The sequence below is a fragment of the Nothobranchius furzeri genome, chromosome 14 (genome assembly GCF_043380555.1).
Source record: "Nothobranchius furzeri strain GRZ-AD chromosome 14, NfurGRZ-RIMD1, whole genome shotgun sequence".
Classification (NCBI taxonomy): domain Eukaryota; kingdom Metazoa; phylum Chordata; class Actinopteri; order Cyprinodontiformes; family Nothobranchiidae; genus Nothobranchius; species Nothobranchius furzeri.
The window spans coordinates 61,317,726-61,427,725 of NC_091754.1; the positions used below are offsets into that span (position 1 = coordinate 61,317,726).

Sequence of the window (110,000 nt, forward strand, 5' to 3'; positions counted from 1 at the left end):
ATACCTGCTGACTAAACCCAGCTGGGACGGTGCAGATCAATGCTGTTGATGCCTGAAAAGAGCAAAGATCCGTTTATACAACGCATCTAATCAGCTCACCTTGTGTTAGCGATCAATGATTCCTGTGAGACCCGACTGTTCCAGCGGGGATTTGGGGTTTTCCAGCCGAGCTGGGGAGGTGCTACGGCTACAGGTGGTTTTACGCCAGAGCTCCTGGTGAATAATGCTGCATTAACGAGTTCAGAGCTAGCATAAGAGCTACGTTAGCTCATCAGTCTTATCTCTGCAAAAGGAGGTCACTCAGGACAATCTGCAGCGGGCGAGATAGTATTTATTTATAGCTTTCATACAGAAACACACGTCTACATGGCTCTGGAGTCAGAAACCTGGAATAATCCTCACAGGTGTGTCTGGGAGAAGCCCTCCAACTCCTCAGTAAAAGCAGTATTCTGCTCACGATCGTTTGTTTTGAGGTTTTATAATAAAATCAACTCAAAAATACCAAATCAACATGCTTGGTGGTGTAAGTGGTCTCTGAGCCCAGTAGTAATGACACCCCCCCCAGGAGGAGCCAGAGGGAAAGGGGTACAACCAGCTAACGGCTCTGCAGCAGATTCACGCCCCAACTACCAGAGTCCTGACTCGGTCCCAGCCTCGCTTCTCCGTTCTCGCCGACAGACGTGTGCCAGCCGAGTCTGACCTGAGGCAGGCTGACGACAATAAGAGCAAACACGTGTGATCTAACCGGGTTAGAGGACTGACGCCGGCCCGTGTGACTGGCTAACGGGTCAGGAGAAAGTGGATCCCGAACACACCCAGCATGAGAAACGGCGTATTTAGATTTTACACAACAGACTGCAGGCTCACGACGCGGAGCAGAGCCGACATCCAATCAGGAAGAAGGGGCAACATCCGGTAAAAGCAACCGCTAACTGGAACAAACTAGTCTGTGAGAAGTTAGTGGTCACTTTATAAAGTCAGAGCAAGGCAGCTGCCCAACTGTGTGTGTGTGTGTGTGTGTGTGTGTGTGTGTGTGTGTGTGTGTGTTAGGGATGCAACGATACCACTTTTTTTTTTCAAACCGATACGATACCGATACTTGGATGTGAGTACTCGCCGATACCGATTACCAATACCGATACTTCTACCACACACAAAAAAGCAGTGACTTGGAATACTGATTTTATTTTCTTCTCCATTTTCAACAGGAAAAGACTGTGAGGTAGATAAAAAGTAAAATATATGAATGGAAATCATCACTAAACTAAAATATCAGGTGAACAGAAATGACAAGTCACAGTGAAGCCATTTTCAAGCAACTGCATTGGTATCGGTTCCTGGCATTGGTTAACTTTTGCCGATACCGATACTGGTATGGGTATCGGTGCCGATACCAGTATCGTATCGGTGCATCCCTAGTGTGTGTGTGTGTGTGTGTGTGTTAAACAGAGCACGTGATGGTGCAGATGTTGGCCGACTGCAGTGGTTCCAACAGAAGCTGCAGGAACATCGGCCTCTATGATGTCACGTGGGACCACTGGCGTTACTTTTGCGACCGTTCAGGTCAAAAAGGTCACGACCCCGACCGGATTCGAGTCGTTTAGGCTTTGCAGACCCATCTTCATCATTACTGGTGCTTTCTGCGGGCGCCGGACAGGAAATGTCCGGGCAAAGACGGGACGACTGGAAAAATGCAAAGTGAGCAGAGCGGCACACGCTGAACGGAGAACAGGTGGGTGTGTGCTAACAGATCACCACCTCGACCACAGGATTAGAGATTTTGATGGTGAAAGATAAACTGGTCAGGTTCACCAACACGCTGGAGTTGATGGCAACTGAATAACCGGCTCTTTTCACTCATGGTTTACGGTTGCGGCTGAAATGAGAAAAGCCGTTAGTGATGCGTGTCAAAGCTAACCTCGAGTTTCCTGTGAAAACTGAAATGACTCAAAACTTCTGATTTATGATTAGGGTTGTCACGGTGTGAAAGTGTAACCTCACGGTTATTGTGACCAAAATTACCACGGTTTTCGGTATTATTGCAGTATTTTTTTAAACGTGTTACATTTTCAGACAACTACATAAACCCTGTATATCAGGAAATATTGTCCTCAGTTTGTGTCTAAATTTAGCCTAAAATGTGTTATTTTGTAATTATGTTTTTTATTTGTTTACATTTTTTCCTTTAGTCTTTAAAATGCCAATATTTGCCCATAACTTCTTATTTTTTGTCTGTTTGATGTCATCATTTAAAAATATTAGACCAGATGATACTCAGTACTCAAGTAGCCTTCTAATCAGATACTTTTTTTACCCTTACTTGAGTAATAAACCCTATATCAGGAAAATATTGTCCTCGGTTTGTGTCCTTCCAGTGAGCTTTGCAGATGTGGGAAAATGTCATCAGGCAGTAATCGTTGTTAAATTCATAATTATTCTCGGAGAGAGACCAACTTTTATCTGCCCCTGGGAGCCCCGTAATGCATAGCGTCATTTCAACATGGGGGTGTCCGCGACACGGTTTATATGCAGGTAGCGGCGCTGCGGCTGCTTTATATAGCAACTCGTTGCGTTCTCCCTCAACCCAAATCCTCGGATCACGCATTTTAGCTAAAACGCTAACGTTAGCTTGCCTTGCGTTGACTGTAGAGTTGTGGGTGATGGTCACGCAGATGTGTCATGAGATTTGAAGCGTTGCTGCCTTTCACAGACACTTTTTCTGCACGTGCTGCAAACAGGATAGCCGTCTTCTATCAGCTGTCCCTCGGCATTCTTCAAATATCCAAAACATGCCCGTACTTCCCACTTTGTCCTGTTTGAGGGATAACAAATGTCCTGAGCGCTGCCGTCTCCTCCTTTGACCATTATTTCAGCTTTAGCTTCAAGAAAGTTTTGGTTGTAAACAACTAAGTGCGCATGTGCCGCCGGCAACTTCAGCAGATGATACGGTGGCTGGTAAGGGTCACCGTGCCTACAGCACAGCCACGGTAACCCACCGAGATAATAAGACGGTTTTTATTTTTGTCAACTTTTTTACCGGGGTTTACCGCTACACCGGTTACCGTGACAACCCTATTTATGATCCAGTTTACAAAATAAAAATCTTCAAAATAATCTTGCTAAAATCAGTGACGACCCGATACAACTTTCTCACGTCCCATACGATACGATATTGCAGCCTTCAGTATTGACCGATACCAATATCAGTGCGATACGACATCTCCACACGTCATACATACTTTTACCTATTTCGTTGTGTGGAACGTATGAAAGGCCTGACCAAGTGATATTACTCAAAGAACGAGAGCCAATAACAGCAAGTATCAAAAATGACAACTTTTTAACCACTGGTTGCAAAAATATGAACCATAACTGCTTAGATCTGAGACTTTTGATGCTGTCCGATATAATCCGGGTTTTTCGGCCAATATCGAATTACTTCCGATATCGGAACGGGACATCCCTAACAGGAACCCGGTTATTCACGCCACAGCTTTTTTCATTTTACTGCCATATTGTGAATAAATGTCAGCGAAACAATTGAGGTCAAATTTCAAAACCATATTTTAGTGTAAAATATCAATTTTTTGTATTTCATAATAAGAGATCAGAAATGTTTTGGGAACCACACGTAGATGCATTCATGTTCACATCCACACATTTTAGGTCTTTATTGCCACAAAACACAAATTATATTGACCGATCCTAAATGTCAGCTTCACATGTACAGCAACGTCCACCGCGGCGGACATGTGACAATTTTACTACATTTAATAATATCTAATATTAACTGCTCAGCATACAATTGGGGAAGTTGTAAAAATATAAAATAATGTATACTTTGATAAAATTAGCTACTGAGGTAAAATGTGAGAAGGTCTCCATCTGAAAAACAGGAGGAGATAAAGGTAATGTGATGAGAGGAAACAGATCAAACAAGCCTTCTGTAGGCCTTGAAAGTAGCAGTTTCTAGTATTTTAGTACTTTTGTCTAATTCACGTCGTTATTGTTACAGAAAGCTATAAGAACGTTTACACCGGCTAGGCTGTTTGGTTTAGCGAGACCAGCCACTGTCTATATTATCCCAACAGCGTTTATTACATCAAAAATAGAACTTTCTATGAAACCCTTTCACAATAAAAGCCCTGGGCTCTGCAGGAACAATCAAATGTCTAGTAACGTTTGAAGGTCCTTGATGTTTTTACAAGCCGAGACTAAATTGGATGCATTTTGTGTTCTTTCTGCAGACTAATCAGCCCATTATATTAATTAGTTAAACAGCAGAAGCTCAACACCGTATACTTTCTACAGTGTGAGGGATCAGACGTAACAGTAAAACGTGGAATACTATCAACAAAAAACAGATGAGTCAGCTAAACCCCGCTGGCTCTGCCCTCTAAAATATTCAGTATGTAATTGAGGTTTTTAAGTGTGGGTCACTAAAAACATTTTTAGTGATCATTTCTGATAATTCAGTTACTGAGTTTTTCATGCAGACTGAATGTGAAAATAGTCTCCTACACCCATCTCCTGCAGTAGCTTCTGATAGAAAACAGACGCGAGACTCTAGGATTAGAAAATCCTGACGGATCTACATCACCCTGTCACTTAACATTCATGGACTCACGACGGAGAAGGCTGTTGTTGGTTTAGCGTTCAAGAAACTGAACGCCTCAGCTAGCTGAAGCTAACCATTAGCATTAGCAACTCCACTACATAGCAGAACTCCTTCAGTCTTGTGTTATTTGAGAAGAAAAAATATCAGAATTACAAAAAAGCAAACAAAAAAAAATACACGAGTCAGTAGTGGGGTCGTGTTGCTGTTAGCCAATCAGAGGCGAGATGTCCAAATAACAGGAAGTAACTCCAAACCGTACTGTCTGAAGCTACTTTCTCCACCACCTGAATAGGGCTCGGGATCACACGTGGTTATATGTTGCATTCTGGGATGTGCGCTGACACTTTGACGGCCTTACAAGCGTTAACAAACCATGACAACTAGAGCTGAAACAACTAATCGATTTAATCAATTCTAATCGATTATTAAAATAGTGAACAACTTTTTTAGTAATCGATTAGTTGTTTAATAATCATATTTTACCGCATAAAGTCTATTTTTTACCACAATCTGACATCGGTTACAAGCTGTTAAATTTGCCGCCAGTGTGTGGCAGTAATGAGCCACTGATCTACCAGTGGAGCCGTAGAAGAAGAAATGAGCCAATGAGTGCCCTCGGTTTTCATGACGTATCACGTTACTGACGCTCATCTTGCTGTGAGAGATGGCAGAACAAAAAGAAATACGGAAGAAAAATAGAAGCAACAAAACTGAAGAGAAACCCCAGACAAAAACCTCACGAGTATGGGAGCACTTCACTCTAGATGCCTTGAAAAGACGGATGACCTGCAAAATATGCAAAAACCATCTAGCATGGCACGGAAGCACGATGTCCCTAAGTGAACATTTGAAACGAAAACATGTGGGGGCTGATGCAGCAGAGGAAAGTCCGGTGAATCCGGTAAGTAACAGAAAATAAACAAGCTAACGCAGATCAAATTTGGGAGCGGAGTTCGTTATAGTGGATGTTAAACATTTTTTTTTTGCCGCGTCAGTCTACGGTGTTCTACTTCTGATTGACTAGATGCAATCGTGAATCTCCGTGTTGTGAATCATGCGCTTGCCAAATTTAGCACGTCTGTTTATAAGAATGTTCTCGTTAAGAGAAAAACGGCACAAACCCATAACTATGTTCCTCATTCAAAAAAGGACAACTCCGCAGAGAAAAATATACAGACGAGCTGTGTCCAGGTGAATATAACGCGGCATAGTTGTACGCTTTCAAGTTTTAAATGCAGGAGAAATTCAGAAAGTCATTTTTTTACTATTAAAAGGCTGTTTTACTGTCTAACGCTGTAAAACGCCTCACAACACATTTTTGTCAAAATAAATGATCACTGTATATTGTTAATTAATTCAAATAATGTAATATTGATTTAGTGTTGTAGTGTGTGTGCTGCTTTATTTTATATGTGTACTTATTTCAGTCTATTTGTGTTTCTCATGCAGAAAAAAAAACAAGCAACGATGGACAACTACATGGGGAACAAGGCACTCACCCCCCAGCATTGCATACCACTTACAAACTCTATTCTAGATTCTACATTATTTTTTATGGAATTTACCTCTTATATTTTGATGCCAAAAAATTATTCTGGACTGATATTTTGCACTGTTTAGCTCATTTTACACCGCTGACTGTGTTCATGTGCAATAAAATCGATCGCAGTCAACTGCACAATTCTCTTATGTTTTTCTTTTTCATAACTGAAATGTATCCATCACTTGTATAGGTTAAGTAGCTAAACAATAACAAACCGATTAATCGAAAAAAATAATCGACATATTAATCGATTATGAAAATAATCGTTAGTTGCAGCCCTAATGACAACAAACATGATGTCGCACAGAAGAAGCAGATTTGGGATAAAAGAAAGTGTTAACAGGTTAGCGCGATGCAGATGACACAGGGGTATTAAATAGAGAAGCCAGGTACTGGTGTGTGGACCAAATCAGCATTATAAATGGATTGGATCCACATGAAAGACCCAAGACCGGAGCACCGATGTTCCTGGTTACCGCTGCAGCTCTGCATAACGGACATTTTCGGCCATCTTGTTTGTGGTGTGAGTGGATGTAAACCTCCAGATGAGGTAAACGTTTCATTTGGTCCGTTTTTATATTAAAGCAATCAAAAGGACGATCCCATAGAAGAAGTGTAGCAGGAGAAGTTGCATGGTGTGTCAGAGCACCTGCATACCTATCAGTGTGTGTGTGTGTGTGTGTGTGTGTGTGTGTGTGTGTGTGTGTGTGCGCATGCGTGTCATGGTCGAAGGAAATAATAGAGCTCCCGACGTCACGTGACTGTCAAGAGAGTAGACGCCATGTTGGCAGGCAACAAATGTAAGCAAAATGAACGGGATCGGCTTGGACTTTACTCCGGAGTTTACTTCACACTTTAAAACCAAAGAAATCGTTTTATATAGTCAGAAATTAAATAGACTAAACATCTCCGACCCTTACCGTGCCCCTGGGATACTTTTTAAAAACGCCAGAAGCTGTCGGAGCGGACTTCTTACCGGACCTGGCCGGGGAACCCCTTGGGATTCCCCCGGAGGAGCTGGCTCAGGCGGCTGGGGAGAGGGAAGTCTGGGCCTCTCGACGCTACTGCACCCGCAACCCGACTCCGGATAAGCGGATGAAAATGGATGGATGGACAAATAACAGATTTACATGCAAGTAGTTTAAATGATGCAATTTGCTGGGTTCCTTATATAGGAAACATTATTTCTGATTGGCTTAATGAACTGTGAATTGGAATGTTTATTATGTGAAGTGCCTTGAGGCGACTCTTGTCGTGATTTGGCGCTATATAAATAAACTTGAATTGAACTGAAATAGAGTGCTGTGCTGTTTGAATGTATAAACTGAACGCCAAGAGAAAAATCACTAGTCTGATTTTTTTCCGTGACTAAAATAAAAATGTCAGGCAGGAGCGTCTCAGGATCTGTCTGAGATCTGTCTTGGTGAGACAGATAATAGCAATCCAAAGTGCTTTTGATGTGTGATCTGACAATTGATCAACCGTTGCTTAAAAACTAAATACAGCTTAACCGGTTAATTGCTGTGATCATAAAACACGTAAACGGCAGCAAGCAGAACTCACGAGGCAACGTTTTACGTGATGTTTACTTGTTTCTATGAGTAATAAGACAGAAAAAGCCACGCCAAAATAAGTTTAGGAAGCCCACTAAGAATCGTAATAAAAGCATTTTAAATAAATACCATACACAGTTGAGGGAACGTTGGTTTAAGTACCTGATATGAAGCGGTCGCTGCATAAGCGAAAACCTTTACTCTCGGGATCCCACAGCTTCATTTTCGCCCGGTCACTAGCGCGTTTTATTACAATGATCCAACGTTTGCGGCGCTCCGGATCTTGGGGAATCCTGTAGATGGCTCAATCCTTATGTCGTCCGCGTCTGTTCTGCATCCTGGGGCACAACAGGAACCTACCATATTTCCCGTTTGACTGAGTGTTCTGAGTCAGAACACTCAATTACTGCCACACACTGGCGGCAAATTTAACAGATTGTAACCGATGTCAGATTGTGGTAAAAAATAGACTTTATGCGGTAAAATATGATTATTAAACAACTAATCGATGACTAAAAAAGTTGTTAACTATTTTAATAATCGATTATAATCGATTAAATCGATTAGTTGTTTCAGCTCTAGTTCTGACAATAACAAATAGTCCAGATGCGGGCTTCTGCCAGCCAAGATGGCGACGTTTCGATTTGAACTGTTGAATGCCGGGAGAGGTGACGTCAACTCCCGGAGCTCTACTGGAAGACTCTGTAAGGTGATGTTTGGTCGCCCTGAGGACTTTTAGTGACGTCAGTGTTTAGGTTTCTTGCATTGCATCCTGGTAGTGTGTGGCAAGAAACTACGTATTTTGCCTATAATTCGGTTGTTTTGCATGTTTGGAGGAGGACTGAGAGTTCGGCTTGATAAAAAGTTTAGTTGGAATTTTGCCCGTAAACAACGCAAAATACGAGAGAAGACAGGAAGCAACCCGGAGTCTCTAAAGAAAGCCTGGACTCAGGGTCCGAAAATAACACTCGCCAAATGCGAGTAAATTGCTCCATTTGGCGAGTAAATTTTTGAGCTCTACCTGCCACCTGGTGAGTAAATGTTTGCACCAAATTAGTTATGTTTATCAGTCATCTTCCACGGATTTCTGATACTCCTCCTGCCTGCATGCAACGTACACAAACGTACGCGAAACGTGAGCGCCGCATCCAACGTCATTTCCACCTATCCCATTCAATCAGTTTATCAAGTTAGCCGTTAGCTTCGTGTTAAAACTAGCGGTGAAATGTGGCGGTTTTTAACTGGAGTCAGCCAGCCTTCCAAAAGAAAACTCGTCGAACTGGAAGAAAAACCACCAGGACCAGTGGCAACCAGAAGATTTTGTGAAAAGTGGCGAACCGGAGATGGCGGAGTCGTGAGACAGGCTACATTATGATGGCCACGTAGCGTTGCTGCCTTTCACAGACAACTGTCCCTCGGCATTCTTCAAATATCCAAAAAATGTCCGTACTTCCGACTTTGTCTTCTTTGAGGGATAATAAATGTCCCAAGTGCTGCCGTCTCCTCCTTTGGCCATTATTTCAGCTTTAGCTTAAAGAAAGTTTTGGTCGTAAACAACAAAGTGCGCATGTGCCGCCGGCAACTTCCAGATGATACGGTGGCTGGTAAGGGTCACCGCGCCTACACCGCAGCCACGGTAATCCACCGAGATAATATATATATATATTTTTTTTTTTAAACAAGACTGTTATTATTATTGTCAACTTTTTTACCGGGGTTTACCGCTACACCGGTTACCGTGACAACCCTAGCCCTGACACACTTTCAGATATTCTCATGCTGCAGCTGTGTTCTCCAGAGATCAAGGACTATGACCCAAATGAGGCTGTAATGCTTTGGCACAAAGACGGTGTCAGAAGCAGGAGGCCAGACTTCATGGACAGAGAAAACAAGGAGTCAGATTTCAATGAAAGATTTCATAAAAACATCTCTAAAAATAAATAAATAAATAGTAAAAATGACAAAAGAGTTGTTTTTCTTATTAATTGATGTTTTAATTATTGTGTCACTCTGTTTGGAATCAACATAATATAGAATAACATGCTTTAGGTAGATCTAAATCATTTAGGAATTTGGCCGGTAAAAAATATGCTTGGATGGTGAGTAAAAAATTTAATTTCGGACCCTGCCTGGACTCCTGCAGCTTGTTTGGTTCATGCAAGTCCTGACGACATATTTGTTATTTAGAGAAGATGTTTATAAATATTCATCTTGGTATATTTTAAATCCACAGAGTCAAGTTTTCCCGTTCTGAATCAGGTGTCTCAATCCACGATGATGATTATTACTATTATAACAAATAAATAAGGACACTGATGAATGAAGACTGGCCCGGCTTTGCAGTCGCTGTGAGGATTTTTCTGTTTTTGTTAGCCATCACCCTCAGGTGACGTAAACAACGTGGCTCTGCTCATCTGAGCTAACAGCTGCTATTAGCATGACCATGGGTTTCTGTTTTCAGACGAGATCGGCACAGCTTTTCTTAAAACAAAATAATCGTAGGTCTCCAGACATTTGAAAGCCTTTAATTGTTTACGAGTCAAGAGCCCAGGGCTTTGTGTCGAACAGGAATAAATGCCGCCCCAGCAGATTTGTGAGGGGAAAAAAATAATAATAATAAAAATAAAAAACACTGGCAAATGGGAGAAATTATTCCTGTCATCCCCAGAGCTCATACGTGCTTTTTATAACTTTAACCAGTCTTTAGATGGTAAAATGTTTATATCAGTGATTTCGCCCACAAACTCTTAAAAGTTTACGTCGCGTATTGATAGCAGGCCATTTTGTTTGTTTATGTTTTTGCCACCCAGCCACTCGCGCATGCGCACAAAGATGAAAAACGATGTCTAACCCTGACCCCACAGCACAGCAACGATTTACAATAGTTGCGTAGTATAACCATTCATACATTAAATGAAGCTGCAAGTACAAGACTGAGCGTCCTGTTGTTAGTAACAAGCAGGAAGCAAGGAATCATAGGCTGCCAACATGGCGGCCATGTCAGGGATGGTGACACGACCCCAGGCCCTATTCTAGTTCCTGAAACAGGCTCACCAGAAGCTGTGAAATCACAGACTGATGATGACCTGGCTTTGTTGTTACTAGACTTTTCAGTAATAAAAGTATTTTGTCCATCAGCATGGATCTTCTTCCTTAGTGGCTTTATCATCAGTTGGCACAGGTTAGCTTTAGCTTGGTGGTAGCACTAGCCACAGCAGGGTTGTTGACAGGTGCAATTCTGCTTTCAACCAATGGGGCAAACGTAGTGCAGCTTATAACACTAAGATGGTAAATGACCCGCACTTGTATAGCACCGTGTATCATTCACCCATTCACACCCTGGTGGTGCTGAGCTACACTGTAGCTACAGCTGCCCTGGGGTTCACCGATAGAGGCGAGTCTGCCGAGCACAGGCTCCATCCGTCCCTCTGACCACCGACGACACAACAGCATCATTCTCTGTTGGGTGCTGGGATCGAACCTGCAACCTTCCAATCACTGGAAAACCTGTTCTACCTCCTGAGCTACTGCCTCCAATAATAATAATAATAATAATAATAATAATAATAATAATAATAATGACAAACTTGTCCCAACAACCAAAGAAGAGGAACTAAAACATTAGCTGATCAGAATCAGCCGACCTGAAACCTAATCTGACTTTTCGTTACTCTGCGAGGACACCATTACTAAGCCCCAATTATATTTGATCCCAGGATAATTTCCAAGTTAATCAGAAATTTAAAAATGCGTTCTTTAAATAAATCAGAATTGGACAGAAGTAGTCCTGATTTTGGTTACTATTGTTGTCACTGCTATTGTTTTTATGATGTTTTTATTGGTTTGAGGTATTTGCCCTGATTTTACTCATGTTGTACAGCGCTTTGTGATTTATATCTGTGAAAGGCGCTACATCAATAAACTTTACTTACTTACTTACTCGGATCAGCAGTCCAGGAATTGGAAACAAGTAATTTAACAGCTGAAAACTAAAAAGTTCAGCATGTGAGTGGAGTAGAGTGGAGCTCTACCATAATAAGTGGACTCGGCAGCTTGAGAGGCAGGTGTTGTGAATTACCTGGTTGCGAGCCAACAGTTTGAGCTAGGTGTACAGCTACCTGGGGAACATGTGCATGGGTTTAGCCGAGATCATGCTAAGAGGCCAGCGTGTGCGGAGGTAGAGAACAGACGACGTAGCTGTGCTGTCAGTGCGGGGCCTAGAGATGATCCCAGCAACAACAAAGAGTGGAGGGCTAGGTACTTCTCATCTGCTCCTCTAAAAACAACAAAGCACAAAAGCGTCCCCACCGGAAGCAGCACGTCAAATAAAAACGCGCACAATCAGCCACCAAACCAAGTGCCCTCGCATAAAGGACAAACGCAGATCCTAGTTGAATATTTGAGGCCAAACAAAGTGGGCTTCGCTGCGTTAGCAGGCTGCTAAAGCATGGCAGCATCCAGGTCAACAAAACAAGCCTACCCTTCGGTGATTACAACACCTTCACACGGCTCGCCATTTTTGTTCTCTCGAGGTTAAAGTTACCTGGCATAGTCCTGCTGGTGTTCGCCTGAAGTGTTACTCGAAGGTAAAAGTGCTGCGCGTAGAATGCTTCAGATCGCCGTTTCTCACAGCTGCTAAATCCTGTTAGCTTAGCCTCCGCTCCGCGCTAGTTGGAGAGGACGCTCGGTCACGTGGTCTGGAGAGGCGTTCACGGACCTTATAAGCAAAGTGGACGTGTCAAGCTCTTTAAATATAAAAACGTGTTTTTTGTTTATACAAACGTTGTAGTCATTTTTCCTACTTTTGATGTTTAAATAAACAACATCTTACCTCCAACTGCCTGGATTACAATTAAATATTACAATAATTTGCATTCAGCTTCCTTGGGTTGGATTAAAACGGTTGGACATCCGAGAAGCATCATCTAACTCTTAACACCAAACGGTCATTGATAATGTAACTAAGTTTATTCAGATACATCACCCGTTTTGGACGTGCTTTCCAACCACAAGCACAAACCGATGTAGGCCCACAAACACAAAAAGTCTAAACTAAAAGTGGCATCAGACAAAAGCGACGGCAGACTCGGGTTAGAAGCATCTGGTTGCATTCTGAAACAGTTTCCAGCTCTTTCCCCTCAGAGGCAACCAGCCCATAATGACAGGCGATCAGTCAGACACTGAAAAAGATGCAACTCTGATATATTTCAGTAAATTATCAACACTGGCCTCTGTACATTTAAATGGAAAGTGTTTTTATTGTGTAGAAAAAAGTAAACAACAAGCATCCTGACATATAAACACCATACACAATACCCATTATTGTTCTGTATGTTCTAATGAGAAGTTTGTGTATTCATTTACACTGATAGTCTATAATAAAAAAACAACAGATATTTCATTTTGTAACAAACTGACTCCTGGTTAGCTTAAAGTTAAAGTTTTGCATTTTTTGAAAGGCAACATAAAGGAAGACCCTCCCACAGCCTAATTAGATAAACCAGCAACAGGTTGGTCACATGATTGGTCAGAAAAGAGATAATCCCTAAATCATCTGAACTCCTTTCGAAAAAAAAAAAGGCATTTCCAAATAACGATGATCAGTTAATCACCCTTTGCTAACACGATGTTTGACAAATACCCGATGGATCAATAAATGTTCAACTAAACTCTCAAAGAACTCATAAGATGTGTGACTACAGCTGATCGCTGCTGGAGTCCAGTCTAGTCCAAGATGACTGGCATGTCCAGAAAAAACAAGAACAGCTTTAAATTTTTGATCCTGAGCTAAAATCAAACACGTTTGTTAGCTGAATACCTCCTAAACCACAGGATGGAACTTGTTAGCGTATGCCGTTTTAGAGGTTGCAGGTTCATAGCAGTTTCTTCCCAATGACAGTGAACTTAAACACATTAGAAACAAACCAACAGACCACAAGGTTAAAATAAAAACAGACTTTAGATGAATGGAAGTGGTTTTGAGTTATAAAACATTAACCAGTTAAAGAAACAACCCATAAAATGCCTGCGACTATTTACAAAACGCATGTCAAATAACTATTCACATAAATAAAAACAGATGTTGACAGCAGCTAGTGACTGATCAGTCACATACAACCGACTGAAGCTGTAAAGCAGATAAGAGCTGCCACCGAATGTGTTGAGGACTTTACTGAAAGTAGCAGGTGGATTTAATGATGTTTAAAACACCGTCTGTGTGTTTTGCCCTTGTTCTTCCATTTTTACTTGCTCCGGATATTTTGAAACTCCGACAAAAGACCAATGAGAGGTTAGCCTTCAGAATTAGCAGACGTGCTAAAGCCATGACAAAGTGAGGAGCATGCTAACAGAAACACATTTTTACACAGATATTGCCCCTTACACTGACTTTATGATCATTCGGAGCTAAAATTGAGGCGTTCATTTGCTGAAACGCACAGCCCAGTTTTACCGTTCCAATTAAAAAACAGGGTCTGGTGATTGTTATTAAAATTATACTTTAGCAAAGTTAACTCATTCACTGCCATTGGTGACTAAAGTCGTCATATCGGAACGAGCCCCCGCACCGTAAGTACAAACATCCCAGCTTTGAAGCCGATCTTCAACCGCATACGTCACACGTCACATGATCAGGAAGCAGAACATCCATGTGTTAGGAGATCGTTTTGGGCCGCTGCTGTAAAAAAAGTGAGGCGCGAACCGGAAAAGCTTCTGCCGATCACAATTCAACAACGGACTATGAAAGAACGGATAACGCTCGAAACACGCGGATTCTTCCTGATGTAAGAGGCGAGTCTCCGCTTTGTTTTGGTTGTTTTGGCGTCGACATCATCCTAGCGCGCAACATTCTGTGACTCTTAAAAAAACAGTAAAAACAGTGAGAAACACTGGCAGCGAATGAGTTAATTAAAACTGGTGATTGTGTTCCTGATTTTACAAAAAGCTGACCCAACCATGTGTTCTACAGCCCATGGGTGTAATTTTAGGGGGGGGGGGGGGGGCAAAGTCAATTTTTGACCCCTGCACTTTTTACCATCCAAAACCAATATGACGCTATATTAAAACAGACTGGTTGAGCTCTAGGTCCAAGAGTTCAGCTAGAATCTGATGTAAATGAGCTCTATTGATCAGATATGCAGAACTAAGTGTGAAACGGTGACAATGAGTTGGAATGAAAATGACTAAAAAGGTGAAAAAACAAAGTTGAATTGAAAGTATTAGTTTTTAATTTTACTGCCACCTGCGTACTTCATAGTTCTGCATTCCCGACACTGCATAAAAGAGCCTCTAGGCTGTAGTTTTACACATATTTTGTATACTCACTGTAAACCCCCCCGGTCCCCATGCCGGTTGTGACCCCCCCCCCCCCCCCCCCCCCACACACTTCTAAAGTCCAAACTACGTCCATGCTACTGACTCAACACGATCACAGGTGTAACTATTCCAGCAGCAATGAACGTCACTGACACTGTGTTAGAAAATCCGAGCTCCTAAAGTGTCCTTGAAGGCAGCACGTGAACAAACATCCACCACACCGTTTTCGCTCACCAATGCCTGCGTGGCTTCGTGAATAAAAGCATCTCTGCTCGTGGCTTTAGAAAAGTGAACCCTCTCCGTAATGCGTAACGTGAATAAACACGTGATAAACCATCTGTTGTCCGAATCTAAGCGTGTTTTAATCAGATACTGACCTGCTAGTTCAGGACGTTTCTAGTGTACTTGTACTGGTGAAATACTACATTCTACACGTACAAGTACTTTCAGCCAGCTCTTCTCTCTCTGGAACGGACTGAGATCTTTACTGGGAGTTAAAATCCACAGACACGACACGTTTCTTTTGTTGGTGTAAACAAAACAGTTGTTAACAAACAGCACCCCGTACTAGGAGTGATAGTCCGCATTGTTTACATCTAGGCGCCTGTAGTTTTTGCTAGCTTCCTCTTTTTTCTGCACCAATTAACTCACCACTGAACTTCAAGTGCAAACGGGGGCAATCCGAAAAGCAGCTGTCAGGGGGGCAAAAGGCTGTTTACGGGTCCCAGTGTCACAAAAACTAGGATGTGAGGAAAGCAATCCGCTTGTGTTAAAGATGACAGTCATAAATGTGTCCTCAGTCCGTTTACTCGTGTTATTTAGCCGATGAAAGGGATAATTCTTCCGCTTTAATGCCTTAAAGAGAAAACGGCGTCGTGGTCGCGCTTAGCCAGCTGTACTCGTCGCTCATTGGCTTAAAGGGACGTCAGTCAACGTTTTCCAGTTGTGCTATTGGTCCGTATGACCCCGCTGCCCGCCTCACCTTCTCATTCACGTAAGTAAACAAAAAACAAAAAAAATCACCCATTCCTCTAGCTGGGCCTTTCTCTAACCAGTGTGACCAGTTTGTTTTTCATTACGTGGCTGTTTTTACGAGGTTTAACGTTTCTAACAAAAACAAGGCGAGATTATTACCTAAGAAGGGCAAAGAAGAAGATGCGGGAGGCACAATTATTATTTCTGACTCTTCTTTACGCTTCAGAAATTAATTTCTGAAGTCTGAAGTGGCTACAGAGTAGAACGACAACATATATTTTTAATGAGAAATACTTTTTTAAAAATACAGAACTTGTCGACTTTCAGCGTGTGTACTGGCGTTACAGAGCCGTGAAAAATGTTTATTCTCTTGGAGATTTCTTCTGTTTTTGCTTTTTGTGGATATACTTAAATGTTTAAGATCAGCAAAAAAATCTATATCAACCAAAGAAACACCAAGTAAATACAAAATGCAGCGGTGTGGATTCGAGTCATTATTTAAAAGAGTAACTAAACCCCAAAATAGCTTTTTTTGCTTATAAACTGTGTAATTGGGTCTTTACGTATGCAGTCTTTCTGTTTCTGTGCATTTTTTGACATGTTTGTGTAAACTTGATTAATCAATCAATCAATCAATCAATCAATCAATCAAAGCTTTATTTATAAAGCGCCTTCTGCAACCCTGTCAGGAAGCCCAAGGCGCTGAACATGGGTCCAAAAACGTCTTAGTGCTGCCCCCCTGTGGCAGAACAGCAGCTACTGCATTTTAAACTTGTGACTGGCTGGGGCTGGAATAATTTCACCTCATCGGTACAGTCTCCTCCCACTCCCCCTCCCTCCCAGGATGGAAATTCCCCACACTCGGCCATGCCACTCTGTGCCTCCTGGCAGCGCCCACTTTCATAGCATTTTTCAAATCTTGACTAGAGGCGGAGTTACGTTTTCTGATGGTGTGCAGTCTCTCTTTAATAACTTCTGTCTTGACTTGATAAAATCTATAAAGACTTACAACTTGACTCGGACTTGAACACCAATGACTTGCGACTTGAATCGACTTGCATCAGTTGACTTGATGATGGCTTGAGCATATTTGATATTTTAGCACAAAAGTAGCACGACATGGACAAAAATCATAAATCATTCTTGGTTCTGGGTTAGATCTACTGCTGAATGCAGCAGCTCTTTGTTTATCATCAGTTTCAGTTTCTGCTTGTTTGAGCAAATAAATGAAGCTTTAATTCTGGAATTTATTTATTATCATCGTCATTAAAATGACGTTGGACAGATGACTTGAATATGACTTCAAAGTTCAAAGTTAAGGACTTGGACTTGATTTCCACATCATTGACTTTGGACTCGACATGGACTTGGTTGTCTTGGACTTGACTGGAAAGACTTGTGACTTACTTGTGACTTGCGAAGCAGTGACTTGGTCACACTTCTGACAAAATGCAGTTTTTAAATGGTGATGTCATACACTAAGAGGAAGCTGTTCAAACTAACCTGGTTCTTTGTGAAAAATACATTGTTCCTCTCATGAAACCATGAATTAACTGTATCATTTGGAGAGCTGAGCTCACTCAGACTTAATTATACCAGACCTTCAGAACTAAGAAATCACTTGTCTGATGATTTTGAAGATCTCAAAATGCAACATATACATCTAAAGCACCTCAGGTCTCAGCTGGTCAAGGATCAGCAGCCTCACCTCTGTCAGCGTTCTCAAGGGCTGTTGTGGATACAGTATAACTTATCACCACCAGTGTGTGAATGTGTGTGTAAGTGGATGGATTATTGATGTGATGTAAAGCCCCTTGGGGGGTTCTAGAACTCTAGAACGTTCGATATACATTTAGGTTATGTACTATTTTTTTCCATCTTTATCAGAAATGTACATTTATTTGTGTGTGTGACAAAAACCAGAAGTTTTATCAGATACGGTAACGAATTACATTATTTACAGCTGCACCCACTGCAGTTACATCCAGGCTCCAGTAGGGGGAGTCCTTTGGTCGCTCAAGTGAACAGAAACATGTTCATTGGCCCACGCCTCTTCAATATTTCCCTTTTAAAGGTCATTTTTATGTTAAAACTACAAAGAAAACACCTGATATCTTAAGACAACTTACATTTTATGTTTGAATGGCAGACGGAAAAAAATCCATTTTATGAGATATATCATGCTAGCATACACTCACCTAAAGGAGTATTAGGAGCACCTGTTCAACTTCTCCTTAATGCAATTATCTAATCAACCAATCACATGGCGGTTGCTTCAGTGCATTTAGGGGAGTGGTCCTGGTGAATACTATCTCCTGAACTCTTAACTGAAGGTCAGAACGGGAGAGAAAGGTGGTTTAAGCTATTTTGAGCGTGGCATGGTTGTTGGTGCCAGACGGGCCGGTCTGAGTATTTCACAATCTACTCAATTACTGGGATTTTCACCCACAACCATTTCTAGGCTTTACAAAGAATGGTGTGGAAAGGGAAAAACATCCAGTATGCAGCAGTCCTGTGGGCCACAATGCCTTGTTGATGCTAGAGGTCAGAGGTGAACGGGCCGACTGATTCATGCTGATAGAAGACCCTAACCCTCGTTACAACAGAGGAATGCAGCAAAGCGTTTGTGAAGCTAACACGCACAACCTTGAGGCGGATGGGCTACAGCAGCAGAAGACCCCACCGGGTACCACTCATCTCCACTACAAACAGGAACAAGAGGCTACAGCTTGCACCAGCTCACCAAAACAGTTGAAGACTGATGAGTCTTGATTTCTGTTGAGACACTCAAATGGTAGATTCAGATTTGGCGTAAACAGATTGAGAACATGGATCCATCATGCCTTGTGACCACTGTGCAGGCTGGTGGTGGTGGTGTCATGGTGTGGGGGATGCTTTCTTGGCACACTTTAGGCCCCTTAGTTTATTCACTTAGCAGACACATTTATCCAAAGCGACTTACAATTTATAACCTATAGGGCATGTTGTGGGGGAAACCGGAGTACCCGGAGGAAACCCACGCATGCATGGGGAGAACACGCAACTCCACGCAGAAAGGCCGCAGCCGAGTTTCGAACCTGCGACCTTCGTGCTGCGAGACAACAGTGCTAACCACTGCGCCACCATGCAGCCCAATCACATGCTCTTAGTGCCAACTGGGCATGGTTTAAATGCCACGGGCTGCCTGAGCATTGTTTCTGACCGTGCCCATCCCTTCATGACCACCATGTACCCATCCTCTGATGGCTACTTCCAGCAGGATAATGCACCATGTCATAAAGCTCCAATCATTTCAAACTGGTTTCTTGAACATGACGATGAGTTCACCGTACTACAACGTTCCCCACAGTCACCAGATCTCAACCCGATAGAGCATCTTTGGGATGTGGTGGAACGGGAGCTCCGTGTCCTGGATGTGCATCCCACACATCTCCATCAGCTGCAAGATGCTATCCTGTCAATATGGACCAACATTTCCCCGGAGCTAGCTCTGTGGTCACGTGGGTCTGATGCTCATTAATTGTACAGAATTTTAGGCTTTTAATACACTTAAACACAAAAAGGCCAAAAACGTCCTCGCATCCCTCACCACTACCACACCTGCCCCCTCATCCACACCACCACTCTTAACCCCCACACGACGCACTACCTCCGCATAAGACACCTTGTGCTCCTCCTGAAACCTCTCCACCTCCACTGCAGAACTATACGCCACACAACCCCTATGTGGCGTTCACACTTTATAGCGTGATGCCTGCAAATCAGTTATGACCAGTAAGGTGTGATGATGCCATATAAATGTGAAATATCAATCTGATTGATCTGTGAAGTTTAATCAGAAGATTACAGTTACTTTTACTTTCTCAGGGACCATAAACACACTTCGTATTAATTCAGACGGAGTCCGTATTTAGTTAAAAAGGAATTTTATTCTTTTCTAAACTAATGATTATACATGACAAGATATGAATAATGAGATGTGATGGAGTGGATATGCGGTGATGTGATGTGTAGGTGGTGTGATGTAAGCTAGATGTTTATCAGAATCTTTGTATCTGAGAGAAATTGTGAAATCTGGGTGTAAAATAATTTGTTGTCCGCTATAAACTAGAGAGTTGATGATTAATAAAACTGCATCAGACGCAATCCGTTGTGTCTACAAACCCTGGCGGAGACCCCCAGCAGATCCGGACTGTCAGAAGTCGGGTGGACTTCACGGCACCTGGAGCCTGTAGATTAGCTCCGATCCGACCCGTCCAGTCTTGAGATGTCTCCAGGTCATAACAGTAGCTGGAACGCTTATTCGCGTCCAAAGTGGATGTGGCTTCTTACTCCTCCTTGCCACCAGAGCCGTCAGCAGCACGTTACTGCAGCAGCACGTCTTGCTCGCGTAAGCTGCTGCTTGGCCCTTCCCACGAGACGCGAAGCAGCAGGGGAGCAGCTGTCACCGACCGAGCACAAAGTCACACGAGTGACTTCGTCAGTAAACACAACAACAAGCAGGAGAAAACTACAACATGGTTTGTGTTTTATGTTCTGTCCGTTTTATAATCGCCAATACGGACCTGAAAAACAAAGGAGACCGCTAGCTAGGTGATAACTTCTCACGGGGCCGCACAGTTAGTAACCTTTTTTAAAAGTAAAGCAACCAGAAGGCAGTACGTTCTTTATTCTGAAAATCTCTGTAGCGTCTCTCCATTTCCGCGTCCGATTTCCTGTCTTTCCTTCCCCAAAAATGTCGAACTTGACCCGTTTCAGAGGCGTCGCGCGTAGAAAATAGAACCGGCGCGTAAAGGCCGCGACATGCTGCTCCTGAGACGCGGCCGACTCGCGCTGCTGACGGCTCCGGTGGAAAAGGTTCTGTTGACCACAGCGGTTCCTATCAGCAGCTATGACGTGCTGCTGACGGCTCCCGTGGAAAGCCGGGGTTAGGGAGCCGTCTGGCTGTGTCAGCTTGCAGCGTGCAAACAGGTTTTTGACTGTCCGTCAAAAGAGATGTCTCAAGGATGCTTGTCCCGAATTGGCCGGTTTGAGAGTCAGCTAGAAACTGAATTAAGCGGGAAATAATTATTGTTTTATTAAACTACTTTGTTATGATTTCTGGCCAAGTTTGTAAAATATTAATTTGACACGTTTCTGAGTATTTACCAACATCCCTCAGAAAGCCACGCCCTCCTCAGATGCAAAGATGATTCAACACTGAGAATGAGAACGGTCTAAAACACTTAATGTGAGGTGAATCTTAACCTTAATTAGTATCTTATGAAGGTGTGTATGAGTGTAGATGATGATTAACTTGTTAAATCAAACACACACTGATCATAAGATCTGCAATGGATCATTGTAAGAGCAACATTCATTTCAGCCTAATTGATTTAAGCACAGATTATTCAAACATTTCATTCAAACATCTTGTTCATTCAACCATATGATTAATTAACTTATAAGTTGTAAAGCCTTGCAGGATTCGTGTGGATTAACTTTTTTATTCAGAGTGAGTCCAGCAGTCTGACTTTTACACAGAGAGATGAGGGATTTTGCGGGAGACCTTGACAGTTTATTTATGTCTGCGTTGAAGAACAATAAGTGAGCAAAGGGTTGATTTGTGTGTCTGGATCCTCCAGGTGAAACACATCCGACTCAGAAACGTCGTTCAACACACCGTACACCACCTCCTTAACCAAAGCACCAGAACGCGACTCAGAAACGTCGTTCAACACACCGTACACCACCTCCTTAACCAAAGCACCAGAACGCGACTCAGAAACTCTCACCCCCATAAATGTCTCAAGTCTCAGCGCCTTGAGTCGCGGGGCCCTTGTCTGACAAACCACCGTCAACAGTCCATGAAACACAACAGTAGCATCCAGCACATCCCCTATCACCGTGCTCAGCTCCCTGGTCACCGCGTAAAGGTTGGTTTATGCTTGACGCATCCGCGAGGTTCACACGGCTCCGCGCAGCGAAATTGCGTCATTTTAACAACCACGCCCCTCCACCGCGCCTCCGCACGGCCCAAACTTTCCGCACCGCGCACCTAGGAAATTTTCTAACCTCGCGGACGGTCGGATGCGGAAAAACATGGCGGACTGGCAAGAACTAGTATGGCAGAGGTTGGTAAATACAGACATTTGTATGATTCAGCTCTCAGAGATCACCGTGATCAACATGTTGTTAATAATTCTTGGAGAGAAATAGCTCGCACTGTCGGAAAAGACGAGGACGCTGTTAAAAAATGCTGGAATGCCATGTTGTAAACAACAGTAGTTTTTACTTCTACTATGGTGTAGTGTTGGATGCATGCCATAGAGCTCCATGCTGCCCCCTACAGTTTGGGAGAATATTGGCTCACCGCAGAGACAAGCCGCATGAACCATAAACGCTGCAAGTTGTGAAGCGCGTTCCATCCGCGAGCCGCATTAACAAGCGGGAAGTAAATGCGTCAAGCATAAACCAAGCTTAAGGGTTGGAGGTCGCAAAACGCGCACCAGCCACTGCCCTGATGCGGCCCACAAAGCTGCCTTCCACAAGCCTCAGCTGCTTCACCTGCGCATCCCAGTCACCGTCCGAGGCATCACTGCTACCCCACAATCCCTCTCACCAGCCCCCGACCAAGCCGAACAATCGGCCGTACCAGCCTTCCCAGCTCCCTTCTTCCGCATTCACCACCGCAAACGAGGCCGCCAAAGAGCAAAGTTGAGCCGCTGTCTTACCGGGCCCGTGCTGGCCGCCGGCCGACCACTCAAACAACCCCCACAGCCAACCCTGCAGATATCTCACACAGACCAACAAGCTAACTCTGCCCCAGAGTTTCACCTCACACCGACCGCGAGACCCGGCGTGGTGTTGCGTCACACTGCTCCTTACTCCCCCGGGGGGCCTCGATGACGGGATCCGCTGCAGCTGAGTGACTCTCAGACACGCCCACCTGTAAACAAGACTCAGGAAAAGCTCACCACGAACCATGACGATGATACAAAAACAATCAAAGCTTTAAATACTTATTCAATGAAAATCTGCTATAAATACATTTTTAATATAACAAGCATTTTTTAAATTCATGACACAAACATAGGAATGTTTTTCTGTATTTCAGCTTTGAAATAATTAATGACACTTTTGACCTTTTATGACCTTTAAGAAAAAAGGGAATGCGCAAAAAATACATCAGGTTGTTGGCAATTTGTGACTTATATGTCCTCAAAACTTTAACTTTAAAGTTTCATTATCATTCTACTACTTTTCGTTTGTAAGCCATATAATTTAGTAAAGATGGATAAAACATCTGTTTTTACAGCAGCTTTTCTCGGATACATTAAAAATGTAAATTTTTTTGGTCAGAAAGTTGCATAAACTAAGTAGGGGGTACATTTAAAACGTTTTTAAAGTAAAACACTTAAAAAACAAAAAATCTATTCAACTGTAGTTCTAACCTTGTAACAGCAGATGGCGCCAGAGAAACACCAGAGCCTGACGTTGGGACTACCTACATTGTGATAGTTTCTCGGCTCATTTCAGTGAACGTTATACATACTTGGAGACTAATCTGGCTATTGCTGTTTATTATTCTATAAAGTACAGTTTGGTGATAACTTAGTTTCTTGTAAGAAACATAAATAACTGACTGAAGTGAACAGGAGGGCCGTGTCCCGGGTCATTTCACTCATTCTCTCATGTTTGTGTGACTACAGACATTTTAAGTGAAATTTCTAATTTAGAACAACATAGACACGTGACAGCGGTATCTCTAGATGTGAGTTAGAAGTCCTATTTAGAATACACACCATGCCAGCAAACCAGCGTAAAACTGCCGCCATGGTACATATAATGAAAGCGCCATGGCGGCATGGCGTAGCAGGAATTTATTTAAAGGGACTTTACGGAGTTTTGAATTTTTATGCTCGCGATTGTCCCCTTAGGCCAAAAGCGTAACGGCAGCTTCAATAGTAGGCTCGTGCACGAGGCGCGCATGCTGTACGTGCACACTCCTTAACGAAAATAACAGCTGAGACAGTCCCTTGTGTGTGTGTGAGTGTGTGTGTGTGTGTGGCCTGGAGGACAGAGGACAGGAGAACATGCAGCTAATTAATTAAATAATTTGGTTCTGTACCTTTCTCTTCAGCACAGCCGACAAAGGTTTATGATGGGTCAGTCCTCCTGCATGCTCAGATCATTCCCTTCCCTTGCTTGAAAAATTGTTCCAAAATGAAAGTTGAACCCACATCTTTTTTATCTGTGAATTCAATGCCGTTCGGCGAGTCTCGAATAAAGATTTGGGCGTCTTACTGTAAAAAATATACCATTAATGTAAGAAATAAACTCTAAATAAACTATGTTCACACCCAGAATCAAACACGGGTCTTCTGCACGAGAGTCAGACATCTTACTAGGTTAGCTACAGCACTACTGATGTCTTTTGTATCTGTAACATTTATATCCTTGATGACAGCTGAAACAACGTTCACAGAACGGTTCAGAGTGAAAACGGCTATTTTGTTGCTAATTTGCAGGAAATATCTAGAAGAAAGTTCTACAGAAAGTAGCTAAGGGTCCTCAGAAATGTAGCTAGCGTTGTCACTAGGCGTTAGGAACAGCGACAAAGTGGCACTGCCTCTCTCTCTGCTGCTAAAGCTACGGATAGCAAATGCTACGGGCGATGCCTGAGCGTGAACGCGCATGAAGCAGCCTGCTCGACCCGAGCATCTCTCTTTTTCTGTGATTTTACAGAAAAACAGGCAATCACAGTAAAAATGCCAGGGCTCATTCTACAGGACCAGGGCATTGCAGGAGAATGTATGAAGAAGACATTTATTATTTCTATACATGTTTTGGCTGTCAGACTTCCATAATGCACCTTTAAAGAAGAAGAAATAGTTAAATGCAACAAAGGGAAACATCCTTTTATTCAGCCTGTTCATGCGACTTGTATCAACAAATAAGTCTGAACAGTGTTAAAGGTTGTTCATCTAAAAAATAAACCTTGAAGAGTTTGAAGATTTTTTTGTTTTAATAAGTTCATCTTAAAATATTTCTCAAGTAAAATAAAGTTTCCCCTGTGAGGTCAGTTAGGCCCATCTGTGCTGTTTTGAAACAAACAAACAAACAAATGAATCATATTTGTCCACCCAAACATTTAGATAAATATCCCAAAAACAGGAAGGCCAAAAACTCCGTCAAGGTAAAGTAAGACATTTTATTTTTAAATATGCGGCTGTTTGTGATTAATCATGAGTTAACTATGGACATGATTTATATCATTATTAAATAGCCTATGTGGCCTATAGGCTATGTAACTGAGATTTAAAATGAAAAATTAGACAAACCTATTTTCAAATTAGGTATTTGCTCTGTTGTTGATATATATTTCATAAACATTTACGGGCCAAGGGGAACATCAGCTGCTGATGGTATAATTTGAAGAAAAAGTCCGTTATGCTAACCTCCTCCCTTCATATTCAGAATTTTCTAGTTGTGTATAAAATGTGTGTATTGTGCCTCTCTAGTTCTTAATAAAGGTTAAATAGTTTTGAATTTAGTCATGTCACATGCCAATATAAACCTATCAATAATCTATTGCAGTATTTTTTACCATGGTTTAAAACTTTTATCTTATTATAAATGATAAATGACCTGCACTTGTATGGCGCCTCTCAGAGTAAGGACTCCAAAGCGCTTTACACTACAGTGTATCATTTACCCATTCACACACATTCACACACTGATGGTGGTGAGCTACGATGTAGCCACAGCTGCCCTGGGGCGCACTGACAGGGGCGAGGCTGCCGAGCACAGGCACCACCGGTCCCTCCGACCACCATCAGCAGGCAAGGTGGGTTAAGTGTCTTGCCCAAGGACACAACAGCAGAATTCTCTGTCCGGAGCCGGGATCGAACCTGCATCCTTCCGATTACTGGACATCCCACCCAACCTGTTGAGCTACTGCTGCCCCGTTGTCATATTCATTATAGAATGAATATGACAAATTATCTTTTTGTGTCTGAATGCAGGCTCAATGAACAAGTACATGAGTATGTTATATTATGTAAATATCAATCCTACTTTTTGGAAATAATAAGCAGTTTGTGCATACAAGAGAATTAAAGAGAATTTAAAGTGAAGCGCTTGCACGTACTGCGTTAGTGGTTTTTGGGGCGGGGGGGGGTTACCACGAAGCCTTTGTGCTCAGGGCACCAAAATAGCTAGCAACGGCCCTGAAGTCAAGCACAGTTTTTGGAAATTCAATTTGATTCTTATCAAACATGAACGCTATAACAATAAAATTAAAACTCTAATAAAGGAAATTTCAGATTCTAATAAGTTGACTACTGCTGTTAAAAAATGGGAATACATATATAAATTCTATAAAAATTTGTATACACCAAAAATTTCCAGGGACAATTGTGAAACTTTCCTACAGAATATATCCTCACACATTCCGAAAATTAATGACACTTTTAAGAAAAGTTGTGAAAACCAAATTGCTCTGAATGAACTTGATGCTGCGGTCAAGCGCCTGTCTCCAAATAAAGCTCCTGGATCGGATGGTCTCACAGGCGATTTATAAATATTTTCGGGTTGAAATTAAGAATCTATTGCTACAGGTATTCCAAGAAATTTTTGACTCTAGTGTACTTCCACCAACCATGAGACACGGAGTTATAGTGTTAATTCCAAAACCAGGGAAAGACCTTAGACATATTGATAATCGCCGACTCATAACTCTTAGAAATTCTGACTACAAGCTTCTAACTTACATTTTCACGGCTCGGTTGCAGGTAGGAATTTCAGATGTAATATCACAAACTCAGTCTGGCTTCATGAAGGGAAGATTAATTCATAATAATATTAGATTAGTGATGGACATAATTGAATATGGCCACCTGATTCGAGATAATGGGTTTATTCTTTTTCTAGATTTTTACGATTCGGTCGAACACATAGTTTCGTTCTTTCATCACTCCCAACATTTAAATTTTGGGCAACATTTTACAAATGTAATCTCAGGTTTATACAATGATATTAAAAGTTGTGAGATGCTACCCAACGGCTCTACACCCAACTTTGATGTTAAGGTTGGAATCCCTCAACGGTGTCCTATTTCACCCCTACTATTCATTATTGCAACTGAAACGTTAGCCATTTTCTTGAAAAATTGTAATTCCATCAAAAAAACTAAATGTATTTGGAACAGATTTAATTACTAGTCAATTTGCAGATGACACTACTGTTTATTTTAAAGACAAAGATCAAATAGCTATAACAACTGAGGGAGTTGGGAAATTCTCTAATGCATCAGGTCTGAGGTTAAACCTAAACAAGTGCGAGTTGTTCTCGATACCTGAAACCACATTAGTGGAAATTCACAATATCCCTATAAAATCCAAAATTAAGTACTTAGGAATGTATCTCTCTAAAGACTATAACCTAAACCAGCTATTAAACATAGACTCCAAACTTAGATTGAAAATTTAAACTCAACTCCCGGTTACAAAAAGTCAATATTTGGACAAATTTATTTAACCAAAATGGAATGCTTATCTAGATGCTTATATCTCGCTTATTCTACTGCAATCCAAACCAAGTTAATTAAAACAATAAATCAAATGAGTTTTAATTTTATTTGGAGAAATAAACCACATTGAAAAAAGCCTTAATGGTAAAAGCATTGAGGATGGAGGACTAAATGTTAGACTTTAATTGCCTAACTGGGATGATAAAGTTAAAATGGATCAAATCATGGCTTAAAGACATTCACTCCTTCTGGTATTGTGTTCCTCGATACCTGCTTCAAAAAATGGGAGGACTGGAATTCCTCTTGAAAGCAGATTACAATGTTAACAGATTACCAGTAAAGTTATCAAACTTTCATAAAAAAATTCTTATGTACTGGAAAATGATAAACTCACAATTTCTCACCACACTCCATCACCCTATGGAACAACAGATATATTAATCATAGAAATCGATCACTTTTCTTTAATGAATGGCATGAGGAAGGCATTTGGTCTGTTTCATATTTTGGATCACTCTGGCAACTTTCTCAGTTATGAAAATCTTTGCAAAAATATAATTTCAGGGCAAATAAATCTGTTTAAACTTATCCAAGCTATTCCAATAGGTTTAATCAATCTAATAAAAGGGGCTTTACTTTATCAAAACAGTACTCCGTTATTACCATCCTTATCAGTAAAAGACTTTTCAATACTTGATGAAAAATGTAATAACACATTAAGAAAACTCTTAAATGACATGTATACAGAAAAACCCAATAGAAATAACATATTACACAAATTTGATCAAGCTACAGCTGGAAAATTTAGAACCTTTCATTTAAAATTCTGTATCTTTCCGAAGAGTCAAGAAACTCATTTTAAAATTATGAATGATATTTATCCATCGAAATAATTACTCAGATTACTTTTCAAAATTAATAATATTTGTGCCTTCTGTAACAGTGACATTGAAACTACGGAACATCTATTTGTCACATGTCCTCAGGTGTTTTGGGTGGATATAAATAAATGGTTAAAGAAAGCTTTTCCACTGATAGAACCATTTACCATAAACAAAATTATTTTTGGGATATTAATAATAAATTTGATGAAACATGTATTAACACAATTCTTTGTCTTGCCAAATTTAATGTACATAAATGTAAATACTTAAAGGTCCCCCTAAATTCATTATCTTCATTTGTGAATTTAAATTATATCTAGATTCACTAAAATTACTAACAGGAAATAAGTCTACAGCTATATATAATAAACTTGCAGCTCTTCCCCTTACGTTAGAAACGTGATGTATTTTGCTTTATCTCGCTTATTATGCTTCTTTTTTCACTTCTACTTTGTACTTTCTGTTTACTTCCTTTTGTTGTGTTCCGGTTCACTCTCACTGTTAATTTTCAAATATATTACTGATTCTATGTACACCATTTCTTGTAGGGCTGCACAATATATCGTAAATATATCGTTATCGTGATGTCAGCATGCACAATATGCATATCGCAACGAACAGATAAATATTGCAATAAATGGTCAGCTCAGATGTTTGCTAAACATAATGCATTCTGTCAATCAAACGGAAGTATTGTTTTTTTTAACAAATCAAATAGAGCTCTTCATCCATTTGGTCAAATTGGTGGGTTCTCATAGGTTTATTTATTTATTTATTTTTTTAGGGTTCTCATAGGTTAGATGCCTGCCCCCGAGGCGGGTAACACAATTTTGATGGTAAGAAAAAACTTGAGTTAGCTTTGTTCTGCTCTTTTTGCCGATTCTGCTTTTCCCGGGATCCACTGATTACCTCATTTTATTTTTCCCTTTCCTCACATCTTTTGCTTTTATCATTTTTACAATTTTATTTCTTTGTTTTTGATTACTTTTGTTCCTAAGTGTAAGTTTTTATCGCAAGTAATATCGTCATCGCAATATTAATCAGTTATCGCATATCGCAGGTTTTCCTGTTATCGTGCAGCCCTAATTTCTTGTTATGTTTTCTTGAAAATGTTCCAAAAAAAAAAAACTTTTAAACAAACAGTTATTTATTTACATTTATTGCTGCTTCAGCTAAAAGTTTTAGATCATCAACTAATCATCCTAAAATCAACTAATTAATTAGAAAATACATATTTTAAGAAAAGGAGCTTGAGCCTTCTCTCCTGCAGCAATGACTTATGGGTAATTCCCTTGCCCGAGGTCCGCATCGCTGCAGATTTGGGTGAAGTGCAGATTAAAGGTGGTCAATTTCCGCACCTACCATGCACTCGCACTCCTGTCCGAGAAAGCGCAATTGAAGCATGACTACGAACTAGAAATTGGCACATCGCATATGCAACGTTACCACATAATTTCCTCTCACCTAGCGTAGCTGCTACTCACCACATGACCAGATCAATGGTGGTTCTGTCCTCTTGTGGGAAGTTCACTGAACTTACAGCCATTTCCCCTCAGTTTTCTCCGTGTCTGGTTCGATGACGTCACTTTCGTGAAACATTATTTTCCCCATTCGAAAAAAGCGCGTTCTTGGTATGAAAATGAGTCTTTAAAATTCACGGACATCAAATGTGAAATCCACGGCACAAAACAAGCAGAATTAGAAAATAGCGTTTTTAGCCCGTTGACTTGCGCTCATTTTTTCGTTCTTCCGGGGACCCGTGAGGCGGAAGTGACTCATGAACGTCTGCTGTGTATGAGCTTTAAGTTTAATACACAAACGAGGTTTGATTTATTCCAACAGGTGGGAAAACCCAGACATGAAAAGTCAAACACAAAAATCACCAAAACGCGACACCAGAAGAGTTGTTCCTCTTAAGCGTTTATTGATATTTAAGTTTGCTTCTTAAGGATTTTCATTGTTACACAGGGAAATTAGTCACACAAGTAAAACTGAGTTAATTATCTTTACTTCTTTTATTATTTATATTATTCTCCCTTATAATAAGCGTTTATACTAAAAAAGTTACACAGGAACTATCATGTGGCTAACTAACTTGTGAGCACACCGGGACGTTAAACTAACACATCACAGATAAAAAAAAAGAACTTTCATAATGTAGAAGGGCAAAAAGACGACAGACATGATCGAAGTAAAAATTAGGAGACAAACACAAAAATTGGATGAGCATTTACAATCACACAACTCAGCAAAACTCCCAAGAAAACCAAAAGTACGCTCCGCTTCCCTCCCGTTGGGTCTTATTTGGTAGATATTCCCATGTCCGAGTCTTACTTCAGCCCGGGACTAGACGGACGTTTACATTCCTGCAATCTGCCTCCAAAACATCCCAACTCCGCGCCACCATCAGCACACACATCTCAGCCCAGTCTCATCAAATAGGTTCAGGTGAAGACTACACATGCAAGAAACAGGCAGCTAACGGACTCGTGAAATTTATTTATTTTTTTGACATTTTGTTTATTTTAACTAGAAGAAAAAAAGCTCATGCACTCTGATGATATTCAACAGGTTCCTTTAGGAGTAGAGGTGGTGTAAAGGCTAAATGTCGGAGGGCAGTGGAAAGCTGCCATTACAAATGTATTATTATTGTTATTATTGAAGCTAAAAGGCGTAATTTCATTATTTATGGCAGAATTTTGCCCACATTTGTTCTCCAGCCCTGTTTTTTGGCAGTATGACGTCATTAGCTGTAACAGGATGGTGGAAGGCAGTGTAGGGGCTGGCTCATCGTCACTGTCGGGGTTGTTAGTTGGTCTCAAAATAGTTTGTTGTTCATTAGCTTTTAATTCCTGCGTTAGCTGAATTCAAGTGCTCCAATTCACTTCCACTTATTCCTCATACACATTTTATTTTGGAGGTGAGCAGGGCTAAGGAAAAACAAAAATCTCAACCGACGCCGGCTAGCGAGCGACACACGAGCACGGCGTTCCACCGCACACCCGACTCACTCAGAAGGACTGACGACGGGCGTGCAGGTTGCACACAGTCCAGAGGGAGACAAACGAAAGGCTTCCTGCTCGCCGCGTTAAATCCAGCGTACCAACAGAAGAAAGAGGAAAAGGCTCTTTAACGATGAGGGGCAAATGGAAGACCAACAACCTGGCAACATCAAGGAGGAAGTTGTTGCCAGAATGGCTTTTTTAGGCTGTAAGCGCCCGACAGGTGGGCCCGTCGGTCGCTGCAGCCCCGCGTCGAGACGGGGAACAAAGAAAAGCAACAAACGGTAAAAACTAGCTACAAAAGACACTGTTGTAGGTATCTCTGCTAAATGTTGGTTTTATTCTACATCACATTAAAGTCATTATATATCAAAGAGAAACGTGTTACAGGTTATTTTCCTCCTCGTCAGCACCAACTGATCCATATTAGTTATTACTATTGGTTATGGCGACGTGTGCAGCGTCTACAGGCCACACTCTGGGTGGAGGTTAAAGGGCTCTATTGGCTGCTTCCTGCTTCACCTCCTGTGTTTTCTCACTTCTAAAAAACGGCATCATCACAGAACGGCTACTTTGTTTTTCATCTAGGGATTCAAACGGAAGGGCTGGAGTCGTGTGTGCAGCAAAATGTGGAGGACAGCAGTGTTTTCCAGAAACCCCTCCCTCTCTCTGCTCTTACGGGGAATGACGGGAGTCGTGTTGTGACAAATAAGAAACCCATTCGCCTTGTTCCTGCGTCGTCGTCGTGCTTCGCTTTTCCTTTCGCCCACCACTCTCGCACGGTCCGGTTTCTGGTTCTTCAGCAGGACACCTCCATGGTTTGGGAGGGGCTGGGCGGCATTTGGCCGCCCTGCGAGCCCTGGGACAGGGTGCGTGAGCGAGAGCGGGAGCCATCCATGGAGTAGGAGGAGGACAGCGAGGCGGTGCGAGAGCGGGACAGGCGGGTCATGCAGGAGGAGGCCACTGTGGAAACACAAAGACAAGTCATCATCATCAGGGTATCTGCAGGTTTAAAGAAGCCACATTTAAGACTTTTAAGACCTTTTTTAAGACCACTTTGATCAAATTTAAGCTATTTTTTTAAATTTAATTCAAGCTATAATTTGCAGCTATTGCCTGGAACCGGTGCTAACCACGCCGCGATCGTGGGATTAGCCATCCAGTCACCATTAAACTTGCACTTCCCCATGGCGCAAGCTCCCACTAGCTTAACCAGCTAATGTGCTCATCAAAAAATAGCCCCCTTACACAACCAACTGAACGTGTACGGTTCCGCTTACGCCAACATCGTACACAAAAAATGCTGAACGCCAACTAGAAATTCACGAAAATTTTATAGAAATAAAAAAATTATGTTTATTGGGTCTTTGGTAATTTAAGACCTTTGGAAACTGTTTTTAAGGATTATTTGTCATTTTTAAGGATTTTTAAGGCCTTAAATTTGGAAAAGCTAATTTAAGACTTTTTAAGGACCTGCAGATACCCTGAATAGTTTTACAGAAACAACAACAGTTGTTGCATCTCAAACTACTAATGCTTTACAGTACTGAGCAAAAACGTCCTAAATATGTTCAGAGATGCAAATAAGTGTTGTTCTCGTCAACGAAAACGATGACGAGTCGATTTCGTAGGCGCCCCTTTTTCATAACTAAAACTGATGAGCTAAAAATAGCTCTTAGGTGACCAAAACACGACGAGACGAACGGGAGTTTTCGTCAACGAGCCGAGACTGGACGAAGTTCAAAGTACACCTTTCTGCCCGTCTCGCTAAAGTTTAACAGCGCTGCTGCTGTCGGTGTCCTCAGCCCAGCCTCGGCAGCTGAGTGAAGCGGGCTCCCACCCACATCAGAGAGCACTAACCACTATTGCGTGAATTTCTGATGTGGGTTGAAGGTCAACTTGACTCAGCTCGGCTCAGCGCTGCCCTGCCGCGGGAACGCTTAGCGGCTTATCGACACTTCTACGAGCGACGACGTTCTTACTAAAACATATCCGTAATATTAAAGTGTTTCTTATCCGTGTGCTTCCGTCATGTGCCGGGATAATCCTCCCTGGTTCCTGGTTCCTAACAACGGGTCACATTCCTGCTTTTTAACCCAACAGCATCACAATTTAAGCCCGTCTAAACGTTTATGAGCATCTCTGCTGATGCTCAAGAGCAGAACTGGGTTGTTTATATAAATTCTGGTGCAGTCTGGACAAACATTACTGCATTTAAGTAGGTGGACTTTTCCAAGGACACCAAGATGGAGGCGTGATGAATCAAATAATAACTGAAACACACACATTTCTTTATTTCTGTGTAAATATTATGTAGAATACTCTGTATGTAAATCATACATTTCTTCAGTGGAAATTACAGAATGGTGCACAAATCTGCACCCAGACATGTTTTACATTATTATGATTATCAATAAAGTAAATAAGCGATACCAGTCTGGGGATGATAGTTTTATAAAACCTGGGACATCTGAGACTTTCTTCTGCCGGCTCTTTGAGAGTACAGACGCCTTTTTCCTCCTCTCCTCCCTATCTTACCCTCAAGGCTCTTTGTCTGTCTCTGGGTGCACGGCTGCTTCTGCATTTTTTCTGGAAACTGAAATGACTAAAATGGATCTGGTCAGTTGGTCACTTAACGCGATTAACAACATTTTTTTCAATGATGAGAATGGGAGAAGGGGCTCCCGGTTGCCCCTCTGGGACAGATCCAGTTGGACATATCATGGACTCCTGGAAACAGTGGAACCTGATTTGCCTCTCTCAACTGTCTGTAGAGGATTCTGAAGACGTGTGGATATTCGTGGTGTTGGTGTCAGGTTTCCTGTTCTTTGGCCTAGGAGGCTTCCTGGCTTACCGGAAACTTAACAAGCTGTCGAGGAATATTGGCGCTCTCCCAGAGCTCAGGGATGGATTACACCGCGCTGTGAATGCACAGACTCATAATTGTCGAGATGAGTCGTAAGCTTGGAACTTTGAAGGAGATTCATGCCTTGGCACAAAAGATGGATGCCTTCAAGGATAAGAGTGGACGAATCAGCACGGATTGGGATAGATTAATTTACACCATTATTGGGATTTTGAGAGGGTGAGGACCAACGGAACTCTAAGACAGAGAGGGAATTATCTCTGTCTGGCCCCAAAACCATTTCTAATCTGAATCTGGTGCCCTTGAGCCTGTGAGGCTGCAATGAATACTCCCCCCTCAGAAGAAATGTGGAATGCTACCGTCGCCATGGCAACCCTGTCTCCTATCCCAGCCTGGGCGGGACTGTGGACTATGAAGACCGCCAAATCGTTCCAGGAGTCACGGTGCCCTCCAAACCCAAACAACCTCCCTCCCCTGTCCAGACTGAGGTGAAGAGCGCTGCTTATCACGGCTGCATGCACTGACGTGTGGAGAGTCCCAAACCCACCACCCCACCTAGTGGACACTTATGTTATGTAATGTCTGACTCCTGTTGCATTTCTGTCTGAGGTGTTTTTTGCAGAGCAAAGCTGCCCTCCCTGTGGAGGGTAACTCTGAAGTGCCTTTTTTCCTCCATCTGAACCAATCCTCATGTAACCCTCTGATCACTATTAAGGTAGCGCGACTCAGGGTTGAGAATGACCACAGTCACCAGTTCTTGTCATGTGTCTTGCCCACGTATGTCTGATCTCTGAATTGTGTGAACTGAAACTCTAATTTCCCTCTGGGATTAATAAAGTATCTTTGAATTTGAATCTGAATTTTGTCCCATAACTCACTCCAGTGGCTCAGAGTATGTCTGACCTATAAATGCATTTGTTAGACAATAATACTTTGTTTAATGTTTTTGTAAAATTAAAAACAAAAACCTTAGTTGACTAAAACCGGCCAAGACTAAAATGCATTTTCGTCGTGAAGACTACGACTAAAACTAAAATTCCCGCCCAAAACAACACTGCTGCAAATAAAACTTTTCAACCCTCATTTATTCACCATAAACCCTAATTTCGACTTCTCCGCCTGACACCATTATTCGTCGACGCAAGGGCCCTTGACGGGCTTACGGAGGAAGACGGAGACATTTTTGATGAGATTTTACAGAAAACGGACGGCTTGGCATCAAATTTAAAAGTCGTCCCTCGTTAATGAAAAGTCAGGCAGGATGGCTCGCTGGCTGCTTCCTGGCGAGCGACGTGTTGGAGACCCCGATCTAGTCTTGTGCAGTCGTTCCCAACCTGGGGTCTGCGACCCCCCCAAGGTGGCCCTGAAAAAGTTGCAGGGGGGCCCCCACATTAAAGAGAGACTGCACACCATCAGAAAACGTAACTCCGCCCCTTGTCAAGATTAGAAAAATGCTCTGAAAGTGGGCGTTGGCAGGAGGCACAGAGTGGCATGGCCGAGTGTGGGGAATTTCCATCCTGGGAGGGAGGGGGAGTGGGAGGAGACTGTACCGGTGAAATTGTTCCAGCCCCAGCCAATCACAAGTTTAAAATGCAGTAGCTGCTGTTCTGCCACAGGGGGGCAGCACTAAGACGCTTTTCGACCTAGATTCTAGATTTAATCAAGTTTACACAAACATGTCAAAATTGCACAGAAACAGAAAGATTGCATTTGTAAAGACCCAATCATACAGTTAATTAGCAAAAGTAAAGTTATTCTGGGGTTTAGTTACTCTTTAATGTGTGCGCTGAAGTTGTGAGGTTACCAAAATTACATTGATAAACTTGAGATAACACACCCAATAGTACAATCAAAACCCTGTAAGAGGCATTTCTCTGTAGGTCTGTATAAAAAAATCCAACTAATCACTTTTGATGAGTGTATGCGTGAAGGAGTTGGGGGCTCCTGGCTGGTCTTGGACACAGGAAAGGGGATCCTCGTGAAAAAAGGTTGGGAATCTGTACAGAGGTTCCCAACCTTCATTCCCCGAGGACCCCCTCGCCTGCCTCCAAGTCACACAGAGTTAAAACTCACATGGACCCCAGGTTGGGTCCCATTAAAACTACTATTTCTGTGTGTTCAAAGCAAGACTTGGTGCTTTTATTTTGACGAGCCACACCACAGCATTTCCTGTTTGTTTCAGCTGATGAGAAAACGAAACAGTTGTGACTGATCTAAACAACCGACCAGGACAACAAACATTCACCCCGCCACTGGTCAGAGACGTGAACTTACTGTAGCCCATGCCCTGGATGAAATACTTAAACGCCTCCGTGAGTTTGGCGGGCTGCAGCAAAAGACAAAATCACGTACGTAAGCGGTTGTTTTTCACTAAAACTTAAATTTAACTCCATGTTTGCTTCTGTTACCTGAGTCAGCTGGGGGAGGCCGCCGGCGTCGGCCATCTGCGAGCAGACACGAGAAACGTCAGACAGGAAAACACTCGTCGTAAAACCAGGCAGAGCGCGCCTTACCTTCAGGAAGGAGGTGGTGGTCGGGTCCAGCTTGCTGTTGCACTCCACCTGGTGGTCACAGAAAACAACACCACTACCAACCCCCAAACCTGCACACACGCTCAGCGGTTAGGCGAGAATCGAGACTCACAGCAGCTTCCTCATACGGAGCGGAGTCCCCCACCACCAGCATGACGGGACACCTGAGGGTCACAGCAACACGAGCCGTCAGAGGACGCAACACTTCACACATTCATGTCAACAGGGAGGAGAAAGGCTCGTACTTGAAGGTGTTGTTGCGGTCCAGGTTCAAGTCTCTGCGGCTGCTGGGATACAAAGACAGAGTGAGCCGGCTGTGAGGAGGACATTTGTTTATTATCGGAGTGACGTTTACTTGTTGTAGGTCTTCCAGAACAGCTCTATGTTGGCCAGGTTGGGAGCTTTGGAGATGCGCTCTCTGTTACACTGGACCGCTTCTGTGTTTGCGGACAGCTCCTCCTACGGGACGCGTTCAGATGGTGTTAGAAAACGCCACGGTCGTCAACACAACGGCTTCATTAACAACAAAGAGGACTGCTCGCACCTGGCTGAACAGGTGAGACAGGATCTGCTCTGTGAAGGTGGAAGTCACAGAACTCAACTGTAGAGGCGGAGAAGACAGATCAGTCACCTCCAGGTAGGATTTTAAACACGTTCACATCACAAAAAGCAGCACGCATCCGTCTGTTTCACATCAAACACCCAAGCTGCTCCTGTCGGAGCCAATCGGATCACAGATTGGCGTTTCTGTGCAGCAGGACGTCAGGAACCCAGATGATGAGCAGACGTACCTTCTGAGCGGCCCAGTCCATCCATCCTCGTGCGTTAGTGTCGATGTTGATCAGAACCAGACCCTCCACCGAGTCCGGGTTGGCGAGCTGCACAAAGACAGGGAGTTTAAAATGAACACGGACACCAACAATCTGAAGTAGCTCTGATTTAGCCTCATCTTTGTTTTACTTACTAAACCCCACCAGCTAAAACACGGCCGTCCAGTTTTTCTTCCTAGAGGCTCGGATCGTAACACGCGCTGGCCTGTTTCGGGCGTTTCTTTATGCCATCAGACGTCGAGTAAAAACATAATTACTACAACGTCACTCGTTGCAACTGGCTTCCTGAACAGCCTCAGTTTGGAGAAATCCACTTTACACCAGACAAGACTCAAAAACAGATTGTACTTCTTCTTAAAACATCCCCCATCTCCAACATTTCACAGCAGTATGGAGACTTTAGCCGTTACGTTGGTGCTAATCTAACGCTATACGGCTGAAATATTGATGCATGGGATGTGCTACATTTAGCCGTTGTTGGCGATATTTAACGACGACGACCAGCAAGAGGCAGGAGGACCAACAACACCAATTGTGACCAACTATGAACACATGAATCTGGGAACAACGAGCTGCCATCAGTCAGAATCAGAGTCGGACGAGTGTCGGGGTGATCGGTGGAGGAAGTTAAGGACCAACACAGCAAATATTGACTCTGCACCAAATTAATGTAATTCTCAAAGCATTTGACACTTCCCCGTGTAAATACACCAACGACCACAGAGACATCTGCTTAAGAAAGCATGAAGCAGCAGACGGAGAGCCACATTTAGTTCATAACGGACACACAGGAGTAAACTAAAGTACTACCAACGGTTCCTGGCAGGACGAGCTGCCGGTCAGGAGATAAAAGCTCTTTACTGCTGTTCTACAGTAACCCGGAGCCACTCGATTAAAACAGCATCAGATACTGACGGCTACCTTTTTCATTGGGAATACAAAAGACAGGTTAGAAGAGGAAGGAAGCAGCGGCTCACGGTGAACTTGGAGAGGATGTACGCTCCTGCTCCCACGCCCACGCCGATCACGCTCCGGAAGCTGATGGAGAAACACAAGTTAACACAATCAGCAGGGAAACATCCAATCCCCTCACCTGCAAGAACACGCTAATGGTAACAGAATACATGAAGCGATACGCATTTGACTTGTTTATCCAACCAGCATCTTCTCTAACTGATGGTCCCATCGAGTCCTAGCCTGCTGGACGCTTTAACGACTCTCCTCAAGCTTTAACCCAGTTAAACTCTGGTGGCTGAAAAGGCCATCCCAGCATGTTCCAGGGACCATCGTCTTGGTGGAAAAGCCAACAGTCACCAAGGTTTAATTAAATAACAGATGTTATGGGATCCATAATGACAGCTAGCTAGCTCCTGTTATTGATATTCTGCTGGTCCACAGGCCCACTTCAGGTACATCAGTCCATAAAACTGTCTCCCAGAAGTCCCCTAGGCATAAAGCAAGTCAGATGTAGGTGTTGCACGTAGTCTAGGCTGGAGTGTGTCCTAGAGTGCAACCATGAACAGCCTTCATCTGGTCCCCCTCTACGAGTCCCCAGATGTCCCGACTAGATCGCGGCAGCTCCAGAACGTCTACACTTCCCTACAACGCTCGCCATTGTGTGCCAAGTTCTACCAGAGGTGTTTCAGATCCACTTTAGGCCCCCAAAAGAACCAGAGAGCTTTAAAACAGCCTTCCGATAAGGGGTTAAACACCTTCTGTGCTGGTTTTACGCATCACTCAGCTACGAACTCATGCAAAGATCCCGAAAATCCTCACGGGGTCAAAAATACTTCTGGTGCTTCTGCGAAAATCCACTTGAGTTAAATGAAATGTCGTCAACTCACTTGAAAAACTGCAGAACAGCAGGAATCATCTCCGCTATGGTCTCCATGGAGGGATACTGGTAACTATGACGACAAGCACAAATCAAGTCTTTCAATATGAAAACGAGATGAGGAGTAGGTTATTATCTGTGGCCGGGGACGCTTCGGGTCTCCGAGCTCCCTGAACCGTTTAGAACAACTGGATAGCTTTAATAAGCACCGATGGGGAGCCTGGTTTTTAGGTTTGACCCAGTTTAGGGGAGCAGAAGCTCACACTTCACTCACTGGGATTAAAAACAGAAGAGAACGAGTTTCAGTCTGTTGAATAATCAGCAGGGTCAGAGGTCAGAATCCTCCTGAGCCACAAAAACAGTCACACATAAAAAACAGACAACAGAGAAGAGCAGGGAGGGGGAGGAAGAGGAGGATTAAGCTACAACCTCCAACTAGAGAGGCAGGGGGGAGCGTCGGGATTATCACAGAGGATTATGTTTATGGGCTCGACACACGGGAGGCGACGTCGCCTCTCCTCCATTCATTTTCAATGAGACATGCGTGACAAAGCGATAATCGCGGGTCTCCCTCCTACCAAGCGAAACGCGAAAAACGTGCGTGTGAATTTTTGCGGTCGTGCACGTGTCGTGCACAGGCGACCCAGCGACGCGATCCCAGAAAGTTGAAACATTTTCAACTTTTCATCGCCGTCGCTCGGACGAGGACCAATCAACGGAGGTTTCATTCACTGACCAATGAGCGGACAGGATGCTCCGTATGTCTCCGAGCAAACATGGAGGAGAAGTTGATTATTATTATGTTTTATAGTAAAATAAGAAGTGAGATTTCACATAACTCTAGCAGCACCTTGTGAAACATCATATCTACCGCTTTATTAACTCTGAACCGCTTAAATAACCTTAATTCCCTCCAACCTGACACAGCCAAGCAAAACAACAGAAGTTTCGATTTCGCCATGGAACACAGGGTATCTGCATGTTTAAGGGAGCCAAATTTAAGACTTTTTAAGACCTTTTTAAGGCCACTTTGACCAAATTTAAGCAATTAAAAAAAAAAAAATTTCTTTCAAGCTATAATTTCCAGCTATTGCCTGGAACAGGTGCTAACCACGTCGCGAACGTGGGATTAGCCATCCAGTTGCACTTCCCCATGGTGCAAGCTCCCACTAGCTTAACCAGCTAACGTGCTCATCTAAAAATAGCCCCCTTTCACAACCAACTGCATGTGTACGGTTCCGTTTATGCAAATATGATACACATAAAATGCTGAACACTAACTAGGAATTCACGAAGATTTTATAGAAAAAAAATATCTTTATTGGGTCTTTGGTAATTTAAGACCTTTGGAAACTGTATTTAAGGATTATTTGTCATTTTAAAGGATTCTTTAAGGCCTTAAATTTGGAAAAGCTAATTTAAGACTTTTTAAGGACCCGCGGATACCCTGGAACAGAACGCGTAGACGGCTTTGCCGCTGGCCGCTGCCGCGGATCGCCTCCCGTGTGTCAGGTAATAAAAGCGACGGCGACCAATTTCGCTGATCGCGGTCGTTTGTCGCCTCCCGTGTGTCGAGCCCATAAGCCTGGACAGAAGTTTGTCCAGAGAAGTTTAAGAAAAGAGAAGACAGATGAGACACCAGCTGGTCAGAACAACACGCTATCGTACCCCGGGGGATACGTGGCAGCGCCCTCCTCCTGTCCTGGAGCGTCGATGTGAATCAGGGTGAAGTTCTTCACGATCTCCTGCATCTCCTCAAACTTAAAGAGAGGAGAGAAGCAGCTCTTACCTGCCAAACAGGAAGGGAGGGTGAGGGTGGAGGGTAGAGAGAGAAACGCCGAAGGAGTGTGTGCTACGTACTTTCCAGACCCACATCGTGGAAGGTGAGGATGGCGGGCCTGCGGGTGGTCCGTGAGCCGTGCAGGGTCACATGCAGAACGCCATGAGGGGTCTCAACGCTGTGCTCCTGACGTTGACAACAAACGTACGAGTTCATCTAAAACAGTTTACAGTTTCTGCACGTATCAGGAACGATTTAGGGAAGTTGTTGAGAATCTGATGAGTTTAGAGATGCGACGCTCCTCCACCTAGCTCAGTTTATTTATACACAGTAGTCCCTGCTTCACGCGTCTCCACACTGAGCATGCATGTAGTTATAGAAGCGATTCGATCTTAACCCCATTTGAGCCGATATCCCTGTTGTGCGAGAATCTTTGAGGTCGGGATGAGTTTTGCGTCGTGTAATGTACGGGGCGTACGAGAAGCGACGAACACCTCCAACCAGCTTCTGATCAGCAAGCGTGCGGTCACATGAATATTAAACATGTTTGATATTCAGTTCACCCCTCATGAGGGTGTCACACCGTTGATGCGGCGCTGCAACCCAAACGTACCATAACAGCCCCCCAGCGCAGGCGCCAACATGTCTACCCAGCTATTTCCCCGTTCGTACGTCAGGAAAGCGTGTTCTATTCACATCAATTATTAAACATACCCCAAAACACCAGCTTACTTTTATTCGTCTCCCACCACCTTTTAAACATCCGTCAAAGGTGACGGAAACCGCGAGCTTGTGATTGGTCAGGACGCCGCTTCCTGTATACTCGCCACCAGCACCGCTGTAGCTCCGTTAAAAGGTAAACAGATTTAGCGGCAGACCCAGAACAGATTGAAGAACGCGTCGAGGAGAAAGTCTGAAAATAACAACATTTATTCGCCCGTGTGTGAAGGAGGACAAAATACGGAGCAAACGTGGTCGGAAACGACGGAAAATGTGGGTTTAGAGGTGGCGACTGCATGAAGGTGGAGGAGAATGAAGGACAGATTTGGCTCTGAAATCTATAAACACATTAGGGCTGCGACGATAAGTCGACGCTGTCGACAAATATCGACAATAGAAATAGTCAACAATGAATTTCGTTGTCGACGATGTCGCCAGACGTGTTTTTTTCCGACCGAGTGAGGCATCTCACTTCAATACAATCTCTGCCGAGAGCCGCACATGCGCTGTAGCTTCTCTGCTGAGCGCCAGCTAACAGAAATGGCGCCGTTCGACACAGCAGCTACGCGTACCAAAACATCTAAAGTTTGGGAGCATTCTAGCCGGGATTTGGCGAATAAAAAGCAGTCCTTGCGTATCACGGCAGCACCTCGGTGATGCATGGACACTTAACGAGAAAGCACGTCGGACAGTTGAAGGAAACAGTCTGACTCACCTCGGTGAGATTTAAACAACACGAAAGCCGATACGTTTTGTTTTGGATGTACATTTTTTAAAACGGATTTTCGCTTTAAAAAAAAGAGATTTAATGTTGTGCCCGACTGTGTCTGACAAAAGTATTTTAATTATATTTATGCATTCATGTCTATGCTGACTGAGCACTGTGCCTAATTGGTGTTAGACAGGACATTTTATTTACTTTTAGAATGACTCGGCCTATCAGCAGCAAAGTTCAATAAAATATGCATTTTCCACTGAAGTACCCATCTTTCTTGTGTTATTATCATTTTTCACATAATTAAAGCAATCTCATGCTAAATTTAAGAAAAATGTAATAATGATCTGATTAGTCGACTAATCGTTTCAATAGTCGGTGACTAGTCGACTGTTAAAATAGCTGCAGCCCTAAAACACATTAGTAAATACGCTATCGAGGACCGGATACACGAGTGTTATGGTGGCAGGATACCACAGACCAGCGCTACGCCCTCTGTTGTCCTGGCGGGGAATTGCTTTGCAACGCTCCGCTGCCTCAACAGAAGACCGAATGTGAAGACCTTTCCGACATTCTGTGTGCGTCTCTCCGTTGCGGAGCTCAGGGAGAAGTATGAATCAGGGTTAAGAATCGCCAACCTTGTGGAACGTTGTCAAGACCTTATTGAACACGCATCTAACCATCAAACCTTTAAAAACGTTGATGTACCTTCTACCCAGCCTGAAATCCTCTTCATCACCCTTCTGAGAACACGTTGTCAGGTTCTCTCAGGCATTTCTAACCACAGTCACTCATTTGATCAGTTGACCAATAATTAGCCAATAGCAAGCCTTAGTCTCCTCCCCTTCTAGTCGGCTCACGGGTCCCCGGAACAAAAAAAATAAAAAATTCAGTGCAAGTGAACGAAGCTATTAAAGCCGTCTTTGAACCCGCTTTGCCTCACGCCCTGGATCACACGTGTTGTACTTCAGTTTAAATGAAAAGTACCGGTGTGAGTTTCCACCATGTCTGTCACGTACTTTGAGATTTATCAGTTAGTAAAAATTCGTTATTAAAATGACTACAAATCAGGCGTCGCATACACGACATCACCACGGAATCTCCTCCCCAGCGCAGCGTCAAAACGGCGAGACGCATTTGTAGTCCTACACATCTTTACACAAAAAACCCTTAAATAACTCTGCCGCCTATCAACAAGAAGTGCTTTCTTGGCATCAAAGGTTGTCTTTAAAATTTATGGACATCATGTGAAATCCATGGCATGGCAAACGGTATCAGAAAATAACTTTTATTTGCTTCATGGGCTTTTTATCATCGGCAGTTGGGGACTCATGGTTCGGATGTAGACGGGTGTAAACTAGGCTCCCTATTCCAAAAGCGTTTCATTTATCATGCAGCTAAAATCCCTTTTGAGGCCCATTTAAATGTAGCTACACGCAGTCTTACCTGTCCTTGGTCCAGGAGAATCCTAGCAGCTAGTTCAGCAGCATCCTGTCAAAAACACGGGAGTGGTTTCATCAGCAGAGAGGCGGAGTCAACAGCACCATGTCGTCACTTGGTTTTACGAATGAAGCACAGAAATTGGATTACTAGTTTGTAGAAGGAGCTGGGTCTATCCCAGGAACATCCCACTAGGATTTAAAGTACAGAATCAGACTCCCCGAGGTAATAAATCCCAGGCATGGCGAGCTCTTAGATGGGTGGGGAGGGGGCGTGAGAAAAACGGAGGTCAGGTGACGAGGAGCTGAGTGGGTAAATAGGGATGGGGTGATATAAACGCTGTGGATCATGATTATTATACAGTAATGTTTAACAATCATTCAGAAAAAAATAGTGGGTTTTATAATTGGTTACAGTGATCCCTCGTTTATCGCGGTAGATGCGTTCCAGACCTGGCCGCCATAGGTGAAAATCTGCGAAGTAGGGACATCATATTTACAGTACAGTGTCAGAACCCAAGTTCCCAGGCCAGCCTCTTCCAGCTAGCCGGCCTCCACTATGGACCACAACTCCCAGCATGCCCCTCGCGGGGATTCCCTCCACGTCGCACCTACGTCACAAACCGCGGCTATGAACGGAAGTCGCCTTTCCAGCTCACCACTCAGTCATCGTTTCTTCAGATTCATGATCAGAGTTTCCAACCTACCGATCCATCCCACGAACTATCAGCTCATAGTAAGTTATCTTACTTACTTCTGGAAAGCCCGGCATTTCCGTGTCACTTCGTTGACGCTCGAACGCTCGGGGGTTTCCTAGATCAGCCGGCGTTTCACCGACGCTATCACTTCCGCGTCTGTGAAACCACGCTCCCTACAAGCTCAACTCCCGAATCCAGCCGACCAGTCTGACATACAGTACTGTATTGAATTATCGTATGATCACATTCTCTTTTTGTGGGTAAAACTCAAAAAAAAATTTTTTTTTACTTGGTTTTTTATAGTTTTATTACAAAAGTGCATTTTATTATGAAATTGATGAAAAAAAAACATGGAATTTCTCGATATTTCGCATAGAAAAATACCGCAAATCGGCGAATTTCCCTTGAATAAGGCTCCAAAGAAAAAATCTGCAAAGTCGTGAATCCGCGATAAACGAACCGCGAAGTAGCGAGGGATCACTGTAAATGTTTTATTATTTTAATCAGTCTCCTATTTATTCAGTTTAGCTGTCAAATGAATAAATACAAATTAGGATGATTATAGTCTGCAGGATGAAAACACAACGCCGTCGGAATGAAGTTTAGTCTATTTTATGAGTGGAGAGAAGACTGGCTGTTATTTTTATCTACTTCAATGCGCTTGTATGCAGTTCTTATTTTGAAGAGTATTTACTGGAAATTAAAACGTATTTTTCTGTGAGGATAAAAAAAGCTGTCGACTCATTAAATCAGATCGTTTTGGATTATTTTAGCAGTTCTTTCGAGTAAATGTCCTCTTGACCTCCCGCCACAGAAAAGGAACCTAAAATGTAAAATGCAGTAAAAAATACACCTGGTAAAACGGTGTTGGGTGTAACTTAGCAAGCAGAAACAGATGCTGAACAAGGGTTTAGTGGTAAATTTATTTGTAAAAATGTCATCACAGGATAGTTTTATTTTTTAAAGAAACCACATTATCCTTTCTTTTTGCCATCTACTTACGACCGTTGGGGGATCATCTTCGGCGGTTCGGCATGCGTTTTCATCGTCAGATCTACCTCCCCCTTCAGCGGGGGGTCGGTGGGTCAACATCAAAGCTTGTAGATGCCTTAGAGGATGTGCGCTCCTGGACGGCTACAAACTTTTTACATCTGAATGACGCTGAGACTGAAGTAATTGTACTTAGCACTGGTGTGTCTACACGCCCATGCGATGCTGTGAATCTGGGCCCTTTAGCATCCAACATGAAGACCACCATCCGAAATTTGGGAGTGCAACTGGACTCAGCCCTTAAACTCGACGCGCAAATCAACCAGGTTGTGCGATCGTGTTTTTTTTAGCCAGAATGAAGCCCCTGCTGTCCAGAGTACATCTAGAGACTGTCACACACGCTTTTGTTCTTTCAAGGCTCGACTACTGCAATGCACTGTATGCCGGCCTCAGTCAGGGTGCGGTAGCACGCTTGCAGTTAGTACAAAACTCAGCCGCTAGGTTCGTGACGGGCACTAGGCGCAGGGAACATATCACCCCTGTGTTGGCATCCCTTCATTGGCTGCCTGTGCAATCCAGGGCAAAATTCAAGGTCTTGGTGCTGGCATACAAGGCCTTACAAGGAACGGCTCCAGCATATCTTGGCAACCTTTTGCATAGGCATGCCCCCTCGCGGGCCCTTCGCTCAGCCGGCAGGGAGCTGTTGATCGTTCCACGCACTAAGTGCAGGTCCCGGGGGGACCGTGCGTTCTCGGTGTTGGCACCTGCACTGTGGAACCAGTTGCCTTTGGTGGTGCGTCAGTCACCCTCATTGGGGGTTTTTAAGACTCGCCTTAAGACCCTTTTTTTGTCAAGGCATTCCAGGATTAGCAAATTTTACCCGGTTTCGATGCCCTGGCCTCTTAATCTTTTTCAGGAATTTATTTTTTGCTTTTATTCTCCTCTTTTAATTGATTTTATGTTGGTTTTACGATTGTTATATTTTATTATGATGGTTTAATGCTTTTATTGTGTTGTGTTCAGCACCTTGGGCGTCTGCATTGGTCGCAGAAGGGGCTTTATAAATAAAATGAAATGAAAATGAAAATCCCTAATGAAAATATGGAGCTACATCTTTAGTTTATGCTGTTTAAGCCTTTAGTAATTTATTCCTGACATTCACCAATCATGATCCACTTCCACTCGGCTCCCTTTGTTGATTTTGTATCCCGCTATGGTGCCTCGTGTCACTTAGGAACTTTCTCACTAGTGTTTAAAAATGGACTCCACAATTATCGACTTCCGTACTATTGAGGTTCTTTTGAAAATATTTTTTCTAATTTTTATTCACCCTGTGTCTTATTGATTTTTAGCTGTTATTTTTGGGAATTTTGTTGTATTTCCTTTTTGTATTTTATCTGTGTTCGACATGTTTGTATAACGCCGGTTTAATTAACCAACATTTTTAGTGTACAGCGCCTTGTTTGGTTGTAATGCCTTGTGAATGCGCTTTGTAAATAAAATTGGATTGGATTGGATTATAAACACAAGCTGCAGTTCCCGTTGGGCCCACTGGGTGTCAGCAGTGAGACACATGCTGCCCCGCTCTGATGTTACCATGCAGAAGCAGCACAGAGCAGGAGCTGCTCTCACTCCCTAGGGGCCTGAGCCAGCCACACCCCCACACAGGCTCAAACTGACAAGAGTCTTGTCTGCCCAACGCACATGTTAGTGTAGGGTTTGCTCACACTGAAACACACAAACGCACGCACACACACGTTGCAATCGTTCAAGCGAATCTGGGCTCTTTTCCCTATAGTGGGTATGAAATCAGCACACGTGTGTTTCTGCATGCAGCAAGTAGAAAAACAAGCGTGCGTACAGCGATTGTGTACGTGCATCTGTGAGTGTGTTGCAGCATCGCTGACCTTGGTGATATCAGCCTGACCCGTGAGTAAAGGCTTGTCCTCTGTGATGGCAATCTCCTGCATTTCAGATGTCATCGTCTTGCCTCCTGCAGGTAATAAAAAAAACCAACACACACACACCAAGTGATTAAACACTCCATGTTGCCGTTTTCCTCTGGGACTTAAAGTTGGCTGTGGGACATTATGAAAGTTAATTAGTAATTAGTGCAGCAGAGATGAGCAGAAAAGGATTGTGGGACATAAAAAAAAGAGTAAAAGGAACAGTGTGGGAGAAGATGGACCCATCAGCACGGTGAAGCACATCGCAGATGTGTGACACACACTCACACTGGTGTGAGTTCAAATCAGATGAAATATAGCTGCACCTGGGAGGACACGGCTGTGTGAAACAACATCTACCCGAGGGGAGGGCTGCCTGGATCAGACTACCTGGTGAGGGTGGGAAAATAGGACTGTTCACACCTTTAAAACTAAAGTGTGTTAGAGTGAGTCCAGCCTGGAGCAAAACAGTAAAGCCAGGAACATCGCTGAGAGCTTAGATCCTCCACTAGACCTGCTACAGTCTCTGACAAGGTCCGAAGGGGGTTGACAAGCCAAGCGGATGATAAATGAGCAGCGTTTCAGACAGCCGCTCGTGTAGAAGTCACGCTATGAAACCAATATCTGGTTTCTAGGTAAGACCCAGAATTACTTTAAAAATGTGAAAAACACGTTTTAGCAAATGGTAGTTTGTTTATGAGGTGTTTTGTAGTAAACCAAATCAGGAAGACACCAGAAGCTTTGTAGTTTTATCGATGCACAAGAAGGAGCATCTCAGTGCTACGGGACCCAAAAGCCGTGTTTCCATCATGGAGTTGAGGGAAAGGTAACTGGGAGATACAACGGCTCGGTCTTCTCAGCTGTTGTCTTCGTGCAAAATCATCTCTTTCAGGAATTTACGAAGACATCAGCAGATCACCATCATCTGAGCACTGATGCACCAAAAGACGTCCACGGACATTATTAACATTAAGCACGCCGTAGTTCAGGGACCTGGGGGAGTAGCCGTGAGACGTGAATTGTAGTGATTTTACCACGCTCTGTGGGGGACCACAAAGCGTCGTCAGGAAGATTTCCACGACATTTTTCCGGTGCTGTGAGTTTAGTGACTGAAGTTTTAAAGCAGCATCAACTGCTCATTTTCTTTTCCTTTCACTCTGCTTCACCAGCAACTCTTCCAGTTTTACAAACGGTGTTTTATTTTTTTGGACTCATCTGTCAATATAATTTCCTACGGAGTTACAACCAATCAGCAAGAGTTCAGCCACAGGTCCCGCCCAGCGACTCTACCCGGCCATTTCTGAGTACACACACCAGAGCAGGTACTTCCTGAAGCTCCTTTCAGACCGGCCAGGTGAAATGGAGACGTGTGTGTGCTGCAGTTTGCTAAAATTACCTGAAGCCTCGTAGTGGAGACGAGTTTAAAGTTACAGAAACACTTACGCGATAGGTGTGGTGTTTTTAGGAGAGGGGGACTTTATTTATTTGGGTTGAACGGGATGTCCAGTAATCGGAAGGTTGCAGGTTCGATCCCAGCTCCAGACAGAGAATACTGTTGTTGTGTCCTTGGGCAAGACACTTAACCCACCTTGCCTGCTGGTGGTGGTCAGAGAGACCAGTGGCGCCTGTGGTGGGCAGCCTCGCCTTCGTCAGTGTGCCCCAGGGCAGCTGTGGCTACATCGTAGCTCATCCCCATCAGCGTGTGAATGGATGAATGTAGGGTAAAGCACTCGGGGGTCTTCTGACTCTGAAAGGCGCTACACAAGTGTGGGTCATTTGTCATATTCTATAATGTTTATGCAGTTTCAGTGATTTAGTTGAAGCCCACACATTGTTGATGTCGTTAGTGTTGATTTAGTGAAATTTTGTGTACTTCAGCACGTTTGCCTTCGCTTCTGACGACAACACCATTAGAGGACGCAGGTTGTTCTCAAAGTTTAAAGGTATCAACTAACTTAGAATCCAAACAGACATTTGCCGAAGCAAATCAAGCTACGCTCCACAGGAACCTGCGTGTTTTCATCTTCTCCCCAGATTCTTCTACGATGTATGGAAGACTGCCCCGTTGACTGACATCCGTAGCGGTCCAAACACAGCGCTCTATTGCACCATCAGGTGTGTGGGAGGGGCAGCAGTAGCTCAGGAGGTAGAGCGGGTTGCCTCAGGGTCATGGGATCGATTCCAGCTCCCGCCAGGGGTACACCGCTGTTGTGTCCTTGGGCAAGACACTTGACTCAACTTGCCTGTGTTGGTGGTGGTCAGAGGGGCCGACGGCGCCAAATGGCAGCCTCGCCTCTGTCAGACCGCCCCAGGACGGCTGTGGCTTCAAAGTAGCTTACCATCACTAGCAGTGTGTGAATGTGAGGGTGTATGAAAGCGTCTTTGGGTGTCATAAAAAGCGTTATACAAGTTTGATGCATTATTATTATTATTATTATTATGTTAGTGTGACTGAGTGAAACCAAGATGGTAGGGCTGGGGGTAAACGATTATTTTTAAAACGATTATTCTGACGATTATTTTATCGAATAGTCGACTATTCTAATGAGTATTTAGACGATTAATCTAGTGATTATTTTTCTATTGAACAATTAATAAAAACCAGAAAATCTCAAATAAATTCCTAAAAAAAACTGATAAATTATTACTGTAAGAGAATAAACACTACAGGCCTTCCATTTTGTATAACACTGCTTTTATTGGTTATGTTCTGGTGACGTGTAGATCATGCAGGCTGTTGCCTGAGAGGTGGTTGGAGACAGAGTGTCTCCGTGCTGCTTTGTTTTGGTCACTTATGAGCGTGAGGCGAGTGGTGTTACGATCCTTCCTGGGGAGTTTGGCTCGTGTGCAAAAAGGAAGGGACAATAACGGGATTTAGAAGTTAAAATGATGATCAGATTTATTTACAACAACAAACATAAATCTTTCCATCCACAGGTTGGGAATAATAAAACTAATTCTGCCTGTGGGGAATTAAAACAAAAGTACAAATAAGTAGGGATGTCCCACTGGGCAAAGATTACTGGGTTCTGGACCAAAATAAGCATCTCCAAAGGTCCAAACTCTAAACTGGGCGGTTAAACCAAACTCAAGGTGATATTTTACACTAAACCGAAAAACCACAACACTCTAAATGTAATAAAAGGGAGATTTGCACCACAAAAAAGATGAACTCTAAACCAAAACGTAACAGCTTATCCAAACGCAAGAAGCTGTTAGCGAAGATGCTAACAGTAGCTTTACCAGCGTTAAGTTCAAGTTACCAAGTTAAATAAACCAAAAACACCCAGCAGCAAACAGACCAGCACGGAGGAGAGACTGCTACCACCAAAACAGCTCTCCTCATGTCTGAAAGAAGCTCCTTCATGAAGGGAGAAACGCTCCCGGTGGTTTTCTACATCTGCGGTAGAGACGAAGCAGCACATCTGACCCGGAAGTTGTTGTCCGTTGCCGGGAGACGAAGGCGGGCAAAACAGCAAAGGAATCTAGTAGCGGACGGACATTGTTCCGGGTCTTCGGTACTTGGCGGAGATGTTAGTGAAGGCGGAGAAGAGGGCGAACTAGAGGAGAAACATGCAGATTCCTCCTCTGTTTACAAACTCCTGGAGATGCAACAAGTGGGCGTGGTGCGTCGACTACCGGATCCGACGTCAACGAATTTTTAGAATCGAGCCGTTGACGTCATCGAGGCTTCGCTACAGCTCTACAAAATGGCGACTGCTCCATAAAGGTCTAGTCCCAGGACTCTATTGGTTTGGAGCACCCTGTTGGTGCACGGGATGTTACAGAAAAAACAAAGGTGGCGACGGCTTGTTTGAAATGGCTTTCTTAACGACTTTGAACAAGTTCTACTAGAATGTTTCTTTGAGTCAAGAGCAGATAGAGGTACTTTGGTTCTTTATTAGAAAAAAAGATGCATTTGCATCTTCTTCAGCAGAGTGTGGTGGACTGCCTCGTTGACTGACAGTGAGCGGGAAGGACGTCACGTTGTTTGTTATCCAACAGCATGTGGAGACCGTTTCAAATACAATCGTAAAACCTGCCTAAGGCTAAAACGAATCTTTGAATGATTCAAATGGTTTGATAAATTAAATTTCCCGATCCATTTTGTACGGATTTGAAGCCTCGTTAAATGTGCGCACCAGAGTGGGGATCTAGGTGCTGTGGAGGAAAATAGAGAAACCAGCAAAGACACAAACCATTTTAAAAGGTAGAAATGGTCCAAAGTTTGGGATCAAGGGTTAAACTACGGGCAGATTGGGAACTAGACACCAATTTAACACGTTCATTTGATGGTTTTGTCGTTTTCATATTTTTAGCAGCAGACCACAATCTCGTTTCACTTGAAACGCTGTCAAATAGAATATTTGATTGATTGATGGAGAATTTGATGCTAAAATATTTAGTAGCTGCAGCCGTAAACCTGCCCCTACGGGCCGTGCCGAGACTCTACATTCACATATACCGGATGGCTTGCCAGGCTAGGCATCAACATGGTCAGATTTAAATCTAAATCTGATTAATTAGGGGTTCAGAGTTTAATGCTTGAAGTAAATCTTTACAATGATTTATAAAACTGCATCTATGGGAACGCCATTCATCCTTGATGTGACGGTGCACGTTTGCGTACTGCTCTCATAAAACAACAACTGTTTTGACATTAGAGACGAGTTTGGAGTGAGTGTGCACACATCAGAAAAGGAAGTCGCTCCTCGGGGGGTAAACCTCGTGTCTCTGGGTCTCGGACAGAAACGATTACTCACCAAAGGACCACAACCCTTCCATGTAAACACACCATTCATCCCTCCTGCCTCCTCTCTAATTCATGCATGTAATAGTCTGCCTTCATCCGTGTCATTTTATTTTTAACTCCGTCACTTTCACATGAGCCTCTTCTGGCGTTTGTCATCTGTTTTCGTACTGAACGCCATTGCTTCTTCTCTTCCCTGTTGCTGGACTTGAGGTCAGGGCTGAGATGATATAAAACCAACCTAAAACTAAAAGGAATCTGATGGAAACCCTGCATAGAGACCAGCAGATCCATGGAGCTACACAGGGCTGTGAAGAAGTATCTGGCCCTTACAGATTTTGTACTTGCTTCTTTTTTGGTCACTTTTAAACGCCTCAGACTATCGGACCAAAATGACCCGAGTGAATACAAAACGCAGTTTAGTCCCACTCTTTACAGAACGGCTATAATTCAGCCAAACCCTTATACACGACCCACATTCGCATTTGGCTCCATCTCAGTTTGCACAAGCCAAGCTCTGAGCAGCTACATCCCTGCAGGCTTAATAATAATCTAATCTGAGCATTTTAATCTCATAGAATACAAAAAAGGTAACAAAAAATTAAAATGTTTCACACACACACACTTATGTTAGCTGTCCAAATAAACAAATTACTCAATAAACAGATTAATAACATACAAAGACAAGTCTGTCTGCACCTCCACCAGTTATGCAAAGCCTAAATTTAGCGCACCATCTCATGAGAAGGTTGTGGTTTCTAAAGCCAGCAGCAGAGCCAACAAACAGGGTGGGCGATTTATTAAGAACTAATTAAAACATGAATAGATAAAACAATAAAGTCATCAGACCGTGAAAGGGAGCTCAGAATAGTTCAGGTCAGACGTTGTTTTTCTCAACACCACTCGCAGGCTGCACATTGGCTCTGGGACGTTCCTTTTCTGACTCATTACCATAGTTATGTGATGCAACGCCACATTCAAACACATCTCATCACTGTTTTTCAGCTGCTCTGCAGATGCACATGAAGTCACAATTCATGGCCCTCAATCACAAGACCCCCCGTTAGCTGGAATCCCTTCGCTTCTGTAGCAGCAGATACACGTCCCACTGAAATACGGCGATGCGATCAGAATCCTCTTGGACTGGGCCGGTGACGAGGACGTCCACAAAAAGGACAGAAGGCTGCCAGCAAGAATAGCATCCACATAGCCAAGTTCAAACGAGCCAAAAACCTGAAAGCCAACTTTTTATATATAAACAAAATCATTTGTATTTGGCATTCTGGAGTCTGGTGTGCATGGTAAAGCATGTCAGGGTGTTGCTTTAGCATTGTGAGCGGAGAAGGCTCCGATTCCTCTTCCAAACTACAAGTATTCATAAGTTTTATTGAGTCCAGGTTGTCGTAAAATAGATTCGTGTCATCTGTTCTTAATTGACAAAAGGATATTTTTTAAAGGTCGTTTTCTTTCAAAGTCTCGGGCACACAGAGAGCCATTCGAACTTTTGATCTGGTCATGAAAGTTGAAGCATCTCTGGTTCTTGTTCACAGGTGAGGGAAAGGTGGAGCGTGAGATCGATAGGCGGACTGGTGCTGCGTCTGCAGTGATGCGGGCGTTGTACCGGTCTGTCGTGGTGAAGAGAGAGCTGAGTCAGAAGGCGAAGCTCTCGATTTAAATGATGATAAATGACCCGCACTTGTATAGCGCCTCTCAGAGTACGGACTCCAAAGCGTTTTACACTACAGTGTATCATTCATCCATTCACACACTCATTCACACACTGGTGGGGATGAGCTACGATGTAGCCACAGCTGCCCTGGGGCGCACTGACAGAGGTGAGGCTGCCGAGCACAGGCGCCACCGGTCCCCCTCCAACCACCACCAGCAGGCAAGGGGGGTTAAGTGTCTTGCCCAAGGACACAACAGTAGAATTCTCTGTCCAATTTACCGGTCGATCTACGTTCCTACCCTCACCTATGGTCATGTGCTTTGGGTAGTGACCGAAAGAACGAGATCACGGATACAAGCGGCTGAAATGAGTTTCCTCCGAAGAGTGTCTGGGCTCTCCCTTAGAGATAGGGTGAGAAGGCTGGTCAGGGAACGCCCTGGGATTCCCCCAGAGGAGCAGGTCCAAGTGGCTGGGGAGAGGGAAGTCTGGGCCTCTCCGCTTAGGCTGTTGCCCTGGCGACCCGACCCCGGATAAGTGGCTGAAAATGGATGGATGCCTTGATCACTCATGAAATGCACCGTTTGGACAGAGAGACTTGACCTTTTGACTAGGGCTGGGGTAAACGATCATTTTTAAAACGATTATTCTGACGATTATTTTATCGAATAGTCGACTATTCTAATGACTATTTAGAAAATCAATCTAATGATTATTTTTCTATTGCACAGTTAATAAAAACCAAAAAATCTCTAATAAATTCCTCAAAAAAATTGATAAATTGTTACTGTAAGAGAATAAACACTACAGGCCTTCTATTTTGTAAAACACTGCTTTTATTGGTTATGTTCTGGTGACGTGTAGATCATGCAGGCTGCTGCCTGAGAGGTGGTTGGAGACGGAGTGTCTCCGTGCTGCTTGTTTTGGTCACTTATGAGCGTGAGGCGAGTGGTGTTACGACTCTTCCTGGGGAGTTTGGCTCGTGTGCAAAAAGGAAGGGACAATAACGGGATTTAAAAGTTTAAATGATGATCAGATTTATTTACAACTACAAAAAAACATAAATCTTTCCATCCACAGGTTGGGAATAATAAAACTAATTCAGCCTGTGGGGAATTAAAACAAAAGTACAAATAACCTGGGATGTCCCACTGGGCAAATATTACTGGGTTCTGGACCAAAATAAGAATCTCCAAAGGTCCAAACTCTAAACTGGGCGGTTAAACCAAACTCAAGGTGATATTTTACACTAAACCGAAAACCCACAACACTCTAAATGTAATAAAAGGGAGATCTGCACCACAAAAAAGATGAACTCTAAACCAAAACGTAACAGCTTATCCAAACGCAAGAAGCTGTTAGCGAAGATGCTAACAGTATCTTTACCAGCGTTAAGTTCAAGTTACCAAGTTTAAATAAACCAAAAACACCCAGCAGCAAACAGACCAGCATGGAGGAGAGACTGCTACCACCAAAACAGCTCTCCTAATGTCTGAAAGAAGCTCCTTCATGAAGGGAGAAACGCTCCCGGTGATGTTCTACATCTGCGGTAGAGACGAAGCAGCGCATCTGACCCCGGAAGTTGTTGTCCGTTGCCGGGAGACGAAGGCGGGCAAAACAGGAAAGGAATCTCGTAGCGGACGGACGTTTTTCCAGGTCTTCGGTATTTGGCGGAGATGTTAGTGAAGGCGGAGAAGAGGGCGAACTAGAGGAGAAACATGCAGATTCCTCCTCTATTTACAAACTCCTGGGGATGCAACAAGTGGGCGTGGTGCACACACACACACACACACACACACACACACACACACACACACACACACACACACACACACACACACACACACACACACACACACACCAGTTAAACTAATCAGACACATGGAAACATGGACAGATTGTGCTGCTAGAAAAGCAGAGAAGAGCTGCTACAGGAGCCTGGATGTCCAGTCAGTATGTCTGTGAGCAGGAAGTACATTTTTTCAGTAGCTGTGATGATTAAAAAGAGAACGTATGAAAACATGACAACAGCACAGACTTTTATCTGGTGTGATACATAAAGATAATACAGATTCATTATTTATCCAGGAGTATGCCATGGTTGCAATAAAAGTTTGGTTTATTACTTAGTTCATGTGAGAGCCTTTAATTGATTAAATATTAATTTAAGAGAAAAATACCTAAAAGATGATCTATTAGTGGTGGAAGCATGAGAACTACAGTAGGTGAACGTCGAACTGTGATCATCAGATAAAAGCAACTGAAGGACGAGCAGTCACGAGATGCATTAGACATCACCGATGGGAGCTGTCGTATGTACTCAGCTCTTCCACAAACACACTTTCTCGTACAGTGTGCTGGTGTAACATGTAATCGGCCTAACCCCCCCCTCCAGCATCCACCATTCTCCTTCTATGCCGCCGCTCCGAGTCCGAGTGTTGTAGAGCGTGTAATAACTGCTAAACTGCACAGGAGGCACCGTCTGTCACCGCGGACAGAACAGCAGAAAGACGGTGAGCTTTTCATGGAGAGCAGGAGGGGAGAAAGGCTGTGAAACCCTGGAAGAGAACATGTTGCTAGCTGAGAGGAAAAAGGCACGTCTCTGCTCTCATTTTCTCTCCACTTCCAAATTTCAGCTGTCAGACAACAGTTGTTCAGTTCATCTGTTGCAAAAGGCAGGCTCCACGTCTCGGACGCCAGCCTGTGTCCTGTAGCTGCTGTGGCCAGATTCACCCAGACTAATTTACGGGCATTTATAATCCAAAATCCGGAGCGTTTATTTTGTTCCGTCTTGTTAGCAGGCTGCCTCAATCCAACGAGCCACAATCTGTTTGTGTCAATCCTTCCTGTTGGCGCACCCCTCCGACCATCTTTAATTTCTCCTCTGTCATGCCGACTTCATGTCTCCATGTTGTTGTCCTTCACTGCAGCACAATGTCTTCACGCGGTGACAAGCATTTAGGCTGCAAGAGCTCAGGACTGCAAATTAAGTTGTGCATTTTCTGAAATAATTTAGAGGAATTATAGACCAACAAGACTTTAGATCTGATGTCCAGGGTTGTTACATAAATACATATTAAACATCAATTGAAAGCTAGGATATTAACTCATTCACTGCCAATGACGACTAAAGTCGTCATTTGCATTTTTTTACTGTTTGAGCATTGGAATGAGCCCCCGCGCTGAAAGAACAAACATCTCAGCCCTGAAGCCGATCTTCATCCGCATACGTCACAGATCACATGATCAGGAAGCAACACATCCATGTGTTTGGAGATCGTTTTGGGCCGTTCCTGTAAAAAAAAGTGAGGCGCGAACCGGAGAAGCGTCTGCCGATCACAATTCGACAACGGATTATGAAAGAACGGATAACGCTTGAAACACACGGCTTCTTCCTGATGTAAGAGGTGAGTCTCCTCTTTGTTTTGGTTGTTTTGGCATCGACATCATGCTAGCGCGCAACGTTCTGTGACTCTTAAAAAAACAGTAAAAACGGTGAGAAACGCTGGCAGCGAAGGCCGTTAGTGATCAGGAAATGGCTGGCAGTGAATGAGTTAATGATTATATATATATATTTCATTTATTTATTAACTCATTCGCTGCCAGCGTTTCTTGATGTTTTTACAGTTTTTTTAAGAGTCACAGAACGTTGCGCGCTAGGATGATGTCGACGCCAAAACAAAGCAGACTCGCCTCTTACATCAGGAAGAATCAGGCGTTTTGAGCGTTTTCGTTCTTTCATAATCCGTTGTCGAGTTGCGATCGGCAAAAGCTTTTCCGATTCGCGCCTCACTTTTTTTTTTACAGCAGCGGCCCAAAACGATCTCCTAACACATGGATTTTCTGCTTCCTGATCACATGACGTGTGACGTACGCGGATGAATATCGGCTTTAGATCTGAGATGTTTGTTCACACGGTGCGGGGGCTCGTCCGACGCCCACACAGTAAAAAAAAAATGCAAATGAGACATTTCTAGTTGCAATCTAGAAATTAGGGATGGCCCCGTGCAACATTTTTATTTTACTTCCGATACGATACTACCAATATTGCAGCCTCCAGTATCGACCGATATCAATCCGATGCAATATCAGCACAAATCATACATACTTTTACCTATTTTGTAGTGTTGAATGTATGAAAGACTTTATCAAGTGATATTACTCAATCGGAGAACGAGAGCCAATAACGGTAAGTATGAATAAAATGACAATTTCTTTTAACCATTGGTTGCAAAAGTATGAACCCTAACGGACAGCTTATTTTGGCGATTTTTGATGCAGCTGGAAATAATCTGATGCAAAGTTTATGGGCGGATGTCAAATTACTTTCGATATCGGAACGGGACATAATACAGAATTGATTAACTTGGTTATTTTGATAACATAACAGTTTGTTGTACTAACATCACAGTTTGTGGACTGTATCATGAATTAATAAGGCTCCTGGAAACAGATCTACTGAAGTAATTCCTAGAAACGCGTCAGTGTTAATAACAGTGTTTAATATGTTTATACTCCAGTGTTTATCTAGGAAAATCTCCGCATGGCTTTGTGAGGTACCACACTTAGCTCCTGGCATACGTACCAGTCTGAGACAGCTTGCTAAACCAGTTTATTTTGGATGGACTCGGTTGCCTTTAAATGAAGCAATCAGCGCTGATGTTTCCTCCGTAAGTAGTTTGGCTGCAGTAGCTAGGCAGCTCCTGTTGAAATAAAACTACAAGAGAAAGGGAGATAAAAAGGCTTCGGCTGAACCACCTCCTTTCATCAGACACCAGCTGAGCAGACTGTTGTCTACAGAGCTGACAGAGCAAGCTGTGATCACAGGACACATTTCTTTCATTCCATCTCTCCTTCCTCTGTTATTTTGATCACCTTCTCTCACTTACTTCTCACACTTCTGTTCTGAACGCTCTCCATCCATTTTTCATCACGCTGCTGATTCCCATCAGTCCTTTTTACTTGGTTTTCAGTGTGACTACCGGTCTTTGTCTCACTTCTACCATCGCTCAGATTTTCACTGCCCAGAAGCAAGCGAGTAGGAAAAATGCACAAACATTTTGACTCGTCTTTTTTTGAAGTCTCGCCCTGCTGCCACCAGGAGCTTTAGATGCTGCAGACACACAGAAACCTATACGGTTGTCTAAAGGTTGGTTTATGCTTGACACGTCCGCGAGGTCTGAACGGAAAAGTTGCGTCATTTTGCGTCATTTTAACAACCACACCCCTCCACCGCGCCTCCGCACGGCCCAGAATTTCCGCAACGCGCACCTCGGAAAATTTCTAACCACGCGGACGGACGGACGTGGAAAAACATGGCGGACTGGCAAGAACTAGTATGGCAGAGGTTCGTAAATACAGACATTTGTATGATTCAGCTCTCAAAGATCACCGTGATCAACATGTTGTTAATAATTCTTGGAGAGAAATAGCTCGCACTGTCGGAAAAGACGAGGACGCTGTTAAAAATGCTGGAATGCCATGTTGTAAACGGTAATTTCTACTTCTACTATGGTGTAGTGTTGGGTGCATGCCGTAGAGCTCCATGCTGCCCCCTACAGTTTGGGAGAATATTGGCTCACCGCAGAGACGAGCCGCACGAACCATAAACGCTGCAAGTTGTGAAGCACGTTCCATCCGCGAGCCGCATCACTGCGCGGAAAGTGAATGCGTCAAGCATAAACCAAGCTTAACACAGGACTCTGAGCATCAAGGTCACCTATACAGAGTGTAGGCTGAAGGGTGAGAGGTCAACCTGGTGGTGTTTGGCATGTGGAGGCTTCAAGGGCTTTTACTCATTGCAGGGTAATGAGTGCACGAGTATAATGATTCCAGTTTGGCTTTTGACTTTCCCACTTTCCTGGGAACTTGTCTGTGTGTGATATGCTTAGATCAGAGAATAACAGGACTACCGAGGCCCTCTTTAGTGCCATCTTTGCAGACGACTCTACACCGAGTGATGAAATAGTGCTGCTACATTCATGCCAAACAGACATTTCCTTGGTCATTTCTGTGTACCCAGGACCATTTTCTGCACCCTCCGCAGGTTTCCATGACATTTTTACCATGCGTGATTACACCACATTGTGCATGCCATCATGACCCAACTCATGCTCACACTGCACATCTTTACATTCAGCTCTGGTATTTATTTTAATGAGGATTTAAATTTATGACGCCCATCAGACTCCAGTGTGAACCGTTTATGGTCCAGAGGTGACAAGAGATGTGCTTTAGCCTGAGAACGGCTTTAGTCCACGGATCATAGATATGCTGCCATTAGACTGACAACCCACTACAATCTTTGTACAGATGAGTTTCCTCATTAATAATCCCAGCGAGCTCTGCTGGTGCCACAGGGGAACAGCGGCTACAGCAACAGTTCAAACAACCCCTCGTGCCGTTTTGGCAGTAGTCCCATGTGATGTTCATGCCAAACATCAACACCTAGTCACTCGTAAAAGCTGTGTGCACCAGCCTACGAGAGGTCTTCATTATCGGCGGTTCAGTCATGAGCAGTTAGCAGTAATCTACCTTTAATGAAGTCGAGTAATGAGAGATGTTCAACTAATGAAAGTTATTAGATTAGCATATCGACTAGACGAGTATTGCTAAAAGATCATATCAAACTTTAATTTCTACAATAGAATAGAAACTCCCTTTACTGTCCCAGATTGGGAAGGTGGGAATAAAATGAATTATATTATAACACAACTGGAACTCCACAACATCGCTGAAGTGCTCTGTGTAAGATGGGAAGACTTCAACTATCAGGGGAGGACATACTTTAGCTTCTTTTGACAAACGTATACTAAAAAAAGAAAAACATCCCCTTTATTTAGGTTTGTGAATATGTGTAATAAGAGAAGCAGAGCGGAAGGGTGTGAAAAGTAGATCATATGATTCAACAAGCAGCCTGGTGAGGAACTGAACTTCTATTTTCGCTCCATGGGGAGCTGTCCTGTTGGCTCTGTGTGGTTTAGTGAGCAGCGCTTTGCTCGATAATGATAAACGGACAATAAGTACATGTTTACGCAGAAGTTGTCCACTAGATGGGGCTGTCACGTGTACTAGGTTAAGTCACATTGTCATGTGACTGGAGGTGGTACGGCTTCTTAAAGGGACACGACTGTCACCGACACATCTTTTAATTGTTTTATCAAATTTATAGACATGGGAAAAATTATGCCCGTCTGAGGCAGACATTTCCATAATACATTTTCGATTTATCGCTATAGTCAAAAACATTGTCAGAGTTCAACTTTGCAACTTTTGTGAAAATCCTCCAAGTATCGTCTCTACGGAGTCCTCGTGCCTCGTTTATAATTCCTACTTATGCACAGATCTGTGTGCATTTCGTGCGTAGGAAGTCATTTACGGATCGTGTTGTATTCATCGTTTTGTACCTGTGCGTGGAAATGTTTCTAAATACAAGAAAACTTCAGACCACGTGTAGGAACAGCATCACCGAAGGTCTCAGTCATCTTCACATGTTCCTCATCCAGTAATTATTTTACCCACTACATGAATATTCTAGTGTAAAAACAGCCGAGTCACATGACTGGTATCAAAACAGCCGACGGGAATCTGACATTGTGGAATGGTGGTCGTATTTTTTGTAATCAGTTTTTTCCTCTTCCCACTTTTATTATGTTTTAATCATTTTTAATTAATTAATATAATCTTTAATACAATTTTATATTACTTTTTTTCCCTGTGAAACGCCTCGTGATTTAGCCTGAGATGCGTTAGATAAAAGAAAGTTTCTATTAGCGTTGGGTACCGAATTCGGTACTTTTTAAGGTACCGACCGAGCACCGATTCATGTCATTTGAAACGGCGCCTCGTTTCGGTACCCGTCCTTCATAACGAGAACTTGCCTAGACAGCTGCGCATGCACAAGAGCGTTATGTCGTCATTGTAAACAGAGCAGCATGGTAGAAAGAACGCACGCTAAAGCTTGGGTCCACTTCACTAAATGTGATGGGTAACTGGGTGATGATGAAACCAGCGACAACGACCTAAGTGAGACATCCTCATCTTAATCTGCTCCAGTAGGTAAATAAAATGTTTAAGATAACGTTAGCTTGATATGTTAGCTTCCGTTCCGCTAATGGTGCGTTCGCTTTCTCCTCGGAACTCCGAATTTCCGACTAGAAGAACATGAACGCGCTCTAAAGTTTGGCTTCACTTTACTAAATGCGACGGGTGATTGGGTGAAGATGAAACCAGCGACAACGATCTAAGTGTGAGGCATCATCGTTTTAATCTGCTCCAGTAGCTAAATAAACTGTTTAAGATAACGTTAGCTTGATATGTTAGCTTCCATTGCCACCATTGTTATCAGCTAATGGTGCGTTCGCTCTCTCCTTGGAAATTCTAACTTCCCAGTAGGAAAAATCAAATGAAAAAGGACGGCAAAAGGAATGAAGATACACAGTAAATTTAGTTCACAGTAAAGATGTTTGCTTCAGTTTAATTATCAGCTTATAAAACTACAAGGACGATGTTAAAATACAAACAGTTGTATGTTATTTATCGTGATATTTATCAAATATGGTTATATATTGAGAAAATATATATGTAATTATAAAAGAGAATTAAAATATTAAACACTCAAAAGTAGAAGAAGAAAATATCATTTCTATAGCGCCTCTCAAGATAAAAATCACGAGGTGCTTCACAAAAACAAAAAATGTAAAAATATAAAAAATAATTTAGAAAATGTTTAAAAATATATTTAAAATGAGCAAAAAAAGACAATTGTGATAAAAAATGTTAAGAAAGAGAGAGAGTGAACAGGAAAGAGGGAAACCAGTGGATCCTGAGGAAGGTGGAATAGGTGGGGAGAGCAGAATAAAGAGAGAGAGGTGAAGAAGGTCATACAAAAGCCAGCTTGAACAAGTGAGTCTTCAGCTGCTTTTTAAAGGAGACCACTGAGTCCACTGATCTCAGGCTCAGGGGGAGAGAGGTCCAGAGTCTGCGGGCCACAGCAGCAGACGATCTGTCACCTTTGACCTTTAGCCTGGTGCTGCACAACCAGTAGGCTTTGATCACTGGACCTCAGGGACCTGCTGGAGGTGTAGGGACTAAGAAGATGACCAATGTAAGATGGTGCTTGTCCATGTAAGGCCCTATAGACCAGAACCAGGATCTTGAAATGAACCCTGAAGTTGACTGGCAGCCAGTGAAGCTGGAGGAGAAGCGGGGTGATGTGGGTGTGTTTGGAGGACTTGGTCAGAAGCCGAGCACAGGCATTCTGAACCACCTGTAGACGGTTCAGGGAGGTTCTGCTCAGACACGTGAAAAGAGAGTTACAGTAGTCTAAGCGTGAGGAGATGAAGGTGTGGAGAACTGTCTCAAGTTCAGAGCGGGGCAGAATGGGACTCAGCTTAGCAACGTTCCTGAGATGGAAGAAGGAAGAGCCAACAACAGAACTGACATGAGAATCCAGGGTGAGAGCTGGGTCAAAGGTCACGCCAAGATTCCTGACAGAAGGTTTGGTGTGAGAAGCAAGCTGACCAAGAGAGTCTCTGACTTTGGGAACCAGCTTGTCTGGGGCACATATGAGGATCTCAGTCTTATCTTCATTCAGCTGAAGAAAGCTCCCACCATCCAGGTTTTGATAGAGTCTAAGCAGGTGTGTAACAGCTGCAGCTTAGACATCTCATGGGGCTTAAAGGAGATGTAAAGTTGGATGTCATCTGCATAAAGATGGTAGGAGATTCCTTTGAAGGAGCTTAGGATGTGCTGAAGAGGAAGCAGATAGAGGAGGAAGAGCAGAGGCCCCAGCACAGAACCTTGTGGGACACCATGGGTAAGAGAGGTGGTGGAGGACCTAAACTTGGAGACGGCCACAGAAAAGGAGCGCTCAGAGAGATAAGAGGAGAACCACTCCAGAGCAGATCCTGATAGGCCTACCCAGTCTCTCAGCCTCTCCAGTAGCAGGTGATGGTCAACAGTGTCAAAGGCTGCAGTCAGGTCCAGCAGGACCAGAACAGAACAGTCCCCTGCATCACTGTGAGTCAGAAGGTCATTAGAGACCCTAAGAAGAGCTGTTTCTGTAGAATGAGCTCTACGAAAACCTGACTGGAAGCTATCATAGATGTTATGTTCATCAAGAGCAGCTGTGAGTTGTTCAGCCACAAACTTTTCCAAGTATTGAAAATTGGTACCGTTAAGTACCGGTATCGATTCCTAGGTACCGGGAAATAGTACCGAATCGATTCAAATGTCAAAGGTACCCATCCCTAGTTTCTATATTATTATTAAGGATTTGTCAGAGCGTACTTCGAGTAAACGCGTTTCCGTGAGCGCACTGCCAGGAGATCCTTCTAGAGCTATGCTGGTATTTGGGACTCTTTTGTGGATGACAGCTGAGAAGAAGCTGCACTCAGACTTAATAAAACAAACTCCACCCAGAACGACTCCTTAAATGTAAATGACAACTCGTTACTCTACAATTTATCATATTAAAGTTTTTAACCTCTCCTCTGTCCGACCGCATTTATAACCTCTGCAGCTTGTTTGGTTTGTTAGCACCCCGGCAGCCAGCGTCTCAAGCTCGCAAGTTTTCTTTTTTCCTGGGTAGAACACAGGGAATCCCTTCATGTGCCGAGGACGTAGCGTGACCAAATATGGTTAATTGAGGGCGTTTCTGTATGTAAATGACTGAGAACGGACATGTGGACCTGGGTACGCACGGGTGGGATTTATCAGACGGGCACGGAGAAGTGTGCGTACGAGAGGCCACAGCATGTTTCATAAATCAGGATTTTGACCGTTCCTTCTAAATTTTGTTCATAAGAACAAATTTAGGAATATTTCTACACTGTGGGTCTGTTTGCGCTAAGATTTCACAACACTGTAGCGAAACGGGCAGATGAGGTCAGAGTAAGGCTGGACAATGCTTCAATAATAATTTTTATCGATCGCGGTTTAATAGAAAAACAAATTAATCAATAAAAACTTCTATAAACTTCTTTTCTCCATAATTGCCTGTCGAGTAGCTTCATACTAGTCATTACTTACACCCAACCAATCAAAAAGACAGACCCAAGCCCTCCCCTTTCAAACCTAAACCAACAGCACCGCGTCTTAAACAGGACGTTGCAGCGAGGAGAGGTGGAAGACATCGTCCCAAAAAGATCACAGTAGTTCACCGCTGCTGCAATATTTTCATTCTCAGAAATCTGACAAAAAACAAACAATGGTTTGCAACATTTGCAGAGAATTGATAAAAGCGGAGTCTGGTAACGCAACCAACTACCGTAATTTCCGGACTATAGAGCGCACCTCAATATAAGCCGCAACTACTAAGTTCTTAAAAAACGTGGAACTGTACTCGTATAAGCCGCAGCGAGCTAAAAGCCGCAGATATCTACTGAATTGAAAACGTAGTTTAACTGAACGTAACTGAACTGATCAGTTTCAAAGAAAACAGAAAAGTTATTGATTAGTTTATTCATCGTCCTCCTGCGCTCTGAAACCACTGAAGTCATCTTCAGTGTCGGAGTTGAACAGCCTCAGCAGAGCTTCGTCACATACCTTTTCTGTGGCGATGTCAGTGTCATCATCCCGGGGTGAAGCTGGGATAACAAGCAGCGCAGTTTTACTGTGGAAAGAAAAATCCTCCCGGGCGCTTTCCGTAGCGCTCCTTTAACCATTCCTTCATTAGACTTTCTGGTTGACTAAAGCCGCACCTCATTACAAGCCGCACGGTTCAAAGCGTGGAACAAAAGTAGCGGCTTATAGTCCGGAAAATACGGTCATTTTTATCAAAGTAATGACATGAAATAGCCAGGGCTGCACTTAACATGTATTTTCTGCATTTTTCATAGAATTTTCCATAATTATTGACACGATTATTAAGATTTCCTTTTTTAATCGATACGATTTTTTTCTATATCGTCCAGTCCTAGGTTAGAGACATCAGAGATCCATCTGAACTGGGTGAAATGTGACATCAGAGAACAATAAGTCACTTCAGGAACAGTGGTAGGATTTATTTTCTCTCAAGTTGTGCAAAAACAAAAAAAATTGTCTTTGTAGTTTTTGTGCGGTGACTGTTGCCGAGTAAAATATCCAAACGCACCCCTCCACAGGCAGACGCCGGGGCGAAGCCCCAGGTGCTGAAGACAAAACCTTCTCAGGACTGAATGTGCTCGAGGCTAAACTTTGACAGTTTTATCTGACCTGTGTGTGTCTCAGCCTGCTGCTGCGCGTACACACACACATACACACACACACACGGCTGGTAAACTGTGACACAACTAAACAAATATTCATAAAGGATAACAGCAAAGGCCAACAAACACTGATAAAACAGAGACATTCAGTCTGTGAGCTGCTTGTGGATTTCATCACATCTAATCCTTTGGAGGAACGGAGTTTATCAAAAACACCGAGCAGCAGCAGAAAGACGAGCAGCAAATGTCCTGAGAGAAGGGAACTGAGACAGTAGCCACCACTGAGATCCGGAGAGGAGCCAAAACTCAGCTGTTCTCCTAGTGAAGCCAAGATTTCCTCGCTCCGTCTCTCAGCAGACCTCGCTGCTCTCTTGTCTCCTGATATTCTCCGTGGTCCATCAGTCAGCAGCTCAGGTCTTTCGTGACTCCCTCCCTTCACCTCACCTCTGTTCCCGTCTCTCCTCTGGTAATGAATGAAGACTTTGACATTTGTACAACTGGACATAATGATAAGTGTCATCTTCAGAAAAATCCATGTGCACAACGCTGACCATCCGTCTTGTAACGTGGTGAAGGAGCTATTCCTACGAGGTTATTTAACCTCTCTCCACAGACGCCTCTGACACAGTGCTCAAGTGCATGAGACTGCCTCACGGTCGTGCATTTGCTTCTAAAACGGGTTTCTTTCCAGCAAGAGAAGAATGATAAAGGACTTTTTTCTTTTATTAAATCAAAGAACTCTATTTTTAATAAAGCTAATCAATATAACCACTGATATCCAAGGTCATTTATTCATGCTAACTGAATAAAGGTTATAGATTGAAGTCATGAGACATTGGTAATTTCTCACTGTTGGGTATTTTTATAATTGCACCTTTTTGAGGCCTAAAAGATGCCCATTTTGTGTTATTAACATTTCATGAATCTCTGTGTTTGCCAACTGTGGCCGTTCATGAAAGGTTGAGCAGAGAAGCTCGTTTGCAGTCAAGGATGTTGATTCTAACCAAACCTCTGTAACCTGAGAAGGCCCCGCCTTCTCCCCCATCCTTTGCTGAATAAAGCCGGGCGTACACTGTGCGACTTTTTCACTTTTTTGATTCGATTTTCCAGTCGTGCGAGAATCCACGACATCGGGGCGAGTTTTGCGCCGAGCGGTCGTGTAGTGTACAGGGGGTTACGAGAGGCGATTAACACCACGTGACCAGCCGCCGATCAGCAGTCGTGAGGTCGCACGGACTTCTGGTGTGTTTAATATTTCGCTCGTCCCTCGTGAGGGTATCGCACTGTTGAAGCGGCGCTGCGAGCAGCAACGATCCAAAAAGTATCAGAACCGCTCACGGCGCATGCGCAATCCTGCATCAACGCCGCTCGCTCGCTATTTCCCTAACAACACACGTTGTTCGTTTTTGTTTCTACACTTTTTTTTACTCACAAAGATTGTCAAGAAAGCGTGTTTGTCGTGTTCATGTCAAATTAAATTGATCACAAAACACAGATTTACTTTCTTTATTTCCTTTTCCTCATCCAACCCCCATAAATCCCTGTGTGTCCTCCTGCAGCACTCCCGAAGGACAACAGGCAAAACAAGACAAAAAAGTCTGACGTGTTGAGTAAAAACTGATATTTTTAGCACATTTTTAGGGCCGACGTGTTGCTAACAGACGTACAGTGTGAGCAGTCAGGTCGCATGCGAGAACTTGGTCGTACAGTGTGAGCACACGACTCGTGAGATCTGCTCTGCGAGGAAGTCGTACAGTTTGAGCTGAAGCTGAACGCTGCGAGTGAAAAAGCCGCACAGTGTCCGCCTGGCTTAAAGCCCCTGGGAAACTGAGGAGACGGGGGAGTGACGGGGGGAAAAGCCTCGGAGGAGGTTTGTCCCTGCGTTAACTCTCCTTTATTTTGGGGACTCAAGGTAAAATGTCTTCCATGTTGTCAAGAGCGTTTATTTCAGGTTCCAGGGTTATGGAGATTAAATATTACCCAACATCTTGGTGGAGGATGCGGGCATGCAGAGCTGGTGAGCTGAAGGCTTTCCCCAGGAACAGAGGGGGCCTGGTTAGCTCCATGGAGGGGGTTTCTGCGCCCAGCTCTCGCATGACGATTCATGGACATTACGAATAATCTACTCTCTCTTTCTCTGTGTGTCGTCCTTTAAGGTAATATGGGATAAATCTAAAATTACCTATCACTCACCATACCCCATGTGTAAACAGGATTCTACATAAACTACTACGGTACACCAAATATGTGGACCAAATGTAACTTTACACATTTTCCCTGCTAAAAGGAACAGCCTTTAGAGACGAGTTGTAGCACAGGACAAAATTCAATATTTAATCCATCAACGGTTTGTGATTAGATGCAAATCTGACCAAGCCTCGTAGCTTCGTCTAGGTGTTTCAGACTTTAGCAGGCCTGACCCATCAGCTAAGACCCTCGTTTTGACCAATATGTGTGTGCATTTGCTGTTTTTCTGTGCGTGAATAATTCATGCAGAAGTGCAGCTATGCATAACGAGCTACCAGCCCTTTGCATGTGAAGTCACACAGCTCACGGGAGCGCCCGCCCACCATGAAGACAGTTTACAAACATTGAAACTCGTGTGAAGTTAGTCAAAACAAGCCAGTTTGTAGCTTTTTATTGTTTTTATTTAGCTGATTTCACAGTAAAATTGTAAGAGTTTGCTGCACGAACAGACGAGGGTGTAAACTCAACTCGTCCATTTTTGTTTTTATAACTTTGCTGAAGACTGAGGATGGAGATGAACTGCAGTGAACACACTTTACTGGGTAAGATTAACGGTCATATCTTTAATGACTGACTGATGGACCTGAAATGACACTGTGATAATTCTCAACATGGAGGACGTGCGCTGTAATGAAACGCGAGCCAATTATTTACAATTACATTGTTCCAGTGTCCGACTGCGTGTGTTAAAGTTACGTTATTCAGCGTTTCCCCTACATAGGCTCAGGCGTGACGACAGAATGTCAGCCGTGGCACAGCGCCACACCTACGAGATTCAACGATACTCCCACCCCCGCTCTCGGACAACTCACGGCAGCGAAAGTCTTCACGCAATAGGGCTGCACAATATTAGGAAAACCTGCGATATTCGATAACGATGATTAATATTGCGATGACAATATTACTTGCGATAAATAAAAACAACTCAGGAACAAAAATAATCAAAAACAAAGACATTTTAAAAAATGACAAAAAAAATTATTTTAAAAATCGAGAAAAGCAATAGATGTGAGGAAAGGGGGAAAAGAAAATGAACAAGAAAAGGCAATCCAGTAGCCTGGCAAGCCAGACTAAATAAATGTATTATTTAGTCTGGCCACGCTCCATTGACGGCTCTCGGTTGTGGGGCGGGTTCTACCGTTGTCTTTCAAATGATCTCCGCATTCCACTGGACGATGAATGTGACATACTCTTGTTTCACTCTGTTGCATCATCCCACCCACCAGGCATATAGAGTGCCCTGATTGGCCCACAAAGCAGATAAAGCTCTGATTTGTTCACTAAGCAGATAGAGCACTATGATTGGCCCACCATTATGGACCAATCACAGCTCTTTATGTGTTTGAAACCCCTCTAGAGAGCTGTGATTGGCTAGCCAGAGTCCTGGTAGGAGCTGCGGAGGTTCCAGTGGAGCATGCCTAGACCAAACTTTGCAAAGCAAGAATTTGGTCTAGTTCACTAGGCTAGCAATCCAGTGGATCCCGGGAAAAGCAGAATCAGCAGAAAGTACAGAGCAAAGCCAACTCAGGTGTTCACTAACCATCAAAATTAAGTGCCGTCCGTCTAGGGGGCGGGCGTCTAACCTATGAGAACCCACCCAATTGGCCGAATAGGTGAAGAGCTCTATTAGATTAGTTAAAAAAAACATCATGCTTTCGTTTGATTGACAGAATGCATCACGTGTAGCAAACATTTGAGCTGACCATTCACTGCGATACTTACCTGTTCTGTGCGATACGCATATTGCGCATGCTGATATCACGATAACAATATATTTGCGATATATTGTGCAGCCTTATCGTGCAACAACCAGATTTTTTAGATCAGCTCCAGTGTAGAGCGAAACGTTGTTTATAACAAAGTTATAAATCCAACGAGTGAATTCTGGCAAAGTCTGCAACTTGTTTACATTGATGAACAGCAGCAGGGAGAATGTAAGCTAGCGCTCATACGCCAGCTAACACCTAACATTTGTAAATACTGCTCTCCATGAGCCCCACCTTATGAAGAAATTATGATGTAGCTACATCCAGTGAGATACCGGAAGTAGCGCATACCTAGGGCTGGGCGATCTGGCCTAAAATCAATATCATGATATATTGAGGGTTTCGCTTCGAGAACGATAAATGGATGAAAACTACAGGTATGCGCAGAAACAAAAGTTGTCCACTAGATGGGGCTGTCACGTGTATTACATTGACTCACATTTCTACGGGGCTCAAGGTGTTCAAGGGACATGAACGTTGCCAACCTACACACATCTTTTCATTTTATTTATCAAATTTATTGACATGGGGAAAAATGATCTCGATAAGAGTCAAAAATTTCGATAAAGAAAAATTTGTGATTAATTGCCCAGCCCTACGCATACCCTGTTGGTATGAACATTTGAATAGGATTTTAAAAGTCATTTATTATTTACGGTTCGCTCTGCTGCCGTTTGTCGTCCGTGAGGGGGAGTGTGCGCACACAATTTGTTTCGCTGACGTCCATTGACCCAAACAGCAGAGGAGGGGCGCGCATCTCGTTTTGCTACCGTGAGTCGTTCGTGACTGCGGGGGAGGGGGGGTTTATGCTTGGCCTGGCAGCCCACAGGGCTTATAAAGTGCTGGGGAAACCCTGAACAGGTATGATTTCATGAGTACAATTTTCCAAATAGTTATGATGTGATATGTGTTTGGACCGGCAGTAATAACCTAAAAGTGCCATCCTGCAGTTTATATTAAATGGTAAATGGCCTGTATTTGATATAGCGCCTTCTAGAGTCCTGGAACCCCCAAAGGCCCTTTACAACACAATCAGTCATTCACCCATTCACACACTGGTGGGGATGAGCTACATTGTAGCCACAGCTGCCCTGGGGCGCACTGACAGAGGCGAGGCTGCCGAGCACTGGCGCCACCGGTCCCTCCGACCACCACCAGCAGGCAACGTGGGTTAAGTGTCTTGCCCAAGGACACAACGACAGCGACAGACTGAGCGGGGCTCGAACCTGCAACCTTCCGATTGCGAGGCGAGCGCTTAACTCCTGTGCCACCGTCGCCCCAATATTACATTTGTATTACACTCTGCATTTAAGTAAATAGCATTGTGTCCCACCTCTTTCAACAAAACACAACCAACCTTATTACTGTGTAGTTACGGCGAAGCCTCTGAGCTTTTAAGATTGTTTATTTCCTCGGTGTAGTTAAGTTGCTAAAATGCTACTGCATGTTAGCTTTGGCCAGATTTCACAATCAACCCCCGGCTAAGTAGGCAGAAGATATTTAATGGTGTCCCATTTGAACTGTGACAGCTGGTGTTTACAGGTTTTCCGTCTCTGAAAGCTCAGTAGAAGAGAAAGAGATTGCATCGTTAAAGTAAACGTAAGCAAACCGGACGTTTCTTACATATTTCACACAAAGATGCGTACGAATGAGGTGGATAAGCCTCGTTTCTTTCAAACATAACATAGTAAAACATGCTGAAAAGTGGAAATGGATCTCAGACGATGCGTTGGGTCGGTCACCTTTATAAATTGTACTGAACAGGAATGTGCATAAACTGTAGTCAAATAAAAAAATATTGTTCTGGAATACAAAGGAAGTGTATTGATAAGAGCAATTTGAATTAGAATAAATAACTGCATTGAATTCAATCATGGATGGACTGAATAGGAATTTAATTTCATAGGATTGTAGTAAACTAAGGAAGAATGACAAATAGGATTGGACTGTAAACTAAGTTATACAGAGATGGAAGTGAACAACAATTCAGTTTATCCTATTATCTTAGTGTAATGCAGTGAGCAGTAGTATTCATCCTTGGTCCTTGATGGCCCCCGTCCAGCACAAGTGAGAGGTTTCTCTACTGCAACACACCTGATTTTGTCCAGTGGGTGATTAACAGACTTCTACAGAGCTTGATGACCTGTCGAGCAGGTCATTGGGTAATATATTCCTGAAAGGGGGCCATAGAGGTCAAGGACAGGACACAACCAGCTGTGCTAATCAAATTTTGTTCAAATATTAAGAGCACCGTTGAAAGATTTGTTAGAGGGAAGCCTTTGAAAAATCTAATTAAACTAAACAAGCTGTAAAAAGTAGTTTGGAGTAACTTTGCCAGATTAAATAACAGCTTTACATAAACCAAGAGAAGATCTCCACTGAGTCAGAAAAGTTTCTGATTGTGTTTGGCCTCATTTGCTGACTCCATTTAACTTCCACTGCTTATACAATGACTCAATTATCAATAAGCATCGAGACAAAGATCTATCGTCAGCCACTGCCTGGAACAAAAACACCAATTTCCAAGAAGCCCGGTGAACTGAAGAGCAAAACAAACAAAGACAAACGTGTGCTACTTTCTTTCTGCCCCTTTTCTTCTGTTCATGCATGAAATTCAGATTCTCTCTCAACTGACGGCCTCCCCTTGCACCACAATGCAGCTGTGAACATAAATCAAGGCAAAGCACCAACAGAAGAAGCGGGAATGATGAGTGATGTCTGCAACTGTACAAAAGACGACGCTTCATCCTGTTCAGATCGGTGAGCATTTATTCAGCTATCTATAAAGTGAATAAATGAGATTTAGATAGCCGGATTGATTGTCTCAATGTGGGTCATGGGCGCACAGACAAGCACGTGATCACACCGAGTTGTGCAATCAAACACACACCCATGCACTATGTGACCTTCCAGCTAGGGTAAATTGATACGATGAAGCCATTGGCTGCAAGAGGAGATAAACCGCTGGATGGCGGGGCTCTGATTTTAGTGGCTGCAGCAACAAAGGAACACATTCAATACCTAGATACATGGACGTAATTTTCACTTTAGAAGTGGGGGGGACACAGAGTGGGGGGGGGGGGGGGGTGAATCTTTACAGTATGCCCTAGTGGGAAAAAGGCTTCAACACAAACAGTTGTTTTCTGCTTGGTCCTAGAGCTCAACCAGTGTCAATTTAATATAGCGTAATATTGTTTTTGGATGGTAAAAAGTGCAGGGGTCAAACCTTGACTTTGGAAAGGGGGGGGGGGACATGTCCCCCCTGTCCCCCCCCCCCAAAATTACGTCCATGCCTAGATGTAAAATGAAATACGTGTTCTACAAATGTGTTATGTAGTGTGGGCTGTATGATTGTGAGTTTCTTCATTCTGCTCCGTCTCCACTTTCTCAGTGCTTTAGAACAGCGGTCCCCAAACTCAGACCCGGGACCCCATGGGGGTCTCCACAAGACTGCAGGGATTCCCCAAAATGTAGTCTGTGACGAGGTTAGTGAGATATCATTTGGAAAAGTTACATTTATGAAATCCCAATATCACACCGAATGTAGACAGAGCAGAAAATCCAGAGCTTTGCTTTTAGACCAGTTTCATCACCACCACAGACCTGAGCAACAATCTGGCACCAGTGGTCTGACCTTTTGCACCATCTCTTTCTCCATCCAACCATCACTCATAACAGAACACTCAGGACCCTAAACTCCTGACTCAAAACCAAGAGCAAGTATTCCTTTTTACTAGTTGGACAGATAGCTCTCTAGGAAGAAGTCTGGGACATCTATACGCGTGTCTTTATGAATAAGCTGAAACTACATTCATAATATTCCCACTATCTTCTTCATCACTTCAATAAGACAGGAATTGTTCATTCTCAACACCTACTGAAGGGGTTTAAAGGCTCAAACTTTCTATTTCTAGATCTCCATTTTTGCTCTCCTTCACAGCCGTGGAGTTCTCTTTACCAGTACAAATTCACTTGTGCTCTAGAAAACTTGGCCGTTCTCACATAGGACTCTCCCATCGGCTACCATGGTTCTTCACAACCTCAACCCAGTATGTAACTGGCAATAGGGATGCTCCGAACTAACCACACGATTGGAAATCAGGCCTGATTCCGTGATTTTCTGAATCAGGTGGAAAACGATTGGCTAGAACCATATGAAACAACAAGCATGTCTTTTTTAATGATTCTGGGCATTGAGATTTTCAAACGTAATAACGGCTTGGTTTTGATTTTAACAAGTTCCACTTCATCAAAATTCATTGCTTCACAGATGACAACACCACCGTAACTTCACACAGTTTACGCCAGCCAGGAATTTAGACAACATAACATGTAGCTTTTAGCTAGCAGGCTAACACAGAGCTAAGATGTCACCTCAGGAGAGCAAAAACGTCTTCAGTTTAAGCTTAGGCAACACAACGGACACTTGTAATGTGTGCATATCGGCCATTTAGTGTGGTAGAAAAGACAGATGCATTCAGCCCTACTAATCTCATACACCACCGTAAAAATAAACCTGTTAAGTTCACTGCAGCATAGGGATGGGTACCGAATTCAGTACTTTTTAAGGCACCGACCGAATTCCATAGTACCGATTCACGTCATATGAAACATTTTCGGTACCGGTGCTGTGCGCCGATGCAAGAGCGTAATGTCGCCAGTCACTTTGGGCGAGCTATAAACAGAGCAGCATGGCAGAGAGGAAGTGTTCTGAAGTTTGGGTCCACAGTTGGGTGATGATGAAACCAGCAACAACGATCAAAGTGAGGCATTGTCATCTTAATCTGTTCTAGGGCTGCAGCTATCGAATATTTTTGTAATCGAGTACCGTATCGAATATTTTTTTCGATTAATCGAGTACTCTAATAAATTACCCTTTTGTATTTGTAAACCATTATATCAAATAGCATGTTATAATTATGAAAGACCTGTTAAAATGAGCAAGCAATTGCCAGTTACTCTTCAAGTTTTATTCAAAATTAGTTTGCAAAACTTCAGCACTTCAACTTTACTTCACAGCAAACAAATGCCTGTGCAAAAAATAAGTAAACAACCTGAGCCGATTTTCCCCTCGTGCGAGAATCTGCTAGCCTGCAAGCCAGACAAAAACTAGGAGGATAACTGTTGAAGTAGCGCTGCGAGCGGCTGCGGCCCAAACAGAACCAGAACCGCTCACGGTGCATGCGCAAACAGCTCGCCGGCTGTTCCCTATTAACACACGTCCGTTTTAATTTCAACACTTTTTTTCTCACACAATAACAAGGATTGTCGAGAAAGCATGTTTGCCGTGGTTTTGTCAAATTATACTGATCACAAAACATTTATTTACTTTCTTTCGTTTTCCTCTCATAAATACCCGTGTCCTCCTGCAGCAATCCTGAGGGACAACAAATATCAATAACAACACAATAAAAAGTCCGACGTGTTGTGTAAAAACTGCTATTTTTAAGCACATTTTAAGTCCGACGTGTTGCTACCAGACGTACGGTGTGAGCTGAAACTGAGCGCTACAAACGAAAAAGTCGCACAGTGTCCGCAGAATATATAGAAAAACAGGCTAAAAAGCATTATCTTGTAGAGGCTCCGAGTCCGCTTGCAGAAGTGACATTCACAGGTGCTGCAGCAGCACGGAGGATGTGGTGTTGTGGTAGGCTTAATCCATTTTACAGTATTTATACTGGACTACGTTTTCCGCCTAACGACGTGAAAAATGGTCCCACATCTTGAAATTTTCTGTCTTTTTCGCACTCCACCGGGGTCCACGTTGTCCGCCATGGCTTAAGAGAAAGTTAAGTTACATTCGCTACTCTCGTGTGCAGTCCAGTGGGCATGTGCGTCACTTATTTCAGTCCGGGTGAAACATGACCACGGGCGACTGCAAAGCCACAAATTAATTAAATATGAATTAAACGAATCCTCGAGGCAGAGAATTTGACTCGAGGATTTTTTGTACTCGAATTATTCGAGGTACTCGAGGAATCGTTTCAGCCCTAATCTGTTCCGATAAGTAAATAAAATGTCTAAGATAACGTTAGCTTGATATGTTAGCTTCCGTTCAGCTAATGGTGCGTTCACTTTCTCCACAGAACTCCAAAATTCCAGCTAGAAGAAAGTGAACGCGCTCTAAAGTTTGGCTTCACTTCACTAAATGCGAAGGGCTGTTGGGTGATGATGAAACCAGCGACAACAATCTAAGTGTGAGGCATCTTTATCTGCTCCAGCAGCAAAATAAACTGTTTAAGATAGGGCTGGGCGATATGGACCAAAACTTATCTCAATATCTTTTTACTGAATTCCGATATACGATATATATCCCAATATTTTTCCCCCTGTAAAATATTTACAAGTTAACTCACTTCAAGCTGTCTTGAGAAATTATACACATAAATCAGCAGATTAAATGCATAAAAATGTATTGATTGATTGTCTATTCTCTGGTACAGCTGTCTGCTAACACACACACACACACACACACACACACACACACACACACACACACACACACACACACACACACACACACAGTTGAGCGCTAGAGGTGCATCAAATGTCCCACAGGCACTTTTAAATTATATATTTATAATTAATGTAAAATTATTTTTATTTCATCTAGAGGTGGCCCATATTGTACACGTCTTGTCCAGAGAAAAATAATCTATCATGCTAAACTAAATGTATGATGATGTAATTGCATCTACTGAAGATCACATGGGTCATGCACCGTGGGGTTATTAGTTATCAGGGCAAACATGGCTGGAGTATAACAGTGTTGGCTCATATCAGCGATGACACTGTAATGACTCAAGAGTCTCTGGTTGCTCTTTTATGAGTATTATTTTCGGGCTACTGTTGCCGTAACCCACACCTCACAAACTCTTAACTTTATCAACAGAATTGCTCGTAACGTAATTATTATTATTATTATTATTATTATTATTATTATTATTATTATTTACTAGCACAGCTAACCAGAGCAGAAAAAACGGAACCAGAACAACAATTCTCACCCGTTGAGCTCGCCTTCAAAATAAAACGTTGACCCTATAGTTTATTATTCAAACCCTTACAATACGTTTGAGGTAATTTGGCCAATCTGGCTATCCGTAGATGTTTCCCATTACACAGGGTAGGGAGTGGTTTGGCTCGTCTCTCCGCTCAAGCAGGATGGAAAACAGAACTCCGTTGGTGTTGAACGTCCCCAAAAAATTAAAAACCAGGAAATGTAAAGTTAAGAGCAGCACATTTACCCAGAGGCTCTCAGATTGAGCAAACGTGTGAGAATACATGTAATAGCTGCTTGGAGACGGAGCAACATGTCGCTAGCATAGCGGCTAATAATTAGCATAGCAGTTTGACCAGTTATATCGATCTAAAGATATAAAGTCATCTTGTTTAAAAATTGTACCGATATTTTAAAAATATACATCGATATATCGACCAGCCCTAGTTTAAGATAATGTTAGCATGATAGTGTAGTTTTCTGTTTACATAGCTAATGGTGCATTCGCTTTCTCCTCGGAAATTCCATCTTCCGAGTAGGAAAAAGAAACAGTTTGAAAATTAACGACAAAAAGAATGAAGATACACAGTACATTTAGTTCACAGCAAAGAAGTTTGCTTCAGTTTAATTAGCAGTTTATAAAACTACAAGGACCACCATCACACAGTTTGTCCAGAGGGGAGAGGAGAGGAACAGAAGTACATGGAGCTGGGTTTGTTTGTGAAACAGCACAATATTAAAATACAAACTGTTGTATGGTTTTGAAGTTGGCTTTAGTTTAATTGGTAGTTTATAATACATGGTCTCATCAGAGTTATTCCAGAGGGATTAGAAGAGGATTAGGAGTACATGGAGCTGGGTTTGTTTTTGTGTCATTTAGAAACAGTTGTTATTAAAGGTTTTCATAATGAAGAATTTTGTACAACACTACGATGATAAAATACAAAGAGTTGTATGTTATTTATCATGGTATTTATCAAATATGGTTATTTATATCGGGAAAATAATGTATATTTCATTAAAAAATATTTTTAAATTATTAATAACCACTCAAAAGTATCAAAAATTGGTACCATTAAGTACCGGTATCGATTCGTAGGTACCGGGAATTAGTACCGTATTGATTCAAATGTCAAAGGTACCCATCCCTACTGCAGCAACTCAGGAGAAAAAAGTACACGGAGCCAGCAGACGCTGAAAGATGCATTAAAGCAAAAAGAAATTTCCTACAGAGGGCAAAAATGCCAAACTAGCAGTACGTATCCTACTGGATGACGGTCGGTGGTTGCAAACGTAGGGTTTACAGTCTCCTTGAGTTGATGTTGGAGCCAGCACTACAGGTGTTTCATAGAAAAGAGCGAGCCTGCTGCCGGCCGTCATGTGCCATGCCTAGCCTGTCATAGGAACACGCATCACTCAAAACAGCTGCAAACCAAGTAAACCAAGCTACAAGGCTACTTTTACATATGCTCTTAATATTAACATGTTTCTTATCAATGTACGTTCTAAATAAGTGATGCTTACTGGCAGATGGACTAATGAAATGACATGACTACACAATGAAGTGCAACATGTGAACAAATGGAGACACACGTTTGACATTCTGCAACAAAACTTAAGATAATTGGCATGAAATACAGTTTTATGTCACAATCATGCCATTTGCATCACATGACCCAATTAAAATTTAGTTAAAAACATAACTGGCATACATATCAATTCAGTAAAATTCCATTTCCAACATTTGTGTTTGAATACCCCGTCTTTAATCCATCACAGCCCAGTGACACGCTGGCGTGAGTGTCCATGAATACTAAAGCGTCACAATTCCAAAATGACCTTGCGATTCCATGCAGATACTATTCTGCCTTTCTGGTCCAAGACGGCTCAATACCACCAGTTTAGAATGAGAAGTTGCATGAATGTGAATATGAAAACATTCCCTCCAGACTTCATTCATCCGATTCCAAAACCACAAGCATTAATGTGCAGCTCCAACAGTCTCCAATTTGCTTGGAATAACCTCCAAAGGCTTTTGGATTCAAACGTCCAACATCTGCCTCCTTGAAGCCTCCAGAGCATCAAGTCTGGTTGGAGCCGTTACAGACAGAAAAGGGCTCATCCTGCTGCCTCTAGAAGCAACAGGAGCACGAACGAGCGCCCATTTATCATGTTTGACAAAATAAAGGCAGATATTTGTCAAATACTAGCAAGATGAGCGGGAATGCCCACATACTTTTGCCCATACTGCATTGCAGCCTTTGGTCACAAGCCCAGTATGACATTCAGTGTATGTGACAACGTTCACAAACTCGCCAAAGGCTCCTTCCCATCATCCGCCATATAAGTCACATGATGTGCCATAAATGAGTCACACAAACAAGGCGGCCAGTGGCTGCGTCACAGACCGCGTCTGGTCCGTCCCAATATCCATCGTTTACGCTTCCTGTCTCTAGAAAGGCTGACGCTGTCGTGAGTGGAAAACGATGGCCTGCTTCATGAGAACACAACTAGCCCATTACTGCAAACGCTGTGTGGAGCTCAGAAATAATTTCTGTATTGTAGACTCCGATACGACCACCTCATGAGGGGATTTGAGTCTTTGTGGCAGATGAATGAAGTGGATGACCGATTGAACGTCAGTGCTCGGAAGTGAAACTCTCTGAACTTCTCCTTTTCTTTTTTACGGTATCGGCCATTCTCAGATCTCACCGCAGACACAAATGAGGTGAAACGGGGTTAACGAGTTGGAGCCATTATTACAGCAGCAGGCAAATTACACTGATTACAGCTTTCTGTGAAAAGGAACCTGAAGTCAGTGAACGTCTCGTGTCGTTTTAGTTGATAAAATTCCACATTATTGACTCTCTAATCATTTTTCCTTATCGAGGTGACAGCTGGCTCACGGTGATCCAACGCAGGACACGGGAAATGTCATTACTGTGTTCGAGTTAATATTCTGAGCTTCACTCATCCTGATTAGCACTGAAATGTTACCATTGATCTCTGAGATAATCAAATTTACCGATCCGCTCTTTTATTAAAATAATATCAATTATTTTTTTTTACTTAAGTCACCTAATTAACGAAAGAACCATTCAGGAACGGGCGTCTAAAACCAAGAGACAAAGCCATTTTCTGTTGACACACAGCAGAAAACTTAGCACAGAGCTAATTTTAGACGGGATCTTCTGGCACTTTGTTACAACCAGCCTGTCAAAGAAACCATTTGTTCTTGTTTCCTCATCTCACTCTATGAGATAAAGCCGTCTGACACAAAGTCTTATTTCAGCACCAGCAAGGTGCTTCTCGAAGAGCTCTCGAGTAAAACGGACCTGCAGTAGATCGGCTAACTCAAACTTAAATTTTAATAAATAAAAGGGTAAGTAAAGCCCTTTAGTTAAATCTGCTTACAACAAAGATAAAAAAAAGGAAATCTAAAATATTGACCAGCTATATATTGGCAGGAAAGTTTATTGTGCAGTGTAGTTTTACTAGTTTTATCTGTTTTTAATGACTCTCTAAAAATGGCGTGTGCTGAAAGGTTGGGATTCGTACAGATCCATCCGTACAGCAGTCCGCTGTTGAAGGTGAAAATACATCATTTTTCTAAAAACTAGACGGCGGTTCTTTCCTGAAACATCCTCTGCATTACCTTTAAACTTGATTATTTTCTTGCCTTAGAAAGACCACATTAAATAAAATAAGTTAAAAGTGCAACAAGACGCTGTAGCAGAGGCCCGGAGAACACTAACCTGGTGTGGAAAAAGGCCGGGTCTGCCTTCAAGGAGCTGTCTAAAGTCTCGGTATGGATGACGTGGTTGCCAGATAACTGGGATACTGCTGATCAAAAAGCTTTCAGCCCAAGGGTTGTTTCACGTTACCATAACTACTATGGTCTGAGCAAATTTGACACTCGTTCTAGCAGAAAACAACCCTTTTTCCCCCCTAACTTTTAAATCCTGCTTTCTAAATCTGAATGATTTCATTTGTGCATTTAGTAGAGCTGTAGCAAAGGATCGATGACGTTGACGGCACGATTCTAAAAATTTGTCGACGTCAGATCCGGTAGTCGACGCACCACGCCCACTTGTTGCATCCCCAGGAGTTTGTAAATAGAGGAGGAATCTGCATGTTTCTCCTCTAGTTCGCCCTCTTCTCCGCCTTCACTAACATCTCCGCCAAATACCGAAGACCTGGAAAAACGTCCGTCCGCTACGAGATTCCTTTCCTGTCTTGCCCGCCTTCGTCTCCCGGCAACGGACAACAACTTCCGGGGTCAGATGCGCTGCTCCGTCTCTACCGCAGATGTAGAAAATCACCGGGAGCGTTTCTCCCGTCATAAAGGAGCTTCTTTCAGACACGAGGAGAGCTGTTTTGGTGGTAGCAGTCTCTCCTCCATGCTGGTCTGTTTGCTGCTGGGTGTTTTTGGTTTATTTAAACTTGGTAACTTGAACGTAACGTTGGTAAAGCTACTGTTAGCATCTTCGCTAACAGCTTCTTGCATTTGGATAAGCTGTTACATTTTGGTTTAGAGTTCATCTTTTTTGTGGTGCAGATCTCCCTTTTATTACATTTAGAGTGTTGTGGGTTTTCGGTTTAGTGTAAAATATCACCTTGAGTTTGGTTTAACCGCCCAGTTTAGAGTTTGGACCTTTGGAGATCCTTATTTTGGTCCAGAACTCAGTAATCTTTGCCCAGTGGGACATCCCAGGTTATTTGTACTTTTGTTTTAATTCCCCACAGGCAGAATTAGTTTTATTATTCCCAACCTGTGGATGGAAAGATTTATGTTTTTTTGTAGTTGTAAATAAACCTGGTCATCATTTTAACTTTTAAATCCCATTATTGTCCCTTCCTTTTTGCACACGAGCCAAACTCCCCAGGAAGGATCGTAACACCACTCGCCTCACGCTCATAAGTGACCAAAACAAGCAGCACGGAGACACTCCGTCTCCAACCACCTCTCAGGCAGCAGCCTGCATGATCTACACGTCACCAGAACATAACCAATAAAAGCTGTGTTATACAAAATGGAAGGCCTGTATGTTTATTCTCCTACAGTAACAATTTATCAGTTTTTTTGAGGAATTTATTAGAGATTTTTTGGTTTTTATTAATTGTGCAATAGAAAAATAATCATTAGATTCAGGGTTTCCCTTACATAGGCGTAGCTGAAATCCCACCGCCACGCCTACAAAACCCAAGTGGTTTTTTTTTGCGCCGTTTCCCGAAGAAGCAGCGGGAACTACTATGTTGTCGCTTGTTGTGATCACAGCCGGCGGGCAGCAAGGAGGAGCAGGCAGGGCAGGGTGAAGTTACAGCATAAGTTACTGAGTTTAAAATTAGAAAGGTAGCAGTGGATATAATACTTTGTGGTTTACATGTGTCAACAGCATTAAGATAAACGAGTGTTCACGATCTTGACGGGGTTTCCTCCAGTGCTTATTAGGCCAGGTTCTCCTCCCCCCACCAGGCTAAGCATCACTTATTCATGTAAAATTTATTTATTTTTCCATGTCTAACTTTAACCGCATCTAATACTGTATTACGGCGTGAGCGCAACAGCGACAACTTAAGATCGATGCGTGAGCAGCCTGAGAGGTCGGGTGTTTTCATCTGAACCCTTAAAACCTCCAGCAGGCTACGCTGCACTATTGACGTGTTAGCGCGCGGCGCTAACAACTTAGCGACGTGACATGTCTCGGAGAAAGGGTAAAACACGTTGGACGCTTCTTCTGAAGTGGGAAAATAACACTTCTTCTTAAGCAGAGCACGACGTCGCCTCGGCTCGTTCACGGCCGAGCCGGACTGAGCTCGATAACATTGACCCAGCACAGCCACTGGGTCGTTGGAGCTGCCCCGTGACTGCCTGATGGAAAACCAGCGGGCGTCATCAGACTCGTAAAGTTTCTTGTTTTTGCTGGGGACCCCCTGTATTTTACCGCTCCCTCCTGCAGTCTTCCCCTATTAAAATTTAAAATGATTCTGTAAATCTGTGTATCAATAGAAACGATCTCTGCCTCTGCCAGCTGCAGTAAATGTAGTCTCCAAATAATAAAGAGGTGCATTCATCTGCGTATCTCCTTCGATCCGCATTAGTGATATTCTCAGCACTAGAACAGTGAAGCAAAGAAAGATTCCTGAGTTTGTTATAATTGTATTTATTAGGTGCATCTAACCTGTTCTATTTTTCTCTGAAATGAGATCAAATCAGTGCTTCTATGTCTCCAATCTGCTCTGGAAAATTTTACTTTATTTAGAGACGTGTCATAATTTCTCCCCAACTCCTCTGTCCCAGTCTGTCGGAGGAGTTATTGACAAACACTTCTGGTTATGCAACACACGCAGGACGGGTATTGGGGCACGTTAAGGCTGTGGAGTAAGATCTTCTCCACACAGTTCCATTAGAGAAACAAGAAGCTGAGAAACATGAATGGAGTTGTGCTATAATCAGGATGCTGTGAAGGCCTGCCTGGGCTCATGGGAACAGTGGGGGCATTGTGTTGCATGAACTATCTGTATCTGGCTTTAATCCATCAGCCAGAGGACTGATGTGCCCCCCAACACACACACACACACACACGCACGCGCGCACACACACGTCTAAACGCTTCTATGAAGCCTTCTGCAATCACACACACCTACACAGCAATACATCCATACGCTCTGACCCAGATGCTGAGCTCCTCATCCTCACACACGCCTACGCAGGATATAAAAAACTCAGATATGTTCTTACACCAACTCATCCTAGATACTACAGTTGGCCAAGATGATACAGATTCTGATGAGAGGCACACAGAAATGTTACTCACACAAGGCCTGAACGTATTCAGACTAGACTGATCTTAAACACCTCCGCAGCGAGCGGCCTCCATGCCGTCTCCGTCGGCAGCTGATATGCTCTTCTCTGTGCAGGGATCACAAATACTATTGAGCTCATATCCCAGAACCCCGTCTAAATTCACACGGCAAGCAGGAACACGAGGCGGCATATCAGAGTAATTGGCTGTGAGGACATTTGGCTACATCTGCACACTGAAGTACTTTCATGATGTCCTCGTGAGTTTTTAAAGTTCAGCATATTTGGCCAAAAATGGGTTCCAGCAGGGAAAAACAGCATCCGTAGAACAATGGTCTTATTGGTAGTGGCGTTGCAGCTCACGTGCACCATTTTAAATGTTTGATGAACATTGTGAGGCTTACAGGAGTCGTGCTGGCCAGGTTTCTAACTATGCTGAGCTGGGCCTCTACAGTCAACACATTGGTCTGTTCTGGAACCGGCGCCAACAGCCGCGAGTGCAAAACTAAACCGTCTTATTAATAGTAGCTGATCTCAGATGGGCTGTACAGGACACAACTGCTGCATGTAAATATGAGACAAGAAGGGATGTAGACCACATCGGAGTTTAAATGTCTCTTATAGAAGGATGTTATTCTTTAGAGCAACGTTTTATTAGCTGTTGTAATAACCAGCTCAATAACGCCTGTAGCTGAACCGTTGGTGCCGAAACATCAGCTGTTGCAGTCTGTCAAAGCAAGTGAGGAGTTGATTTACTGATCCGTCTATAACGCAGTCCTCTTCTGGGGTCACAAGAGTTGGACTGGAAAAAAAAAAAACGTATTCATGAATAAAGGGAAGCGATTGGACCATTTATCGAGGGGTGGCCAGGCTGTCATTGGGATTTGGTTAGATGTATACACTCACCTAAAGGAGCATTAGGAGCACCTGTTCAACTTCTCCTTAATGCAATTATCTAATCAACCAATCACATGGCAGTTGCTTCAGTGCATTTAGGGGTGTGGTCCTGGTCAAGACCATCTCCTGAACTCTTAACTGAAGGTCAGAACGGGAGAGAAAGGTGGTTTAAGCTGTTGTGAGCGTGGCATGGTTGTTGGTGCCAGACGGGCCGGTCTGAGTATTTAACAATCTGCTCAGTTACTGGGATTTTCACCCACAACCCTTTCTAGGGTTTACAAAGAATGGTGTGAAAAGGGAAAAACATCCAGTATGCAGCAGTCCTGTGGGCCAAAATGCCTTGTTGATGCTAGAGGTCAGAGGTGAATGGGCCGACAGATTCAAGCTGATAGAAGACCCTAACCCTCGTTACAACCGAGGAATGCAGCAAAGCGTTTGTGAAGCTAACACGCACAACCTTGAGGCGGATGGGCTACAGCAGCAGAAGACCCCACCGGGTACCACTCATCTCCACTACAAACAGGAACAAGAGGCTACAGCTTACACCGGCTCACAAACAGTGGAGAGTTGAAGACTGGAAAAATGTTGCCTGGTCTGATGAGTCTGGAGTTCTGTTGAGACGTTCAAATGGTAGGGTTAGGCATAAACAGAATAACATGGATCCATCATGCCTTGTTACCACTGTGCAGGCTGGTGGTGGAGGTGTCATGGTGTGGAGGATGTTTTATTGGTACACTTTAGGCCCCTTAGTGCCAACTGGGCATGGTTTAAATGCCACAGGCTACCTGAGCATTGTTTCTGACCGTGTCCATCCCTTCATGACCACCATGTACCCATCCTCTGATGGCTACTTCCAGCAGGATAATGCACCATGTCATAAAGCTCCAATCATTTCAAACTGGTTTCTTGAACATGACGATGAGTTCACTGTACTACAACGTTCCCCACAGTCACCAGATCTCAACCCGATAGAGCATCTTTGGGATGTGGTGGAACGGGAGCTCCGTGTCCTGGATGTGCATCCCACACATCTCCATCAGCTGCAAGATGCTATCCTGTCAATATGGCCGACATTTATAAAGAATGCTTTCAGCACCTTTTTGAATCAACGCCACGTAGAATTACGGCAGTTCTGAAGGCGAAAGGGGGTTAAACACCATATTAGTGTGGTGTTCCTGATAATCCTCTAGGTGAGTGTACACCAGAAACAGCAGAAGTGGTTCAGGCATGCTGGCCCCAGGTCCTTTCCTTAGGAATTTTCCAGGAAATAGGAAAGCATACCAACGTGGACCCAAAACTTACTAAAGGGATCGTATTTCCTTTCTGGCCTGGGAGCATTAGTTTTGCACAGATTCTATAAAAATCAAACATTTCTAACGGATGCACAGCTACATCGTCTGGTGTCAGGTATATTTTATTTTCCAATTATGCACTTTTCCTCAACTTATACCATCAACAAACGTTTATTTTTAGAGAATAGATTTATGCCAAGCTTTTGTCAAGTTTACTCTGTTCCATGCTTTGTTTGCTGCTGAATAAAGTAATGAAATAGAAACACACCTTTACTTTAATGCAAGGGCCCCGAGAACGAAACCAAACCCGTTTTCTAAACCAAGGTTTCTACTGAACTAAAGTATCTGTAACATCACACCCGACTGGTTTCACCCCCTCATAAAGACTCTTTACTCACTTGCAGAAACTGAAATATTTAAAAGCCAACAGTGTGTTTGTATATTTACCATCTCTGACCTCATTTTCCTGGACCAGATTTCTTGATTAGGGTTTTTCTGTTAATTTGCATGTCAGTGAACATACCACACTACAGACGGGGTAGTCATTTGATTTCAAAGTTAGGTTGCGACACCACCATTTAAAAAGGATGCAGAAGTTCTAATTTAAGAAACCAATATGCCAAACGACTTTCAGAGCCAAGACCTGAGCCTCGGCCAGACAGAAATAATCGGATGTAGAAACCGAAAGCCAAGTGGTTTTCCTTACAGGTGAATGAAGATAATTATGCAGACAGGATCAAGGATCATGTGAAATAAATCACAATTAAAGGATTATCTTTAGGTTGTAATAAACCTACTCTGATCTGGATGTGTCCGGCGACCTAAAGTGTTGCTCTTAGGTTTTCAGAGGAATAAAACTCCTTCATTGTGATTAACAGCAAACATTTTAGATTTGCATTCCTCAATTTGATCAGTTTCTAAATCAAAGCAAGTCAGAACCCAACTGATGGCTTCCTCTGTGAACTGCAGAGTAAACAAAAGACTGAAAAGGCAATTACAACCACATCAGCTCCATGACACTCACTACTGGAACACCATCATACACCACAACAGAGACCCACTACACAGCCGTCCATGTTTAATCAGCGCTGTGCTGAAAAACTACCGACAAGAGCACACAGGCAGCAGCTGGCATGCTGCGCACTCCGATGGTGGTGCTCAGTGTCAACACCTCGACGGGGAGGGGGGGGGGGGGGTAAGACTATTTCTGAGAAGAGAAGACAACAACTTTTACTCTCCAGATATTCTGGGAGCTGAAGCCAATACTGAAGCAACAGGAGTCCATTTATAACTGTTTCCTGACCTCCTTCGTACACCTACCCTTCATCACTGTCGTCTACCACTTCGTAAACACAATTCACCCTCAAAGGTTTCCACTCTTAAGTAGGGTTGTCAAGGTGTGAAAATTTAACCTCACGGTTATTGTGACCAAAATTACCACGGTTTTCGGTATTATCGCGGTATTTTTTTAAACGTGTTAAATTTTCAGACAACTACATAAACCCTGTATATCAGGAAAATTTTGTCCTCAGTTTGTGTCAAAATTTTGCCCAAAATGTGTTATTTTGTAATTATGTTGTTTATTTGTTTACATTTTTCCCCTTTAGTCTTTAAAATACCAATATTTGCCCATAACTTCTTATTTTTTGTCTGTTTGATGTCATCATTTAAAAATATTAGATCAGATGATACTCAGTACTCAAGTAGCCTTCTAATCAGATACTTTTTTTACCCTTACTTGAGTAATAAACCCTATATCAGGAAAATATCGTCCTCAGTTTGTGTCCTTCCAGTGAGCTTTGCAGATGTGGGAAAATGTCATCAGGCAGTAATCGTTGTTAAATTCATAATTATTCTCAGAGAGAGACCAACTCTTATCTGCCCCTGGGAGCCCCGTAATGCATAGCGTCATTTCAACATGGCGGTGTCCGCGACACGGTTTATATGCAGGTAGCGGCGCTGCGGCTGCTTTATATAGCGACTCGTTGCATTCTCCCTCAACCCAAATCCTCGGATCACGCATTTTAGCTAAAACGCTAACGTTAGCTTGCCTTGCGTTGACTGTAGAGTTGTGGGTGATGGTCACGCAGATGTGTCGTGAGATTTGAAGCGTTGCTGCCTTTCACAGACACTTTTTCTGCACGTGCTGCAAACAGGATAGCCGTCTTCTATCAGCTGTCCCTCGGCATTCTTCACATATCCAAAAGATGCCCGTACTTCCCACTTTGTCTTCTTTGAGGGATAATAAATGTCCTGAGAGCTGCCGTCTCCTCCTTTGGCCATTATTTCAGCTTTAGCTTCAAGAAAGTTTTGGTTGTAAACAACAAAGTGCGCATGTGCCGCCGGCAACTTCAGCAGATGATACGGTGGCTGGTAAGGGTCACCGCGCCTACACCGCAGCCACGGTAATCCCACTGAGATAATATATTTAAAAAAAACAAGACGGTTATTATTATTGTCAACTTTTTTACCGGGGTTTACCGCTACACCGGTTACCGTGACAACCCTACTCGTAAGAACAGATCAGTGTGAGACAGGAAATCAAACCCCTGTGCCTTCAACTAATACCAGCTTTCTAAGTGAGAAATAAATCATTGGAACATCAGACGTTTTCTGCTGTCCAACTATCACCACTCCAACAAGTCAAGCATGCTATTCTTCCCCGTTTAACACTGATGGATTAGCAAACTCCGTGGGAGTAAATGTTAACGTCGGTAGAGTCAACAGGGATAGATTTTCCACCATCAGTTCAGGATGAAAACTTGTTCTTTAGCAATTACAACAGAAATACAACACCAATAACGTGTCACATAACTATTATCCTCTGCAGTCGCCATTGTTTTCCTTCAGTTTAATTCATGTAATTATTTTAATACACGAAGCTCATTTTTAGAAGCTTCTGAATGTTCTTATTTGGCTCCTCTTGCAGTGCAAAAAGTCAAATAGTCAGCAACAATCCAAATAAATCCCGACAAAGTTCAATGACAACGTCACTCGTCAATAATGAGGTCAGGTTGGTCAATAGTTAAACTTTTCAGTGGCACAGAAGCAATGGAGCACGGCAACCACACGAGAGGTTTCTGGAACACAGGACCACTTCATAGGCCCAACCAGTTTTCTTGTTGTTTGATTTCACACTGGTCATTCTCAGTTTGTGCTCGAGTAGGCCCTTTTGTAGCTCAATGGGTACTTGAATGATGCGAGAGGTTGTGATTGGTTTATTCAATTGTGTGCATTGATTGGCCACACAAAGTGAACACTCATTTAGCAGCTGGACTAGTACAAGTAAAAGTTACTTAACTGTTTCAATCCCCAGTATCTTTTAATGTGTGCTTAAGTAGACAAATACAGAAAAACAAACTATCGTGATAATTTCGTTTATTTTGGATAGAACCCTACTGAAGGCATATTGCTATTTTTAGCTCTGCGTATTTTACAAATATCATTGAATTTATACAAATATATTTAGATGAGGTTTTAGTTTCAGAAAATAAGAGGGGGAAATGGAATGTGGTGGGGCAACAAGTTCTGCAAAATAAAGAATTCAAAAGGATTTCACAAGTGATATTTTGAAATCATGATAAACACTGGACTCAAAGTTGGGAAACACTATCTAGATTTTATATTTTAAGGACAACAGCAGACGAGTAGTGTAGTTTAGTGATGGTTAAACTAGCCTACATAGCACATTGAATGCCCCCATGTATGAAGTGTGCTATATAAATAAAGCTGGGAGTGTATATTAGAAGACAACTTATCAAGCTAGAATCCATATAGATTAGGGCTGCAGCTATCGAATATTTTTGTAATCGAGTACTCTATCGAATTTTTATCGATTAATCGAGTACTCTAATAAATTATTCTTTTGTGTTTGTAAACCATTTTATCAAATAGTATGTTATAAAATATGAAATACCTCTTAAAATGAGCAAGCAATTGCCAGTTATTCAAGTTTTATTCAAAATTAGTTTTCAAAACTTCAACTTTACTTCACAGTAAACAAATGCGTGCCTAACCCAAACAGCACCAGAACCGCTCACGGTGCATGCGCAAACATGGCGTCCGTTTTAATTTCTACACTTTTTTTTCTCTCACACTAACAAGGATTGTCGAGAAAGCATGTTTGCCGTGGTTATGTCAAAATATACTGATCACAAAGCATTTATTTTCTTTCATTTTCCTCCGCCACTCAAATACCTGTCGTCCTGCAGCGATCCCGAGGGACAACAGACATCAATAACAACACAGTAAAAAGTCTGACGTGTTGTGTTAAAACTGCTATTTTTAGCACATTTTAAGTCTGACGTGTTGCTACCAGACGCACAGTGTGAGCTGAAACTGAGTGCTACAAACGAAAAAGTCACACAGTGTTTACAGAATATATAGCGGACCTCCGAGTCCGCTTGCAGAAGTGACATTTACATGTGGATGTTTCCTGGTCAGGTGCTGCAGCGTCGAGGATGTGGCGTTGTGGTGGGCTAAATCCATTTTACAGTATTTACACTGGACTACGTTTTCTGCCTTGGTTCCACACCTTTGACATTTCCTGTCTTTTTCGCACTCCACCGGGGTCCACATTGTCCACCATGGTTTAAGAGAAAGTTAAGTTACATTCGCGACTCGCGTGTGCATTCAGTGCAGTGTGTATGTCCGGGTGAAACAAGACCCCGGGAGATTGCTAAGCCATGAATTAAACATGAATTAAACGAAGCCTCGAGGCAGAGAATTTGACTCGAGGCTTTTTTGTACTCGAATTATTCGAGGGACTCGAGGAATCGTTTCAGCCCTAATACAGATTACCATAACAATTGATATTGGGCCTATTTAGGATATAAATATCAATATATATCAATACATATAGATGTATCCATCTATCTCTCTAGATTATCGATCAAGATATCAAAATATCTAGATCGATAATCTAGATCCATCTATATATCTCTATATAGATATACACATATATATTTTCACATTTAGACAGTTTAAACAAGCAACATGGGGAAGACATGGATCAAGCGTTGCTGTAAAAGCAGGTAAAGCTTCTAAAAAGACCAAAATTTCAAGCAAGGAATCTGTGCAAATGAGTGTTTTTTCAAGAGTGTTGCTGATTGGAAATTGAATTCTATTGACAAACATCTGGACACACAGGAGGAATTTATACCCAAGGTTTAAGATGTTACACGAAGCCGGTGTGTTTTCCCCTTGGTTTGCCAATTCTAGAGGAAAAGAGCATTGTTCAGAAGAAATGACTAAATAAAAGCATTCTTACAATAAGAAATACGACTAAACTTTAATCATTAGTTTTGATTAATATGTTTTTTGAAGCTGAAAGTGAAAAACAAAACTGAGTAGTTGTCCAGCTCTACCCGTCTGAGCAAAAAACAACCCTCAGTAAATAGCTGCAACAACGAATCGATAAAATCGATTATTAAAAGCGTTGGCAACGAATTGCGTCATCGATTCGTTGTGTTGTACAACTCTTCCAAAAGCCCCCCCCCCCCCCCCCCCCCCCCCCCCCGCCGTTGCGTGAAGACCGGAGCAAGTCAGATCAGCGCGAGCCGGCAGGTGTTTGGAAGAGGAACATGGCAGAAGCAGCGAGACCCAAAAAAGTAAAAACTTCTGAAGTTTAGGAGCATTTTCAGTTACATCAGGCGAAGACATTCGTTACCTGCAACGTTTAGGTCAGACTTAGCATGGCACGGGAGTACTACGGTGATGATGCAGCATCTTAAACGCAAGCATGTCGGAATCATCAGCGAGAAGGGAGAGAGCTAGGTGTCCGGGTAAGTTAAAAACTTTTCAAAAGTGATTCACCCAAGCCCCGGATTATTACACAGGCTAGACATGCCCTACGCCAGTAAAAAAATAAGTATATAAAATCGTAAGTGTGATGCTTATTAGACAAACAGGGTGCGAAACGGTTCCGCCGTTACATTCCCGCAGAAACTGGTTGATCACGCCGGGGCCAGACTACTAACATGTGGCTTTACAACCACAATGTCCTCGGAAGTGAAAACCCTTTTAAAAGGGAGGGAGGAGTCCTAACTGTTGCTGCAGGCGTGTTGTGTGAGAGTGCAGTTATATACTGGTTAATGTATTTTTGGGTCCAGTTGCTTTCATGTGGCCTAATGTGAGTCCAATTAAAATGTTAAGTTGTTTGGTGATGTTTTGGAAATGGAATTTGGGATCATTGGAACGATCAGCAGCATTTCTTGATGTGACTTTATGGTGGTTACCCAGGGCATCATCACAAGGAGGGCGGCATCCATTATTTTTTTGTTTTATTTGGTATTTTTTCAGTCATTTTTGGAAATGGTGATTAATTTTGATTAATTCACAGCCAATGTTTAATTGCATTTAAAAATTAGTCGTTTGACATCCCCAGTTATAATAAATGTCTACAGATGAGATCAAACAAGACAGATCAGAATTGCCTGAAGCTGTTTAACTTGGACCAAGCATTTTAGATCACAGATAGGTGCAAATCATGCACACCTCAGCAAGCAGCAGTCGTCACAAATAGCAGCTGTAAGACGTTTTAGGTGATAGCATGTTGCTTTTCTGCTATTGAACTACTTTCTAAAAACATTGTCTTTAATAAAGTGAAGGAAGGAGAGAAAAAACGTTTCCCTAGCAGTTTTGAAAAATTTCCCCATGTAATCCGATTGATTAATCGTGTCGAGACCCCATCCGATTCATCGATTATCCAAATAATCGTTTGTTGCAGCCCTACTCAGAACGTCCTTTTAGTCGTTTGGTCCCATTAGACCCGTTTGCACTACTGGATCTTCCGGTCTTGCGGTTAACTCATGCTGATTGGTTGCAACAAAGAGGGAAAGGATATCGCCAAACAACCAGAACTGGTGACATTGGAAGAGCTGCCGATGAAGCAGAATGGAAGGAATAGAAAATAAGTCCAATGCTGAAATATGCACCAGAAACCCCTCCACAAGGCTTCCTGGTGGTCCCGCAACAGAAAAACGTTTTCTTCTGGTCATTAAACATTTTTCTGTCTCACAGCTTCTCTTCCCGGATGAAATGATGCACTTAGACAGAATAAGACTTCTTTAACGTTATTAATGTCTGTGAGAGCCTTATAGCACTGATCAGTGACATCACTCACGCCCGTGATATGCTGACATTTTAGCGAATTCCTTCAAGGTCCGATTTTGTATTGAGACACAATGGCTAAAAAGGTCTGAGCCATTTAACCCCCCACCAGAAATTTCCCAGAATTCCTACAGTGGAAACACAGCTATTGCCACGGATTATAGTTCTTACAAGGGCAAAGGGCCTTTTGCTTAAAAAGGAAAACAAGCACCAATCTTTTAGTCATTAATTGCTCCTGTGCTTTCATGACTCTGCTGGTTTTTCATTGGATTGAGAATGTGTGCCACCGCTCTTAAAGCAAACTCCACCAAACCGTTTCCCATCTGCCTCACTGCAATGATGCCACAAAGTTTATCTCCGTGGATTATGGCTCTGGCCGAAACACAAAACACTTGCCAATGTGCCATCGGAGCAAAGCTCAGGAGTTTATTTTGAGCCCTGACAGATGCGTTCAACTCGACTGGAGACAAATGTAAGAAGAACGCAACAAATCAGATGTGACATCATCAGCGCGGTTCAACGACCATAACACCATCATCCTTTCAGGTCACACAGCTTATGGGACTTGGTGAAAGGAGTTTCACCTATGGGTGTAATAACTTTAAACAAGCAAGAACCTCGATCCCATGTTGCTTTATTTTTTAACACAAATTAAACAGTTAAATGTTCCTCGTGCCAGAGTATTGGGTTTATGAAGTAATGATATAAAACGTAGAGCTGACGTCATGTTTTGTGATGAACGGGTTTGGTTTCATTATGTACTTGCAGTAGATGGGAGGGTTGGTAAATAAAGCTTTTCTACATAAGCTCGTTGAACAGGTGGTGCAACAAAAATATACGCTGCCTTCTTAATCTGTTTTAATACATATACAGAACAGATTATTGCTGCTCAGGGAAAATGTTCACCTGCTTTCACTCTGTGCAGTCACAGCTGTAGTCTGTGCTTACTGTTCTTCAGAAAGGGAAAAAGCAGTGGCGACATCCAGCACTGTGCTTCCCGTTCACGTGGCTCTAAAAAACTACAGAAACCGTCCAGTGGGTTTGTTTAGATTTGGTCTAGGGTCGTCACGGTGTGAAAATGTAAACTCACGGTTATTGTGACCAAAATTATCACGGTTTTTGGTATTATTGCGGTATTTTTTTTAAGCGTGTTACATTTTCAGACAACTACATAAACCCTGTATATCAGGAAAATATTGTCCTCAGTTTGTGTCTAAATGTTGCCTAAAAAGTGTTATTTTGTAATTATGTTGTTTATTTGTTTACATTTTTCCCCTTTAGTCTTTAGAATACCAATATTTGCCCATAACTTCTTATTTTTTGTCTGTTTGATGTCATCATTTTAAAAATATTAGATCAGATGATACTCAGTACTCAAGTAGCCTTCTAATCAGATACTTTTTTACCCTTACTTGAGTAATAAACTCTATATCAGGAAAATATCGTCCTCGGTTTGTGTCCTTCCAGTGAGCTTTGCAGATGTGGGAAAATGTCATCAGGCAGTAATCGTTGTTAAATTCATAATTATTCTCGGAGAGAGACCAACTCTTATCTGCCCCTGGGAGCCCCGTAATGCATAGCGTCATTTCAACATGGGGGTGTCCGCGATACGGTTTATATGCAGGTAGCGGAGCTGCGGCTGCTTTATATAGCGACTCGTTGCGTTCTCCCTCAACCCAAATCCTCGGATCACGCATTTTAGCTAAAACGCTAACGTTAGCTTGCCTTGCGTTGGCTGTAGAGTTGTGGGTGATGGTCACGCAGATGTGTCGTGAGATTTGAAGCGTTGCTGCCTTTCACAGACACTTTTTCTGCACGTGCTGCAAACAGGATAGCCGTCTTCTATCAGCTGTCCCTCGGCATTCTTCAAATATCCAAAAAATGCCCGTACTTCCCACTTTGTCTTCTTTGAGGGATAATAAATGTCCTGAGTGCTGCCGTCTCCTCCTTTGGCCATTATTTCAGCTTTAGCTTCAAGAAAGTTTTGGTTGTAAACAACAAAGTGCACATGTGCCGCCGGCAACTTCAGCAGATGATACGGTGGCTGGTAAGGGTCACCGCGCCTACACCGCAGCCACGCTAATCCACCGAGATAATGTATGTTTTTAAAAAACAAGACGGTTATTATTATTGTCAACTTTTTTACCGGGGTTTACCGCTACACCGGTTACCGTGACAACCCTAAATTGGACTGGACGACTCTGGTTATATGGTATACCCAATATACAGATATATCAAATATGGTCCTTGAAAAGGAACCCAGGTTGCAAAACTTTGTGGTTCTTAAGATAAATGTTAGTATCAGTTATATTAAAGTGGTGTTAAAAAAACCTTCTTAATGTCTTCATTTTTACAAAATCTGTAAAAATAGTTTAACTCGTAGGTCGCCATTGTTATTAGCGTCGCACTGCACTCTGGGTAGTGACGTCATTTGGTTGTACCTCGGTTGCACCGGCTGGCTTTGGGACCCTGTAGCGACTATTCAGTGACATCAACATGTCTGGCAACCGTCTGGTGGAAATCAGGCGTAAAGGAAGCACGCTGAGCAAGAACTAGAGGTGTGAATCTTCACTTGTCTCCCGATTTGATTCAATTACGATTATTGGGTCAACGATTCAATTCTATATCACGAAGTATCACGATTATTTGATATGGATTTGTTTTCATTGATAAATAGAAGATGTCAGATAATTGCTTTTTATTTTATATATTTATTTTTTAATCAAAAACGTAATCGACACAGCCTGCCATCTCTGAAAAGCTCTCCATTCACAACAGGTTAGGACAAAACATTTTAAACATTTAAGAAGATTTAAAGGGACTTTATGGAGTTTTGAATTTTTATGCTCGTGATCGCCCCCTCAGGCCAAAAGTGTAACGGCAGCTTCAATAGGAGGCTCGTGCACGAGGCGCGCATGCTGTACGTGCACACTCCTTAATGAAAATAACAGCTGAGACAGTCCCGTGTGTGCGTGTGTGTGTGTCCCGGAGGACAGAGGACAGGTGAACACGCTGCTAATTAATTAAATAATTTGGTTCTGTACCTTTCTCTTCAGCACAGCCGACAAAGGTTTATGATGGGTCAGTCCTCCTGCATGCTCAGATCATTCCCTTCCCTTGCTTGACAAATTGTTCCAAAATGAAAGTTGAACCCACATCTTTTTTATCCGTGAATTCAATGCAGTTCGGCGAGTCTCAAATAAAAATTTGGGTGTCTTACTGTAAAAAAAATATACCATTAATGTAAAAAACAAACTCTAAATGAACCATGTTCACATCCAGAATCGATCCCAGGTCTTCTGCAGGAAAGCCCGAAACCTTACAAGGCGAGCTAAATCGCCAGCGGCGTCTTCTGTTTCTGTAACATTTATATCCTTGATGACAGCTGAAACATCGTTCAAAGAACGGTTCGTAGGGCGATGCCTGAGCGTGAACGCGCATGAAGCAGCCTGCTCGACCCGAGCATCTCTCTTTTTCTGTGATTTTACAGAAAAACAGGCAATCACAGTAAAAATGCCAGGGCTCATTCTACAGGACCAGGGCATTGCAGGAGAATGTATGAAGAAGACATTTATTATTTCTACACATGTTTTGGCTGTCACACTTCCATAATGCCCCTTTAACAAAGTAAAACCATCTGTTTCCTCGTTCAAAATCTGAAAAAGTACTGGAAACCTACAGGACACATAATGTAATAATAAAATACACAATCTCTCTCTCTCTCCATCAGAACCGGTAGGGCTGGTTCGGTCTCAGGTTACAACTCCAGTGCTCAGCCCTGCAGTAACACATTAAGGCGGACCAATACTTGGTAAATGTGGAGGACACTCACTCTGACAGATTTAGATGCTGCGCTGGTGAAGCCGTTAAAATAATAAAACTACATTCCACTATAAATTCGATTATGGCGTACTCTTCTACGATGCAGAATCGTTTATGTCTGCATCCTGATGCGTCGATTGTTTGATTATTTTCCTTAGCTCTAGCAAGAGCTCTACAAAAATGTAACGTCAGCAGTCTGTTGCAATAGAAAAATGTCATATTGTACAAACCGTGTCTCTGACCACCAAGCACATGGCCTGTACTGCTCTGCACGCGCGCGCACACACACACACACACACACACACAATATTTTTATTTGCATTAGTTAGAGGGTATATTATTTAGATATGTGCATGTGTTTCATGTCTCTGCTACAGCACGCCTGATTTACATCGGCTCCTCAGGAAGACATCAAGTGCTGCAGATACCGGTTAATCACTCATTTATTTAAGTCAGGTGTGTGGCAGCAGACACACACTGGTGTTTAACATGGAAAACATGCAGAACAGTGGTCCCTGAGGACCAGCGCTGGGAAACACCGATTTAGATGACTGACTATAATTCTTCCTATTACAAAGCAACCGCGATAGAAAGTGTTAAATACTGATACTTAACATATTTTATGTAATGTACTTTGTTTTGTGATGTACATGACCCTTGATTGGTGCATGGAAGCAAGTCTGTGGTGCAAAGCCGAACAAATACTTGGTCTTTAGCTGGAAACTTTGGTTTGATGTGTCTTGATGTGTGCCATATGCTGGCAGGCAGATTGGAAATAAAATTATTTTAGAACATTTATGTCAAATTACAAATCTTTAAAAAAATATTGGTTCTGGAAAACTTCCATTATAAATGACTTTAAATGGTTCTCCATTAATGATGGTTTAAAGTCAGATTACGCAACATTTAACTCACCTCTACACATTCAGATTCAATGAGTTCATTGGAGAGCCATCTTCACTGTGACTCAATCATCCACCGATAAACAAAAAAACGTGAAACATTCGAATACAGCTGTTAACACTGGTGCTAGTACTTTCGTGTGTTTTACTGATCCGGTCATATTTGAAGAGAAAGTTACCAAAACACACTTTCAGACACAAAAGCAGCAAGTTTTGTTTCTGTCAGAAGGAAAAAAAAAAGACACAAATGTGGAATCAAGTCAGAAATCCACGTTAAAGTACCTCACTCAGGATACACGGGGCCTACTCTGCAGCTCAGCATCTGTGGAACTAATCACAACAATATAAAAATGCTCGTTCTCATGGCCTAAATACACATAACCCATGCTTTTCAGCAGGTTGGAAGGCAACAAAACCTTTAAGGTCTCCAGTCATGTCTCCTGTCTTGGCTACTGCAATCGGCTGCCAAACACAAAAGAACACGTTCAGACCAACTCAAGGGGTTGTGAGGAAAACATGTTATCATTATAGGGTTATGGTTATAGCAGAAATGCCAATGTCGGAAACGCTTAAATGAACGAGCCTTTAGACTGATAAATTATTAATTTCTTAACATTTAAAGGTTGCAGCTTTTGTGGCGGTAGCTTTCAGGGGTCCACGGTGAGCATTAGTGGTCCATCACACGGTTGTGCTCAGGAACCCCCAATCCAAGCCCTAAATGCTGCGTGTCACATGGGAAGGCATTGGGTCTCATTTTTAAGTTTGGTATGACCCGACCGTGGATTTGAGCCCAGTCTCAGGGCGGGCACTCATACCACTAACTGGGTTTTTCCTGGCTCAGACTGAGGCAGAGGTGGCACCATCCTGACCGTGCGCCAGCACATGCGTACTCTGTGCATTCAACTGCCTCACTATTTTAAAGGCAAAATATGTTTTCGTTAAGTGTTCTAATCTAAGCTTCTGTTGATTAGTTGAATATTCCATTTGACGTTTCAAGTGAAACAAAACTGGTTTGCTGCTAAAAAATATGAAATAAAACAAAATGATCAGGCTGAAATAACAGACTCTTATTATGAAAGGCTCAATAATATGCATCAGATTGGTGTTTAGTTCCTTTTTCCATCTGATATTTATAGTTAACATATTTTTATATATTTGACCTACATTTCAGTAACATTTTAGGTTTGTATTAATAACACTCATCTTAGTCTAAATAACACATAAATATATGCAGTAAAATATAATGAATTTCATTAACATGCATTTGTACTGGAAATGCTAACATTTAATTTCTGCTGCTAACTGTGTAACGGTGGCATGTCTGTTATGTACGGGTTGGCAATAATCCAGTTTAAATTATGCTCAAAGATAGAAGCGTTTGTGAATTATATACTACAACGGCTTGGCGTACTTCCTGCGCCAACAGTAATGTGACCCGTACCTGCAGCGGTTCTGATCCGTAGCGCTGCAGGATGCAGAATAAACAGGATGGTGGGGACTTTTCATCCGCTTGTAGAGTTTAGTCTTTCTTAGTTTTACCATCATCATCATCATCATATATTTTTCTGTGCGCCACTTGATCGTGAGACTGCTACCCGTTAGCTTTAGCATGAGCTAACCTGCGTGTAGCTGCACTTTTGATCCCAAACGTTGGACCGGTTCTGGCTTTGCTGGTTCCTTCATTTTCCTCCACTGCATCCAGATGACCACACTGTGCGCCAGTAAAAGGTATTTTTCTTACACGTAACTTACTTTTGTTCAATAAAGTTCTGGGGTAAATAGTACTTCAAAGATGTTGCACCCGTGCTACGTTTAAAAATTGACACGCACAGACACCCGTGCACAGCCCTGCTCCGATATGGAAGAGCCCGGGGGGGAATCAGGATGCCAATAGCACCAACCATAGATATGTAACTAGCGAGAAAAGCTATTTTTGATCTTTTTCTGCAGCGGTTTTAGCACTTTTCGGTACAGCGGTGCACCGCTGCTGATGCAGCGCCCCATAGTGGTGCAACGCTGCAAATGCAGTTAAAATAAACATCCATATAGCTGGGGGCAGAGTGAAATCAGGCTGGGTCGGCACAAAATTAGCTGGAGGCAGTCGCCACGCAAATCTGAATGCAGGAAAAAACCCTGACTGGGCCACTGAGCCGGTTAACATCGAGTAACAAATCGAGAACATACGCTAAAACTAAATGCTCCAGATACACTCATCATGAAGGACCTACTGCCTTGTTTTATTACAGCACATGAGCCAAATGTCAAGCCGTTGTTCAGTATTTGAGAAATGTTCTCCCTCAATGCCCCCCACCCTCAAACACAGAGGCTCTTATTCTCACTAAAGTGGCGTTTGTAACTAGAAAATGCGAAGAAAAGTGATGGTAGCAAAGAGTTAACCCAGTCTCACCACAGACCTTTTTTCAGGTTTCACCGCTGTGGTTTTCATTCCTCTGCACCTCAGATTCCTGTCCCCGCCTCGAAACAGGAGCAATGAATGCAATCTTGTTGTTGTTGTTGTGGAGAGCACTGAAATGTGACACTTTGACACAAACAGCTGAGTCTGCTGAGTGTGGCTGTGGTTCTACAACTAGTAATCCTTTCTACGGACGTCCGTGCAGGGCATTCGTGCTTCCAGTGTGCTCATGGGGTCTTAGTTTCTGAACCATTCTGGAAAAATAAAGAAAAATAAACGAGGAACCTATGTGTGTGTGTGTGTGTGCATGTGTGTGTATGCTCAGCAGGGGATCCACTTCACTCAATGAGCAGTGAAGCCACGAGGCTCCAAATGCGGTATGTCACTGAATCTGCTCAGCGAGAGAGCTGGTGCGCCTGTATGGCAGACCATTGTAACGTATAATCAAAGGACTATCACCAATTTCTTGCTAGAGACCACCAATGATATTACACCTAAATATAAATGGCATTTTTATGAGTCAGAACTAAAGCTGCATGGTATTGGGAAAACAAGACGGTGATTTTTATGTATATTGTGTGTGTTTATAAATTAACGTGTGTGTCTGCACATTTTTGGAATAGTTTGCAGTATTCCGTGAGATGTTTGTTCTCACGGTGCGGGGGCTCGTCTGACGCCCATGCAGTAAAAAAAAAAAAAAAAGCAAATGACGACATTGGCAGAGAACGAGTTAAACAATCACAAACTCCACAGCTATGATATAAATCACTGCCTGTAATTTTCATAGAATGTAAACTCTGGATATGGTTTCCCAGCTCAGTGAGTCGGTTTAAATGTTCGTATTATAAGTGCGTCTTTTGGCCGATCATTTTTAAAATTGTATTTGATTGTTTGATGCAGATCTGTGTAGGGCAGTGTTTCCCAACCCTAGTCCTCAGGGCACACTGTCTTGCATGTTTTCCATGTTGCCCTTTTAAACACCTGTGTTTCTTTCCCTGCTGCCACACACCTGACTTAAATTGATGAGTGATCTGCAGCACTAGATTTCCTCCTGAGGAGCCGGTGTCAGTACAAGATCTGCTCGGGTGCAAGATCGGCTCGGGGTCCTTCGACTGCCGATGACGTCAAAGTAGTTGATTGGCTGAACATGAACCTTACGTAGTCACGTTACGTTGGTCCAGGCAAATCTTTCTGTTGGAAAGATGGACGACTTTTACAAAGAAATCCATCATTAGCACTTTGAAAATACACTTTTAGCATAGAGCTGCATGTATATTAGGGCTGAACGATTAATTTCATGTGCAATTAAACTGCGATGTGACAAAAGGAGATTTTCTAATCGCAAAGGCTGCAATTTGGCAGCGAGTGGTTAGCGCAATGCTAATATACATGGAAAAACCCATAGGAGTGCTAATGCTAATATCACCGATTACATTCTTACAAATTATGAATTAGAAACATGCCAAATGATTACATTTGGACTCTAATAGAAAGTAAAACTACCATCAATCAAATAAGTACAGACAGGTATTTTAGTAAAGCCAGAAAACTTTTAACTCCAGAGTTTTGGCTAGCAGCTATGAGCGTAACTGAACTACGCATGGACAAGACGTCAAAAACTCTAAACACAAAATACTTCAATAAACGGGACACACTTCTTTCCTGCAAACACAATTGCACAGGTGTTGCTAATACCTATGATCCTTCAAGGGATGTGCTCAAAGAGGAGTTCAACATTATGAATAAAATATAGTGTTTTATTTTACAAATACCATTATAAACACAAACTTACGTCTTAAGAAACATTATTTTAATAACGAAACTGCTAAATTCTTTCCAACACTATAGATGTGTAGTGTATTTTGTCCGAGTGGGTTTGCCGTACTTTGACGTCATCGGCAGTCGAAGGACCCCGAGCCGATCTTGCACCGACACCGGTGTAAATCAGGTGTGCTGAAGCAGAGAAATGGAAAACATGCAGCTCAATGTGCCCTGAAGACCAGTGTTGTAAATGATAAATGACCCGCACTTGTATAGCGTAAGGACTCCAAAGCGCTTTACACTACAGTGTATCATTCATCCATTCACACACACATTCACACACTGGTGGGGGTGAGCTACGATGTAGCCACAGCTGCCCTGGGGCGCGCTGACAGGGGCGAGGCTGCCGTAGCCGGGATCGAACCTGCAACCTTCCGATAACTGGACTACCCGCTCAACCTGTTGAGCTACTGCTGCCCCTGTGTAGAGGTGCTAGAGTCATCTTGTTGTACAAATACAACAATAATGTCATTGTGGTTATGTTAAATAACCAGGATGATGAGTTCTGTAGAGAAACAACGCAGCTCTAGAATTATGTATGAGCTGAAATTAAATAATTATAGCTAGGGATGTGTATTTTATAAATTCTGGCGATACGATACACATCACGATACAGGGAAGATGATACGATATATTGCGATACATTCAGTCAGACGTTACAAGCATTTTTTTTACTGAATTAATTGGTAAGAATGTTCAATAAACAGTCCAAACTGATAAGTAACATGTTTAACATGAGGTATCTGAACCATGATGGAGGGATTTACATTTACGTGGTGGAAACAAAACCCGCTGCACACTGCTGCCAACTAGCGGGTGGCGATTGAATTGCGCAAAACGAAAAGAAAATACACAAAAGTTTGCATGTAAATTCTTTCAGGAATTAGATACACGGCTTTTGAATATCGATTTAATAATCGCAGGAAAAATATCACGGTATATTGCCATATAAATTTTTCCGATACACTGCTTTTGAATATCGATATAATATTGCTGGGGAAAATATCACGATATATTGCCATATCGATATTTTCTTACATCCCTAATTATAGCCATCTGCTTTGAAGACCCCGACACACTATTATATAGCAGCTTGGCTTGCCTTAAAAGTGCAGCTTGAAACCCTCTTGATCCATAGTGTGTGTGTGTGTGTGTGTGTGTGTGTGTGTGTGTGTGCGCGCGCGCAGGCTCTGGCACGACGCACTAAATAGAAAATACCCTCCATGCAGCCAGGATATGGGTTATTAGAAACTCAACGAGGCTTTCGTGAAAACCATATTTTCCTTGCATTAAGAATTGTTTTCAGCCTGTTCTTACGTGCTGTCGCGAGGACACACGCACTCACACACACCTCCGTTTGACATCCGACACATATTAAGCAATGTGGCGGCTCGGAGCCACAGCGGCCTCCCTGTTGGAGGAAAACAGCCATCAGGTAAATAAAACCCATCCTGCCATGCAACAATCAGGGCTGCGGCGCCAAGGCAGGCACGCGCGAGGAAAGGTGGGGAGGGGCAACACATGACTCAAGTTGCTGCTGCAGGAAAATGTCAGCGCTATCTTCTGTCATGGCTCGGTCACTGACGGAGGAAGGAGGTCAGAGAGGAGGAGGAGGAGGGGGAGAGCAACAAAGACCCACAGGCTTCGCCACATGTGCGCGTCAATAACACTCTCTGTCACAAGCTCTCGCGTTAAAAGCAGCAGCTCACTGGGCTGGCTGCAAACATCTACACTATCTTTGTTTTCCCCCATTAAAAACACGCGTAAGCGTCGGTATTTACCGGTTTTTTTCTCCATCTTGGATTCTTTTCCAACACATAACTACACGGAAAAGGGTGAAGACACACAAATGTGTGTTTGCACGACTGGTGAATGAAAAATAAGACTTACTCCACTTAGGCAGACAAATCACTCTCGGAATAATTCAAGGACGGGCTGTGAATGCAGGAGAACAAAACAAAAACTCACCTTTCTGTATGCAGCTAGCAAGGGAAAATTAAAGGATTTCTTCAAAAAATATGGCAAGTCTCGTGCCTCCCTCGCGCTATTTCTCTTGTTTCCAAACCAGTCCTCCCGCAATTCTGCTATTTCACAATTTTCTCCCCCTTCTGTCTTGTTTTTCCGCAGGTGTCCTCCTGTTTCTCCCCCGCAGATTATTTTTCCTTCGACCAGCAGCAGCAGCAGGAAAAATTCAGCACCCAGAAAAACATGTAGCGTCAATCAAACGGGAAGCCGGACCCTCGGAGGTTGTAGGGGGGCGAGAAACTTATCTGCCAGCACGTAAGCAGCCAACGCGGAAAAAGTGGGTTATCTTCACTCAAACACGTTCAGAAATACGTTTAATAGAAGTCGTGACAGCTCAGGCTTTGAATCGGACTATTTACTGCCGTGGCTACGGGAGAAAAACATCTCGCTACGCTTTCTCGCTCCCCCTTGCTTATATCGAAGTTGGTACAGTCCGTTATCGTGGCGCTCGTGAAGCTGAGACGACCATCCTAGAATTCCAAAAGACGCTTCCCGCCTGGGATTGAGAAAAGCTGGTAAACAAACTCACCTGGAGGTGATAATCGGACACAAAGAAACCGGAGGGGTGTGTCCCAGCCTTTAGGGACTAGACAGTGAGACCTGAAGTCATCTACTGGGGCGATGTTACCTCTAACGCGGCTCCAAAAGATGCATTTATGGTTTTTGAACATTTGGCATTCTCAAAACACCTTAGACCATTATTTAAAGAGCAAGTCAACCCCTACCAGAGTCTAACTCCACTCCCACTTCATGTTTGAAAAATGCAACACATGCTGTTGCCTGGCAGACCGAGAGGACGGAGCCGCTAACAAATACACACTCAGGCTCACGACAGCATTGTGACATCATAATGTACCAGTTTACATCATAGCATACTTCTTAGCCAATAGCGGTGGCAGATTTAAATTAAAATACAGTGCAGAGTTTTTACCTAACAACGGCACAACACTGTCAGTTTTAGGCAGAATATTTAAATTTTAACTAAGATGCACTGAAGTGCCAAATTATTGACGACACGTGTCTGCAGCACGATTAGACACTCGTTTATTTAGTTTATCAGCAAAAAAAACGTTTATTTGGGGGTGAGTTGCTCTTTAAGCGAAAAATGATCAGAAGAGGACACCATAAGGATAAAAGATCTACATTTCTCTTATTGAAAATGAAGTAGTATTTGTGTGGGCTACTTGAACACTTAATTCATACAAAAGCTTCATTTAGTTATGTGCCAGTCAAAAATAGTCATAATAATTATTTTAATAGGGAGCCTGAGTCTCCTCCCTGTACAGTCGGCTCATGGGTCCCTGGAAAAAGGAAAACATGAACGCAAGCCAACGGGGCTAAAAGAGCAATTTTCTAATCTGCTTTGCCTTACGCCCTGGATCGCACACGTACTGCAAGTTAAATGAATAGTACTGATGGGTGTTTCGACCACACCTGTCACATACATTGAGATTCATCAGCTTGTAAAAGTTCTTAATTAGCATGACTACAAACAAGACATCGACATATTGCACGTCACCACAGAATCTCCTCTCCCCTAGCGTAGCTGCTACTCACCACATGAACAGATTTTTGGTGGTTCTTGCCTCCTGTGGGAAGTTTGCTGAACTTACAGCCCTTTTGCCTCAGTTTTCTCCGTATGTCTGGTTTGATGACGTCACTTTTGTGAAGCGTATTTGTAGTCCTGGACTTATTTTCACACAAAACCTAAAATATCGTTCCCCGTTCGAAAATAGGCGCATTCTTGGTATCAAAATGTGTCTTTAAAATACAAGGACATCATATGTGATAACCATGGCTCAAAACAAGCGGAATTAGGAAATCACGTTTTTAGCCCCGTTGACTTGCACAATTTTTTTCGTTCTTCCGGCAGGGACCCATGGTCCGGAGGTAGATGGGCGTGACTTAGCCTCCCTAATCCTATACTCATTGAGAGATGTTGAAGGGTGCTGGACTTCAGTGTTACTTCTGTGGAAAGGCGGAGAAACGAGGTCCTGGGTAGGATTCGATCCACAGACTCCCGGGTGAGAGTCACGCGTGCTAACCAGTCAGCCAAAGGGACAAGTAGTGAGTGCGCACGATCAATCGCGACACAGTGACAGGACCCTCACACTGTCACACTACTACTACTGTGTGACTTTTGTAATTCGATAAAACAATAATTGATAAGACTCATTAGGTGCGTTTCCATTACCGGAACTCCAGGGTAAATTTACAAGAACTTCCCGACATGCACGTGTCCCCACTAGACCAAGCCGGACAAAAATCCGTTTTCCGGCTTGTTTTCAGGAACTTTCTGAGTACCTCATCAATTAGGTACTTGGAACGGCCGGTGGAGTTGTTGAGCGGAACTTTTGGCCAACTAACTCCGATTGGTTCTAGCTCAGTCAGAAATTACATCAGCAGACGCCGTTCAAAACAACCGGCATTAGTAAAATTAGAAAAGTTGCTTGTGAAGCAGAATGGAAGCAACAGAAAATAAGCACCACACCAGAACCAGGCTCACCGGCTCTCTGTTTATCTAAGTCAGGTCAGCGTTTCCCCGAGTGACACTCACAGCCGTGTTCCACTCGCCATTAGAAGACCACATTGTTTCCTGCATGGGTTTGCCAGCTACATTTTAAATGGAAAAAGTCAACAACGTGATGCAATATTCCTGAGAGGATACCTAACAGCACGGCGACTGTTTCCGTGTGGTTCTCTTACAGCTGCTAGGTGAAGAGTTTTATTGATGAGTTGGCCCTAAAATGCAAATTTCCAAACTCGAAGAATTGCGAAATATTTGGACAAACTTTTAACGATAGAAACAGAAACACAATATGTTGAGTATTTAGTTCTCTAAAGCAACAAACCATAAAGACCCTCTAGTCTAGGCTTACCATCAAGCTGTGGTGAGCCGCGTATTTATTCCACCAGAACACACTGATGCCCTTTCAAATGCTTTACTGGGCCCTTGTGAACGCCGTCCAGCTCAGCACATCAGAACCAGCGTTCTCACACTTCACTGGAAACAACAAATCACTCTGCTGTACACTGAAACTTCACATCTCCTCTTCAGAGGGAAGTGTGGGCTCAGCGCTTAGAGGAGAAAAGCAGCTGATTCCAGTCATTTGTTGCATTATTTGCGTCTCTGAAGGCTGAGGTGGTAGGCTCAGTGGTCTGCAGGCGCTCAGCAGCAGCTGCTGTAATTTGTGCGGTTATGTATCAGTGGTCGTTGCTTATCTTGGACTCACAGCTGTGCACCCTGGCTTGGATTAAAGAGCGTCCAGGTGACGTAACGCACACTCTCCGGCGCAAGCGGTTTGCCTCTGGTCGTTGTTGACAAGAAGTGAATCAGCGTGCTCCACAGGCACGGCCGTTTTTCTGCTGCTGTTTGTGTTGATTTCATTATGTTCTCCCCGAGAGCACGTCCTCTCTCACTCCGGTCGGCCTGTGCGCCGTAAATTGATGTTCTGTTTTGCTGGAGCCGGCTGGCCATGAATGAACTGTTGGTCTTTAGGCTCCAGTGGATAAACCAGATTTGTAAACCATATTGATTTTTGCCAACATGGATACATTTCTTGGACGCTTTGCCGCCTTTCTGGTTAGTGGGATGCGTTCAGAAGCTTCCTGTCTGCACTTGTTAAGAATCAGGAGATGAATGGGACCTGTCAGTGGACGGGCATGGTCCATACTGTGTTTCTTTGTTGTCCGCAAAGTCGGCTGCCTTAGGCGAGATTATGGATTGCACCCATTGCACGTTTCAGTGTGCATTATATAACGTAACAGCTTGTTATACATGCCATGAATCACTGGGAAACCTTTTCACATGGTTGTATAAAACATCTCATCTTTAAAGGGATTTGTGCTAAAATGACCCGTTACAGGGTTAAAGAAAGGCCACCCAGCCCCTTTCGCCCCCTGTGGCCAGAATATTCCACTTGCAACTTCAGACTGGCGGGCCCGCTCTGTCGGGATTTAGAAAAATTGAGCTGACATACCCGGCGCTGCAGTCTGGTTCCTGCATGTTTTAGATCATGAACACAGCTGATTAGTTTAATTTAGTGATGAATCACTCCTGTAGACAATAACGAAGCTGGGAAGACATTTCAGTAGTTTGATTAAGGTGTTAAAAAGACAAACGCACAGCAAGGGGATAGGTTTTGCTTTCAGTTTTTCAAACAGACACTAGGGGGTGCTAAAAGCAAGCTAAGTGAATAAAAGTGCTTCCAGGCGCGAGCAGTTGTCAGTATGTTAGTATTCTATTAGACAAACGTCTATACCAAATCACCTTCCTTCCCTCTCAAAGGGCCTCGCCCCATTCTTGGAGACAGAAAATACTTTACGGTCAGTTAAAATTAGCGATCATGTCTAGATGTTGTGTTGCAGTTTGCATAGGAACTCTTTTACTGACTGGTTTTGGAATTCCATGATGCGAATAACGTTCAGCCACCAGATTACATGCCATCTGTTTTTCCACATCAGTAACAGAGAACATTCATTCATTCTTTTTATCTATAAAGCACATTTATACACGGCCAAGGCCGACCAAAGTGCTGTACACTGGAATAAGGGTGGAACGTATAAACCAAAACGCACAAGTCAGAAGTAATAAAAGAAGCACAGTAACGACCATAAAACTGCCAGAGGGAGTTGGTTCCAGAGACGAGGCGCAGAGATTGAGAACGTATGTTCTACTCGTGTCCTCACCCGAACTCTTGGGACCTGTAACAGGCGGTGGTCTGCTGACCGAAGAGCCCGACCTGGCAGGTAGGGGTGAACCAGTTGGGTCAAGTACAGAGGTGCACAAAGATAAAGTAATTTAAAAATACAAATGAAAATTTAAATTGGATGCGGTAGCGCACCGGTAGCCAGTGCAGCCGGGTCAGAATAGGAGTAATATGCTCCTTCCATCTGGAATCCGTCAGGAGGTGGGCCGCCGCCTTCTGCACCAGCAGGAGGCGCGCCACCGAGGAAGATCCATTAAACTAACCCTAACCCTAATCCAGGCAAGAGATCACAAATGTGTGGATTACTGTGTGCAGGTCGCGTCTTTTCAGGATGGACTTCATCTTTGATAGGAAGATCTAACCGTCTGGCTAATGCGAGAGTCCATCTGCAGCTCTGGGTCCAAACCTACGTCAAGGCTAGTGATGGTTATGTAGTAACATAGGACAGTTACAACACTACAACACACACAGAACAGAGAAGCTAGTGCTGGCAATCTGTCCTATAATCTAGAACAATGGTGTTCAATCAATCAATCAATCAATCAATCAAAGATACTTTATTAATCCCAGAGGGAAATTAGAGTTTCAGTACACACAATTCAGAGATCAGACATACATGGGCAAGATACATGACAAGAATTGGCGACTGTGGTCATTCACAACCCTGAGTCGCGCTACCTTAATAGAGATCAGAGGGTTACATGAGGATTGGTTCAGGTGGAGGGAAAAAAAGGCACTTCAGAGTTACCCTCCCACCAGGAGGGCAGCTTTGCTCTGCAAAAAAACACCTCAGACAGACATGCAACAGACTTCAGACAACACACAACATAAGTGTCC

The 110,000-nt window shown here is 43.0% G+C and overlaps 2 protein-coding genes across 5 annotated transcripts in view; both read right to left on the reverse strand.

The window, feature by feature from the left end:
* Positions 1-15,958, reverse strand: part of paip2b (poly(A) binding protein interacting protein 2B) — a 20,910-nt gene extending 4,952 nt beyond the window's left edge. Inside the window, exon 1 of one of the 3 annotated variants that reach the window (XM_054747559.2) lies at positions 15,680-15,958. Coding sequence is in view for 1 of the 3 variants with exons in the window: in XM_015946576.3 (XP_015802062.1) it covers positions 12,258-12,264 (7 nt within the window). In the remaining 2 variants the exon portion in view is untranslated. Of the gene's footprint in view, positions 1-99; positions 654-12,257; positions 12,418-15,679 lie in introns of those variants that run through there. The other 2 variants (XM_015946576.3, XM_070544283.1) reach the window with 2 other exon arrangements.
* Positions 15,959-32,146: 16,188 nt separating this feature from the next.
* On the reverse strand, positions 32,147-105,140 carry ndrg2 (NDRG family member 2). Of its 2 annotated transcripts, none has more exons than XM_054747561.2 (16): positions 104,984-105,140; positions 47,712-47,797; positions 44,124-44,168; positions 41,323-41,428; positions 41,131-41,251; positions 39,473-39,535; positions 38,606-38,666; positions 37,590-37,676; positions 37,343-37,399; positions 37,154-37,257; positions 37,044-37,082; positions 36,911-36,962; positions 36,781-36,828; positions 36,676-36,711; positions 36,542-36,593; positions 32,147-32,364 (listed from the first exon to the last, which is right to left on the reverse strand). In XM_054747561.2, exons 1-16 carry the CDS (start codon positions 105,123-105,125, stop codon positions 32,201-32,203), a joined length of 1,263 nt encoding a protein of 420 aa, XP_054603536.1. In that variant the 5' UTR covers positions 105,126-105,140; the 3' UTR covers positions 32,147-32,200. The 2 variants fall into 2 exon arrangements, with proteins under 2 accessions (XP_054603536.1, XP_054603535.1); XM_054747560.2 differs by having other exon boundaries at positions 37,044-37,085.
* Between the last annotated feature and the right edge of the window lie 4,860 nt (positions 105,141-110,000).

Bases quoted from the DNA above. Each gene is read 5' to 3' on its own strand.
- ndrg2 (XM_054747560.2), bottom strand. From the start codon at position 105,125: ATGTTCAAAAACCATAAATGCATCTTTTGGAGCCGCGTTAGAGGTAAC. The intron at 36,712-36,780 runs GTAAGGCGCGCT...GTCTGCTCGCAG, and splicing joins CCACCACCTCCTTCCTGAAG to ATGGCCGACGCCGGCGGCCT. The intron at 32,365-36,541 runs GTAAGTTCACGT...GTGTTTCCACAG, and splicing joins CATCCAGGGCATGGGCTACA to TGGCCTCCTCCTGCATGACC.